The following is a 125,523-nucleotide window of genomic DNA, read 5'->3' as shown; positions in this document are numbered from 1 at the left end:
AAAAAAATTTGAATCGTTGAATCTTTTAATCTAAAAGGAAAGAACGATTTTAAACAATTATCCTATCTTTAAATTCATTGCTACAAAAAAAATAATAATATAATACAAACAGAAACAGAGACTGTGCTAAGTTTTTTTTGTTCATCTGTAAAATGCCAACTTTTGGCATACGTGTCAAATTTTGAGCTAGAACTTCAGTCACAATATTAAACCTTTGTTTTTTTTTTTTATTTTTACAATATTATACCACCACTATCACGCCATAAGCTTAATAACGTATGTTTAAAAATAACTATTAATTTTTAACGATAACAATTAAACAAACCTGCCGACGCACGGTACTATCAGGTGAAAACAGTATCGGGTAGACGTGGAATGAGAGGACATGAATAGCACAAGATCAAACACAATGGAGGATCACTATGGATAACGTGAACTCTGCCTCGTCGAGGGGACACTGCAAATGAAGTTTCAAGCGCCTTCAAAAAGGAGATTCAATTCACTCGCAATTTTTTTATGTTTATTACCCCATAGGGTTCTAAATTAATTTGGAATACACTATTTATCTGAAAGGACATATTTACAGATGGGTCCTATACAAATGTTATCAAAATCGATTTAGTAGAATAGTTTTTAAATAAAAATAACTGGTTTTGTCACAATTGAAGTAGGTATTTTTTTTATGGGACATCATTAATTATAATAATAAAAATGAACTGGCAACCCCGCTGGCGTCATTGATTTATATTACCAGTTATTGATTATTTAATTAACATTACGCTAACATTACAAATATGGTAGGTGGTATAAAGTCGAGTCTTTTTTCATGAGATGAAAATGGAATAACAGCCCACACGTGCTAACGGTATGCGCTGATGCAGCATCAGTGAGGGATGATAGACGAGGATGTTATCAGGTCAGTTGACCTATAGTGACAAATTCTTCAGAGATTTTTTTTCAATGGATGATGAATGGAGTGATAGCCCCGCCTGCGCTAACGGTATACGCCGGCGGGGCACCAGTGAGGGATGATAGGTGAATAATGAAAAAGCAGGTCAGTCAGCCCATCGTGATGAATACGCCTGGAACTCAGCACGATGGTTTTCAAGGGGAACCGCGTGGAGTTCGACCTGACAGGGTATATTGCTAGCAATGGGACTGGTAGCCCGCATTACTAACGATCCCTTCCCCCCAATTCTTCAGAGATTAATCACGACGGGTTGCAAACGATACCGCGTGGAGGTCGAGCTGACAGTGCATACAACCATGAGACCACCAGTCCCAATTAATAATCTCACTCATTCCCTGAAATTGACATACATATCCCTGTCAAGATTTTTCCAAGAGACTACAACATGAGGTTCTTCAAAAAAGAAATAAAGAAGTTTCTTCAGCGTCAGCAACCCACGGTAACGGTACCGCTACGGTAACCGCTTACCATTAGGCGTATGCTTGTTTACCACCTCAACTGTATATAAAAACAAATTACTATTTGCCGTGGACGAAAATATAAATGAAATGTAAGTATGGTGAGTATTAAAGACTGTTTTAACAGTAACTTTAAAGTTTAAACATAGAAACGTTCATTAAATAAAATTAATAACAATTCGAAACATAAAGTTAATTAATCAGTTATTATTTGTCTTATGGTCGGCTCAATTATTATTTTGTTTACATTCTCATCAAGTTTCATTGAAACAGATTATATGTAGAGTGTGGTAAATCGTCCAATATATAAAGTGATTATTTAAGAATGAAAATTATAGTAAAAGTGGTAATGTATAACAGTAATTTTAAAATTATGTCAAAGTCTATATATATCAAAATATTTCCAGCCATTGTCAACATAGAGTGCTTAAATTGATGGAGTTTTTTTTTTGATGGGTGAAAATGGTATGGTAACCCCGCCCGCGCTAACGGGATACGCTGGCGGAGCACCAGTGAAGGGTGATAGATGAGAATGAAAACAGGTCAGTTAGCCCATCATGATGAATTCATCAGGAATTAACCATGATAGTTTCCAGGGAGAACCGCGAAGAGGTCGACCTGGTTGGGTATATTGCTAGCAATGGGATTCTCAGTCTCCATTACTAACAATCCCTTTCCCCTTCTATATAGATGGAGTATCTCCATACAAATTATAGTCTTATACATTTTTTTAATGCGTAAACACACATTTTATTTATTAAATAATACGTCAAGATACATTGTATGCGTAAATATATAGAATACTGATAAAAAAAAAAACGAATCAACCAATTTGACAATTAACTGACAAAAAGATGACTTCTTTTTTCTATGCTCTATCTATACAATCTAAAGGCTTGACCAATCGCTTAAAAAACATTGATATATACGTGTTCTGTAGATGGAGAAGAACAGAAGCTACTTATTATCTCGGTCAGTGAACACAACCCGGTCACGCGGACGAAGTCGCGGGTTCAAGCTAGTAAGAAACATGAATGAATACGCAATTACATAATCAAGGTAAGACAAGCATGACCATTTGACCAAAACAATAATAACCTTTGAGACAGTTTTTAGTCATCGCAAGGTCAATTGTCTCACCTCACAACACACGTGGGTGCTAAGGTCACAACATGACCATGGCAAAAAATACAATACAGTAGTACAACTTTTTTAATGAATAAAAATTAAATGATACGCCCAACGATAATACTAATGATGTACGATAGAAAATGACACCAGCGGTTTTATGTGCGTAAATCAATATATAAAATATCTTACATGTCAGGGTTGGCCAACCGGTCGATCCCGACTATTAGGCCAGTCGATCGTGGCAAGACAAAAAATATAATATTTTGCTAATCTAGCGGAAGAGACCCAGACGCAATGCTCACACTAATATAAATAAGTAGTTACTAAAAATAATACTATATTAAGAGAATAATAGGATTTTATATGTTGAGCTAGAATATAACCTATTCTTGTACTAAATTTTCGTGTAAACTTTATTAGAATAAACAAAAACATCTTTGTAAAATGTCAATTTATTAATTCATACCAACTAATCACTGTCCACTGATGAACATAGGTCTTCCCCATAAGGGCAATTTTACCAGTAGTGGCAACACTTAGCAGGCGGATGGACAACCGCAGTTAGGCTTTAGCGATGTTTTAAGTGCAACGCTCCCTCAACCATTGAGTTGCTTTAGTCGCCTTTTAACTTTTACCCACGGAAAAGAAAGGGTTATTGTGAGATTAAAAAGATATTGTTGAACTACTTTTTCCTATTTGCACTTCTTCACTACAATAGACCCTGAATATTGCAAGCATAATCTTGTCATTTCCCTTTACGTTTAATGGATAATTTTAATTGGACATAAAGCTGGAAACTCCGAATGTCACCGATTAACATTGATAACCTAAGTAATCCATATTTTTAACCGACTTAAAAAAAGGAGATTCTTAATTCGTTTATATATTTTTTAAGTTTGTTACCTCATCACTAATTTGGAAAACTCTTTTTTTATGTAAAAAAAATATGTATTTACAGATTGGTCTTATAGAAATTGTATTAAAATCGGATCAGTAGTTTAGTTTTTAAATAAAAAAAAAATGGATTTGTTAGGATTAAAGTCAGTTTTTTTTTTATTTCGACCATAAATTGTTTTTAAGAGACTACCAAAAGAAGAAGGTTTCAATTGATTTATTTTTTTACGACTATGTTTAAGTGAAAGTATTGCCAGTTCTTATTTTCACGATTTTTTCAACAATCTACAATATCTTTGTGGAGCAAAAACTACTTGTTTTAAAGTACAATGTATTTTTAAACACACCGTGTCCCAATTTTGAATTCAATTATTTTTAAAATAATCCTATATGTTTCTTCACATCAAATCCCTCGCAGGGTAGGCAAAGAGAACTAAGTATCAAAGACCTCAAAAGATCCAAAGGACTTTACAGAGACTTTACAAAGATATCTTCCTTCTGCTTTCTGAACTTTCATAATTCATCACATGACTCCTTGCTCAGATGCAATGTGTTGTAACTGATTATAATAGGTTTTTTTTATTGGATGAAAATGGAATGGGTAACCTCTGCCTGCGCTAACGGAATACGCTGACGGGGCATCAGTGAAGGGTGATCGATGAGGATGAAAACAGGTCAGTTAGCCCATCATGATGAATTCATCAGGAATTAATCATGATAGTTTCCCTAGTATAGTAACCCTACCCGCGCGTAGAGTTACTATTTCATTATCACCTATAAAAAAAAAGGTCGTCAGGTCAGGTCTGCGTGATGCACTTTTCCTGACTTTCAAAGTAAATCTCCCCCGGTACCAACATCCATAAACTTTCCAATATTAAATTGGTTTACATGTAATAACCTATTATTAAATTCCAGCAAAACAAAGTGTATAAAATTTACACTTCCTAATATAAGACTAATAAATACACAGTTATTGCTTAATGACGAAATAGTAAATTTTGTTAATGATACAGTTTTTTTAGGTATAACAGTGGACTCGAAATTACAATGGGGGCCCCATATTTCAAAATTGGCCAGTAGACTCAGTTCTGCTGCATATGCAATTAGAAGAATTAGGCAATTAACAGACGTGGCGACGCCTAAACTTGTATATTTTAGTTATTTCCATAGCATAATGTCTTATGGCATACTGCTGTGGGGTAAAGCAGGATATAAATACTATATTTGTTTTACAAAAGAGAGCCATACGTTCTATTTATGGTATGGGTTCAAGAGAGTCATTACGTCAGTGCTTTAAAGACTCAAATATCCTCACAGTTACTTCACAATACATTTATGAAAATATTATGTATACACGGAAGAACTTAGCGAGTTTTAAAAATCAAAGACTGTACAAGTTTTTACGCAATATAAATAATTATTTTAAAATTATCTGCACAAAATCAGTAATTCATTCTATGGTAATTGCATAAGATTTTATAATAAACTGCCGGAATCTGCATTAAATCTGACAGAGAGGCAATTCAAATCTTATATTAAACAATTTTTATGTAAGAAAGCCTATTACAGGATAGACGAATTCATAGATGACAACATATCAAGTAAATAATTAGTTTATTAGCATACAACGTTATAATTTTATTTTCTCATTGCTTTCTTGATTTAATTGATTAATTTTAGAAATATGAAAGCGTAGCGGTTTTTTGTATTAATTGCCGCATGCATTCTTATGTAAAATGTGAATACTATAACTATCAGATGGCAATTGTGAGTAGCTTTGACGTGGTCTAGTGTTTTGAGTAGTCATGCTCACTAAAATGTCCAGACTTGTGGCGGCGTGGTGGGCCGGGTCATTGGGCTCCCAATATGGTCGAGCGCAGTGATGGCTGGCTCATCCGTCATACTCGTGAACGGGTGCTGCTTGTAGGGACTGGTCTGCTCTAATCACTATGACTGATTTCCTCTTATTAATTGTTTAACCAGTTGGTTATGTATTCAATTTTTTTTTCTTTTTGAGTATTTAATTGAATTAGTGCTAATTGGTGGTTTGTATTCACACAATTAAACTTAAAAATGTAAAATAATAATAAAATTATTTAAAAGAGCATCACGCAAGTTTCTTGCTCGTTCTTCTTGTGATGAGACAGCTTTCCGAACGAGCGGTAAATTAAAAAAAAATGTAATGACTTTTCAAAAGTGCTTCAATGTAAGTTTATTTGAATAAATGATTTCTATTCTATTCTATTCTATTCTATTCTATTCGCTTTACATATCCGTTCGTTTTCCGCGTTCCATTATCTTCCATCGTGTACAGACTATGTTCAAGTCACTTTTTTATGAAGAGAAATTTAATTTTTTGTTCCGTATATAATAATAACTAAAACGTCATGTCCGTCCGTTTATTTACCAAATGTATCATAATTATTAAGGTCACTAGTTTATTAGTGACAAGTCGATGTGACGTTAACGCGAGATTGTTGGTAAATATGTCCTTAAGATAACACAAAAAGGATTTTAAAGGTCTTAACATAAAATTGCTCATGATTATTATGACACAAGAATACGTAATCCGACTGGTCAAGGCGACGCTATGAAATCACAATGCCCCACTGCGTCATCGCACCACTTCATCCCGTGACATTTCAAAAGAATTGCCACTCGGCTCTTTTTCTTTGTATAAACAATAACTTAGGTGTTTTTAACCGACTTCCAGAAGGAGGCGGTTTGTATCATGATGATGTTTTTCTTTTTCTATGGAATATATCACGAAATCTGAACCGATTTTGATATTTTTTTAATAGAGTATATAAATTGTAAATATCTATTAATACCTGTGTTTTTAATAATTAGTGAGAATCATAGAACATCCGAGATTTTATCAAAAACGAATATTCAGCAATCAAGCTTGAATTTATACCTAAACAAAACTACCTGTACCGATTTCGCGTGGGTATTTTTTTAATAAATTACAGCTTAAATAACAATTATTTTTTCGATAATTTATTCACTGATAATGTAGCTTTTTATAAGTGATTTTTTTTGTCTATTTACTATTTTTTTTTTATTTAAACATTACAAACTAAATTTTCTTTCATCATCATAATACTGATTCAGATTACAGTTTCTCAACCCTATTTTGCTCATTTTTGTTTTCATGTCTAGAGTCCTCCCATCTTAGTTTTACTTACCATTTGTCTTTTTTAAACTACATTTGTTAATGCCCGCGCCCCTTCGGCGCCATTTTAATGATTAATTATCTCATCTCTCGGCTCCTACTTTTTCCTGGGTCTTCTACTTCTTCCCTGAAACTCACTGTCGCTCACTTTGAGAACATATAGTTTAGATCAGGGGTTCCCAAACTTATGTTGTCTACTGCCCACTTTGATAATAAATTATTTATTAACGCCCCCATTTTTTCACTTACTTAAAAACCACTATTACTTCAAGATCAACAAATCACCCCCCAATCCTCAACACAACGCCCCCATTTTTTTTCTGGGTCTCTAACCGCCCCCCTTTAGGCCTACAGCGCCCACAAAGGGGCGTTATCGCCCACTTTGGGAAAGGCTGGTTTAGATCGATGTATGTATATTAGTAGAAAAGACTCAATGCACAAAACTATTAAAAATGATATAAAAAAAAAATTTAATATTTTTTATACCATGATCTTATTTTTAACAAATCCGTGAATTTGAGCTGAACTACGTCCAAATATATTGAAGGCGACAGATAAAAAATTTCCTTTACCTCACCTTATTCACAAAGAAATAAGAAAAAGAAAACAGATTGGTTCCATTATATTTCCATTTCAAAAATTGGAACGTAAAATTATTCCGCTGCATCTGATTCGAGGAAAAAAAACTCCCGAAGGAAACATTATGAGACGGGCCCATTAACAGCGAAACAATAAATTCACATTAAAAGAAAAATCTTAGAATAATATCACGTTTCTTATAATATTCAGCCGTCACTTAATTAATGCTTAGAACATCAAATATCAGGAAAATTGCTGGACCGCCTTCCTGGAAGTTGTGTCACAAAGAGAAATTAGAAGTATGCCTACTAGAGACCGAACAGTAATCAACAAAAATTTTGGTACTACTGAAATAAATAATAATTAAGGTTATATGTGTGTATGTATCATTTGTTAACCATCCATTGCTAAACATGGTCTCCCCATAAGGAGGGTTTTGCCATCAGCACGCTTGGCGAATGGCTTGGAAACTACAGTGTAGCTTTTGATGATATTTTAAGAGAGACGTTGCTGCCCATCCCTTGACCATAAGCTCCTTTAGTCACCTCTTATGACACCCACGAGAAAGGAAAGGGCCTATTCTGTGGCGGGAATTATTCTATCCTATATAGGGAAAATAAATTTTATTTCCCCTATATAGGATAGAATAGATATTACACAACAAAAAAATAAAAAACTTACATGTGAGAAAATCAGTTATTTTGATTTAAAATCTAAACTACTTTTTTAAACCATTTTGATAAACTTTCTATGGAACCACTCAGGGTTTGCTGGTAGAGAACTCTTACAGAATTGAACATGTTTGCTTTATTGAATCTTTATTGAATATATATATATATATATATATATATATATATATATATATATATATATATATTGTATAATAAAATATAAATAAATATATACTTTCAGTCAAAAAGAGTTTTTTCAAATCCATTTAAAACTGACGGAACTATTAGGTAACAAATATAAAAAAAATGCAACCGAATTGACAACTCATTTGTTTTTGAAGTCGGTTAAATTATTTCCAATTTCAAATTCGAATCTTTTTTCAATTTTTCACTGACTATACAATATAATTTTAAATACTTGTAACTTGTCCCATCGTTATTATTAAACTATTTTTATTTATTTATACCAGTTCGAAACTTAACCTTCAGGCTTGTCTATAAAAATTAAAACAATTAATAGTGGGCACTTCTTAAATCTTAAATTCACAGAGCAATATGCTAAACAGAAACATCACAAGATAATGGAAGAACAGTAGAGTACTTGTCGAATGTAAAATTTATAAGAATTAAAACACTACATAATATTAAAATTACATTCATATTATATAAATTTAAAATAGGAATTCGAATAATTTTTAATATTAAGTTATAAACAATGTTATTTATTTCATAAAATTAAAAATAATAAAGCATGTACAACAGTATTAATTACAATTTAATTCACATGAAAAGGTTTGCTGGAAGAAATCTCTTACAAAAGTTAAGCTCGCCTTTGTACATTACATTTAAAATAAATTGTTTTTATCATTATGTTTGTGTCCAATAATTAATAAGATTAATTATATTTACTTTTGGAAATCGAGACGGAAGTGTCTAATTTGTTATTGTGTCATACCATGGACAAAACTATAATCCTTTTCTCTATGATCATGGTCATACACACACGCGATTACCTCGTTGGTTCTAAATAAGTTTAAATATATATTTTTTTAATCGAATATATCATGATGTCCTTATATTATTGAAGTCGCTGTTTACAGGAACAAATCTACTTATTTATCTAACGAACTCAAATTAAATGTGTATTACACACATATTTTATTTTTTTTTTTTTTTTTTAATAAGAAATAAATGCCACACAGTTGCCTGTTTCTCAATTTTTGTTTTTTTTTTAATGAGTTAAAATATGGTAGCGCCCCGTCTTTGCTATCGCTATACACTAACGGGGCACTAGTGAAAGGTGATAAGTGAGGATGCAAACAGATCAGTTAGCCCATCGTGAAGAATTCATTTAGAATGAACCACGTTGTTTTCCAAAGGGAAACACGTGGAGGTCGACCTGATAGGATATATAACTGGATACCCTGTGTTAGGAGCATCCAAGCAACAGATATCTAGAGGCACAAGCCCCAGATCCGAGATAATTTTGAATAGTTCGTTCCAAAATTGGTCCGACAGAGAATCAAACCCAAGTCTTCCAATGCAAAGTAATTTGTCTACCGCCGCGCAATAAAGGTCATTGCTTAATATATCCTAAAACAATTCAAACTTTGAGAAACAAAGAAAGAAAGATCGCCAACGATTGTTTGCTCTTATAGCAACGAGGCGTATTTTGGCATTAATTAATCATAAATAAGATATTACTTTTTGTCAAGAAAAAAAAAAGTAGAGTCCACACCACCGTCGATCGCAAAGCGAAATATAATTGGGACCGTAACGAAATTAAAACTCCCGGGAAAGTCTCCCCATGAACACCGGGATAATTGGTCGTGGAGGCAAAAAAAAAAAAAAACAAAATAAAATTAATGTGCCCGCCATCAAAATACTTCAACGGCTCATAATTAAGCACCCACTTAGGTGCTCTGTTTGTTTTGTACCGTCGACCGATTCTCCGTGCAGTTAGCAAACCACTAAATATTGCAAATTGGGTAAGTTTAAACAATTTTTTAAAAGCCATATTTAATTTTAAACTAAAAATCAAGAATAAAGACGAATATAATGAAGATTTACCTCATGAGAAGCTTTATAATACCGTGACCAATACTGTAATGCCCGTAGTATCTCTGAGGGCTAAAGTGTTGTCATTTCACAGTAACATACCAAATGTTCGAAAAAGAGTAATCAAAATCGATTCAGAATTAATCTTCATTTAATTTTCATCTTCACCTATCAACTCTCACTGGTACACCGACAGTGGACACCGATAGCGCAGGCGGAGTTGCCATGCCATTTTCACCCATTAAAAAAAAAGACATTTTAATTTTAAACATGACCACATGTTTAAAAGTAATTATAATTATCTATTGTAAACGAACATTAGATACGATAGTGTAATCTTCAAGAATTTCTTTTTAAAAGGCCGCCAGCACACTTGTAATGCAGAAACGTGTTGCGGGTGCTTATTGTTGGTGGTAATCACTTATCATCAGGTGATCCGCATGCTCGTTTGCACCCTGTATTAAAAAAGATAGTTATAATATATATATATATATAAATATATATATATATAATTTCACAATTTGAGCGCTGTTGTCTGAGATACAGGTTTTATAACCTAGTTCAGACACAGATGTTTAAACTGATCCAAATGTACAAATGAATTCGTATCTACTTTTACTGTAATTTCCAGTGCTGAGTTTGTTACAATCATGGTTATGCAATAATGCAATAAAGTTATTATTAAAGTTAAAAGTTATTATATATATATATATTTAAAACTCTTATTATAAGAATGTGAGATATTAATTTAATTTAATAGAATTTTATTATTATTAAATATAAGATTGCTCAGCATTATCCCTTTATTTTCTGTATAAAAACTTTATAAAGATACTTACCTAGAATTGGTAATATATGAAACCTATTTTATATCTTCTCTGTCCATTTTTCTATTCAGCAATATTACCTTACCTCTATCTATTCGAATAGCCATAATAAACTATAGCAAGAGCCTAAATAAACTAAATAGTACAATATAATTTTTTCGCGCGCAACACAAGCAATTTTTTATCTGTGCAAAAAAAATCTGTACAGGCTCTCGGAGAACTCAATTTACCCGTTCTAATACGAGCAAAATTGTTTTCGTTCGCGACGTTATTAGTAAAGAAGATGAGGCCGATGCCCAAAACAGTACGGGTATATCACATCTTTATATATACGTACTGTATCAAAGTACTAATTTGTAAAAAGTGCGTGAACGAAATGTCAGTCGGAGATTGAGAGCTTATTTATTTAATGCGCCAATATTACAGGAATTTTTGAAAGATTTTCAATAATAGTGTAGTACAAAAGACGGTCTTCATCATTGTCATCATCATCACTGATATGATGATGATGACAATGATGCCTTAACCATCCACTGCTGATCATAAGTCTCCCACTTAGGAGGTTATGTTAGTAGTTGCTACGTTTGGCAGGCGGATTGGTAACCGCGGTTAGCGGTAGTGCACTGTTAAATTTATATTTCCCTCCCTCTTGAGGGGAATTGCCAGTTGCCATTGCCACGCTTGAAAGGCGGACTGGTAACCTAAAGGCTTTAGAGATATTTTAAGAGGGACGCTGCTGCCCATTCCTCGCCCTCCTTTAGCCGCCTCTTACGACACCCACGGGAAAGTAAGGGGCATTCTATGCCGGGACCACACGGCCAAAAACGGTCTTATTTCTAATCAATCTCTTCCAGACAACCTATGATTAGAAATAATTAAAACTTGTAAAAATTCTTTAAAAACAATCTTCAAGTGTTGGCAGTCACATACATACTAATAGTAGGGGAATAAAATAAAATAATTCTAATCAATTAACCATAATAATACATAATATCATAAGATAATTCTTATTATTATATTTCCTATATACCTACATACATACTATATTTTATTTTATTCCCCTTCTATTAGTATGTGTGTAAAACATTTTTTATTCTTATGGTTAATACCATAAGAATAAAAAATGTTTTACCAAAACAAATAGACGATTATAAACATTTTAACTATTAACGATGATTGTTCGTTAAGTATGCGCTTATCGTTGTTATCAAATACATCAAAAGATTCGCCCCTCTATCATCTAATATGTTGTTTTGTTAGAGTGATTTTCGACCTGAACAAAAATACTTGTATAATCGATTTGTGATCTATGTTAATTTATAAAAACAAAGTATTAAGTATTAAAATCTTTACTAATAAGTGGGGGAAAGGGATTGTTAGTAATGCAGTCTGCATTACTAACATATAACCAGTACCATTGCTAGCAATACCTTGTCAGGTCGACCTCCACATCGTCTCCCTTGGAAAGCATTGTGCGGAATTTCAGGTATATTCATCACGATGGACTAACTGACCCACCTTTTCATCCTCATCTATCATCTCTCACTGGAGCCTCGGCAGCGTATACCGTTATCGCAAGCAGGGTTACCATTCTATTATCATCCATTTAAAAAATATTATTGTGAAAGTGAGTTGGTAGTTTGTTACCCTAAAGACCTTTGTTATCTTTAAGGTGCTAAGACTTAACGGCTTACCTAAATGCTCTAAAGTTTTAAATACAAATACATAGACAATCAAAGCCGACCAATGTAACTAGTTTCAAACTGTGTACACATAATAAACCACTATACTCGTATTTTAATATAATGAATTATTATCAACAATAATAATATACAATATACACGTACACAAAAAAAAAAAAACCGTTCAAACTGGCACGTATCTAGATACTTACACAAAAAAATAAATCACTTCGATCAAATACTAGAGCAATATTACGTGATACAGAGTACTATTATGCCATATTTTTTTTTTCTAACAACTAGAGACTGGCTGAATATAAATGTATCTCTTTGTCCGTGAGGATAGAGAATTCTTTAGGACAAAAATCACGGGAGTAATAGAACAATGGCGCTGGAAATGAACGCATTTCATCTGGGGAACTAATTAAGTGAATTCTATTCAGGTAACGGTGGATTTTTTTTTTTTGGATTTGATCGAATTCACCGTTAATGCGCTCGATGTAATTAGTCATTGGGTAAACAATGAGAAGGGAAGCAATTATCTTCCATAATCCACGAAGTGTTAACTGGAAAAAACTGATAAGAAGTCGGAATTACGTATCTGTAATTACCTAATTGTGTTTTATAATCATTGTGGTAAAAGTCAATAAAGGCAACTAAGTACAATATACTAGTGCGAGACAGAGAAAATACGAAATAAAAATCTATACCAAACCACATGGCCAGATGGTAATGGAAGCTAAATATCCTTCTCACATTTTTTTTTATTTTTTTTATACAACTTAGAATGGCAAACAAGCTGACGGCCCACCTGATGTAAAGTGGTAACCGTCGCCTATAGACATGAGCAGTACCATGGACATAACAGTACACACAAATACTGTTTCGCCCATATTACCCCCCATGCGTTGCCATTCCCGAGGACTCAGGTGTTATTTCCTCTGTACCCTGTAAATTCACGCCATATCCCACCCTTCAAACCGAAACACAGCCATGCAAACACAACTGCTTCACGGTTGAAACACGAATATTAGGAGGGACTTATAGCCTGTAGCAGGCCAGTAATGGGTGGTTATGGTATGATTATGCATAGCTGTGTTTTGCTTTAAAAGATTGAGATACATCCATAGTTCTGAGAAATGACTACGCATGAGTACAATGTGCGTTACAGAGCATTCCGTGATGATCATAGATTATTAAAGTAATTGTATTTTTCGCGCTTTGGAGGGCACAAAAATTCGTCCTTCGGTAAACTACGTGAGAGAGTTTTGTGTCCTAGAAATTTTTGACATCAGAAACCTTTTTTCTTTATTGATGCATTAAATGAAGACGGAATGGTGCACCTGCCTACGCTAACGATATACAAGAACGAGACATCGGTGGAGGACGATAACAGGTGAAGTGGTAAGTTGGTCCATCGTAGCGAATTCACACAAATTACCTATGATGGTTTCCAAAGAGGGCCCAATGGAAGTCGACCTGTATGTGTGTGTCGATATTGCTAGCAATGGGGACTAACATCCTCTTTAAGCCCTCCCCCCTTCCAGATTCCGCTGACATCGGTGACGTCAGATTAATTTGTTTACTAATAACTACCTGGCCCAACTAATGTCTCTTTGTCTAAAACTTTTGAACTGTGACAATCTAGAAACACTTTGTACGGAAAAAATGGGGATTTTACATTTTTTCGGGGAAGTATTCAAAATTTTCTCTTTATAAGAACTTTCCTAGAACTAATAAATAAAATAATTAAATATTTTGCGATTAGAAAAACATTTAACTGTTTTATTTATTTATTTATTCTTTATTGACCATATAACAATAACATGCTTTGTACAAAAGGCACACTTAATGTAAATATGTATTTATTTCTCTCACAAAAGAACAAGATAATAAAACTTACAACTACAAAGGTTACAATTTATTACTTACAATGAAATGTAACCTAAAAAATAAAATATATTAGGTTACAATGCTATACAGCAAAAAACGAGTTATTTTTACTGTTTTTTTTTTTTTTTTTACTGAATTGAACAAAATAACTATAATCAAATAACCAGTGATATGGACTTCCGCAAGATAACACCCAGTTTAGTAAAATATTCATTTTTAATTAATAAATATTTCCACCTGCATAAATGAAACCATATGTCATACTTTTCATATAGATATGATTACATTATTTTTATGGCGTCACTACCTTAATAAAATTAATTCTTATGATATAATTATGACTACAAATTCAGATAAGTAATAAGTCACTAATCTCTTATTATATATATATATATATATATATATATATATATATATATATATATATATATATATATATATATATAAATAAATAAGTTTAAAATTTAATAACATATATTAGGATGGGGGGAGGGGGGGTGGAGAAGAATTATTAGTATTACATATCAGGTCGACCAAATATTCAAATTCGTCGCGATGTTCCAATTGACCTGACTTCATCCTCACCTGTCATCCCTCACTGCCATCCCGCCAGTGTTTACCGATAGCGCGGGCAGGGTTACCATTTCATTATTATCCGTTAGTTATGTATATATATATATTGTTAGGTAACAAGGGTAAAATCTAAACAGATATTAATGATATTTGTGACGTAGATACATATATCATATTATTTTTAAATTAAGATATAAACTGCAAAAGATGATAAATTATTACTATATGGGTAAAAAATTAATGTAACTATCCGCAAATTTATCTTTAATTACAAAATAATCAATAAAAACTATAAATCTCGATTCTAACGCCATCTAGTATGTCATGTCTATTTTTGTTTAAGGATCTTTTGTTTTTTGCTCAATTCACCTTTGTCTTTTGCTTATAAATTTTTTATATGTATATTACGCTATATTTTTGACAATTCTAAACCAATTTCGATTATTCTTTCTCCAAACGACCGAATTTACTCTTGTGTTACTTCCGTGTTAATATTAGTAAAATGGATGTAGTTTTTTTTTTTCATACATTTTAAATTATACGAGTATTAACCAAAAGTATATAAAATAGTGATGCGTACATGTCTATGACCCGTCTTTAATGTTAAATTTTAACACCCATAAAAAGATAAAGTGACGCTATAGCCCAAAATTCCCCGGGGATGGCTTACCTACGGTTTACAAGCGCGTTTTACATTAAGGTGGGATAGACCTCCATGGTGGGTACGTCATTTTATAACTCACTCTTTGCAGTAAAACCTCTTTATTACTATAGCTTAGACCTCTCATACAGAAATTGAGGGTAAGAATAATAATTGAGTTAATATTTTTGAGTGAAAATGAAATAAAATTTGAAATAAAAAATTCCGTTTGGTCCTGGCATAGAATGGGCCATCTCTTCCAATCCCGTCGGTATCGTAAGAGACGGCTAAAGGAACTTAATGGTCAAGAGAGAGAGGTAACAGCATCGCTTTTAAAACAGCACCAAAGCCTAACTGCGATAGCCAATTCGCCTGCCAAGAGTGACAAGTACTGGAAAAGCTCCCCTTTATGTGGGAAGCCTGTGTTCAACAGTGGACAGTTAATGGCTGATATGTTAATGATGATGATGAAATAAAAATATATGCTGACTACGGCACTAATGGAGTAGAAATAACTATTTGTTGATAGTTGCCGTTTTGGTGAACGTATAAATTATAGATTTATTTAGATTTCCGCGTAAAAATCACTTTTTAAGTAATTTTCAAAAACAAGATATATGTAAATTTTTTTGTATGTTTTTTTTTATCCTATCTATCATCGGAACCTGGCATTGTTAGTAATGGAGTCTAACAACCCCATTGCTAGTATTATACCCAAAATGATCGACCTACATGCGGTTTTTTCGAGCAATCATCATGATTAATTCTTGTGAAATTTGTCACGATGGCCTAACTGACCTGCTTTCATCCTTGCCTATCGTTTTTCACTAGTGCCCGGCCAGCATATACTAATAGCATAGCCAGATTCACCATTCCATTCTCACTCATTAAAAAAAACTACCAAATAGGTAAAAAAAAAATAACAAAAATATTGCACGCATAAAAATAATAATTAAAGTTTTTTAATTTGCCTAAAAATGTACATACATACATACATACATATCAGTTACGCCTACCTTCCATTAGGGTAGACAGAAACAATGGAACGCCAAAACACAAAAAAAATGTAAAAAAAAAAAAAAAAAATAAAAATGTAATACTAGTCATGTGCTGCACCCTAGTATCAAGACTTTGTATAATGTCTGCATTACACACGAATGCCTCTAAATATAATTAGATCTTACATATCAAAAGCAATACGACGCAGTGATTCAAACCAATTGAGTATTCAGCTCTCGTGTTCGTTATTATCCTTGTAATAAATGGACCACTCTGGGAGTTAGTTATTATATTAATAATATTCTATTGTTGTTATTATTAATTATACCTAGGTGTTCTTCCGTGTTTTCCAATTGCAAAATATGTCGTAATATGAATGTAAACTCGATGGTTGAAGAATGGACAGCAGCGTCCCCCTTAATACATCACCAAAAGTCTATTTGCGGCTGCCAACCTCCTATCAAGCGTAGCAGTTAGAATATATAATAAAATACCAAAATCAATAAGAGAACTACCAGTAAGTCACTTTAAATTACGGTTAAAAAAAATGGTTACTGGAATGCAATTTTTATTCAATAAATGACTTTTAAAAAAATTAAATGTATGTATGTAAATGTGTAATTCAGTTGTATTGCATGCCATTTGTTATGTTTTTGACTTGTTATGTATTTGTTTTTGTTTAGTTTGTATTTGTATTTGTTTAGTTCTGCTACCTTTGGTATGTGTGTGGCTGCCAATATTTATGGATTGTCTCCTACTAGGCTGTTAATATACGTAAGCCACTAAACTATAATACTAAATTAGTTTAAAAATACCTTATCTAAAGGCATGCAGCCTTTAGATAAGGCGAAATGTGTAGATCAATAATATTTAAAACCATTATTATTACCACATTTCGAGCAAATAAATAAATAAATAAATTACTGGCAAAATATCCCTCATTGTAAACTTTAATAAGGAGCGATTCCATTCCTTATGGCAGTCTATAGATAGAAAAGGCCTATGATCAGCAGTGAACAGATGAATGCTGATGTAATAATGATGATGATAATAATGAAACTAAAATTAAATATGCTCACCACCGTAATCTCTGACAGGGTGATCATAGGGATTTGTCAAATTCACAATATTACATGTTTATTTATATATGACAGTAAAGATATTTATTATATTTATATAATATTAAATATACAATCCCTATGAATACTTTCTTCTTTCGGGTTCTCGAGGTTGACTGGAAGAAATCCCCTTAATAAGTCTACCTGTTCACATTTTTGTTATAACCTAACATCTTTATTTAAAGTGTATGTACAAAGTATACTCAACAAGGTGATGATCGGTCTATAACCTTTTTAAACAACATGAAGCTTTAGTTCAAGCCTAGCAAGTAAGGAAGGTTGTGAGTTTGTAAGGTTTACTCTCGTTTTATAGTTTTTCTTGCAATAACTTCTATCGTAACTGGTTGAACAGCATACCTAGAGCTTCTTATCTTAACAGGGCCAATGCAGTTTAATGCTAAATGGGATATTTATAAAAGACTGGCTGGTTCAGAAAACGTTTTGCTCCCTACCGCCATCTACCAAGTCAATCAGTTAATAGTTTATATTTAATTTTTAAAATATTTAAGATTTTTTCAAATATACTATTGTTATAATATATATTTAAATATTGTTTATAAGGCGAACCTTCAGGTATTGTGTTTATTTTACAAATATTTATTCAAATTATAAAGTCTAAAAAAATACAAGTATAAATATCTAGATAGGTATACATATATATCGACAAAGATTAGTTTTTATGTCAAGTATATAGGTACTTAGTTTTTTTTTATACAACTTAGAATGGCAAAAAGCTGATGGCCCACCTTATGGAAAGTGGTAACCGTCGCCTATAGATATGAGCAATACCATGGACATAACAGAGTATACTGTTTCGCCCATGATACCCCCCCCCCCCATGCGTTGCCATTCCTGAGGGCTCAGGTGTTATTCCTCTGTACCCAGTAAATTTACGCCATATCCCACCCTTCAAACCGAAACCCAACCATGCAAACACAACTGCTTCACGGTTGAAACACGAATGGGACAGAGGTACCCAAGCAATCGACTTTTGTACAAAGTCTCCCTCTGGTAAAATTAGTAATTGTAATATTAATCTTTGTCAAAGTTTCCTATCTGAAATCGTACTTAATTCCGCTAAAAGCATTTCCTCAATCTTGCCTTTCCACAAATGAACTGAAGAACTAAAACAACCTTCTATCAATTGAACGTACGAAACAATACAATGTGTGCATGTAATTTAATTACTATAATGAGTTCGGATGCGTAAAAACCCTAGCTACCTATCTCACTTCATATAAAAGCTGTAACTCGAGATCGTATTCAATGCTAACTTGATAGTGTGTCGAGACGATCGTGTAGTGGAATAAAGTTTAAAAAAAGAACAATGAATTTATTGGTGAGTGAAGTTGTTTTTTAAAATATGAAATTAGTGTTGTGATTTTATTATTATCATTAGGTAGTATTAACATTAGCAATAGTGGAGTTCCAAATACGATTCTCGGTCTAGTTATTCCAAAATAAAAATGCCAATGTGATGGTGGCCATGGTGATTAGAATCTCTAGACAATAAGGAAGAAGATATATGTGCAAGAATAACATAATTACCTACAGCAGTACTTCCCAATTAATAACACATGGGAGTCTTTATGAAATTAATTTATAACATTTTAAAAGATAGACGACGTATTGGCTAACCCCGTGACGTCGTTAATGACTATGGGCTGCGATGATCACTCACCATCAGACGATATTTCAAATAAAAAAGTGAAAATGGCTGTGGCTGTGTTTCGGTTTGAAGGGTGGGATATGGCGTGAATTTACTAAGTACAGAGGAATAACACCTGAGTCCTCAAGAATGGCAACGCATGTGGGGTATCATGGGCGAAACGGTATACTCTATTATGTCCATGGCACTGCTCATGTCTATAGGCGACGGTTACCACTTTCCATCAGGTGGGCCGTCAGCTTGTTTGCCATTCTAAGTTGTATAAAAAAAAAAGAAAAATATCTCAAAATGTACCAAGCTGTTTGTCCAACCTATTTATAATGGCAGTACCTCTATCGCACATGATTGTGTTTCAATGTAAAGACTGGACTGGCAGTGAAGTTACAGAGTACGAATGCGAAACATTTTAGTTTGAAATTAATTTTTTTTGCAACTTAGAATGGCAAACAAGCTGACGGCCCACCTGTTGGAAAGTGATAACCGTCGCCTATAGACATGAGCAGTACCATGGACATAACAGTGTATACCATTTCGCCCATGATACCTCCCATGCGTTGCCATTCTTTAGGGCATAGGAGTTATTCCTCTGTACCTTGTAAATTCACTGCCATATCTCACCCTTCAAACCGAAACACAGCCATGCAAACACAACTGCTTCATGATAGAAACACGAATGGGACAGAGGTGCCCAAGCAAACGATTTTTCCCACACTTAAAACTTAGTTATTTTATTTCTTGAAACGAACGTCAATTCATAATGATACTGTGGGCGTTACAGTGTAATTTGTAATCTCCGTGGTACTGTTTATGTTTATTGACGACTATTCTCTCTGTTCATAAAGTGGATTGTAAGCATTTTTGTCATTCTTAGTTGCATATAAAAGAAGTATATGTTATACTTCTTTTTGGAAGAGACTTCTACGCAGCAGTGGAGTTAGATCTTATTCCACATGATTGAGTATTTAGTGCTAGATCCTTCTGTTATTTCTTTATCAATGCTCTCAATCAGTCGACTCGGTTTCAAAGGAATTTCCTTCTGCGAACGCTCAGGCTGTAGAATAATATTATACAACAATAGAGTTAAATTGAGAATCTCCTCCTTTGAAATCCTATATTTCTAAGGGGCTCCTTTATTAAAATTACTTTTTTTTTTAATATTTCTTACTTTATATATATACTTTTTTATACTTTCTTCGGATCTATATTCGATTTGATTACTTCATAGTGATTTATTTAAAAATATTTTAAATGCCCTAAATTTAGGGATCCCAAATATTTAAAAGGCTAAAAATTGAAACTGATTGAAAAAAGGAATAAATTTCCGACTAAGATAAAATATTTGATACTTGTTATAGTTCACGTCTTATTCAGTTACTGTGTAAATATCGTAAAAAAATCAATATGTAAATATCGAAAAAAAGTTAATATATATAAATAATAGTTGATACAATTGCATTCTTGGATAAGGGAAACAGAAATGTTTAATTTATCAAAAGTAAGAACATAGATATTTTAAGCTTTAATTATTTTATAATAATATGTGATGTAGTAACCTATTGATTTTAATCTGATAAATGAAAAATCTTCGCTTCGCTTTTGCATTACTTAATTTGAATTATGTACAATAAAGATTTTTGCAATACAATACAATACTTTTTCCGTTTATACTATAGATTATATATATATATATATATTTATATATATATTCTTACAAAGTCATTTGGATGGCGATGATTCCATTTTTGAATGGGACTAAAATATAATATCGTTGTAAGGGTACCATCTATATTCACCTCGGCGCAAATTAATCACGATTAAAAATTTTATCAAAATCCGTCCAGTAAATTTTGCATGATGACGGTCTAATTAAAATATTAAATATTTTAATTAGACCGTAACTATAAATAGCGAAAAATAAAGGAAAATACCAAAATACGAAATAGAATAAAAAATACGAAAAACCAAAAACAGTTCAAATCATTTTTAAATATAACTTTAATTACAATTTATTTATTTTTTTACTTAAAAAAATGTAATAAACTAACTCAATATGTTAATCATTTATCTTTGTAACTTTCTTATGATCTAACCAATGTAAATTATACTTATCACTATAGGAACTATGCGTATCAATATCAGCGACTCGCTGTAGATAAACCATATGATTTTTTTTGGGTACGGCACTATCTATCAAGTAAGTATATTAAATATATTAATAATTCTTTTTTCCACGCACAACCACTCTTTGGAATAAACTTCCAGCGGCAGATTTCCGAACCGATACGACAACATAACCTTCAAGAAAAGAGCATATTCCTTTTTAATTCTACTAGAATTTAATCGGCCTTTTATACCATATTTTCTTTTTGTTAATAAAGTTATTTAAATAAAATAAATAAATAAACTTGGCATTTTATCACAATTAACTATTTAAAAACACAAATATTAATGATATTTAGTTTCCGTAGATAATATGGAGTTTAGAGATCGTATTAAAGTTTTACCAGGGTCGACTAAGGCGCCTTTGTCATCTACTTTTAGTCTGGCATTATAGATAAATAATGCGTAATTATTGTTATTTTATTAATCCATCTACCACTTCCATTGGCTCCATAGAAAAACAGCATTTAGACATTATGTATGAATGCCTACACCATGGGCTCCTAAACTTTTAAAATAATGTAACACCCACCAAATTCCTTTTATTTTATGGAACCCCATATCAAATTATTACAAATAAAAAACGCAGTAGTTTAAATAAGAAAAAAAGCTTTTATTAGAAACATTTTAAAAGTATAATATTTTGTAGCTTCCTTTTATTTTTAATGTGAAGAATGAAATTATTTCACTGTATAAATAATTTCACGGAACCTTGGTGACTTTTTTACGGAACCCCTAGATTCCATTGAACCCACTTCAGAAATCGCTGGCCTAGACACTTAACTGACCTTCAGTGACCATTTTGATCGCATAATTCCTAATTAGTTATGAGTTTATTTTTGTATTTTCTTTAAGTTTATAATTGTTTATGTTTTAAGTGTCATTAGTATACCAAATATTTTTTTTCCTACTTTCTTTCTAAATAGAGTTAGATAATTTACTTAAATACCTGCTAGCTTGCTACTCCATGCTTACTTACAATACGATACTTATATAATTAAGATGAAGTTCCACAAAGAAAAATCGACTTCGATTATGGTAAAAACCAGTTATTTTGGTTTAAAAATTACTCTACTGAACCCGATTTTGATAAATTTTTTTAAAGGCAAAAGAAATTTTCAAATCTGTTTACGACTGACTGAATTTTTTTCAAACCGGTAACAGATATAAAAAAAATATTAAAATATATAAATATTATATTGTTATTAATGAAACTGTTAGATTCCATTACTAACAATCCATCCCCTTCCTTCTATTAGATCGTAATTTCAAACTAAACCTTTTTTTTTCTATAAAATTGTTCATAAGTACGTAAATGATTTACATTAGCGTATGATTAAGTAAATTCAGTTCAATTTTAGATAAATTTTATCTTTTAATTAGATTAAAATAGTTTATATTGATTACGACAAACGTACAACTTTGATAATTTATCAGTGTACTTGAATACAATCTTGTAAGGGAACTATAGATTGTACCAAATTACTTGAAAAAACATAATAATATTGTAGGCATTTTGTTCTACATACGAATTTAGGATTTGCTTAAAAAAAAAAAACAAATTTAATGTATTCGTGGCAAGGCCAGTTCTTTAGATGTAAACCTAAACTACTTGAATTGATTTTGATGGAATTTCTGTGGGACTAATCTAAAAGTATGTCCTTTCAGTTAAAACGAGAATTGAGCATGGCTTTTTTTTTTTGATGGGTGAAAATGGCATGGTAACCCCGCCTGCGCTAACGGATACGCCGGCGGAGCACCAGTGAAGGGTGATAGATGAGAATGGAAACAGGCCAGTTAGCCCATTATGATGAATTCATCAGAAATTAACCATGATAGTTTCCAGGGAGAACAGCGAGGAAGTCGATCTGGTTGGGTATCTTGCTAGCAATGGGATTCTCAGTCTCCATTACTAACAATCCCTTTCCCCCCAAATGAGCATGGTTAGACACGCTACCGCGTGTTTAAATTTCAAATTGGTTTATAATTGACGAGTTATGAGGTAACAAACATTAAACCAAATTGGGAACCTCGACTGAACATTTTTAATGTTGAAAAAATTAGGGCGACGACAAAATTATACTTTATGACCTTGACCAGTTTCACTTTACCTTACCATACGTCGTGTACAGCTTTTAAGTTAGTACGTGAGACTAAAATTGGTTGTTTTTAAATACTTCAAACTATACTAATTAAATAATAATTAATAACCTACTGCACGTCGTGTGGACCCGGCATAGAATGGGCGACCACTTGCTTTCCTGTGGGTGTCGTAAGAGGCGACTAAAGGAACTTTATGGCCGAGGGATGGGCATCAGCGTTCCTTTTAAAACATCATCAAATCCTAACTGCGGTTGCCAACCCGCCAGCCAAGAGTAATAACTACTTGCAAAATTCCCCTTATAGGGAGACATGTTCAGCAGTAAACGGTACACCAAAGGAAGACTTTGTATAAAAGTCGATTGCTTGAGTACCTCTGTCCCATTCGTATTTCTACCGTGAAGCAGTTGTATTTGCATGGCTGTGTTTCAGTTTGAAGAGTGGGATATGGCTTTAATTTACAGGGTACAGAGGAATAACACCTGAGTCCTCGGGCAACGTATGGGGGGTATCATGGGCGAAATAGTATACTTTGTTATGTCCATGGTACTGCTCGTGTCTATAGGCGATGGTTACCACTTTCCATCAGGTGGGCCGTCAGCTTGTTTGCGATTCTAAGTTGTATAAAAAAAAAGTATACAGCTGAGATGATATGATCCTACTGATATTACAAATGACTCCGTAAGAATGTATGCAAGGAATAACATTATGTTACCTTGACAAAACAACATATTAATAACAACATATCTGACACTCAGAGGTAAATAATGAAGCTTAAAGACTATAAGAATGAAATAAATATTATAAGAATCTATTTTTACTTATTTTTTTTTTACATTTACAGAATATATTTTTACTGGCGTGTTCAATGGCCGTGAGTGGCGCTCAGCGTATCGGAGTAGCGAGTGACATCGCTGACGGCCAGCGACGCGGCGGCGGTTACGGGCTGCTTAGGCCGGGCTACAATGGCTACCAACCCGGTTATAGCGGTTACCAGGGCAACATAGGTTATCCAGGGTCAAATAGTGGATTTGGAGGTAAAAATATGACTAAAAATCCCTACTAATGCTATGAATACAAAAGTAAATTTGTCTGTTACCTTATGACCCATCAAACGTTGTATCGCCCCTCACACATTGTACACACATTGCTGTAACGCTATCTCTAAAGTTAGAAAAATAACGCTCACACATTTTCATCATTAAAATTGGCTAAACGGAATCGAAGATCAGCGTGAATGAACATTATAAATTGCTGTGTGATCCAAGCGTAGAATGAACCACCACTTCCGTTCCCGTGGGCGTCGTTGAGTGTCGTAAAAGGCGACTAAGAGAATTTAAATGTTCGAGAGATAGGCAATAGCGTCCCTCTTAAAACATCACCAAAGCCTATCTGCAGGTACCAAGTGTGGCATGTATTGGCAAAACCTCCCTTATGGGGAAAACCTATGTTCAATAGTGGACAGGTAACGATTGGCATGGTGATATGATGAACATTATACTCTGGGATCTTTGTAATATAGATTATCATTATGACATATTTTCTACAGGTTATGGCAATGCTGGTTATGGTAGCGGCGGTTTCGGCGGCGGTTATGGCAGTAGTTATGGCAGTGGTTACGGTGGTTACCCGTATGGCAACTCTGGTTATGGGGGCCAGAATTATCCAGGACTTGGAGGTACACATTTTTCATTTGAGAGTTTCCTCTTGTCGGTGCAACTAGTTCATGCATCTTCCTCCAGCCAGCTCTATCCCAGGCCATATCCTATATCTCCCTATACGACATGACGCCTAGTGTTTCCTTTATCTGTCCCATGTAGTTAATCCTCGGTCTTCCTCTTCCTCTTTTGCCCTCTATCTTTCTTTCTATTATGCTCTTAAAAAAATCGTCATGTCGTGTAAGGTGGCCCAGCATTTTGCCTCTTCTATTCTTTATTATTTTAATCAATGTTTTCTTCTCGTTTACTTTTTTTAGTACTTCCTCGTTCGTTAGTTTTTCTGTCCAGGTACACATGTCATCTTAATTATATCATAAAAATCGACTGCACATCCAGATGTATAATTAATATGGGAGTTTCATTATGGATTAGTCTTAAGCACATTTTTTTAACATTTTAACATTATCATATCAGCCTTTAACTGTCCACTGCTGAACATAAGTCTCCCACTTTGGGGGTTTTGCCAGTAGTTGCCACGCTTGGCAGGCGGATTGGCAACCGCAGTCAGGCTTTAGAGATGTTTTAAGAAGGACGATGCTGCCCATCCCTCGGACTCCCTTAGTTAGCTCTTACGACATCCACTGGAAAGGAAGGGGTGCACTATGCCGGGACCACGCGGCCATTTTAACATTACTAATACTACTTTTTTGCAATTCTTCACAGGTGGTTATCGGCCAAACTACAGGCCTGGCTTTGACCGCCCCGGTTACTACCCTGGTGGCAACTTCGGAATCGGCAATATTGGGGTTGGAAACCCTGGTTACAACCGACCCGGATATCCATACAGACCCGGATACGACCGGCCGTACCCGGGTAACCCTGGCAATTTCTTCGGAGGTTACAGTGACGGTTATAATGATTCATTTAGACGTTTGGAAAGGAAGACCAGTGAAATAAAAACTGGGGAGACGAAGAAGGAAAAGTAATAACATCCGTTTGATCAAAGATCTGAATTATGTACCTGCAATTTAATTATTTAATATTAATGGTAATAAATTATTAATAAGATGTCTATGGAATTTTAATTTTTTACCAGAGGGAGACTGTACAAAAGTCGATTTGTTGGGTACCTCTGTCCCATTCGTGTTTCAACCGTGAAGCAGTTGTGTTTGCATGACTGTGTTTCGGTTTGAAGGGTGGGATATGGTGTGAATTTACTAGGTACAGAGGAATAACACCTGAGTCCACAGGAATGGCAACGCGGGGTATCATGGGCGAAACAGTAACAGAGTAGAGTAGTAGAGTAGTAGTAGAGTATACTGTAGTATAGTATGTCCATGATACTGCTCATGTCTATAGGCGACGGTTACCACTTTCCATCAGGTGGGCCGTCAGCTTGTTTGCCATTATAAGTTGTATAAAATAAAACAAACATTTTCATTTACATTTACAGGATGATTTTCATATTTATATGGTAGGCAGAGAACAGAGTTCCAAAAACATCTATCCTTATACAAACAAGCATGCACCTTGTCTGATGCTAAACGGTCACTGTAGCCTGTGGAGCCTGCAACACCAGGGGTGTCACATGCGCGTTGCCAACCCTGAAGAAACCTTAATATACCCTTTTTGAAGGACTACATACTGTAGTCTCTAGGGAAAACCTTGGCAGGGAGCTCGCTCATACCAACATTATAGTATGTATCCGGGCTAATGTTGAGACCCATTTTGTAATATATATTTATTTATTTATATACTTATTTATATATATTTATATTGGCTTATTACTATTGCTATTCTCACATAAGGCTCGTGTGTAGTGAAAAAATAAAATTAAGCACTAAAATTGCCAACAATATATTACATTTATACCACAGTCCTAATTTACAAGATAAATAATTATTAATAACTGATTCATTTAATATAATTATAATGATATATAATTAAAACTTAATATTACAATTAAATTAAACAATTTATATAAATGTAAATATTTTCATGTGTTCACAGTCTCATGACACTGAAGAGACGTTTCTTACTTTTGATGTTTTCTTCAAAAACGGTAGAGCAATATCGCTTTAATTGCAAAATGTATACTTACTCTTTATTCATAAACATGTCCTCTCTTTCTCTCTATCTATCTCTCTCAATCTCTCTCTCTCTCTCTCTCTTATAAATCTATTAGCTATTGAATTGTTTTGTCTCTTTCTTTTACACCAAATTCCCAATTTGAAAGAAAGTGACCAAACATTGTAATAGTTAAAGTAGATTTGTAGATTTTAGTGTTTTACGAATAAGGGGATTTATTTATATCAGTTTTCTTTACACACATACAAACAAAATTGAGTTATATAGCATTTGTAATAAGGATTTAAATTACATCAAAATACAATCATTCCTCTTTTCGAAAGTGCTATTTTATATTCTTGTCGAAAGATATATAAAAAAGAACTTAAATATATACAAAGGTACTGTTTACATTCATGATGCATTATCCAATACTAACTTTTAACCGTGACTCTGTCCGCGTGACCGGGATATGTTTTCTGACCGGAATAAAAAGTTTATACCGCGGTGAGTGAACATTTCCACGTCGTGCGGTCGCTGTCGCTGGCATAAACTAGTATACCTATTATATATATTATAATTACTAAGAGCTACTAAACCAATCAGACGTCATCGAGTTGAAGAATGACGCTGCACCGGAGCGCGCGTTAGCAAAGTTGAGCGGCAGCGACTTAGTCATGATCTCTGAAATGTCTGCCTTCTGTTTGCTGGGACTCGATGTGGCTGCTGGTTTCTTTTTGGCCTAAAACATAATGTTAATTTTAAAAACAACACTAGAGGGCCTACCATGAAATATTTTCCGTTTTTTTTTTAACAACTTAGAATGGCAAACAAGCTGACTGCCCACCTGATGGAAAGTGGTAATCGTCGCCTATAGACATGAGCAGTACCATGGACATAACAGAGTATACTGTTTCGCCCGTGATACCCCCATGCGTTGCCATTCCTGAGGATTCAGGTATTATTCCTCTGTACCCTGTAAATTCACGCCATATCCCACCCTTCAAACCTAAACACAGCCATGCAAACACAACTGCTTCACGGTTGAAACACGAATGGGACAGAGGTAGCTAAGCGGTCGACTTTTGTACAAAGTCTCCCTCTGGTAATGTCGGGGCCGAACGAAACACAAATTTGATGTTAAAATTGGATAATACAGTTTAAAAATATTAAAAATGTTAAAATATCATTCCTTTGGACTGTTACAGTAAGATTTATGACGAACTAAATATTAAGCTCCGTTTATATTTATTTCGGAACGAACAAATAAACGAAATCGAGTCCGAAAATTCGGAATTTCTTTTTAATTCGGAATTATAATTTTAATAGGTAATTAGCATCACTGATATGAGGACAATTAAAAAAATACCATCATGCTATCAAGTACATGCAGTCGAGTTATATATAAACCATACTACTATGTCAAATAAGTACAATATATTAATATTAATACCTAAATTATCAAATCGAAAACAATGCAAAACATATTAGTGACAAAAAAAGAGGGCGTCCATTATATTATATATACCATATTACTCTTTAGGGAAGGAAAGGATAGCAGGAATGATTTCTTTTTTATACAACTTAGAATGGCAAACAAGCTGACGGTCCACCTGATGGGAAGTGGTAACCGTCGCCTATAGACATGAGCAGTACCATGGACACAACAGAGTATACTGTTTCGCCCTGGGGAGTATCATCCCCATGCGTTGCCATTCCTGAGGACTCAGATGTAATTCCTCTGTACCCTGTAAATTCACGCCATATCCCACCCTTCAAACCGAAACACAGCTATGCAAACACAACTGCTTTACGGTTGAAACACGAATGGGACAGAGGTACCCAAGCAATCGACTTTTGTACAAAGTCTCCCTCTGGTATGGATGGATATGGATTTCACTGAAATATGCAAGTGTAGCAAATATTTAACTATTTCTTACGGGTAAAACCCACAAGGGGTGAAAGGGAGTCCAAATTAAAAAAAAAGGTCATATATATAATGGGCGTCCACTTGTACTAATAAAAAAAAAAAAACTATATTAATATTTATTATACATTAATGGCAATATTGTTTAATTCATTCGATCCAACTATTTAATCATACCCATTCCAATTACAGTATGGTGAAATCTGGATTCTGGATATAAATAAAATATAAAAAGTAGTGTAGATAAATAAATAAAATAAAACCTTTGAGTAAAAAAATAAGACACATATTCATATAAATATATTATAAATGCATAATTAATAATTGTGTACCATAAAAAAATCTACTTCAATTGTGATAAAACCAGTTATTCTGATTTAAAACAACTGAACCGATTTTGGTAAAATGTCTATGGGATAAATCAAATAAAAAAATCATTTTCCAAAATGGTTTGGAACTTTTACAGTTATGAGGTAACAAACATAATAAAATAAATACAACTCTATTTGTCAGTTTATATCTCTTTTTACACGCATTTAGATAGATAGATATTATTATATCTGCTGTTAACCTTCCACTGCTGAATAAAGGCTTCCGCCATAAGGAGGGTTTTGCCAGTATTTGCCACACGGATTTAAAACTTTATTTAAAATTCGAATCAAAAATTCATAAATATCATCCAATATAAATGTCATTCATCATCCAAATTAATTGTATTTATTATATATTTTATTACTACATACTAATTTAACGTGTTTATTGTTTTTGTAACTGGTGCAATAAAGTGTAAAATAAATAAATATATAAACAATTGTAAAAATCGTAGTATTTAACATAGCAATATGAGATATTACATAGTAAATTTGTAATATAAGAATATAATATAAAAATAGAAGAAAAAAAAATAGAAATGGTAAACTTCTAAATTTTTTATATAAAATAAGTATATACATACCGGTTTTTCCTGTTTCTTGAGATGGCTTGGTGGGGCTGCTACAGGAAGGAGCGAGAACCAGTGAGACTCGCCCGAGGCTAGAAGCCCGGCCGCTTTATCGCCACTCCCGCCGGATAAAACCGGTTTTGTTCCGATAATACCGGTTAACTGACCGTGATGGAGTATCAGACTGCCCAAGAGCGTCTGAAAAGTTACATAATATTATATCTATGAAAAACCGCAATAAATTTGAAAGTTGTTAGTTTAATATCAAACTGTACGAGAATACAGGGGGCTTAAGAACTACACGAAACATAATAGGATTTGTTTTATATATAGTAATATAGTAATAATAATATTTATTCAATCCAAAAATACATGTTTCAATCTTACATTTGCTCCCAAAACTTCACACTAGGATTTCCTGTGTCGTGAAGTCTTGGGCCCTCTTCTACTTACAAAACTTATTAATATAAGGAGCTGATGTAAATGTATGGTAATCATTATTATCACAATTAACTGTCCTCTCGTACAGTCAACTGTGATAGTCAACTAGTGATGTCAACATCATCAAAGCTTAACTGCGTTTGCCAATCCGCCTGCCATGCGTGGCAACTACTAGCAAAACCCCACTTATGGGAGAGGCCTATATTTAGCAGTGATGCACTTAAAAAAATTTTTAAAATTTACCTGAACTCTTTGGACGGATCTTTTCAAGTTCGTTTGTATGTATGGATAGAACACATCATAATCGAACGGATCTATCTTCTGTCTCAAGAACTCGCAAATATTATGTGAAAACTCCATTGTTTTCTTATTCTCCCGTGGCACCAGCAGCAATGTTAAGTGCCTTACGTCCATTAAAAGTTGAAGCGCACATCTCTGATTTATATCTGTCTCGTTCTCTCTAACCACTCGGTCGTAATGTTCGAAAGTGATGTCAGTAATTTTTTCAATAAACATTGTGTGGATTTCTACAGGTAATGTGTGGGGTACTACTTCGTCTAGTATTCGGCTTATGGAATACAGGTATTCTTGGAGTTTCAACGAAGGACCGGCGGGTACTTTTATAGTAGATTCAATTGCGTTACCTTCGTCATCTTTTTCTTCGATCTTTATTATGTCCCATTGCTAAAAACAAAGATAAAATAAAAATTATTTACTAAATACTTGTAGCGGAGAATATTCTTAAATATATTATTCCGCTTCGCTTATAATAAAATTGCGGCAACACTAAGTAAAGTTGCATGAAGATAGCGGCCAACTGCGGCCGCAGCGCTTTCGCAGCGCGGCTAACTTCGTGGGGACTCTCTGATGCGCTTATCACGTACGCACCGTGCTTACTCATTTTAAAAATCTTATTTGTATATTTTCACTTTATATTATCTTATAACAAATCATTATGTATGTGCTTGCAAACCACTTAAATAAATCATCTTTTAATAACTAAAAACAGCATTCATTCCGTGTACGCGTAAATTCATTTTTTACTGTATATCTACCCTCAGTAAATATTAGTGTGCCTTGGATAAATACAGTGTCGGTGAGGGCCTAGGAGTCATCAAAGAGCCCTACACCACATACTTTTTACATAATAAATTTATAAACATCAATATGAGACATCTTGGTAATTTTTTTTATACAACTTCTAATGGCAAACAAGCTGACGGCCCACCTGATGGAAAGTGGTAACCGTCGCCTATGAAATGAGCAGTACCATGGACATAACAGAGTATACTGTTTCGCCCATGATACCCCCCATGCGTTGCCATTCCGGAGGACTCAGGTGTTATTCCTCCATACTCAGTAAATATCCCACCCTTCAAACCGAAACACAGCCATGCAAACACAACTGCTTTACGGTTGAAACACGAATGGGACAGAGGTACCCAAATAACTTATATCTTTAATATAATAAAAAAATATATATCCTTTTTACAATGTTTTTTTTTTTCAATCAACAGGGAGTAGCTACGTATTCTGAAATCAACTTACAAACAATTTATCATTAACTAACGAACAAAATCACAGGGTGAAACTGGTAGTGAAATAAATTTACAACTGACTTACCATCATCAAATAATCTATATTGGCCTCCAGGGTGAACTCCTGAGGCAAACCTTTGGTCAAATCTTTCACTTTGACCATTACAATTTCAACCCACTTCCCCCAACAATAAAGGCAATTCTCCTTTAATATGCCACATAGTTCACTCCATTGTTTCACAGCGTTCGGGTCGACATTCAATACGCCTAATATATTCTGTTCCTCGGGAATATAGCACTTACGAAGGTGCGGAATAAGGGTGGGTATTGCTTGCGTGAACCGTGCAGTGTATATCGCTGTCGTTTTACGATGCAGCTCAGTAGAATGCAATGTTGGCTCCTCGAAGCATACTTTCATATAATGCAACATGCTGTAAAGAACAATTAAATAGTATATTTAGAAGTGAATAATCAAGTATTACATTATATTTTAATAGTATTAAAAAGGTTACTGACCGCTTCTGTCTATTCCACGTTTATTTCTATACCAGGCAACGGATTTTAATATGAGACTTAAATGATTTAAATATTATATGAGATGATTTAAATATTTTTATTTTAAAAAGGTATTATGGTATACTATGGCAAGCATGGTTACCACAGAATATCAACACATTTTGAGTGGCGGCCATGTTGGCGACAACAACAATTATTAAGTTTGTTTTTATTGTTAATATTTTTTTTTTTTGCTGTAGGCAATAAATGTTACATGAATGCAGTATTAAATTGTCATTAGCAATAGATTTGGATTGAGATCGATGTTGGATTCAAGAGTTATCCTACTGTTTGTTTGTTTGTTTGTTTATTGATTATTATTATAATTTATTTGCTTTCTATTTGTATACAATTATTATTATTTTTTTGTTTGTTTTGTTTTGGTTTCATTTGTTCTTGTTGTGTGCGCTACTGTGGGCCGCATGCTTCTACGATTAAATTATTTCTTTCTTTCTTTCTTTAACTTTCGCGTTTTATTTATTTTGTATTGTATTAGTTTTGTATATAATAATATATCCTAATTAATTTAAATGAGGTTTCATTTCTAGTATTTACAGTATTGTTGACTGGTAAAGAATGCCTATAGTATTAGGTCCGCCTTTTGTAGCACATTTTATTAGTCAATAAAGTTTAATATATATTTTTAAGACCTTTCATACAAACCATGCTGTCACGTGATTCATCCATTGTGATTTCAAAACCTATTTTCATACTAGTGTTAACCAGTAGTTATGCACGTAAGATATATCAGTCGTTTCTTAAAAACCCCAAAAAATAATAAAAATTTCTTAAAGACTATGGCATGGGGTTCTTCAAAAGGGGTAAAGTAAGCTTTGGATCTTACATGTAACAGTTATGGAGCAGAAACAGAAAAAGAGGAAAGATTTTTAGAAAATGATTTCAGTATTTTACAAGTATATTATAAAATTATTATTATTCGATACAGAAGCATAAGAACTTAGTCCTTCGGAATGGCAAAGCATGAGGAGTATCATGGGCAACAAAGAATACTCTGTTATCTCCACGATACTGTTCATGTCTATGGGCAACGGTACCATTTACCATTTTCAATCAAATGGCGTGTCAGCTTGATTGCCATTCTAAGTCGCATAGAAAAAATTGATAAATAAATACCTCTGTACATTCTCGTCCGTGGTGTCCCTCAAGAAAGCCTCAATATCACTCTTATCTATATAAATCTGGTTGATATCCTCTTCATCATCATAGGTGAACAGGAGTTTGTCTCTCGAATTGGAAGCATTCTTATTACGGTACAAATAAATTTTCAAATCATCAAGCAAGCGCTGCAATTCGCTATCTAGAGTTAAGCAAAGGTTTTCCAAAGTTGGTGTGAAGCCGTGATCTTGTCTTGACATACCTAAAATATATATGTTAAAATCATGTTAAAAAAAATCAACACCAGAGACATTGCAGGTATGCTGCCAGCCTTTTCAAAAGGAATATGTTCTTTTTTTTAAGGTTATGATGTCGTATCGGTTCGGAAAAATGAAAAGCTGTTGTGAATGGAAGAAAGTGCCATAAAAACCCACAGAGGAGGACCGCCACTCATCCAGATGATTGGGATGAAACTTTAATTTACGACAGATTGTATGGTGGTGAAAATCAGCAGCAGCTATCAATCCAAACAATTCCTCAGATACTCCTCATGATACATTCGGTAGAAGATGGACAGAGATGCAACATATCTATGTAGTTTCAGTGGGTCGAGGCGGACAGTAATGCACTGTTAAATGTATTTCTAACTTTTACACACCGAAATGTGGCAACATCACAATTGTCCGTCAATTTTCAAAAACAAATGAATATTTTTCAATGTTTCCGATTAATGTGAAAAGTGCTCTACATGCGAATTAAAAAGTTAATGCTTTGTTTTTACCTAATGGTTAGCTGGTAGAGAATGCCATTTATACAACTTTTATTGCGCAATAAACAATAAATAAAATGAGACCAACAAAAAAGAACCAGAGGGAGACTTTGTACAAAAGACGTTTGCTTAGGCACCTCTATCCCTTTTGAGTTTCCACCGTAAGGCAGTTGTGTTTGTATAGCTGTATTTCGGTTTGGGTGGGATATGGCAGTGAATTTACAGGGTACAGAGAAATAACGCCCGAATCCTCAGGAATGGCAACGCGTGGGAGGTATCATGGGCGAAAGAGTATACTCTGTTATGTCCATGGTACTGCTCATGTCTATAGGCGCCAGGTACCATTTTCCATCAGGTGAGCCGTCAGCTTGTTTGCCATTCTGAGTTGCATAAAAAAAAGAACCATATCAATTGCAATTATTTTTGCAATATTTTTTTGGATAAAAGAAACATACCTTTCATCAAAGAGTTCATCACTTTTATAACATCATCTCTTGACTCAATGATAGTTTCACCGATAAGATCTTTCCAGACAAACCAGTTGATATCAACTTCCTTCTCCACTTCATTATCTGACGCTACTTTAGTCAAATCAACCAGTATCTGTGTTTTAAACGAGTCATACACTTTAAGCCATCTACCCTCAATGATGGCCTTGACTCGAGATGTCAACAGTGGTTGGAAGTAGTGACACCATACATGCACTTCAGGAATATCGAGAGATGAGCATATTGTTGACCAATTGGATGGTGTTTCTGAAAAATTAAAAAAATAATTTGGGGATTTTTTTATATCAAACTTTAAGTTACTTTAAACTTTTTAAATACATGTGAGCATTGACTGTAAATATTATATATTATTAATCACAAAGTATTACTATATGACTTCCGATTAGTGGAAAAAACAGAGTAGAGACAACTGCATGATCTATCTATGAATAAATTACTATTATCTACTGTGTAGATGGAGTATAGGAGGGGATTGTTAGTAATTTAATAACAATAAAACCTAAAACTGACTTTACTTATTTGTTGATGAAGTGAAGTCACCGCCAGCGAATAAAAATAGCGTAAAGGAATCATCATTCCATTTACATTTAAAAAATGTACCTCGTTAAGAAAATTATGCACATACTCACCAACTTTAAAGGCTTCTTCTCTTATTTCGTGCAGCACTTTAATTCTAGTGATATTTTCAAGTAATTTGTATATACTTTCATCTATAAATGACTTGACCCAAAGATTCCATTTCTGTATGGAGTCAGTAATATCCCCTTTCGCCAGAGCTTGGACTTCTTTATTTGATGACAACCTGTATAGAAAGATTTTTATATATTATATAAAATTTTATGTTTAACGAACCCACAATATTATTAATGTGACCAAAACATATTATTAAGCGACTGGAATAAAAACTTGCTTGTTATTTTCGGTATCAAATTAATCAAGCAAAATTTTATGATAATTAGTTGAACCGTTCCAGCGCCAAGAGCTATATAATTAAACGAAGTTATATAAAAAATACTAGTACATACATATAATTTAGTTCCTATTAAACTTAATGAAAATTTAAACAAATAATTGATTTGACTATAGGAGTCTGATGTCAAATAGTAGTATAAATCTGAAATCAATTGACTGAATACTTCAATTTGTTATTACTCATAATTTCATTCACATACAATGATTCCTTGTTTCTGTTACAACTTTTCATTAATTTTTACCATACAGACCATATATTTATCCACCGTATCGTCTCGGCATAGAATAGGCCACTCCTTCCTTTCCAGCAGGTGTCGTAAGAGGCGACTAAGAGAACTTAATGGCCAATAATAGGCTGCAGCGTTAAAACATCTCCAAGGTCAAACTACGGTTGCCAACCCACCTGCCAAGCATGGCAACTGGCAAAACCCCCAATAGAGAAAGACCTGTGTTTAATTAACTGCTATGATATGGTATAAATTTTTCCTGCACTTCTCACCTGTAGTTGGAGACAACTGAAGGTAGTAGCTTTAAGCCAGAGGGATCACTAAAGTGTACCAACTCAATCAGCGGCTGTGAATCTTTGCTAAATAACTCAGTCAACTTCTTTAGAACTGCTCCACCGTCATTATCTGTTAATTTAATATGGAAAGTATTGTTTTGAACTTAGAAATTAATAAGATAACACTAGATGGTGATGTGTAACTTGTCTAGTAGGGGGGAAGGGGATTCTTAGTAATGTGGCTTAATGGCCCCATTGCTAGCAAGCCTTACCAGGTCGCCCTCCACATGGTTCCCCCTGGAAGCCATTGTGACTAATACTTATTGCATTCGTCACGAGGGGCTAACTGATCTGTATTCATGCTCATCTATCATCCCTCACTGGTGCCCCGCCAGTGTATACCGATAGCGCAGGCAGGGTCGCCATTTTATTATCATCCATTAAAAAAAAACTTGTCTAGTAGTATGACCATATAACTCGGCAACATTTAGTCATAAAGTAATTAGTAAAAACCAATCTTTGGGTGTTACTGGCCTTTTAAAAAGAAATATGCTCTTTTCGTAAATGTTCCAGGCCTTACTTACCTACAAAGCAAGCATACACCAATACAACAGTTTTCAACACAATTTTCACACCATTCACTATTTTCTCTTTAATCCGTGCCTTCACATCCCCTTCCAATATACGAGATAGGTCAAACTCCAGCGTGGACTTAAGGCTACTGTTGCTCTGCAAGCTTATCAGAGTATTGAGTAATTCCACCATATTTTGGGAGTCGAGTAGATATAAACTGACGAGACAGGAACATGCTACCTGAAAATATATATAAAATAAAATAAGTAAATAAATTACACACCCTTTGGCATAGTAAAAGGCATGTTGTTTTCTGTAAACAAAATTTAGATTCGATTCTCTATGTCCTCTATATTAAGATCGTTATCAAGTTAAGTTTCCGTAGTGAACAGCAGTGTCCCTCTTAAAACATCACCAGAGACAATGTGTGGTTACCAATTTGGAGAAGATATGTATATATATATATATATATATATATATATATATATATATATATATATATATATATATGTCTATGATGTGCATCTGTATATTTACACCATAGAACACACATATACACATATGTAACACATCATCCCTAATGCATTTCTACTAAACAGTCACATAGACCTCTTGGTAATCGAAGGCACCAGTGAAGATTAATTTAGTGAAGATAATGGTTTTTCAGAAGAAACCACATGGACCTTCGTAGTAATGCACTGATCTCATTACTAACAATTGTATTCCCGCCATTACCATGGGTGTTAAAGTTCTCTGTGATATCCATAGTGGTGTTATGTCTGTATTAATAGTTTTTCAAGAAATGGGTTAGCAAATTTTCCAATATACAAGTATTGTTGCTTTAAAGCAGACGATAGATAGCCAGAGGGAGACTTTGTACAAAAGTCGTTTGCACCTTTGTCCCGTTCGTGTTTCAAGCATAAAGCAGTTGTGGTTGGTATGACTGTGTTTCGGATAGAAGGGTGGGATATGGCGTGAATTTACAGGGTACAGAGGAATAACACCTGAGTCTTCAGGAATGGTAACACATGGGGGGTATCATGGGCGAAACAGTATACTCTGTTATGTCCATGGTACTGCTCATGTTTATAGGCGATGGTTACCACTTTCCATCAGGTGGGCTGTCAGCTTGATTGCCATTCTGAGTTGTATAAAAAAAAGTTAACTGAGTGGTATAATATACATGTTTTTCAATATACTAATAATCTTTTTATCACAATTATTACCTCAACAGTAATATTAACATCTTGTAATTTTTGCTTGCATACATTGACAATAGTTTGACTAAAGTTTGATATTGAATTCCATTGCTGTTGAACAAGCCTTTGCAGAGATTCAAAGCCGGGTTTTGTGTTCTTACCCCCAATTTGAAGCTGTAAACCTGGTAAAGTCAAAATGTATTATAATCTCCACTGCATATTATATATAGCAGAAATAGAAAATAAATAAAAAAAAATACAGTCTGCTAGAAAATGAGTATTTCATACGAGACATTGTATGAAAAAATTAAAATTTGTGTCTTCATTTCCTAAACCATCATTCAGCCTTTAACTGTACACTGCTGAACATAAGCCTCTCTCTTGGAGGGTTTTGACAGTAGTTGCCACACTTGGCAGACAGATTGGCAACTGCAGGCTTGGATAGATTGTTTTAAGAAGGACACTACTGCCAATCATTCATGCTCCTTTAGTCACCTCTTATAAAATCCATGGGAAAGGAAGGAGTGGCCTATACTATGCTGGGACCACACAGCAACTTCATACATATTGCTCTTATATTATATGTAATGGTATATTAAAACTAACAAACCTGTATTAATGTGTCTTGCCATTATAAATAATTGTGTAGCCTTTACAAAATCTTCACAGTCTATACATGTCCATATCTTTTCAGGTATTTCCATCAATAGTTTCACTTGAATTGATAGGCTGTGAACTGGGCTTGTATTTAACTGAAAACTAAAAAATTAAAGCTATTAATTATATTACTTTATAAACTATATAATTAAGGAATTGGAGTCTCTAAATTACTATGTGAAATGTAAGAATTTTAGAAAAAAAAAAAAAAGTTTAAATAAAATTCATTAATTTCAGCTTGCTTTATAATCATAAATTATAAAAACAAGTTGAAATTAATAAGCTTTGTAAGAAAATATTGATCAACATGATTTGACTATCACAATATATCATGTAAAGTAATTATTATTGCACATTTACTATGTCAATGAAGGAAAATAAATTGTTCATTAATGTACCTATGCACTGGCTCTGACTTTTTATCAATTTTGAAACCAACTAAATGGGTGTTGTGAAGATTCCTGCAAGTAGATATCATTTCATTTATATGATTCAGAGTACTTGCAGTGGTCACTTTCATTTCTTCTATAGTATCTGCGGCTTGAATCAGGTCCCTGTATCTTTCTCTAAAAACATACACAAAGTTTTATCATGAATTTACTTTTCTAAAACATAAATATGTCTTCAACATAGAAAAATAACAGAGGATGTAATCTGTAAAAATTCATCAATCGAATATGACAATTCTTAACATAACCAGCTTAAGAATTGAAATTGTGTCATTAATCACACAAAGCAAGAAGCCTGGGTCAATGATAGAAATTCACATTAGGGGTCTAAGGGTGCACTGACTATCATCTTTAACATATATCATCACACCAGGTCCCCTATAAATTATAGAAACAAAAGAGCGAGTGCCAAGAATTTGTATTAAAATATAAAATTAGTTTGCATCAGTAGCACTTCCATAACAGAGAAAACCTTAGCTCAACATCAGAAGGTTTTCTGCGCCTTCATTGACCTTGAAAAGGCTTATGATAGAGTGGAGAGGAATGAACTGTGGTCAACACTGGCAATGTATGGGGTGAGCAGCCATTTGATACGGGCATTCAAATCTTTATATAAGGATTCAAATGCCTGTGTCAGAATAAATGGAGTCTATACAGACTGGTTTGGCATTGAACGCGGTGTTAGACAGGGCTGTGTAGCATCTCCTTGGCTGTTCAACCTATTTATGGACAGTTGCTTGACCGATTTGAAAGGATCTAATTGTGGATTCAGGATGAATGAGTCTCTGTTTAAGACTCTTTTATACGCCGACGACCAAGTACTTTTTGCATCGTCGGAGTATGAATTACAACAAATGGTGACTATAATGAATGAAGCGTATGCAAGAAAAGGTATGAAAATAAATGCGAAGAAGACGAAGGTAATGGTTTTGAGAGGAATGAAAGTTTAACGGCATGCCAGATTATGATAGGAGATGAAAAAGTAGAGCAAGTGAGTGAGTTTCTATATTTAGGTTCTTTGTTTACGAGGGATGGGAAGTGTGACAGAGATATTGAGAGGAGAGTAAAAGCGGGAAACAGTGTTAACGGTGCACTGCTCTCGATTATGTCAAGTAAAAATGTATCGAGCAAAGCTCGCCTTGCTATAATTCAAGGAGTACTGACACCAACACTCATGTATGGAAGCGAATCGTGGGTATGGCAGAAGAAGCATGAAAGTAAGATAAATGCTGTACAGATGAGAGCTTTGAGAAGTACGAGGTCTGTCCGGAAAGTTCGTATAAAAGTGTTCTGGAATGCGAGAAAAGGAGTGAGGCCAGGTAAGCGCAGGACCCCTTCCTTATGTCCCTAACAATGCTTCAGTTCTGGTCTGACCGCCGTGCGGTGCGAATATTGTCACGCCATCTGTTTTTCGAAACCCCGTCGGCATGGAGCCCGCTTCCGTTGAAGAGCAGCGCGTCGTAATCTTTTCTCTCGAAACTCGGCAAGAATGGCCGTGAAATTTTTGCCGATCTAATTCGATAAGACATCCGGGGAACCACGAACAAAAAAATCAAGAAAATCCCGCTCAAATGTCAAGACAATGTCGATTGTTTTTTTCGATGTTCGGGGGATTGTCCATCAAGAATTCGTCCCTCCAGGCCAGACAGTTGATGGAAAATTCTACGTCGATGTGCTCAGACGCTTCAAAGCTCGTGTGGCACGAGTTCGTCCAGAATTGGCGCGAGAGGGGCGTTGGATTCTTCACCACGACAATGCCCCTGCCCACACCTCTCTTGTTGTCCGTGAGTTTTTGAGTAAAAATTCCATTACGGTGACCGAACACCCCCCTATTCGCCGGATTTGGCCCCGTGTGACTTCTTCTTGTTCCCAAAAACCAAATTGGTACTTCGGGGGCGGCATTTGGGGGACATAAATGAGATAAAAAAAGCTACGACGGGGCAGCTGAGAAACCTACAACCAGAGGACTTTCAAGGAGCCTTCTCACAGTGGAAACGGCGTTGGCACAAGTGCATTATGTCACAGGGGGAGTACTTTGAAGGGGATAAAATTGATTTACCTGAATAATTGTAAAATAAAATTTTTAAAAAACTTTTATACGTACTTTCCGGACAAACCTCGTATGTGTGGTGTTATGTATAAAAATAATGGGTAATTTGATTCAGTCAATTGATGTGGGTACCTGTATAATAGTTATGACAATTAAAATAGTTTTGCTTCCAATCTCAACCAAGTTGTATCTTTTAATGGCGACTGATGAAAATAAATGTAATTATGCGAAAATGACGTCAAATCTTACGAATATAGTGCTTCCGGGACATTTTAATCCAAAAACAGATAAATGGAGGGATTATAAAGAGCAGTTATTATGTGCGCTCGATGCCGCGGGTTATGGTGAACAGAACATCGATAAAGCGCGTTCATTGTTTTTATCTCAGTGTGGAAAAGACACTTATGGCTTAATTGTATCTCTATTAGTACCAAATCGACCAACTGAAGTGGAATTTTCCCATATACTACATGTTTTAGACAAATTTTATGAACCGGAAATTAATGAAATTTTACAAACGGAAAAATTTCATAAACGTCATCAATTACAAAATGAAAGCGTGCAGGACTTTGTAGCAGCTATAAGTTTATTGGCTGTTAAGTGCAACTTTTCGGACTTGCAACGTCAGTTGAGAGACAGACTGGTGTTAGGGGTTTGTGATATACGCTTGAAAAGAGAATTATTGAAAACAGAAAAGCTAACTTATGAAAGTGCTTTACAAATGTGTCTCAATTATCAAGCTACATGTTTGGATTTATACCCTGATAACATCCTGCAGAAGCAAACTCCGTTCCATGTTACGGAACCTATGGAAATTGGTAGGATAAAGTCAAATGACTGTCGACATTGTGCAAGACTACATAAAACTGGTGAGCGCTGCCCGTTTGTGAAAGCAAGATGTTACTTTTGTAAACGTGGGCATATTGCATCTGCTTGTGAGAGGAGATTGGCGAAAGTGCATCAGACTACAGAATGTGGGGAGGGAAGCTGTAAGTCCTTGCCCGAAGAGATGTTGGGGGTGTATAATTGTACAGAAAAGTACCTTTCAGCAATTAGAGCTGATGTGATAATAGATGGTGTGAGCCTTTCCATGGAAATTGATTCTGGAGCTTCGAGAACAATTATTTCAGAGGAAACTTATTACAAATTATCACCACCCCCACTGAATCCTACCAACATAAAATTAGTGACTACACGTGAACCACTGAAAGTGCTGGGACTGGCTATGTATGGGCTTTTCAAGGAGGCACAATGTGAGCTGTTGGTGATAACAGGCAAGGGACCAAGTTTATTAGTTTTCAACCCTCTGGATATACATGTTTCTGGATTGTGCTGGTCTAATGATAGCATCCTTCATAGACAAATTTCTGATTTATTTAAGAATGATTTAGGAGAATATATTGGTCCAGAAGTTTCATTACATGTACGACCTGAGATGGCACCGAAGTATTTTAAAGCTCGACCAGTACCATTTCCACTTAAACAACAAGTGGAAGCTTAAACAGATGATTAATGATGGCGTTTTGACACCAGTTAAGTATTCAAAATATATAAGTTGTTAAGAAAGATGATGGCACACTCCGTATCTGCGGAGATTATCGTGCCACTGTTAATGCTGCTATAAATACAGATACATACCCACTGCCCACATCAGCTGAAGCTTTTGCAAAGTTAAGTGGAGGACGTTTGTTTAGTAAAAAAAAATACACAGGTGAAGGTGGATAAGGAGACAGCTGAACTGTTAACGCTTAACACTCCTATGGGACTCATGAGGATGAATTTTGGCCTTTGGTGTGAGTGCTTTTCCAGCGATTAATGTCATTGTAGACATGGAAGGAGTAGCATGCTTGCTCGATGACATTATGTGGGAGAAACATTGAAGAACATAATGAAAGGTTGCAAAGTTTTAAGCAAATTGAATTCAATGGGATTTCGTCTTAATGTAAAGAAATGTATTTGCATCAGACATTACCTTTCTGGGACATATGATTGATGGTGAAGGACTACATCCATATCCAGTAAAGGTCAAGGAGATTAAAGAGAAACCAGCACCTCAGAGTAAGGTGGCGTATTATATATATATATATATTAGATGCAAAACGACCCTGGATATGGGGTGAAGCAACAAGTGGCCTTCAACAAAGCTAAGAATCTTTTATCATCAGATTTGACATTAGTTGGATATGAATTAAACAGAACACTGCTATTAATTTGTGACCCCATTATGGTCTAGTATCCATGTGATGGATGATGGATCAAACGACCGATTATGATGGCTTCACGAACTCTTCAGCCACATTTATGGACAAATTGACAAGGAAGCCCTAATTATATTTGGTATCAAAAATTTCATGAATATTTGGCAACGTAAATTTGATATTATTACGGACCATAAGCCGCTTGTTGGTCTGTTTAACCCTTTAAAACCTATACCTGACCAAATATCACCAAGAATGTTACGGTGGTCGCTGAAAACATCTTGTTATAATTATAATATTAAATATAGGCTTATTGAAATGCGATGGACAGCCTAATACGTCTGCAGGGGAAGAGGAACGTCTAAGAGAAGTACTTTTACTTGATGAGCAGCCAGTGGGGTGGGACCTTGATGTAACACGGATTGCAGTAGAAACTAAGAAAGATCCAATTCTACAGAAAGTTGTTTCATATACTACATGAATTTTCCATATTAACCATTTTGTCTAGACATAGTAAAGGATGTTTACTATGGAGCAACAGAGTATATAAACTGCATAAAGTTTTTGAATTATTACATGCTCCCCATGCTGGCGTTGTTCAGAAAAAAAATGTTTGGTGGGTATATGGATCTACACATTGAGAGAATTGTGCAGACTGTGTGCTTGTCAACAAGTGAGAAATATCCATATCCACAGGCTTGGATACCGGTAGGGATTTTGCAGGAATATAAACATTTTTTGTACTGGTGGATAGTTATACAAATTATTCCATCAATGAGCAGTGAGACAATTATTAATGTATTAAGGAAGATACAAGGATTTTGATATATTGGTATCTGATAATGGCAGGGCTTTTAGTTCTGAAGAGTTTAACTCTTTTCTGAAAAAGAATTATATAAAGCACAAGTATTCACCCCCGTATCATCCTGTCATATGAAGGATACAAACATTTAAAAATAAACTTAAGAAATTTTCATATGCCAATTGTAACATATCTTGGCCTGAAAAGCTATCGAAAGTATTGTATCATTTACGCACAGTACCGAATAGCACTAATAAAACACCAGCGGAAATTCTAAATGGCCGTGATATAGAACTGCTGTTTCCAATTTACACCCTAATTGTGTACCAGATGATGCCCAGAAGCAACTAAGCTGTTCTCATTTATATAAATCAAGAGTACTTTATGAGCAGGACGGAAATGGCTCAGGGCTACCATTGTGGAGGTTTCTTCTATAGTAGAACAGAGGATGGGGAGATACATAGGCTGTAGATCAGATTTTATCAGGTAGCAAAGAGCATACTATGTAGACCATCCTTCAACCAGATGATATTGTACCTGAGGCTAAAAACATACCCTGACAATATAATTGTTTTATCATGATTAATATAAAGAGTATCTTAGTCTATGTGCTGATTTCTGTAAACATATAATATTAATTGTACTTCAAGATTATAGAGATATGTATAAAAATAATGGGTAATTTGATTAAGTCAATTGATGTGGGTACCTGTATAATAGTTATGACAATTAAAATAGTTTTGCTTCCAATCTCAACCAAGTTGTATCTTTTATGTGATATTACTTTAAAAGATAGAGTAAGAAACAGTGTGATTAGAGAGAAGTGTGGACTGAAAGACAATGTAGTGACAAAAATTGAAAAAGGAATGTTGCGTTGGTTTGGTCATTTGGAGAGGATGGATGAAAGAAGAATTACGAAAGAGATTTATCGAGCAAGAATGAATGGAGATGTCGGTAGGGGCTATCATCTTTACGGACATATATCATCGACCAAATAGGCGACGTGCTGAAGAAGGGTCAAATTAAAAATACCCGTAATCGGCGAGCGTGTATGAAAAGATTGATGAATGTGGAAGAAGCGAAAGAGGTTTGTTTGAATCGAAGCATTTGGCGTTTCATTGTTTTGCCTACCCTAATGGGAGATATAAGATATGTATGTATGCATCAGTAGCACTTCAAGATACTCACCCGACCATAGCACGTAAATCCTCTTTCTTTCTTTCAATCTCATATTGTAACTTCTTCTGCACCTGATCTATATCGGCGATAAAATAATTCCGAAATAACTCTTCAGGCACTATTTCTAATAAATTAGATTGGGACATTTTTAACGATGTTTAAAGCTTTTTAGTATTTAAATACAAAAGAAGACAACTTGCATTGCTAAATTCTTACGAGACTACTCCTTACTAACTTAAATTCTTATAAAATTCAATAAAAACAGAAAGATAATTAAAGATGGAATGACACAAGTGCCACAACAACAATAATGAAAAAAGAATTTTGGTCGACAGATGTCTCAAAACGATGTCAAACTGACATCTGACAATCAGTAAAATTTTTTTTTTCGTAATGGTTTTACTACTTTGAATATATCCTTTTAGCGCATCTTTAATTTTTATTACTTTCATTAAAGCGAATTTTTCTTTTTTTTTGAAAAATGTATATAATTGAATCCATCTTGATGTAATTATAGTGTTTTAATAGTGTGGAGAATAAATTCATGGATAGTTGTACATTAAGGGCAGTACATGCTGTCCTGCATTAATATATAAAACGGAGTGTATATAATTCATTGCGCTAATAGAAACAATTTTTGAAAAGTTTTTCTAAAGAAATTACCATATTATTGGTGAAAAAACATGTCCAGGGTACCTATATAGAAACAACTAATCTTTTAGTATTGTACTTTCAAATAAAGAAATATACTCCATATCTGTTATTTTGAACATGTTCAACTAGTCACAAACCGTATAATAAATATATTTCATGTCTCATGTTAATTCAGATATAATATGAAAATCTATGTTAAAGTTAAAAAATGTACGCTATTCACCCCTTCTGATAAGGAACAGTCAGTTTAATAGTAGACTACCTATTTTATCAAAGCTATACATAGTTACTATACGTATACTTTTTTTAACAAAAGTCAAATGTCAAGTTTGACAATCAAAGTGCTTTTTTCCGGATAGTAAATTTTGTCGTGTTTTTTGATCGGTTTTTCGTCATGATTAGCTTTGCAAACTTGTTCATTTATTTCGTTGATGCATAAGTCGTATTTGTAATTAATTATATGTTTCAGTATTGATGAATACTGGTTGAATTTTGGCGTGTCGTAGGATACATAATCCTACGCAATTGTGTTAGGTTATGTTATGTTCACGGTGTATTTAGGGTGAGAAGTAAGTATAAATTATATTATTACGGTTTTGTTACAGATATCATTAGTAGTTCAATAAAATTTAAAATTATCTACTTTGTAAAATATAAATTTATGTATTTAATAATACCGGCATTTTTTCAATTTTTATAACGCTGTCTAGGTTTCAATCCGCTATGTAAAAGTGGATTTTTATGTATATAAGCAATTAACCATTTTAGGAAGTATGTGTAATAATAATATTTTGATTTATGTTAATAAGCATACAATTTTTGATTAAAAAAATCTCCATATATTTGCACATATGTCAATATGCATATGTAAATTTATAAAAAAAATACACTATTAATACAGGTTATTTAATTAATATTTATCAGGAGTTTCTTATATAATTTCAAATTAAATGCATTAGAATATGTAACATACATGTTTATAGATAATTAAATGAAAATTTATATTCTTATAGTAGTAGATGTAAGTAAAAGTTGATAATGGGTATATGTATTACCATTTTTAAAAACACATTTGAAAAGAAAAAAGAAACAAATGAACAGTTTCTTGTTTAGATATGTAATGATGAGTTATAAAAAACTTCTTTCTCTTATGTTCCTTAGTATTAGTATATACATATATACTTTTTTTTTATTATTTCAGTTTATTGTCATTCAATGAATTGGAACTATTAGTATTCTGTGTAAATAGTAAACATTTATTAAGTGCATAATTTTGCATCTTTAGTAAGCATGCTGCACATTAACTTGAGGTACCTTTTAGTTATATTGATGTGATATTTCAAGTTACTCATAATTAAAAAAGGAACAAAATTTTTATTGTTAGGAAACATTGTTTCTTAGATAGCTTTTTCCATATGTCAAAAGTTCATTTTAATTTTTGGAAAGGAAAAGGAATCAAGTATAAATGAAAGAAAAAAAAAAGAGTCAAATATATTTCTTTTTCTTTGACAATTGTTTTTCAAGACAGAAACAGTAAATTATTAATAAAATATTATGATTAGGTTATAGTTAAAAATATATGTATACCACATTTTTTATTTAGTTCTTAAATAAATTAAATTTTTATTGGGTAGTATAACAAACTGCTTAAAGTAATTGGTAACATTCATTGATATATTCATATTTATGTATGTTGCTTTAATTATGGGACTTCCCCAATCATCTTCACATGGTGTAATATTTTGATTAAGAGAATTATTACAATATGACAATTCTCAAACTTAGGTTATGTTTAGTGTTACAACAAAATATGTACAAATTTACTTTTATGTTTTCTAGAAATTTGTGATTATTTTTCATTACATTATTTTATAAATGTATTAACTTGCTGAATTCTTATTCTATTTATGAGAAAATTTGAAATGATTTTGGTTTTATTTAATAGAAAGTTGGGTTAAATTAAGATCAATTTACTTAAATATATGATTGAAAATAAAAAAAAATTACATGTTTTAATAATGATACCATTTTCTTTTTTTTATGCAACTTAGAATGGCAAACAAGCTGACAGCCCACCTGATGGAAAGTAGTAACCGTCGCCTATAGACATGAACAGTACCATGGACATAACAGACTACACTGTTTCGCCCATGATATTCTGGCGTTGCCATTCCTAAGGACTCAGATGTTATTTTTCTGTACCCTGTAAATTCACTAACTGTAAATAAACTAATATTAACTTGATATTAGTTTATTAATAAACAAGAACCCCAAACATCTCAGCATTTTTTATTAAACAATTTTGGAAATTATATAGAAATAAGTACATAATAATGAAAAAAGTAAAAATTTAAAAACATTGTCTTTAATTTCTTGTCTTAAAATTCTGGAATAAAAATGTATACCAAACCCTTAATTGTTTAGAACCAGAACCTCAAAACTCTTTTTTAATTGTAATATACAGATATATGTTAAATTTTCTTAAAATCAGTGTGGAGATAAAAAAAAAATATTTGAGATTTCTTATTAGAAAGAATTAAAAAAATAAAAGATTGTTTCAAATATTTAGTTTTACATATAATAATTTTGTGGAAAGAATTTTTTTGTAATTAAAATATTTAGCAAGGACCATCTGAAAGTAACCAATCATCATCATCATCATATCAGCCTTTAACTGTCCACTGCTGAACAAGTCTCCCCCTTGGGGGCGTCTTGCCAGTAATTGCCACACTTGGCAAGCGGATTGGCAACTGCAGTCAGTCTTTGGTGATTTTTTAAGAGGCACGCTTCTGCCCATCCCTAACCCTCCCTTACTCAACTCTTATTACATCCACGAAAAGAAGGGGTGTCCTATTCTATTCTGGGACCACATGGCTCGGTATTAGAAAGTAACCAATAGCATTAAGATATTTACCTCATAACTAGTTGCCATTGTAGTTCATAATACAAAAGAATTGGGATAGATCTCTGTATTGTTCCTGATTAGGAAACTGGGTACTACTTGCATCTTTTCTATCATTTGACATTACCCTCTCTTACCATCCCCTCAAATTTAACCCTTTGCATAATGGTGGAAATTTCCATCATAACATTGAATGCCAAAAAATTAAAATATAAAAGAACAAGTTCACTTTGAGTCTGGATACATTTTTAATGTTCATTGCAGAAAAAAAATATAGCTGTTAAATTTATTTTTTTTAACCATTTTTCCTTTATTTTTGAACATGAATTATACCACCTTGATTTATTTCACCAATAAAAAAAAAATCATGCAAAGAAGGGTTAACCTAATATATCAAAAATTCATTAATGTGAATTTTATTATCTTGTCTATGATAGCTATTTAGTGGTGGTATTAGTATAGTATTGTCTATGGTAATGGCAATCAATCTTTTATTTATAAGAATAACTGCTCATTCTGTTTGTATAGTGTCTAGTGTGCATTTGTTTAGTAATAATTGAAGTAAGTTAATAAATGGCGAGTAATTTCTTTAAAGGTAATTGACATCATGGATCCAAACATCTATGCATTAGTGCTGGACACACTAAACCGTGCAACTAGCCAGGACACTGAAGTCTTGAAACCAGCTGAGAAGAAACTTCAAGAATGGGAGATAGAACCTGGTTTCTATTCTGTGTTATTGGTAAGTTGTATCTGCTTAATAGAACTAATACTGTCTTGAAGAATTAAACTAGTGAATATAGTATTGTGGAATTGAAAGTTGTATGGGAGTTCTTTACATAAACATGAAATGATATTGTAATCAATTGCATCTGTGCTTGAGGGAAAATAAAATTTAAAGTTGTAGTAAATCATATATACAGAAGAATCTTTACCAGAGGGAGACTGTACAAAAGTCGATTGCTTGGGTATCTCTGTCCCATTCGTGTTTCAACCGTGAAGCAGTTGTGTTTGCATGGCTATGTTTCGGTTTGAAGGGTGGGATATGGCGTGAATTTACTGGGTACAGAGGAATAACACCTGAGTCCTCAGGAATGGCAACACATGGGGGTGTCATGGGCTAAACAGTATACTTTGTTATGTTCATGGTACTGCTCATGTCTATAGGCGACGGTTACCACTTTCCATCAGGTGGGCCGTCAGCTTGTTTGCCATTCTAAGTTGTATAAAAAAAAAATTATACATGAAAGTAATTAGGCTCCCATAGGTATGTGAGGCTAATATCATATTAACACCCTATCATTGTTGTATCAGCCATTTACTGTCCACTGCTGAAAATAGGCTTCCACATTGGGGGGTTTTGTCAATACTTAGCGTGTCAATACTTCGTGATGTTTTAAAAGGCAAGCTGATGCCCATCCTTTGATAATTAAATTCCCTTAGTCAAATCTCACTACAGCCACTGGAAATGAAGGAGTAGTCCAATCTGTGCTGGGAGCTCTTTTAATATGGTACCAATACAATATTAATATGACATATAGTTATGTCCAATTTTCATGTTAGAATAAAAAAAAAGTTTCAAAATGTTTGTGATTTTTACACCCATATTTTATTTAAATGTTTAACAATAAACTCTTTTAATAAGGATACTAAATATTTCGACTTCACCGTGTATAGTGTAGGTGATATATAATTTGTATGAATTGTTCAAATATTATATTCACATTTCAACCTTGATGAAAATTAGGGGGCGTCCACGTATTACGTAACGCAATTTTTTACTCTATTTTAAATCTTTTAGATTGTTTACTCTCCATTTCTATGTATTGCGCCGTAACATTTTTCTGTTTTCCTTCTACCCTCCTTAAAAGTTATAACACCTAAGCGATCATTTTTACCTAAAACATAAATGAAAAAAGATTGAAAGATTGCCAACTTGGTAGATTTTAATTTCTTAGTGTCTTACTTAGAGAAGTCCATTAAATTAACACCAATGACATATTAGTTAATGATAATTGATGTATTCGTCGTTAATAGCCCCTAATGAATCGTTAATTAAATGACTGTAAGTGCAGCAATTATTTTGTATTTAAATAAATAAAACAATGTTCCGTAACGCGTTGCTCGAACCCTTTTTCTAGCTCCTGTAACATATCGTAATATTTTACAAGACATATTCCCTCCCTTTCTTTATTTTCGCACCCTCAACTAGTTTCTCAAATACTGTTACTAGATATTAAGATTGATACTCTTTGTAATTAAAAACTTATTGATATTTTTAAGGATGTACTTTCCAACCATTCCATTGATATCAATGTCCGATGGCTGGCTGTGATGTGCTTCAAGAATGGAGTTGACAGATATTGGAGACGGAATGCACCCAATGCCATCGCCGACGATGAAAAACATAAATTGAGGCAAGGTTTGCTAACAACGAGTATATTGAATGAACCAGTCGCTCAAATTGCGATGCAACAGGCTGTTCTAATTTCAAAAATTGCTAGGTATGTATATTTATTAAATTAAATTTAACATAAAATTAAAGTGCTAGTATTTTAATCCAATAAAAAATTATTAATGTGAGTAATAATGGATCTTTAAAAGATTAAAATAAAGCTATAATTAAACCATAAAGAAAAGTTTCGTTTTCTTTCTTTTGTTTTTTTTATTTTATTTATTTATTTCCTTAGAAAAATATCAACTTAAACTAAAACAACGTGTTTTAAGTGCAGCTCATTTTCAGGTTCGACTGTCCAACAAATTGGCCTAGTTTGGTTCCAGAATTAGTAGGTGCATTGAAGGCACCCCAGCCTTTAGTTCAGCATAGATCACTATTAATATTTCATCACGTCGTCAAAGCGTTGGCCTCTAAAAGACTTATTGGTGATCGGCGGACATTTCAGGTGTGTTCATTTATAACAAAATCATATGGGTCAAGTAAATACTACTGGATATATCACACAGCGCCATCTAGTTGCAAACTAAGCAAAGTTTGTATTATGGGTTCTAGATAATTGGTAGACTAGTCTTTAAATACATACATATTGTACGTAGTAAACATCCAAACCAGTACAAATATAAATACTCATGAATGCAAATGTTTTTATTGTACAGTAGTCGAACCAGCAACCATCGGAAGGTAAATCGTTGTGTTAAGCCGCTAGACCACCAAGGTTAGAAAAATCTGTATATTATTTTTATTTTGCGAAAATTAGTTCACAATGCTGAATAAAGAATCTCTTTCCCTTATGTACTGAGTTGTGTGGCCGGACTATTGCTACTTATCATGTTGACTTTTTGGACTATAATAAATATATATGTATATATAATATATTGTGGTCAGAAGGGAAAAAATGTTAGGACACTTGATACGACACGATGAACTTATGAATATTATAATATAAGGTAAGATAGAAGGAAAGAGGGGAAAATGGAAACCAAGACATAGTTACATCAGGCAGATCAAGGAAAAAGTTGGTGTTGTGTCGTATCAAGAGCTGAAGAGATTCGTTGAAAATCGTAGTGAGTGGCAAGAATCTATTGATAAAAGCGTAGCCTTTAAAGGAAGTAGGTAAACCAATGAAATAAACTGCTTCTAGATGGCGCATCAAAATGAAACATACACCTAATTTTACACTAGTTCTTCAGGGACACAACTGTGAAAACTGAATCTAACAGTAATTCTAATTGGTGCAGTAGTTTTTGGGTGATGTCAGACAGACATATAAAAATTTAAAATATAGTGAACGCTCTATATAAGCAACCTCTCTATAAGCAACATTCTTGACATTTTATTTATTTTACTCGGCTTTGTAAAAGAAATAAGTAAAAATATTTTCCAGACGGTAAATTATTTTTATATTCCTTTTTTCCCTATAAATAACTTTTCCCAATAATTTTTTTTTTATTGATATTGGTTCAAATGAGTTGCTTATATAGAGTGTTGCACTGTATATTATTTTGACATTTATTGGTGTAATTATGACCTCTTCTTTTTTTTTTAACATTTCTCATGTACAGATATCTATAGATATGTCTAGTCACAATTTTATATTAGTAATTGAAATAAAAGGATTTCTTTTTGTTTTAGGAGTTAACCAATTCAGTATACGCTTTCATTCTCAACCTTTGGCACGAGAATACCGAGTTATTCCTTCGGCACATTCAAGAAGGCGCAGCTACAGAATTGATCACTGAACATTTGGAAAAGGCTCTTCTTTGTTTGAGGATACTGAGGAAACTTACCGTCTTTGGTTTCAAGAAAGCACATGAGAGTCAAGACGCTATTGCGTTTCTGAATGTTGTGTTTGATAGAGCTAAAACTAGCTTAGAGTGCAGTAAGTTATTTTAATATATTTTTTTATTATATCAGAATATAAACTAGTTTGACAAGTTGATGGAAAGTGGAATGAGGGATCGGGGAACATAAATATACCATGACGATGTGGTGCCGTGACCAGGGTTATTGGACAATGTTATTTCCTATTAAATGTTTCAAAATAAATTTATTGTTGTCTTAAGATTTTTTTTTAACTTGATGGTTGCTATTGTATATTATTATCTCTAAATATCAATAGGGTAGGACATATGCAAGCTATCAATTGACCTTAAAGTGATTTCAAACCTAGAAAGCTTAAAGCTTTCTAGTTTTGAGAAAAGAGCGAAAATAATAACTTTATAATCGTTGGTGAGTGTAAGACTATTTTATAGGAGAGCCAAGTTTCTTAAAAAAGGTGCATATGTACTCTCAGGAATGTCTATGAGAAGCTTCGTTCGAATTCTGGGGTGGGCACGTACCACTCGGCCTTTCTAAATATATTTCGTTCTTCAAATGTAATGTATATATTTTTTTCTTTTTTTATGCAACTTAGAATGGCAAACAAGCTGACGACCTACCTGATGTTGCGCCCATGTTACCCATATGTATATATATTGCAATTGCATTATGCGGTGCAGGAAGAAAACCATAGGCGTGGGTGTGAATAATATACATAACAACCACTTTCTGTCTAAATATATAAATAATACCTTCATATATCAGTCATGCCGCTAGTTTAGTACCAGGTTAAGGTTCTTTGACGTAATTGAACTGTCTTTTTTTTAGGAAAGCTTCTTAAGGGTCGAGGTATTCATCCACTGGAGCTGTGTGAGAAGTTCATAATACATCTGACGAAAGTGGCCCTCGGTGTGCTATGTTTTCATCCATTCTCGTACGTGCCTCTCATTCGACCGTCTTTAGAGTTCGCATTGTATTACTGCTTCACGGAACAAGGCATGTCTCTTATTTACGGGAGGTTTACTATACAATGTTTGAATATTGTGAAGGGAATATTGCAGTGTGTCGAATATAAGTTGCCAAAGGGAATGGATCAGATCAAGGAGCCATGTAAGTATTTTATTTTTATAAGACAGTGAGATTTTAAATCTTGAGTAATGTGTATGTGTTTTCGTATATTTGTTAATGGAGATTTTTGAAGAAATTACTTTATTAAAAAAAATTTAGACTTTTTTTGGGTCGTGGCTTAACGACTTTGAATAGTTCATTTTTAAATTTATATTGTTTTAAATTGCTTACTTCATTTAAATTGAAAGGCAGTGAATTGTATATTAATATAATATGTATAACTATTGCCATAACTGTGAAATGTGAAGTATTTTTTCATGACATACTTATAAATGATTTCAGTGACATTACAAGCTCACCAAGTGAAATCGGAGGTATTAGATCCTAATACAGTGTGCCACATGTGTCGACACCTGGTCACGCATTACTTCCTACTCAGCTCTGATGATCTGGCGTTGTGGGATGCAGAACCGGAGAGCTTCGCCACCGATGAAGCCGGAGAGTCCTGGAAGTATAGTTTGAGGGTAAGATGGCAATTTATAATTGGGTATTTTGGTGTTTCAGAGTAAGTTTTTAATATAATAATTTGTTTACCAGGGAATCCTTAAATTAAGCCATTAAGTATCATCATCATCATCATTTCAGCCATTTTTTGTCTTCTGCTGGACATAAGCTTCCCCATAGACTGTCATAAATTACGGTCCTGAGCTACCTGCAACTGAACTGATCCACTGACTGTCTTTCTACATTGCGTTTGCCTGTATGAGGTCGCCACTCAAGAACCGTGCTTCCCCTATCGGTTCTCGGTTCTTCGAGCTATGTGACCAGCCCATTGCCACTTCAGCTTGCTTACCCTCCTCCTTCTTTTTAGGATAGTTTTTTTTTTTAATACACGAAGTAAGGCAAACATAGCCCTTCGGATAATAATCGGTTAGTGCAGCCGTGAAACTGCAATACTGCAGGGATTACTCGCATGTTACCTTATGATATACTCATATATTCGTACAGTACTCAACATATAATGGCGTCGATTCCAAGACGTCATTTCTCTAGACCTATCTCTTAACTTAATATTTTAATTTGATCATCATCATTGTGAATTGCATGAATGATAATAGGAGTAGATCCTATTATGATCATAAAATGTAGGACCCAACAATTTTTCTTTTTAAATGTAACTTAGAATGGCAAACAAACTGATGGAAAGTGGTAATTGTCGTCTATAGACATGAACTATGGACATAACAGAGTATACTGTGTCGCCCATAATACCCTTCATGTATAGCCATTCCTGAGGATTAAGGTGTTGTAATTCTATACACTGTAATTTCATTACCATACTCCACTCTTCAAACCGAAACAGCTATACGAATACATATCATTTATAGCAGAAACACTAAAGTATAAAATTAAAAAAAAAATATATAATTTTAGCCATGTACAGAGGCCTTGTTTATGGAGTTATTCCAATTTCGCAACGTCCTGGCACCCGAGCTGGTGCGGCTACTTGCATCGTTGCAGCAGCGACAAATATCGCCCGACGATCTCCCCGCCATACTTAAGAAGGACGCGATATACAATGCAGTGAGGTTGGCGGCTTTCGACTTGTATGACGACGTGAGTTAACTTTGAGATCTACATATATAATAATATGTCACACTCTAAAAAAATGAAAGTGTTTCATACCAGTTGTTCAACAAATTTCTTTAGACAGTGCAATGTATACTGAGGTCTTATTGTTTGGAATATTCATTGGATTACTGGTTTTTTTTTTTATACTGTGATTAGTAAGTGGATATATATGGATACAGATGGTTAAGAAAAAGTGTTTTAACACTTAGTATCATAATCTACTAAATAGTGAAATAGTAGCAACTTTCACATATATAATATTAAGGATAATACTAATAGAATAATCATGTTTCTATTTCTAAATTATCGAAGCGATTTAGATGTTAATTGACAGAAAAAAAAATCAAAGAAATTTATTTATTTATTTATAGGATTACCAACATAAGATACAGCTAAACATTTTAATACAATACACTGGTAGATTAGATCTTACTGTTCTTACATTTATAGGCAACCACAGCATGCCTTGTGTTTGATAAACATTAAAATATAATTAAATTATTAAATGTCATTATATGAGTAAAGATATTAACAAAATGAATAATAATATAACATGAATAATAATATAAATTAATATAGTGTACATATAACATTAATATAAAAAATATGATATATTGTACAATACTTTGGTAGTAAGAAAATAATAAAAACAATTTCGTTTGCAGGTTGATTTTGACGAATGGTTTACAAATGTATTAAGTCAAGAGTTGAAAATCAAAGATAATAATTATAGGATTATTAGAAGAAGAGTATGTCAATTGATTGGTGAGTATTAAAGGAGAACGTCGGTATAATTACAAATAATGTTTTCTTTTTTTACTATTCCTTGTATGCAGTTCTAATTTTTAGACTTACGCATAGCATGGATTATGGTTTGTAAGAGATAGGAATTCATACCTATATGACTATAGGTAAAAATTGATAATTTACTTTTTTTTTTATAAAACTTAGAATGGCAAACTAGCTGACGGCCTACCTGATGGAAAGTGGTAACCGTCGCCTATAGACATGAGCAGTAGCATGGACATAACAGAGTATACTGTTTCGTCCATGATACCACCCATGCGTTGCCATTCCTGAGGACTCAAATGTTATTCCTCTGTACCCAGTAATTTCACGCCATATCCCAGCCTTTAAACCGAAACACAGCTATGCAAACACAACTGCTTCACGGTTTAAAAAACACGAATGGGACAGAGGTATCTGGCGTTCATACGCTACAGTAACCGCTTACCATTAGGTGGGTACGTACGTGGTACATATGTTTGCCACCTGAGAAAAGTATTTTTTTATTTAAACATTTCAATATAGTTTACGTTCATCACAGGCCAATGGTGTGGCGTTCGTGCATCCCAATCGCTACGGCCGGCAATGTACGAAGCTCTACTCGAACCGCTTTCCCGAGCGGACGAAGATGCAGCGGTGAAGCTTGCAGCCGCTGAAGCGCTGAGAAGTACTATAGACGATTTCAACTTCGACGTTGATCAATTTGCGCCGTACGCACCGCATGCGATTGCAGCACTTTATGAATTATTGGTAAGTGATTCACTATGTCGTAGATTCGTGATGCTAATTAAATATCTGTAATAATTGGATTCTATTATGAACACAGTACAAAGTAATATAAAAATGTAAATATAGTATGGTTGCATTTTTTTTTATAGTTTATTGGTATATTAGCTTTTACCCGTAACTTCGTCCATGTAACCGGGATAAAAAGTAGCCTATGTCCTTATTAATACTCATAGTCTATCGTAGCCGGTTGCTTTATTGTATAAATACATAAGTCGACTTTCTTTCTAGGTGGAATCCGAGGAGTGCGATACGAAGATGCATGTGTTGCACGTAGTGTCGTACGTGATGGAGCGCTGTGGCGCTAGTGTAGCCCGCGGCGGAGGCACCGGCGCGCTGTTCTCGTATCTGCCGCAACTGTGGAACCACGCCGCCTCGCACAATATGCTGAGGGCTGCTGCATTGTCTGCTGTGGTACATCTACTTAAGGTGAGTCGGGGTAAGGGAGTGAGGTGATCAGTTGCAAGTGAGGAAGTGACAAGTGTGTGAGTGGTGAGTGGCGAGTAATGTAGTGAAATGGTAAATAGTGAGTTAGTGATTTTTATTTTGAGGTAATACAAGTTGCTAGTGCGATATAAACGTGTCCCAGCGCTGTGGTATGAACTCGGCATTTGTTCAAATTAAGTGAGGTGATTAGTGGCGAATGAATTAGTTGGTGAAATTAATGAGCAACGTCTCTCTTAGAACATCATCATAGCCTAATTGCATTTGCCAACTTTTTTTTAACATCTGGAAAATGCTTTATGCAGACCCATACACCTTGTGGGAGGTGAATGGGTACTGTGGGAATCCCCCTGTAAGGGTGTTACCACCAAAAACCAGACGATCCTCGAGGTGCCATATGTCGGAGACATGGGTTCGCTTTCGCACTTATCACATCTCCAAAAGAATTTGCAGTTGCCAACCTGCCTGCCAATGCCTGCGGCATCTACTGGCAAAGCTCCCCTATTGCGAGATGGCTATGTTCAGCAGTGGATAGTAGACGGATGATATGATGAAGTTAGGTTTGGTAAATGGTGGATGTAGTTGATTAATACCATTGTGATCGTATAATGCCACAAGTGCAGCTGGATAAGTTTGCTCACCAGCAAAAAGTCCTAATATCTGCATATGGGCCGATAATATTTATGAATTAAGATTAATAGTGACTTGTGACTTTGTAGGCTCTTGGTGAATGCACACCAAACATTCGACCGTGGATACTGAGCGTAGTGAACGAGTCAACTAGATTAACAGAGCCGGCGCATGTTTACCTTCTAGAAGATGCTTTAGAGCTTTGGCTGGCTATATTGGAAACCTCGCACGCTGCTGATCCAGCGACGCTGCAACTTGCCGAAAACTTGTACCCTATATTAGGTAAGACAAAAGTAATGCTATGTTTACCATACGAAGACAATATGTACCTCTCTCATCTAAATTTCTCCTACATAGCTGTATACTGGCGTCCCCTTTTTAACCGATTTCAAAAATGAAGATTTTAAATTCGATTGTATTTTCTTATTTTTGTTACCACATAACTTCTTCATCTATAATATTTCACATGTCCTCTCTTAAGCAGGGAAGATGGCAATCAAACCTCTGGCAGAGGCATAGTTGGCCGGGGTTCAGGGCTCCAGAGAGTGAAACCATTACTATGCGAGTAATATCCAAGAGTACTGCTTTCTGGTTCTTTCTCGGAAGAGATTTGTCCCAGAATCTCAATCGTCTGAGGTATTATTCCAGACTGGTTGGGATAAGACTGTTCACTGACAGAATGATTGGGTTGCTTTCCATTGAAAGTACCTCTACATTTTGATCACCCCATGAGCCAAGTCAAGATATTTCTTATTATTTTCGGGATAGGTTTTCACAAGGTTCTCGTCATGCGGAGTAGTGACATCTGCAAAAAATACCCTCGGGAATGCCCGATTATTATTATTATTATCTCTTGTCTTACAGAACAATCAACCGAACACCTCCGGATAGTGGTTTATATAATGCAAGCATACACTCTGCTATGCCCAGAAGAGTTTCTCTCGGGCGTTGGCGGGAAGTGTATGGCTCTTTTGGAAGACATGCTGAGTGATATGCGGACTGAGGGAGTGATTACCGTATTAAAGATGGCGGAGATCTGTATTAGTGTATCGTTTCCAGAGAGGAACACGTTTTTGGGCGTTAAAGTTATATGGCCTATTCTAATTAGGGTTATTCAGTAAGTATTGTTTGATTTCTGTTCAAGTATATACATTTATCATGAATGGATATCAAATCATGATGGTTTCCAAAGGAAATCGCCCGGAGGCCAATCTAATCCCCATTGTAACAGAATACATTACTAGCTATACCTCATTAGTAACATCAGTGTCATGACCAAGGAGGTAACTGGCTTGCAAATAGAAAAATTGAAAAAAAACTGTTTATTGAAAAAAAAGGAAATCATCAGTAAAGGATTATTGGTGTCTCTTAATCTTAGAAATTTTATTGTTTCGGTACCGCTCCGATATCTATATATTGTGTTCTCAAATATGCTTGGAAATGTGAGCATTATTTTAACAATCTTCTTCGAGATAGATCAAAATTGCCGTACTGGCCAGATACATGCGGGCAGCGGCCGGCAAAAGTTGTATGAAAATCCATATCTGTCGTGTTTTGCGGCCAGATAAATTACTATGTAAACTCATATCTGTCCTGTAATTTAAAAATGGATTGACCTTTTACTTCGAAACATGGCTACCAAGGAGGTAACTAATAAAAGGTTTTATTGAAATTTCGAACTGGCTTGCAAATAGAAAACTGTTTATTGAAAAAAAAAAACAGGAACATTATGGCTCGTGAAAAATTATTATTGTTCGTTATTCGTCATTGAACGTAAAAAGTAAAATTGTGTTTATGATTTCCGCGCATTGTTTGAGAAAAGTATTATACTATACAAGCCTTGGTCACAACTAGGCATTGATGGATTCACGAATGTGTGCCTCGGCTACCCCTCGTCCCACATTTGCACGTTCGTTCATCAATGCCTCAGTTTCTGGCCGCTGTAGTAATGTACTATTTCATCTGGACATAGGCGGCGGAAAAATTGGTCACTATTTATTTCTATATCGCGCATATCATTCGGATATTTATATTCATTTCGATCGAGTTATTCATTCCGATATTAAATAAATGATATTTTATTTATACGTTATCGAATCAATATATATTGAAACTATAGACATATAGATATTGCTATATTATTCCATCCCTACCCGTTACGTGGGCTACAGTGTAGTACTTCAGGTACTACTTAGTAACCCACGTAACAATATCTACACTAATATTATGAAGAGGAAGGATTTGTATTTTTGTGTGTATGAATGTTTGTAATGAATAAACTCAAAAACTACTTCGCTGATTTCAAGAATTCTTTCACCATTAGAAAGCTACATTAATCCTGAGTAACATAGGCTACATTTATTACTAGAAAAGATTAGGGATTCTTACTTAGAAAAGTAACTCAAGGTGTAAAAAATGCTGTAAAATATCTTTTGTCGCGTACGCTGCAGAAACTATTGCTGATAGAACAAAAGTATGTTCTACAATATTGAAGAAAATATCAATAACTACAAAAAACTTTGGGATACTATATGTCCAACTATTATCGTTATGTCACAATAACCACTTTTTAAAATGTAAAAATATCCACCCGTGCGAAGCCGGGGTGGCCGCTAGTACATAATAATTTCTTAATGATAATACTCTGTAAATTTTTCTTCTAGCTGTCTTCTAGAAGGAGATGACCTTCCAATGGTACTCTCTGTACAACTCTGCCTCGTCTCTCGCGTGATTTTGCTATCATCGGATCTATTTTATAAAGCGATACAGGAAGCTTCCAATGGGCTGGTCGAGTATGATTCAGATCCAGTTAAAGTGTTAAACCGGTTTCTTCATGTTTGGACTGAGAAGATGAATCTAGTCACGCAGGTGGAGAGGTGGAAGGTAGTTGGTGAGTTACTATATCTATTTAAATTAATGCAATAACGTGACCCGTCATTGTTGTCATCATAACATCATCATATCAACACATCATCATTATAAAATCATCATCAGCCTTAACTGTCCACTGCTGAATATATACTTTCCTCTGTTTTTTGGTTGCCAGTAGTTGCCACGCTTGGTATGCGGATTGGCAATCGCAGTTAGGCTTTGGAGATATTTTAAGAGAGATGTTGCTGTCCATACTTCGCCCTTCCTTGACTTGACGCGTGATAATGTGGAAATATAATCATCACCCATATTACACACACAGTATGATATTAGAACTCTCCGTCGTATAGTCCCAGTTTCATTTTCACCTATCATCTTTTGCTGGTGTCTCGCTAGTGTATACCTATAATGCAGGCGGCGTTTCCATTTTACCGTATTAAAAAAACCTTTTCTTTTCCACTGGTGTCGTAAGAGGCATCTAAGGGAACTTAATAATCGAGACATGAGCAGCAGCGTCTCTCTTAAAACATTATCAAAAATCCTAGCTAAATAATGTCTGATATAATGATTTTTTATTTTTGTTTAAAAATTCAATCACTGTGTTTATACTTAACTGAAGTAGCTATTTAATTTGTTTATTTGATTCTAAAATTCAGTTGGAAGTATTTAATGATAATATTGTTAAACCACAAGTGGCAGAAGTATACGACCCAATTGATGGTAAGCAGTTACCGTAGCGTATGAACGTCTGCAATACTAGGGCCACTACGCGCGCCTTATTGACCCAATTTTATCAGTTTTCTTATGGATTCATGAGATGTTGCATATGTAAATATTTTATATGTTAACTTTTGCCCTCAATATATATATATATATAGTAAAACTGTATTTCATATGTTACTTATTACAGGGTTGGGATTGGCAGCGCTGCTCACAACACAGAATGCGACCGTGTTAGAGCGGTTCCCCGCTATATTGCTGAATCTCACTGAGGTGTTGAATGACGTCATGAAGACGGAGGACAATGGCACCTACGTAGAGTGAGTACGCTTATCACTTACTTGTCTAAGTATTGAAATGCTTATTGAAAAAAAGGTGAAATAGAAATAGATTCCTTCGTCTCAAAGTTTGTTCTTTTCTTGTGTTTTTTTTTAATGGATGATAATGGAATGGTTGCCTTGCATGCGCTATCGGTATACACTGGCGAGGCACCAGTAAAGTGTGACAGGCGAGGATGAAGGCAGGTCTGTTGGCCCACCCGTTGGAGATGTGGTGTGTGCCGTCGGAGATGTGGTGAGTGCGAAAGCGAACCCATGTTTCCGGCATATGGCACCTCGAGGGTATATCGTCTGGTTTTTGGTGGGTACACTACGGGGGGGTGTACCCTTACGGGGGGATTCCCACAGTACTCGTTCACCTCCCATAAGGTGTATGGGTCTGCATAAAGTATTTGCAAAGCACCAGACGTTAAAAAAAAACGTCTGTTGGCTCATAGTGATCAATTGAACAAGAATTAACCACTATGGTTTTCAAGGGGAACCGCATGCACGTCGACCTGATAGCGTATATTGCTAGCAATGGGGTTGTTAAATCTCATTATTAACAATCCCTTTTCACCCCAATTGCAAACTCGCCTACTGAGCGTGGCAATTACTGGCAAAACTCCTTCTGGGGAAATTTTATGTTTAGCAGTGTACAGTGAAGTGCTGGTATGATGATGATCGATTGTTTGATTGTTGCAGCGGGCTGGTGGCGCCGCCGGGGTCGCGGCCCGCGTCGCCGCTGGAGGGCCGCGGCGGCGCGGCGCGCTGGGGCGAGGCGGCGGCGGGCGACTCGCCGCACGAGCTGCGCCGCCGCCGCCTCGCCGCCGCGCACCCCGCGCACGCCATCGACCTGCGCGCCGTCACGCTGCACCAGGTACGCGCCTGCACCGTACCGTCTGCCGTCTGCCCTACCCCCTGCCGCTATCCACTGCTCCTGCCCGCCGTCCTGAACCCTACCCCCTGCCCTCGCCACCTTTTTTTTTTTTTTATACCCAAACATGGCCGGTCCTATCACAGCCATGCAAACACAACTGCTTCACGGTTGAAACACGAATGGAACAGAGGTACCCAAGCAATTTACTCTTGTACAAAGTCTCCACCTGCTTGCTGCCTACTCCCTTATTCTTGTCCCCTGCTATCCTCGTTTATCACCTGCCTCCTGCTCTCTGCTTTTATTTTTTATATTTAATGATTTTTAAATTGGTTTAAAAAATAAAATTAAGAATATGGCAAAATTTGTATCTTTATATACATTTTTTGTCTCGTCACTGTATTCTGTGATGCTGCTGTTCTAATTTGTATAAAAATAGTTTTAATATAGTATGTGTTTTTTTTTTTTCAAATTCAAAATATTTATACTCTATCTCCTCCAAAGATTGCCTGGAAGAGATCGCTCTTAGCGATTTTTTTTTGTAATTGTTTGTATTTATAATAAGATTAATATTGTAATCTTATAGCCTTTTTTTATATAACAGAATGAGCAGTACGGCCCATGATGGAAAGTGGTCATAACGCCTATAGACATGAGCAGTACCATGGAAATAACAGAGTATACTGTTTCGCCCATGATACCCCCCATGCGTTGCCATTTCTGAGGACTCGGGTGTTATTCCTCTGTACTCGGTAAATTCACGCTAAATCTATCTATCTATAATCACACTGCGTTGAAGTTTAAATAAATAAATAATTTTGCATTTCAGTTGGAAACACTGAAGAACCAAGTGGGAGCCGAGACGTTCGAGCGTTTAATACAAGCCACCGATCACGAAACTCTACAACAAATCAGAGAGTACATACCGCTTTGAATTTAGTTGTCTCCTTAAACACTCATACATACATTTACTTACAATAAAGTCTAACCCACTTATTCATAAAAACGCCAAACGTCTAATAAACTTTAGATATTGCATTGTTTTGTCTCTCTCTTTCATGCTAATTTGTCAATTTGAAAGACAGTGACATAACAGTAATAGTAAGGAGGTTTTAATTTTTATGAATAAGAAGCAAGAAGTTATAATTTAATTCTGCGCCAGTTGTGCTACTAAAGCAAATTATTATAGTATTTTTACCATCAAATAAGGCCTAACACAAACCTAAGGTAATGTGTCAAATTATGTATGAATTAACGGTAGTTCTAGATTCTCAAATTGTATAATATTGAAATTTATTTAAAGGCTCGTATCATACAAGTTTTACAATAGTTGATATAAAGGCAGTGCGTTATTGTAAAATACATAATTATGCGTTTTAGTACATTTTGCATTAGGACATATTCTTATGCATTTCCTAACATTCTAAGTTGGTCTCTCATATAGAGGATAGTGGATGATAATTGTGACAGAAACCTCGTGGTAAATATTCGTACGTTAATATTAATAAGTTCCTAATGTGGACGACATTATCCCCCCCCCCCCCCCTTCCCCTTAATAGAAAATACCATTCATCCAATATCTTTGTCCCATATCATCTTTCATAGCGAACAATGGTGGATTACTTATTTTATAAATAAGCATTGACTTTTTTTCTGAAGGCGACGCGGTCCAAACATGGTTGGTATCTATGAGCTATGAAGAGCTGCCGCTTTTTCCATAATTTATTGTATAATATTATACCACGATGTCGTAAGATTTTACAAAGGAAATTATTAGGACACGGACAGAGGGAGAATCCAATAGGATTCACATGTATCTAGACCAAGTATGTTCCCACGCGAATACAATGTGGGGTGGACTTTATAATAGGAGAGGAAAATGTATGTAAAAAGTATGCAATTACATATTATATATGAAGTCGCATTTAAATCTTCAACTTCCACTATATCGCTATTCCATGCACTTTTATGTCGTGGAAAATGAATTTATCTATCTAAAAATATGTATACATTATATTCTTCTATTATATCGTGACGGTAAAATCGTACGATATCGTGCCGTGCTACGATAAATTATAAATTTTCCAATAGTATCTGTAACTTTAGACCAACAGTCTTTATCCTTGACGTCATAGTGAATCCCTCCTATACAATAGAAAACGAATCTATCGATAGAATCGTTATCGTTAGCCAGTCCATAAGATAGAATGAGATGGCGATGTTCGTTGTCTTGTTCTTTCTCATGTCAATGCTGAACAAAACGATTCTATAAATGTATTTGTATTTGTTAAAGCGAAGGATAAGCCATTTCTTTACATTTTTCCCTTACCCTTATAATTTAATTTAATAATTTCTTGAATTACTGTTTTATAGATTATAATAAACTAAATTTATAATAATTTAAGCTTAAATCTTTTAGAAGTTTAGTTAATGTTGGCTCTTCGAATAAAGAATTTTTCTGTGCCATTTTATTGAAACTTTAGTTTCAAACATCGGTTTAGAGAATTAACAGCGTTTACTTATTTATTTATGAATTTACAGGGTACAGAGGCGTAACACCTTATTCCTCAGGAATGGCAATGTATGGAGTCCATGAAATAGTAATTTCTCGAAATTATTAAATTGAAATATTAAGACATAAATTTAAATGACACTTCAGAATTGACCCCAATCTTCAATTTTTTATTTCCTATAAAAACATTTATAGGAAATAAAAAATTCACTTCTAATTTATTACTGGATATATATATATATATTTTTTTTTAATATTTCGACACAATAATTTGACCTCAACTCGCTATTGTTGTAGTTTTGACCTCTAATATTTTTGATTAATTAAACTACAAATTCGTAAATTATAGGCCAGTTTTAGTTCCAGTATTTTTGACTGCGCGTTGACAGGTCAGTTGGCTAGTAATGAAGCTTTTTTACGTTACAGGCAACCGTGTATAAGTTTATTAACAAACATAATTGTTTACGAACCAAATTGTTAATGTTTTTCATGGTTCTGAAAATTTTTTTTTTAATTATTGTAAAGTACTCAACAGCAATAATAAGACTATACGACTTATGAAGTAAGCACAATGTATGTATGTACGAATATTACATTATTGTAGTAACATGTTTATATTTGTACATTTTGTATCGCATGTTTATATTATTTCTTGCTATTTAAATGCCAATTTTTGTATGTTATTACAACTGATTAATATTATTAGTGAACGCTAAGTTTATTAATAAAAAAAAAAAAATCAAAAATCTTATTAACCTATTTTTAGCTTTAAGTGTTTTGTCACGTTCTTTCCAATTAGGATTGTAGCTTGGAAGAGAGAGAAGGAAGGCTTCAATAGGTAAAGTAGATTTATAAGATTTTTGGTATTTTTTTTTTTATTATATATTGTAGTTGAGAAAACGAAGTGTAGTCAAATATAGAATGTTCACTCTGAAGACGAAAAGTCTGAAGCGACAAAATCTAACAAAACCGCCTACACCTAAATATCATGTATATAAACTACTAGCGACTCGCCTCGGCTTCGTGTGGGTGCAATATTTGTGTAACTTTTAAACTGTTCAACACATTTAGTAAGGCTGGCTTATTTTGGTGTGTGAAAGTATTGCACTAATATTCTCTAAGATTTTAAAATGAACGGCCTATTTAGCTATCTGATATGCGCGCGTTTATAAAGCTTTTCCTGTGTCCCCCACCTCCGCGCCCTACTGTTCTCGCACGGCCAGCGGTAGCGACAACGCAATAATTTTACTGGCTTTCATTTTTATTTCGATATATCTTCTGACCAACTGTATCAATTAATATGCTGTAAAAAGTGAACTTTATCTCCATGAAACTTCCACTTTTTTTATCTTTATTTATTTAGGGACTTTTGTCTTTTTAGGCACGTCAGTCCCATCGTACCTTAATCAATTTTAGGACATCATTTTATATATTTTAACAATCAAAAGTTCACAATTTTACAATCAAATTTAACAATCAAAAACACTACCAAATCAAGTAAAATGAATGAAATAAACTTTCTCTTTGATTTAGCAATTTGTTTTTATAAGAATTTGTAAAGTATACGTCGAACTTGTATCTAAACTTAATCACGTAAAATTTATTTTACTTTTGACATAAACACAATATTTTTGTCGGAGATATTAAACTTAGATATATAGTGTGGCTTTAATAGTAAGGGTAATTTTGCTATATATTTTATTCCTTTCTTTCCCTTCAGGCAGCGCACGCCATATCGTCATAGTCGTAGAATACCGACGGATATTTATATGTAATCTTTGTCAGATCCGTCAGTATTCTACGACTATGACGATATTATACAATTTTTGCCGAAATCGATTACATTCTTTGTGATTAATTATTGAAAATATATATTTGCTAAAATAAGTAGTCTATAAAACAGGGATAATATACCTTTCTGAAAGTGAAAGGATCTCACAAATTTACCTCTTTATATTAATAGATAGAAGATAGAAGAATAGATAAGTTACACATGATATTTAGGTTATACAGTTTAACCAATCTGGATTAGTGGGCGTGGTTTAATTTGTTTAGTCTCAATGATTGGCTAAGAATTTTTTTTTGTTTTATTGTGTACAGCCGTATGTATTTTTTTGTTTTATTGCTACAGACGTGCTATTGTCAGCCATATTTATATTGATTCGATATACTAATATAGCATTGGTAGCAAAGAATGAAGTTTCTATAGTTGACTGCATTTTAAATATACGCCTACATTCTGAAGTTAATTAATTTCCTTTTTTTATTGGTTACGAATTTTAGTTTATAAAGTGATGAAAATAAAATATATTACGAACGATTATTATTTTTTGATTTCAGTTTTTTTTTATCCTTGATAATTAATATCATATCTCTTAGTATAATAAAGTTATATTTCTTTGAATATTTTCCTTTAGTTTGCACTTCTTTACGATTATTTAATGACGTATGTCTATATGTGATGTACTCACATATTCCTATATTTAGCTTTAATATATAAATTGAGATTTAACTGTTTGTAAAATATGGAAATAAATGCAGTACTGTAGGTAAAATTAATTCTTAATCTCGCTCGGTGTACCTTAGTCAAAAAGTCGAACAACCCCACGATAAATTATTATATTTCACCTGCACGATTCTCATTTCCACCTCTATAAACTGTAAATCATGCAATGCGAAAGTCTTATATAAGGAATATTTAAGGAAATTAGATTATTCTGTGAATGTCATTTTTAGTATGCTAGGTTAAATTGAAATTACATATTGACATTAGAGTTCTTTCAACGAACTTTTTCAAAGGAATATGAATCGAAAAATTACAACAATATACCTGCTATGCTCTACATATTTCGACATACATATCCGTCACGTCTATCTCCTATTGGAGTAATCAGAAACAATGGGATACCAAATGCTTCGATTCAAACAGTCCTCCTTCGCTTACTCCACATTCATAAATCTATTCATACACGCGCGCCGGTCACAGGTACTTTTAATTTGACGCTTAATCACTATATCGCTTATTTGATCGACATAGTATGTTTAGATCCTACTGACATTTCCAATCATTCGTACATTAATTCGTAATTCTTCATATATCCTCTCCAAATGGCCAAACCAACGATAGGCACATTCCCTTTTTGATTTTTGTCACTAGGTACCTTACATTTCAGTCCACACTTCTCACTAAATACACTATTTTTTATAATATTTTAATTTAATACTGACTGAAAAAGGAAGAGATTCACCATTAGGTTGTTTTTTTTTTGTTTGTTACCAAATATATATATATATATATATATATATATATATATATATATATATATATATATATATATGAAGGTATATATTGTCATATTTATTCCATTGAAATTTCATCAAAGTGGTGTGGTTTCCTTAGTTTGGTTTTAATAGATCTGTTTCCTCATTAAAGTACCCGACTTTGCCACAATTGGCTTCATGACTTTGGTTATTACAGTACACGTTTCGGACTAATTAGATTCGAAATCATTAGGCTATCAGTATAATTTGTTCTTAACGAATAAAACCAAGAAATGACATACACCGAGTAGCAATATACTTTTAGAAAATTGCACACTTACTAAATTATTCTAGATTTATAGAAAATCTCTCTTAAATATATTAAATAGGGTAGATTCAAGAAATATCACCTATTATACGAGTTTTTATATATAACAACATTTTTTTAAATGGATAATAATGGGATGGTAACCCTGCCGGCTATTGGGTACCAGTGAAGGATGATGGGTGAGAATAGATAGATAGGTAGATAGTAGTCTTTTTTTTATGGTTTGCGGTACTGTATGTAAGGCATCCCGTCCTCGCTATTGGATACGGGTGACGGAATGCCTATACAAGAGGGTACATGGTGGACGCAATTTAGACACAATATTTAAGGAGCATTAGGAAGGTACTACGGCCGTATACTGCAACAAAAAAAAGAGTATGTAGCGGCCCCCGAACTGGCGACCTCTGCTGTCTACTGGGCCCCAGTAGTTAGATTAATTACCCCATAGGGTATTTTAACTCATGGGCTGTTTATATTTAATACAGTATAAAAGATCTTTATTTGTCGCGTGGTTAATTTGTATCATTAATTAGATTTTTTTTAAATTACAATTCTAAATATACATTTAATTGTTTAATTTGTAAAATATAAATATTGTATACATTGTATTATGTATAATTAATAATGACTCTCGTAATAAATATTTCTAGAAGTCTTTTAAAGATATGTATATAAATAGGTACATTACTATATAATTCTTATGATATTACATTACATATTCTCAGGAATATAGTCGCTAAGTAGTTAATATTTTAAATGGCTTGGCAATACATAATGACTTTATTGTAAAATCTGCAGTTTTTAAGGTTACTAATTAAAGAAAATTTAAAAATATAAAATCTTCAATTATGGGCAATTACATTTTAATTTTCTCTCTTAACTATCCCCATAAAGGGGGGCTTTCCCAATAGTGGTCACGTTTGGCAGGCGGCTTGGGAACCCCAATTAGATTTTGGTGTTGTTTTAAGAGGAATACTGCTGCCCATCCCTCGATCATTAAGTTCTCTTAGTAGCATCTTGGAAAGTTTGTGGTGGCCCATTCTATGCCGATAAATGTCATACAATCATACTAATAAAAAGCTGACAGTTTTACAGATTAATTAAATTAATGCAATCTGACACTAAAAGCATAGACAAAACAGGCCGGTTGCAGTCACGTGACCTAAACCTGTCGGGTTTTTCAACTAACTTCAAAAAGAAAAAGGTTTTGTTACCTCATAACTCCGCCAGTTCTTAACCGATTTGAAAATTTCTTTTTTAGTTTAAAAGATATACTGACAGATTGGTCTCACAGAATTTATACCAAAATCGGTTCAGTAGTTTAATTTATATATATATATATATATATATATATATATATATATATATATATATATATATATATATATATATATATATATATATATATATATATATATATATTCATTATATATATATATATATATTTAACAACTTGTTAGCAAGGGAGGGTTTATCTCTGAACGAGATCTCTTCCAACCAACCCAGTGTAGTTAGAGAGAAAATAATTTACTGGTTTTGAAACAACTGAAGTCGGTTTTTCTTTGTGAGACACAATTTTTAATTATTATAGTTTATAAGTCGCCTGGTCCCAACTAATAATACAACGTAATCGCATTGCCAAAAGTCAGCCAATAAAAATTTGAAAGCCCACAACTCAGAACTCCTTAATTTAAGTTGCAATTAGCCTGAGAGTTCTATATTCAGATTTTTTTTAATTAGAATCATAACACCATTTAATAAAGTGACGACAGCGACAGTCCATAGAGGAGAAATAATACTATCACTGATTGTATACGAACAGGTGAAATTTATACTATGTTAATTAAGTAATTAAGATAAAAAATTAAGGCGATACGTATAATTATTATTAACCCTTCTTTGCAGAATGGTGGAAATTTCCATCATAACATTGAATGCCCAAAATTTATATAAAAGAACAAGTTCACTATAAGTTGATCGTGTCTGGATACCTTTTTAATGTTCGTTGTAGAAAAAAAAAAGTTGTTAAATTTAGTTTTCAACCATATTTCTTTTAATTTTGAACATGAATTATATCACTTTGATTTATTTGACCAATAAAAAAATCACGCAAAGGAGGGTTTTTATTTGACTGCAAATAGAAGTCTATTTATATCAAAATGCATTATTGGTTTGCAGTCTGACATTAAGGCATTGAAACTTCTTATCCCGCGGATAAATAAAATCGACTGAGCTATCGAAATACCATCGGAACAATCCATTGACGTGCCACAACTGGATAAGATGTCGTAAGAGGCGGCTAAAGGAGTAAAACACTATAACCAGTAGTAGAAAAGTCGTGTACCCAGTCAGGTTGACTTCCACATGGTTGTTGCAGGAAACCGTCGTGGTGGGCCTACTAACCTATCATCTTTCACTGGTGCCGATAGAGCAGGCGGTGTTACTATTTCATTTTAACCCATTAAAAAAATTGTGTTATTTCTTTTTCATTTTTCTGTCCATAATTCATAGATGGAGGATAAATACTAAATCTGTTATCTATGTCTATGTAATAAACTTAGTAATATTTAATTACTTATAATCTTAAAGCTTAAACCTAGAACATTCAACGTGGGAGATAGAAGAAGAACATTTCATGTGTTCATATGCAACGCAACTATAGTACAGAAAGGCAGTTTTAACAAACGATCCATATTATTTACAAAAACTCGAAACCCGAAAACCTATTACGTAATTACATAGCATATTATGGTATATTTTTTAAATTAAGAATTTAATTTGAAAGAAGAAAATAATAAATTAATTTAGAATTAAAAATTCTTTATTGGTCCTGTTAAAGAATAATACAGATTATATAAGTTAATAAAAAATTAAACAAAGAAGAGAAAATCTTAATAATTCTTGTTATTTGTTCAAGATAAAGAGCCAACAATGGATGGCCTTATCTCTAAATAGCTATCTCTTTGCTATCTGGCAAACTAAGAACGAAGAAGGTATTCCTCTCTATTAAAGTGAGATGAAACTCTCTCAATGGTTAAATTTTGGGTTTGGGCGTTTCTGTGAATAAAAGAAATTGTATTGACATCGTTTCCAACGTTGAATACTGTAAATTTAGTACTAAAATTCTATATGTAACTATTAAAGCTTACATTTTACATTGTGATATACATATGCGATAAACTATTTTAAACTCTACTATAATCACAGCCTTTAAATGTGATAGGTATGAATGCGATCTTTTATAATTTGCCCATGCCTTATTTATTTTACCGTCATGATTATTATAATATGTGCAAGTGTATGGAGGCCCTTAATTGGCCAATGACGATACTGTACACGTCGCGTCTTGCAAAATTTAAAAGTCATCTCTCTCTTTCTTCGTCCACTTCATTACTGAAGGTCGTGCCCTTGAAAGGTGTCTGTTACCTCTCTCATGATATTACTTTATTTCGCACGGTTTTCAGCTTGTCGCAGGGCAGCTGCAACTAATTGAAACAAAAAAGTCATCTAATTTTTTTATTTTTATTATTTATTATCACAAAAATACAGAGTTACAGAAATTATGTTACATTAGCGTTCAGAAACCACGTAGGCCTATATTTTATTTTGCACTCCTATTTTATCGTGACGGTAAAATCGTACGATATCGTACCGTGCTACGGTAAATTACAAAAGCGCCCTCTGGCGAGTAAGTTGTGTAGACATCGTTGTGAATGTATAATATCAAAGAATTCAATGCATATTTTTTTATTGCTCGAATATGAATATAAGCCTTACCATAGTATAAATATACTGTTGAGTTAAATTATAAATATTAGTGTTTAATTTGTAGATACTTGTAATAATAATAATAAATTAAAATTACGCACAATTATTTGTTTTAAACAATTATTTTAATTGTGATAGCACTTTTATGATAACATGAAATTGTCATAAAAGTTTTATAAATTTTGAGCAATAAATAAACGTTATATAAGGTTCAATTTTCAATTTAACTTCACATCATGTCCTTTATGGGAAGGCAGAGGTAACCGCGTAAGGCTTAAACCCGTAAATATATAAGTAATTTGCTTTATTAATATTATAATTTGTCTCATATGCAGGGCTGGCCTTAACGTATCTGACGGCTTGAGGCAATTTTTTTGCAGGTTTTCTCTGACTTTATTAAGCAGGTATATATTTAGATTGAAAATTGGATCTTAAACAGATAAAATTCAACTTAAATATTACCATTACATATATAAGTACCATTGATAAATAAATCTCTTTTAGAGTCTTATTTTACTTAAACCTTAAATATTAGATTAGCAGTTAAAATTTTAAATTTATCATAATTACATTGTTATGCATCTTTTCTGTAATGTATTTTTGCCAATGCTTCGTTTTCAATGCTCCTTTCATTAACTAGGTTCACTTACCTACTAGTTAACTAGTATATTTAACATTTACTATATCCATCAATCTTGATTATTAATATATAGATTATTACGTATGTATATGAAATAAATTATTAAATCAAAGGCAATAATGTATTTTTTGCTAAGATTATAATCAACTTGCATTTATTTTAATTAATACTTGTTTTTGGGTTGGGTTATCTCTGAAAGAGATCTCCCAGCCAATCCAGTGCAGAGAGAGAGTAAATCATTGATTGAGTTATATATTTAAACTTTAATGCACAATTAAAATATATGTATATTTTATTTAACTACGACATCATAATATCAAAGTTCCTTCTAAACCTTTACGGAATTTACTTATAAATTATCTTGAATTGTGTTTAAGATCGCAAATTTAATAGGGTTTTGAAAGAGAAAGAGCAAACTATCAGAGGAAGACTGTACAAAAGTCGTTTGCTATGCCTCTTGCGTTATTTAATTCTTAGAAATACTAAAGGACGCTAGATGGTAACATTACGTGCCATTAATTACATAGTAATAATTTTCATTTCTCTAGTTATTTGATTAAAATTCCGAAGTTGTTTAAAGTAATATATATTTAAGTAATGGACAGAAAATATCACCATAAAAATTCTTATGGTATAAAATAATGGGATTAAATTGATAGGGTTTTATATGAGTGAATATTATATGGAAAGATATTATGTATATTTAATATAAATAAATCATGTAATTATTTATCTATAACGTGTCTTAGTACTAACGATAGCAAAATGAATTAATTATTTGACAGAAATATATATTGGGAACATAGATACATACCTAAATCTATTCATTTGTTTAAATATATCTAAAATTTTGAACTTCATCTCTATTAGATAGACTTCTCAAATATGCCTAGATATATATACTTATATGATAGTTGTTTAATGTATAAACATATGCGAAAACTTACATTTTTTTTTGTTAAATAATCTATTGGCAATTGATAGAAACAAAATAAACTATTTGAAAATGCGATTGTGTGTTTTTTGTTAAATCTTTATACCTAACTTATACCTTACGAAAAGAAGGAATTGTTAATGATGCGGATTATCAGTCCCATCAGGACTATCAGATCGACCTCCCCGTGGTACCCTGGAAACTATAGTGCTGAATTCCAGGTGTATTCATCACGATGGGCTAACTGACCTGCCCTTTCATTCTCACCTATCATGCCCAGCCAACGTGTATACGTTGGCGCAGGAGAGGTTACCATTCCTTAAAAAAAACCTATATCCTACCTGTAGTTTTTTTTCAATGGATGAAAAAGAAATGATGTATCTGCTCATACTAATAGTATACACACACAACACACACACACACACACGCACGCACGCGCGCACTCACGCACGCACGCTCGCACGGACACACGCACGCACTCACGCACGCACGCACGCACACACACACACACACACACGCACACACACACACACACACACACACACACACACACGCACACACACACACACACACACACACACACACACACCTTTTCACATAGTTTTCCCTATTTTTTTTTTGTAAATAAAGTGTACTAAATAGGTAATCGCACTTATAGTCCCCAAGATACAGGTTTGGTCTAGTTTGGGGACTGATGGTAATGCAGATTGAATCTCGTTGAATATAAATTATAAAAATTGTAAATTGTACCTTATGCAACTGTGAAAGATCAGTGAAAGATGAAAATATGAAGCATCAGTGAAAGATGAAAATATGAGAATGAAGTCAGTCACTTCGACTATCGCGGCGAGTTTACTACAGATTAATTACGATGGTTTTCACGGGGACCGCGTGGAGGTTAACCTGATAGGGTTTTATTGCTCCCTGCTAAAAGCCCCTTTTTTTTGTAAAATAAATATTGTAGTCGTATCAGCTGTTTCACCCCACAGCATTATTCCATATGACATAAAGCTATGAAATTAACTAACATAAACTAGTTTAGCAGTTGCTACATCCGTTAATTGCCTAATTATTATAACTGCATATGCAGCTGAGCTAAGTGTACTAGCTAATTTAGAAATATGGACATATTGTAACTTACAGTAGGAGTTAGAACTATTGTAATAGCTAAAAATATGGTGAAGTTAACAAAATTTATCGGTTTATTGCTCAAAATTATATGAGAATTCACTTGCCTTATATTAGGGAATATAAATTTAATACACTTAGTTTTGGAATCATTTAATACTAAATTATTAGCAGTAAACCATTTCATCACAGTGAAAAGAGCTCCATTTGCATTGTTCAAATTTTTAGTATGACGTTTAACTTTGAATATTAATGAAGTGTCATTGGCAAAGAGAACTATAGCCACTATCTTCTCTACCGTAAAATACTAACTAAAACTAAATAAAAGTCATTTATCTAAATTTAAAACAAAAAAGGGCCTAATAAAGATCCCAGGGGAACACCCATTTTGACTTCAACTCGCTTTAGATTTAACACAATTTATTTTAACTAGGTAATGGTACTCTTTCATGTAAATAAGATTTCATTATCTTTAAAACTTTATATCTATTACCGTAATGTTCAGTTACATTTCCTTCTTCAATCTTCAATTTTGTCATCAATCGAATAAATATAAAACCTTTACCATAACATACAGAATTTTATGTTCACTTGAAAACCGACGGAACTAGCTTAGTTTATGTGTGGTTGTGTAGAGTTGAAGATTTCTCGAGAGGCCGCCCCAGCCTAATGGGAATCCATTTTAAAGTTACCTACGTACCAACGAAGTATTCTGCGAATTCACGTTATTGGAATTCTGCCAGCAGATAGGTCTTGTCATTTTAAAGAAATCTATGTTACGTGGTAGGTATTTGGATAAATCACTGGATAAATATTATAAGAAAGTTTTAGCTTTAATAAAGTATAAGTTGTATCACGAAATGTTATTTATCTTTACAACCGACTTTGAAAAAGAAGGAGGTTTTCAATTCGGTCGTGTGTTCCTTTTTAATATTTGTTACTTACTCCATAATTTCGTCAATTCAGGTCAGTTACCAGTTACAGTTCTTTTTATGCAAACATAAAACTATTTGCTAAGTATTATATATATATATATATAATAAATCGTATCGTAAAAAACATTACATTTTAATGTAATAATAATTACCGGTTCAATTTACGTGTAATTAGATCGACTTAAGTTAACTAGTTTCAGAATCATCCGAGACCCATAGTCTTGAGCGGCTGTGAGGCGAATGAGAGCCTGACTGTGCGCTTCTGCCTGCTGAGCGCGATTTGTAGGCGCTCGCGGCATCGTCACAGATCAAAAAGACTGAATGTGTTAGTAAGTAATCGTGTACATACAGTGCTCACAGTATCTCCTTTCAACTCGACATTTTCAGCATTGATCATGGATAAAACGCGGAGAAGGTACTTAGGCACTCGGAAGTGCTCATCCTTGGTTTTATTTATTTTATTTATTCTTTATTGTACACAGAAAAAATTATAACATATAATATATATATAAAATAAAGATGTACAACAGGCGAGCTTAACTCTGTAAGAGTTCTCTACCAGCAAACCCTGAGTGGAAAGGAGCATTAATTATTAGCGGGCAGTATGCGTACAATAATAGACGGAAACATTATAGATGTTTCTATTAAAAAATATAAAATATGTTGACATATATAAGTAACTCATACAATCAAAATCAAAATAAATACATATCTGTATACGGTAATACATATACATAGACATAAAATATCTCTTTACACACAAAATAGGTACATATACATACATAGACATAATAAGTTTATGAGGACAGAAGATGCTCTTTTAATCTGCTCTTGAATATATTCAGCGATTGACTTTCACGAATATGCAGTGGAAGAGAGTTCCATAGTCTAGGCTTCTATTTATTGTTCTATATATTTTTTGTAATTAATAGTATCTGTCCAGGAGCCCCCTTCTGTTATGTTGATGATCAAAATGGCGATGATGGAAATGATGATGATATAAGTCTGTACAGGTTTTTTTTATACAACTTAGAATGGCAAACAAGCTGATGGCCCACTTGATGGAAAGTGGTAACCGTCGCCTATAAACATGAGCAGCACCATGGACATAACTGAGTAGACGCCCATGATACCCCCCATGCGTTACCATTCCTGAGGACTCAGATGTTATTCCTTTGTACCCTGTGAATTCAGGTTATATATTATATATTTGTTTTACCTATCTCTAATCTACGTCCATCAACGAGTTGTACGTCTCTCTGACAGAATTAATCATTTCAGCAGTTTGTCTCTAAAAAGTGTAATGGTTTTATTTTCGCATTAGTATTTTATATTCGGGACAACATATTAGATTTTACTTGGCGTTTGTAATCAAAAACTCGTTTGAGTATCACACAGCTAGTGAATTTAGACGTACATACGACATCTTCAGTTGACTCAAGCCCGTCTTATCGCGTCTGGGTCTTAGCCAAATGGCTTCTTCTACCCTGTGATGAATGTGCGTCCTTAGACTCATACATTTTTTATGTAATATTTGAAACGTTTTGTCTTAATTTTAATATTTATACAGTTTATTTTTAACCGACTTTAAAAAAAGAGGTTTTCAATTTGATTGTATTTTTTTATGTTTGTTACCTCATAACTCTGTCGCATATAAACTGATTTAGATTTTATTTTTTTTATAGCAAAGCAAGAAATTAAAAATTAACACATTAGTAATTACATAACATCAAATATAAATATAACAGTATCAAATTTGCATTCCAATAACTACTCTGCAGAACATTCGAAATTATAAACATTATAGATTTAAAAAAAACAAATTGACAGCCTTAATGTAACATTACAAGTATTGTTGGAAAATATCATTAATTATATTATTATAAATTTTATTATTAAATTAGTTTATTAGTTAAATTTTCATTTCAAAATAACTGATTTTCCACAATTGAAATTGGTTCTTTATGTGAGATACAATCTTTATTTATGTCAGTTATTGATTATACTGTCAATATTTTACATAATTAAATATTATAGTAATTATTGATTGAAGAAGAAGATTATGTTAATATATTGATTGAAATGATTTAATTATTTATTAACTGAATTAAGAATGTATGTTATATATACGCAAGTTATGTACGAGCATCTTTACGAACACTTATAATTTTGATAGTGTACATTTTTTTTATTAATAAGCACCTAATCTAAAGTTTACAAATGTTTCTGTCTACATAAATACGGTAGTAAAAAATAATCTTTTTTTATTGTACAAAAGTCGATTGCTTGGGTACCTATGTCCCATTCGTGTTTCTACCGTGAAACAGTTGTGTTTGCATGGCTGTGTTTCGGTTTGAAGGGTGGGATATGGCGTGAATTTACAAGGTACAGAGGAATAACACCCGAGTCCTCAGGAATGGCAACGCATGGGGGGTATCATGGGCTAAACAGTATACTCTGTTACGTCCATGGTACTGCTCATGTCTTTAGGCGACGGTTACCACTTTCCATCAGGTGGGCCGTCAGCTTGATTGGCATTCTAAGTTGTATAAAAAAATTGTATTTTTAAATATTTATATACACAAAAATAGTGAATAATAATCACAATAATGAAATCGTGGTTTGCTAGCAACAGGTCGTCATTGTGCCATTTTTATTTTAAACATAAACACCTATATGTAAAATTATGGTCGTGACTATGTATCTTATAAGTACTGTGAAGTAATTTTAGTAACATATTGCCGTGGAAAATGCCGGAAATCCATTAACCAGCAAGGGCGGGATGGAAGAGAGGAAAGTGTTAACGTAACGCGCATTCGTGATTGATGTAATATGTCTAAAGTTATTTGCATAGGTGTATGTATAAATTAGATGTGATTTTTTTTTATGACTTCCTACATATTTATAAAGTGAAATCTGCATACAGCGTAGTTAAGTAATGAAACAAAACAAACGTAAAGAAATTTGGACTGAAAAATGATTTTTTTTTCTAATAGCACACGAATTTAGGAAGAAAATTGTTACTTGTTTTATATATTTTGTTTTTTTTTTTGTATAAGCATTCTTTTATATCTTTTTACTGTGTATGTGTGTAGTTATTTGTGTGCTGTAAGTAATTCAAATAAATTTTATATATATATATATATTTTGTGACTTACATACAAACCTGAGTTGAGAGCTAAATACGAGTATACTGCGTTAGTATACCAGAGGGAGACTTTGTACAAAAGTCGTTTGCTTGGGTACCTTTGTCCCATTCGTGTTTCAACCGTAAAGCACTTGTTTGCTTGGCTGTGTTTCGGTTTGAAGGGTGGGATATGGCGTGAATTTACAGGGTACAGAGAAATAACACCTGAGTCATCAGGAATGGCAACGCATGGGGGGTATCATGGGCGAAACAGTATACTCAGTTATGTTTATGGTACTGCTTATGTCTATAAGCTTTTTTTTATGACAGTTTTGTTGAACCACAAAGAATTGAGATCCATGTATTTTAGAAATACAAATGGAAAAGGCCGTCAGCTTAAAAGTCTGCCATTCTAAGTTGTACTTTAAAAATATTTTGTGTTAAGTTTGTAGCACAATCACAGCTTAAACATCTAAATTTTATGAAATAGGAATTCAAGTTGAATGTCACATAAATTCATAATTCATAAAATTAAAGTTTTTATTAAAGTAACAGTAAGCCATATCCTACCCTTCAAACCGAAACACAGCCATGCAAACACAGCTGTTTCATGGTTGAAACACGAACGGGACAGAGGTACCCAAGCAATCGACTTTTGTACAAAGTAGGAATTTATATATTTATATAATATATATATATGTAATTTTTTGAATTGTTTGTATTTATAATAAATTTACTATTGTAATCTTATGAAGGAAACAATAAAGAGTATCTATCTATCTATACATGAGTATGACTCACGATAGCTGTAGTTCAATGTAGGTACATTATTATTTTATTTTTCATAGATAACATTATAAAAACATATATTCTGTTTTTTTTTAACCCGCGAATACAACGTAACTGCTATGATATAAAGGTCTAGGTTAGATAGGTAGGCTATAAATTTTCTTAAAATGAGCGAATCAAAGTGGAATATTGGGGAAAAGGGATTTATTAGTAATGAGGTCTTACGAACTCATTGCTAGCAATACAAGGTGTATTAGATCGACCTCCATTCGGTTCCCACTGGAAACCGTCATGGTTAATTCTAGTTGAATTCTTTACGATGGGCTAACTGACCTGCTTTCAACGTCATCTATCATCTCTCATTGGTGCTCCGCCAGCGTAACATATACCGATACTGCTCAAACCTTCTCCAAAATTTTATATCGACTGCTTAACCTGTAAATCGTAAAATCCACAACGATAACTCACCGCCCATCAATACGCATCAGAAAGGTTATCTTAAAAGTCATGCTGTCAGTACCCACTTAATGTCCACACAGGGGGAACCCCTGGAAACCATCGTGGTTAATTATTGTGGACTTGTCACGATGGGCTAACTGACCTGCTTTCATCCTCACCTATCATCCATCACTGGTGCCTCGCCGGTGTATACCGATAGCGCAGGCGGGGTCACCGTTTCATTTTCACTCATTAAAAAAAAAAGTACCCACTTAATGATGAAGCCCAAATTCTTTACCCATACAATTACCTAATCGACTGCAAACCTTGGCATATGCATTGAGCGTACACCAAAAGCGCAACCGCAAGTGCTTGGAAATCCAAACCCAGTACATTACAAAAAAAAACATATACCGATTTACCATTCCATTGTCACCCATTAAAAAGGAAAGTGGAATATTCGTCCCTATAAATGATCTATACGAGTTTCATAAACAAGAACAGCTTATCAGATAACCGCCGCGGCCAGAGTAATATTCCTCCGGTTCATTAACTAATTTATTCTTGTGAAAGTCCCAGTTATCCGGGAGTAGTCTGCAAGAAACAAAACTAATGGCGTCTGCAACACGAGAGCCGGCCGATGCTGTTGTGGTGTAAAGTATGAACTGCAGCGTTCCCTAAAATATTGATAAACGCAATGATGGCTGGCTTATCCGTCATACTCGTGAACGGGTGCTGCTTGTGGGAACTGGTGTGATCATGTTTGCTTGTTCATTTTCCATTTAATATGACATATAATCTATACTTATAATAAATCTGTAGAGAGGTCAATTCTGTACATGAAATATATTTCCAAAATAATTATTAGCGGGTGATTAGTGATCGATACTGATGCCAAAAATGCAATCAGTAAAATTTTTGTCTGTCTGTCTGTATGTTCGTTATAGAAACAAAAACTACTAGACGGATTTTAACGAAACTTGGTACAATTATTCTTCATACTCCTGGGCAGGTTATAGTATACTTTTCATCACGCTGCGATCAATAGGAGTAGAGCAGTGAAGGGAAATGTTAAAAAGGTCCACCCGTGCGACGTCGCGACGGGCCGCTAGTATTACATATAAATAGAACTTAATTATATAGTTAATTATAGCCACATTTATTTTATATATATTAATTTGAACTGTTGAGTTTCTTGCGGGTTCTTCTTAGCAAACAATAATAACTCGATCTCAGCAGTACAATTATAAAAAAAAACTGATAATTTGAAAAAGCTTCAAGTCTATTTAAAATAAAATTATTTTGATTCTATTCTATCGTAGACGTATCAATCATATCAATCACCAGAGAGAGACTTTGTACAAAAGTCGATTGCTTGGGTACCTCTGTCCCATTCGTGTTTCAACCGTGAAGCAGTTGTGTTTGCATGGCTGTGTTTCGGTTTGAAGGGTGGGATATGGCGTGAATTTACTGGGTACAGAGGAATAACACCTGAGTCCTCAGGAATGGCAACGCATGGGAGGTATCATGGGCGACAACAGTATACTCTGTTATGTCCATGGTATTGCTCATGTCTACAGGCGACGGTTACCACTTTCCATCAGGTGGGCCGTCAGCTTGTTTGCCATTCTAAGTTGTATAAAAAATAATTTGGGTGTGTAACAATGTCTTCTACTTGTGACCATATAGTGTATTCACTATCGTATATATTTCACATATTTTAATAGAAATATACTGTTTAGAATAATTTACAAATATGAATAGGTATATGAAGTTATTGACACATTTTTAATATCAGTAAATGGTTAGTAAATGGTTATAAATATTCTATGAGGTGTTTGGAAAACATCTTTCTTTAGGTATTTTAGCTGGAAATTTAAAATGTGGAACGAATGTCTTTTTAGAATGACTATGGTTTCTAAAGAAGGAAACAAAAAATCGGAATGGAACTTTATGCTAAATCACTTGTCCTATATTTAGTATGTTATTAAGATATAGTGACATATATAATAAAAGTGATTTTCGCTTGCAATAACTCAATGTCGTATTTGTTACTATTTACCATTGAAAGTGAAATATGAATTATGATTTTTATGATAAGTGGGAAAGAATATAGACTTTAACGTAGTGTGTTAAAGTCACGATTATCTGCGATTTCATTAAGAGTGATTTGTATAGGAGTGAGGCGTATTTATCATAACATATATAAATCACAAGTTTTTTTTTTATACAACGTGGTAACCGTCGCCTATAGACATGAGCATGAATACCATGAACATAACAGAGTATACTGTTTCGCCCATGATACCTCCCATGCGTTGCCATTCCTGAGGACTCAGGTGTTATTCCTCTGTACTCAGTAAATTCACGCCATATCCCACTCTTCAAACCGAAACATAGCCATGCAAACACAACTACTTCACGGTTGAAACACGAATGGGACAGAGGTACCCAAGCAATCGACTTTTGTACAAAGTCTCCCTCTGGTAATATTCGAAGATGACAAATAACAGTTGTTCTTGCGATGTCATTATATCTGTTAAAAATATTATGAATTATAATTCACCATACTCAAGTTATTCAACCACTATCAACAGTCAACATTTTCAGTATTCTTGAAATAACATAACAGCCAATGAAAATTAAACAAATATTTTTATCTTTGTTTTTGTATAATATTATCATAAGCTAAAACGAGACACACTTAGTATTTAATTGTAATAAACCAAAGTGATTGTAAGTCGTTTCATAAGAAGAAATCCTCTTTAAAAAGTGAATTCTTAATTAGATCGTGTTATCTGTTATTTGGTTGATTAATCTACCTCGCTCACACCTATTTGATAGACTGTTGTTAAAACAAGAAGCCCCCAGTATTGTATTATATAGTATTATTCCTTATTAATGGGCCGTGGTTGATAAAAAATAACACTTGTTATTTTTTTTTTTTTTTACAACACAGGGGGCAAACGAGCATGCGGCTCACCTGATGGTAAGTGACTACCGCCGCCCATGGTCACCCACAACACCTACGGCATTGCATGTGTGCTGCCGGCCTTTTAAAAAGGAATATGCTCTTTTCTTGAAGGTTATGTTGTCGTATTTAATAACAGATATTATATTTGTCCTGTTATAACCCACGTCTAGATTTGTAACAGTCTTTATAAAGTCACGTAGCGGGACAAAGTGTGATTTCGCGAATCATATGATATTTCACTTGTTACATATGAAATAATCTTGTTACATTAGAGTTAAGTCCAATCTTGCTTACAACATTTATAAAAACATTATTTTATGTGTAAATTACAAGTGCAATAAAGAATATATATGTATATATAATCCATGTTTACAATGTAATTATTAAGTTACGACGTCAATGTGCATTTTGATCTTCGCCATTCTTCTGCACCGATGACGCTGCAATATCGTAGCTTGCGCCGTGTAATAATTTATGGAAGGAAGCTAGGACACCGACGCGGCAATTAGCTGCCGCGTAACGAACGCTTGAAATAAATATCATTTTGTGATTAATGCCGCACTCTGTGGACCTGATAAATATTCTAATATTATTCATTGGACACTCTGGCGTTGTGGTCCGAGCCTCCTACAAATCTACGTCATGATTAAAATCAAAACAAACCCTTTCCACTCGGTAAATATACCCAAACATTTGTTTACAGTTTGCTTTATTTATTTATAATTTGTGTATTAAATACCTATTCGTTTGGAATATTATTAATTCTGATACAGTATTATTACTTTTATGAAGAGAAACCTATATTCAGCAGTGGTTTATGTATTAGTATAATGTTTCTTTCTACAGGTGAAATTAATTCAAAATCGATAGTTTTTTTACATTTATTTTAGCTTTTACTTGCGACTTTGTCCGCGTGACCGTGATATGTTGTAAAAGTAGCCTATATCATTCTCCATCCTATATAGTACACACACACACACACACACACACACACACACACACACACACACACACACACACATATATATATATATATATATATATATATATATATATATATATATATATATATATATATATATAAGGCAACGAATGGGAGGTATCATGGGCGAAACAGTATACTCTGTTATGTCCGTGGTACTGCTCATGTCTATAGGCGACGGTTACCACTTTCCATCAGGTGGACCGTCAGCTTGTTTGCCATTCTAAGTTGTATAGAAAAAATGTTCAGCAGTAAACAGTTAACGACTGATATGATATTATGAGTGTAATATTTATATAATATAATAGTGCGCCACCTACCCTTTGTCTTTTTCTCAATGTCCTCTACCCAAAGGTTGTCTGGAAGAGATTGCTTAGCGATAAGGCCGCCTTTTGTATCACTTCTCATTAATATTTACTGTATTTGTTATTTCTCTTTTTACTTGGTGCAATAAAGTGTAAATAAATAAATAAATAATATAAAATATTCTAGAAAATCATTCCGCTAGTAAGGATATACTAGGATACTTTACTTACGTATAACAGGTGGAGTTTTGCAGCTTTACTAGCGTATATGACTACTTAACTAAAATGAGAGGAAAAATAGAAATGCAAATTTCAACAAGCTTTCTTTAGATACGCGCAGTTATCAACATAATTGCTTTGCCTTATATACGAGTGAAAAGAAAGAAAGAAAGAAAGAAAGAAAGAAAGAAAGAAAGAAAGAAAGAAAGAAAGAAAGAAAGAAAAAACTTTATTTTACAAGAAATATGCGACGGCACCCACACAGGGGTTAAAAAAAAATCCATATATTAAGAATTATAATAATGAAACAACACAAAAAAATTTATAAAAAATATATATATATATATATATATATATATATATATATATATATATATATATATATATATATATATATATATATAAAATTAAAAATGAAAAATAAAACGATTCGTATTATAACAATTTCATCAAAAATGAGTGTGTGTGTGCGTGCGTCGCAATACCTGCAAAATGAGGCAACTGCAAAAGCATTTATTTACTAGAGATTATAGAATCAACTACTTTATATTATCTATTTTAGGAGAACAGTTGTTATTGTAATTTATTTATGATAGCAAAATAATATATTTTGGTATTAAAAAGCGCTTCATTCGTGAGTACATATATGTACACATGCATACATCGTTATGGTCTGTTTACCCCATTGTTTCATTTAATTCGTAAGAATGTCTGTTAACATTATGTGTATTTATTTAAATGTACTATGTCTAAAATTACATGGTGGTTAAAAACATGTGCATAATCGACTAACATTATGCACATTTGACGTTGAAGTAATCGTTCGTGTGTGATACCGTGTAATATCGTGTGTTTTACCAGAGGAAGACTTTGTGCAAAAGTCGTTTGCTTGGGTACCTCTGTTCCATTCGTGTTTCAACCGTGAAGCAGTTGTGTTTGCTTGGCTGTGTTTCGGTTTGAAGGGTGGGATATGGCGTGAATTTACTGGATACAGAGGAATAACATCTGAGTCCTCAGGAATGGCAACGCATGGGGGGTATTACGGGTTAAAAAGTATACTCTGTTATGTCCATGGTACTGCTCATGTTTATAGGCGACGGTTACCACTTTCCATCAGGTGAGCCGTCAGCTTGTTTGCCATTCTAAGTCGTATAAAAAAAAAGTTGAAAAAAAAAATAGGCTATTTTCAATAAGTGTTTTTAATAACAATTTTAAACTTATTAAAAGGTAGATCCAAAATATCCTTCGGTATCTTATCGTTTAATGCTTACATAATGCCCATTCCCATAAAAAGACCTATTAACATTTTCTAAAGGATACTTCGGAGCAGCAAGTTGGAATTTGTATCTAGTGTTAAGATAATATGTACGAGTAAATAGATATAAAATTTTGTTTCTGAAAATGTATTTAAACAGATTTCTTATTTAGATATTGTGAATGTGCACTATTGGCAAAGATATATAGCTAGTTGAAAAAAAATTCTATAATTTTTTTTTAATAATAATAATAAATCTTTATTTCAAACAGTGAATTACAAAATTGATTAACAACGGTCCTTATATGGGTCAAGCCTGTATCTGGGGAACCTATTAACATATATGGATAGATATAATTTTAATATAAATATATATAATAATTTGTAATAGTTTGTGTGTGCGTGTGCGTGTGCGTGTGCGTGCGCGTGCGTGTATATTGTGTGCTTGCATTTCAATAAATATTCTATTTATTTAAACTTATTTGTTATTGTTCTCTGCTGAAGCTAGTAAAGTTTATTTCATTCATTCCACGGTGTATCTGGGATGGCTTCCTCAACTATAGTCACTTTAACGCTTGAGCAAAAGTTGACTTGATTCGATGAGCAAAAGTTTTTTACTACACAGAGTATCACAAAATGCGAAATGGAACAATCATTATCACAGTTTGTTAATAGCCATAAATTGCTTCATACACCATACCGTAGCAAACTTGTGTATGTGCTTGTGTTTACATGAATTACTCAAGCTGTGCGCATAATGTAATTTGATTGTAATCTGTTTTATGTGTCTTATAAATAAATAAAAAAAAAATATATTTTTTTCATTTATTTTATATATATATATAGAAACACAGCCATGCAAATACAACTGCTTTACGGTAGAAACACGAATGAGACAGAGGCGCCCAAGCAAATGACTTTTATACAGTCTTCCTCTGGTAAAACTCTGTATGTGTTCGTAAATGTATATGACGTAGTCGTTCCACTGTATTTGTATCCACATTTTGAGTCGGTCGGCCTGTTGATTACACAACTCCTGTTTGTTTTTACATAGTCTAGTTAACAAGTTTGTATTAAAATTTTGATTGGCTGACCGACGGAGGGCGTGGAATGCGTACATGGTTTTCTATTACTGTTATGCGTAGTGGCGTAGCTAGTTAACCAAAGGCCCTGGGGCAAAAAATAAACTAGGGCCCCAACTAAACTATTTAAAATCGTTTGTTTGATGAACGACGAACACGAAAAATTTTGACAATACAACTCAAAATATAAATATGTAGTTACATTATAATAAATCTGATTTATTTAAATTTCGAATGAGGGAGGGAAATTTTCACTAGTTCAATTTATAATTTGTAAGACAGAGTCCGAGAGGCCCCTGAGCTTGGGGGTCCCGGGGCACTGCCCCATCTAGTATATTATGATGTATATACTGTAGGATACTGTAAAACACTATGACTAATATTTTACAAGGATTATTATAAATTAATAATTTTATTTATTTATTTATTTTACACGTTATTGTACCAAGTAAAATATAATAATTACAGTAAATATTAATGAGAAGTGATACAAAAGGCGGCCTTATCGCTGACCAATCTCTACCAGACAGCCTTTATGTATTATAAACGCAAAATTTTGTATGGATGGACATTTATCCAATGAAGGTTGTTTGTTGCACCTTCATGCAAAAACTACTGAACGGATTTGAATGAAATTTAGTACACGGGTAGATTATATTTCAACTTAGCATATAGGTTACTTTATATACTGATTCACGCGAGGTAAGCCGCGGGATGCAGTTAGTTGTTAATAAAACCTGATCACCATAGAAATCTATAAACATTTCACTACTGGCCACGGGATCTTCCCATAAGAGGAAAATATTAGCTTATTTATTATTTTTGCTTAGTGCAGGGTTTTCTTTTGAGTTTTTCCTTCTTTTGTACGAATATTACTGTTTTGTTCATTTAGCCGAGTCTAATGACATTTTGGTTATGAAAAGAAGTTATGGCATACTGTATTCCTCTTTTGTTATTATAAGTATATAGTGCCCGATGGCTCTGGCATAGAATAGGCAAATCTTTCATTCCAGTGGGTCGTGTGAAAGGCGACTGAGAGAGCTTAATGGTCAATGGATGGGCAGCCCTGTTCCTCTTATTATCCAAAGCCAAACTGCGTCTGCCAACCTACCTGCCAAGTTTGGCAACTACTGGCAAAACCCCCTTTATATGGAAGGGCTATGTTCAGCAGTGGACAGTTAAGGGCTAATATAATAATAATAATAACAATAAATATCTTATTATTTTCAGTTTTATTTATTGAATTATTGATCTTTACACCTAGATGGTGTAAAAAGAAGACTTAACATCATATAGCGTTATTTATAAGTCAACCTTTAAAAGGAATAACAGAAAATATAATAGACGGTATAATACAATAAACAAATAAATAGAAAAATGTAAAAAAGTGTATATCATATAAAATATAAGCAATAAGACCGTCTTACTGTACTTATACAATTGTATCGTTGTGTTTGTAAATTGTCTTGTTTATTTCCTATATTGTATAATGCAAATAAAGTATACTCATTCATTCAAATATGTAATAAAGAATACTATAAATACTAGTAATATAATAATGCGTCATAATGATAATAATTATATTATCCATTTATTTTTTTTAGTTTCATTACTATTCTGGGATATATTATCTTTCACATAATCCATTCTGTCTTTTTTCAGGTCACTACTACACTTCCAATCATCCACATTCACACTTAATACTTTCCTTGCAACGCTCTCCTCATCCTAATCATATTAAATATAAGAAAAACGCACGATAAAGGTCAACGCGTCCAGTGTCTAGTTACTAGGCTTGGAATATGTCACATGTCAAATTTCACATATCACAGGTGAAATTTCACATGCAACGCTAAATCATATATCATAGATCACTCTTGCTACTTCGCTTTACTAAGAGCACACAAATGTCTCTAAATGAAATCGAAGATAGGCGCTGCTTTCAGATTCATTTGCGAGTCATCGGTTGCGTATAGAGCGAGCGAATAGAGACCTTATTTAACTGCTTTAAAGTATTGATTCGCTTGCTGTTATTATCATAATTTATATTTCACTTTCAATAGCAAATAGTAGCCGGTATTATTTTTAAGTAATTGCGAGCGAAAATCACATTTGTGATTGTGAAATTATTATTTTTATTCACGGGAATGAAAATAATAATTTCACTAAGTGATAATGCATCAAATGTGACAATAGTTCCTAAGCCTACTAGTTACAGATCCAGGTAATATAGCTAACGTAATCGAGATACATCGGGTCAAATTCTCAACACATTGCCCGTAATAATACAGTGGGATAAATCGAGCTCCGTGACTGGAATACACGGGTTAACATTCCTGGCCGTAGGCTGACCACTCACGAATGCTATTGTGCTTGTTGTGCGTTAATATAATCCTTAATAGCATTAGGTAAAGAAACTATATTAAAGTTACACTTTTTCTAGGGCTTTCGAATATAATCTAGAATTCCTTACAACAATATTTTAAGATGCCTGAGTGAATTAAGTTTTGAGGTAGGTAGATATCAACTACTATATTTAAGACGTTGTTATGTTAGATCATACGAGTATAAGCGCCAGCTGGGGAAGGGGGGGGAGGGATTGTTAGTAATAGGGTTTAACAGTCTTATTGTTAGCAATATACCTTAACAGTCGACTTTCACACGGTTCCCCCTGGATCATCGCGGTTTTTGTGGAATTCATCACGATAGGCCAACTGGCATGTCTTTATTGTCACCTATCGTCCTTTACTAGTGGCCAGACATTGCATTATTATCGAGATATTGTGAAGTCATTAAAAAAAAGTTGATAATAACATTAATTCACAATAATTTATTATCACGCATGAATAAGAATTCATAAGTAACTCAAATTCAGAATAACTCCAATATCTTGTCGATGATCATAAAAATGATACAATTCCGCAATTCACCCATCAAAATCTTTATGGGCGTCACGCTATGAATATTCCGTCCCTTGGAAACCTTTAAGATGCTAATACACGCAACTTTCCACAAATGTTTGTGAGAACAGGCCGCATTTTATATTTGGGACATATAATTTATTAACCTCCAAATGTCACGTGCTTAGTTACAGGCCCGTCTGAGGGTCAGGGGTGGCCTTACGGCCCACACGAGTTGTGGACGATCGGGGCATTTATTATTTAGCATAAAATTCGACCCTACACGATCTGAGAAGCTGTTGTTTGGGGACCTCTGTCTTTATACTGTTAATAATTTAAATCTCCTACAGCAATGGCGCCATATCAAATCAGAATACTTGTTTTTGTCAATATTAGAAAATGGGAGTTCAACGAATACGCATAATTGAGGACTTTGAGGAAATTTGAATCGATAAATTCAATAACTAATATATTTTGTAAGATCGTGGCTCAGTAGTTGATTACCAGCTCATGTTTGTTAGTTGTTTGGGTGACATCTAAAACTTTGTATTTATCTTCTCATAAAATCCCTTGCGAGGTGGTCAGAGAGAGACGAATCTCTGATAAACTCTCCCAAAATGGTAAATGTAGTGGACATATAAAATTTATCGAAGTGATGGTAGTAAGATCGCTCCTTGCCATAATGAATGTAATATATATTTGAATGAGTATGATACTTACGTCACGGCGTTATAATGTCTCGTCTTTTCCTTGAAGAAGACTTCCAGACGAAGTCGAAACAATTGTCGAAAACGACAAATCAAGTAAATTAATAAAATTACGTTATACACATCATTATCATCATCATATCAACTTTTAATTGTGCACTGCTGAACATAAGCCCCCCCCCCCCCCCCTTGGGGAGTTTTTCCAGTAGCTGTCATGGTTGGCAGGCGGATCAGCAACCGAATTTAGGCTTTAGAGATGTTTTAAGAGGGACGCTGCTGCCCATTCCTCGGCCTCCCTTAGTCGCCTCTTACGATACCCATGGGAGAGGAAGGAGTAGTCTATTCTATGCCGAGACCATATGGCCATATACATTACACTCATATGAGTGTATAAATATGGTTATAATAATAAAATCTGTAATGTCCAATGTATCTTCTGTCAGTTACTAGCTCGTCGCTGGTTTTATTATAGTGAAATTTAGCAGGAATTTAGACCAGAAGAATAAAATAAAAATAAAAATGCCGTACATTTATTTATTTATTTATTCATTAAAAATAATTGTAACATTATAACAGCAAAAGCCAAATCAATGTTATAAATCTTGTGTGCTAACATACTAAGTTATAATAAATGTATTTAACCCGACTCTAGATATTTCTGAGCCGCTTCTAATATCCAGGGCAGGCTACTACTAAATATATCAATGATGTTTATAATATTATTTAATAACCCTAATAGACGTGCATATATTGATTAAGTACAAAAAAAGAACAAAAAGAAACATACCATGAAATAAGAGAAAAACAAAAAAGTATTTTACAATTATGAAATAGTTTGAATTACAATATTTTTGTTTGTTTTGAATATTTGTAACATTTAAGTCTATTCTTATTTCACCGCCGGCAAGTCTACCACTGACGCAGGTGTTGCGCTAATGACACATATTTTTGAATCTTGGGAGAGGTCACAGGATACACTCGGAGTTTTTTGTGACCTATCAAAGGCATTTGATTGTGTGGATCATAAAACGCTTTTGTACAAGCTCGAACATTATGGTATAAGAGATAATGATCTAAAATTAATGAGAACTTATTTAGAGGATAGGGTTCAAACTGTAGATATTGACGGTGTAAAATCTAAGGGAGCTAATATTAAGATGGGCGTTCCACAAGGGTCAATCTTAGGCCCTTTTCTCTTTTTAATCTACATAAATGACCTTCCCTTTATGGTAGAGAAAATTGCAGATATAGTGCTGTTTGCGGATGATACTTCGTTAGTGTTTAAAATTGGACGTCAAAGTAATCAATTAGACGATGTAAATTGTGCTATGTCTGCAATATTAAATTGGTTTACATGTAATAACCTATTAAAATTCCATGTATAAAATTTACACTTCCTAATGTAAGACTAATAAATACACAGTTATTGCTTAATGACGAAATAGTAAATTTTGTTAATGATACAGTTTTTTTAGGTATAACAACTCGAAATTACAATGGGGGCCCCATATTTCAAAATTGGCCAGTAGACTCAGTTCTGCTGCATATGCAATTAGAAGAATTAGGCAATTAACAGAAACGGCTAAACTTGTATATTTTAGTTATTTCCATAGCATAATGTCTTATGGCATACTGCTGTGGGGTAAAGCAGCCGATATAAATACTATATTTGTTTTACAAAAGAGAGCCATACGTTCTATTTATGGTATGGGTTCAAGAGAGTCATTACGTCAGTGCTTTAAAGACTCAAATATATTACAAATACATTTATGAAAATATTATGTATATAATATTTTAAAAAACTCAAAGACTGTACATAGAAACTTACGCAATATAAATAAGCTTATTTTACCTAAATGCCGTCTGCATCAGTAATTCATTCTATGGTAATTGCATAAGATTTTATAATAAACTGCCGGAATCTGCATTAAATCTGACAGAGAGGCAATTCAAATCTTATATTAAACAATTTTTATGTAAGAAAGCCTATTACAGGATAGACGAATTCATAGATGACAACATATCAAGTAAATAATTAGTTTATTAGCATACAACGTTATAATTTTATTTTCTCATTGCTTTCTTGATTTAATTGATTAATTTTAGAAATATGAAAGCGTAGCGGTTTTTTGTATTAATTGCCGCATGCATTCTTATGTAAAATGTGAATACTATAACTATCAGATGGCAATTGTGAGTAGCTTTGACGTGGTCTAGTATTTTGAGTAGTCATGCTCACTAAAATGTCCAGACTTGTGGCGGCGTGGTGGGCCGGGTCATTGGGCTCCCTAAAATATGGTCGAGCGCAGTGATGGCTGGCTCATCCGTCATACTCGTGAAAAGGGACTGGTCTGTTCTAATCACTATGACTGATTTCCTCTTATTAATTGTTTAACCAGTTGGTTATGTATTCAATATTTTTTTCTTTTTGAGTAATTGAATTAGTGCTAATTGGTGGTTTGTATTCACACAATTAAACTTAAAAATGTAAAGTAATAATAAAAATATTTAAAAGAGCATCACGCAAGTTTCTTGCTCGTTCTTCTTGTGATGAGACAGCTTTCCGAACGAGCGGTAAATTAAAAAAAATGTAATGACTTTTCAAAAGTGCTTCAATGTAAGTTTATTTGAATAAATGATTTCTATTCTATTCTATTCTATTCTATTCTATTGAAAAGGCAAAATACAGAGAATCATTAATGATATTATTCAAAAAAAATATATATTCTAATTAATTAATCATTGTAACATGACCACAAAACAGTCCATTACAGAGGTTGCTCGATAGATAGCGGTGTAAATTTTAGAGTAATAGAATCAAAATTAATGAGATTGCCCACGTGAGATATACGGGGGCAAGAGCCACAGTGTAAATAAATTAGCGTGTTACAACGAGGTCATTCTATACTTGCACAAGATCTGCATACAGTGTAGGACATGGCTCCTCAATATGCTGGTAGGTATGTGAGGCTTGATAGTACATACTTACTCGTAATAGTGGGCAGTCCTTTTGGAAACATGCTTTGTTAATCACGATGGTTTCCAAGGGCAGCTGCGAAAAGAATAATCTGGTAGGATATATTATTAGCAATAGGGCTCTTAGATCCCATTATTAATAATCTCTTTCTTCTAACTTGACAAGTTTTTTTTTTATTCAACTTAGAATGGCAAACAAGCTGACGGCCCACCTGATGGAAAGTAGTAACCGTCGCCTATAGACATGAGCAGTACCATGGACATAACAGAGTATACTGTTTCAACCATGATACCTCCCATGCGTTGTCTTTCCTGAGGACTCAGGTGTTATTCCTCCGTACCCAGTAAATTCACGCCCACCCTTCAAACCGAAACACAGCCATGCAAACACAACTGCTTTATGGTACGTACACACGCAGGTACTTTTGTCTACAAACTAGCCTGTTTTGTCTATGATTTTGTATCAATTTGTATGGAAACTCTGTAATATAATAAGGCCTATGGATGAGTTTTAAAATGCCCATTCTCTTATATAGCTTTGTTGTTTTTTTTTTTCTATAAAAAATATATATTTGTTGAATATTAGTAACAGACTATTATATGTTTTATGCCATCAAATTCAAAGTTCATAGGCGACGGAACTAGCGTTTTTATATCCTTAACTATAGAAATAATTTTGTTTCTGACATTTACTATCTTTGAAGACAATTTATTCCATTTCCTTTTTCGATAATTCATTTCCTTAATATAATTGAGTTTTTGGCTCTTAAAGTAAATATAATATATTTTCTGCAGTAGTAGGTGCTTATTAAACATATTTCTAAGAGCGTCATATATTTGATGAGATTTTTTTTTTACATAGAATAATCGATGCTGTATTTTACAGATAGAACAGAGAAGGGAATAGAATTGTACAGATGAAAATATTATTATATCTTCTGTAAAAACTATGAATTGATATTGATTGGTCTGGCATATAACAGATATATATCATTATGTGTATTTTTTGTTATTAATTCATTGGTACATGTATTTGTATATGGCGGATTTGATGCTAAAAGCATTCTCTTCTAGTCAACCTCAGGGAAGTTTCAGAATATACGAATGCAGTAATAGTAGTAACTGATATACATATATACAAAAATGTTACATATATTTCTCGCCCCCCCTTTAGTCGACTCTTACGACACCCGTGGAAAAGGAAGGTATGACCTATTCTATGCCGGGACCACTAGCCATAAAAACAAATAAATATATATAAATAACAAATAGATTTACACATATATATGTCTTATATAAGACATACTTTTTTTTATGTGTGAAAATGGAATGGTAACCCTGCCTGTGAAGGGTGATCGATGAGAATGAAAACAGGCCAGTTAGCCCATCATGATGAATTTATCAGGAATTAACCATGATAGTTTCAATATATATATATATATATATATATATATATATATATACTATATATATATATATATATATATATATATACAATATTGTACACGAAGATGAGTATAATAGATAGTGTATGCATGTATAGAATTTATGGATCATTCAAATTGTCCTCAAATTGCATAATATTTATTCCATTAGCGAGCATACATTCTGGCGGATCATACTCGTATTGAATCATATCAATTCGAATGCAATCTCGGTAATGCATATCGTATTTGGATGATATGGAATATTTTGTTCAACAAGTTGACTCGTTAAAGTGGATTCCGACTGGGCTCCGAGCCGGGATCTATGAATATTGATATTAAATCGGATCATTTATTAAATATATTTACTATTTTGTGAAGTTTATTGATTGGAATATATTGATTTTTTATCGGATATATACAGAATATGCATCCTACCTGTGCTATTAGTAAACGTTTGTGGGGTACTAGTGGAAGATGATAGGTTAGGTTCAAGTCAGGTCAGTCGTTTGGGACTAATTCACCAATAATTAGCCATAACAGTTTCCAGAGGAGAACGCATAGAGGTCAACAAAAGGTGGTAGGGCATAAGTTATACTTTGCTAACAAACACGGGCCACTACTGTCCATCCCCTCTCCCTAAGGATGTATTGATTGACCGGGATGAAAAGACTTATTTTTAATTTTACTTTAACCAATCATCATTAAATTAGATTTATAGTAATTGATTGATGTAAAATTATTTTCTGTAAACAAGATAATTACCTTCAGATTTGTATTTATTTTTTATATGCAAGTAGAGTGATTAATATAGGACGAACAAAAAAGTATTGAATTAGTCCATAGACTAATTTCCATAGAAATGAATTAGCATATATTTACTAAATTTATGTATCCTAATATCTATACAAGATGTATTAAAAAATATCGACACAATTTTAATTACTGGATAATGTTAATTACCAGAGGGAGACTTTGTATAAAAGTCGTTTGCTTGGGCACGTCTGTTCTATTCGTGTTTCTATTGTGAAGCAGTTGTGTATGCATGGCTGCCTTTCGGTTTGAAGCGTGGAATATGGCAGTGAATTCACAGGGTACAGAAGAATAACATCTGAGTCCTCAGGAATGGCAACGTATGGGGTGTATCATGGGCGAAACAGTATATGTTATGTCCATGGTACTCATGTCTATAGGCGACGGTTACCACTTTCTATCAGGTGGGTTGTCAGCTTGTTTGCCATTCTAAGTTGTATAAAATAGAACAAATAAATTCAAAAATATTTTGCGTTTCTTTAGCCATATTGGAAAGATATGGTTAAAAGTAAAAATACTCTCTTAAAAAGATGTTAAATATTTTGTTTTGTTATATTTATAATTATTAAACTTAACGGTCGAGGATTGGGCAGCAGCGTCCCTCTTAAAACATCTCCAAAGCCTAACTGCGATTGTCAATCTGTCTGCCAAACGTGGTAATTATTGGCAAAATCCCCTTAATTGCTGACATGACCATGATACTTATAATCCGCCATTTCTGTCATACTTTCATTTGGTCAATAAAGTTAAATAAAAAAAAGTGTTGTCTAATTAATAAAAAGTAAATAAATAAATAAATTGTATCCTTTAAAAACAATGTAGCGAATTCCTTTAACATTACCTCAAAAGGTTACCCTGACGTTTAAGACACAGGGTGGCATCCAGGCATCCAGAGTAAATCTTGTGAACTCTGGAATGCGGGCCTGTGTCGCAGCCATGACAGTTTCGTAATTAGGCGTCCCAAAATGGCGCCGCTTAAGAATTCCTGCACAATACGTGGCGCTGTATTAGCTAGTGACTTGCTTTTACGAAGTTTCACGATAGAATCAACTTATTCGCTGAATAGTTTCGGGCTTTCGTCACCTTTGTTGAAATCTGGGTCAGTGCTGGACAATTTGGGAAGTTACATTGTCAACTTCTTATGAATTAGTTAACAGTGCAGATACGGAGTATCGTCAACTAATTAAATAAGATTTTCTCCCAAAAAGTAAAGTCCGTGCATAATTTCTTATTTTGGCCCATCACTGTGGTAAAAAATAGACCGCTTAATTAAGGTTGTTTTTTTCGGAGATTTTTTGACATCATAAACTGTGCTAGTTAGAAACACAGTTTTATTTTTCCTGTAATACCCTGTAATAAATTCAGATTTTTGCTTCACAAATTTCGGAGTTAAGGGAGAAGGGAGTTCCGTACCAAAATGGTAATAAGCTTAAAGCTTAAAGCTAAAACTCTTATTCTGAGACATCGTCCACACATCTGTTACAGTCCTTTATTTCAGGAACTATAAATATTATTAATTTGTAATTCGGAATAGTTTTTAATATTACTGGCCTGCACATATTGCAATACAAATCATTAAAAAGAAACTTTATCAGGATGTTTTAAATCGGTATTTAAAATTTCAAAATCATTTTACTAAATGTAGTGGAATATCATTTGAATGGGCGTCATTTATATATTTAAAAACGAATTTTTCATTACCTTTGCTCTAATATTGGTGTCGTACTAATTTTGTTACAATTTTCATTTGTAACTCTTAAAATATATTTAATTTGATTTCAGCAATTTTCCAATGAAATACAATCAACGATCCCTTAATTTAAAAGGCTTCGTTGCCAAGACATCTCACAAATCTTCGTACGATTGAAACAATCACTAAGCTATAAATAGTGGTGGCAAATTGAATTGATGTCCGCTGATGGAAAACCTGAGCTCCATAACCGGATTTGTGGGTTGCCCCGGGCTTCTTACTGAGTGATTGTCTACATTTTTTAACTGAAAGCTTTTGGATTACGTCCGGCATAAATCTCATCCGGACGTTTGATAGGAATTGCAAATATTCAGCAATAGTTATTCTGTTTTCTTTTAATTTTTCTTTGTATCAATCTTTATACTTCTTTATGCTACAAACAAACATTTGGTTATACAATGTAATGTACTAGGTTTTTGCCACGGCTTCACATGTATGAATTTTTAAAGTTTTATCCTGTAGGGATTGAATATTCAAAATTTTATTTCTTATTGTTCATCTAGGTTGTATAAAGATCATATCTGAAAAAATTCAAGATTCTAGTTTCCATAGTTTGCGTCTGTGTGTTGACATATGGGTCAATAAGTCAATCAGCATCCTCTTTTATTTACCACTTCTTTTCAAATTCTTGATACTCTAATAGTCTTACTAAATGAAACGATATTTTCTTAGTCAGCTAGTATTTTCATATAAACATTAAACCCTTGAGTGATATAGAGAAATAAAAATAGAATATTTTTATATAAAAAAAAAAATAAAAGTGAAAATGTGTGTATGTGAGTGTGCGAATGTGTATGTATAAATGATTAAAACTGTGCCCCACAAAAAAATCCAACTTCAGTTCTGGCAAAAAAATTTAATTAAAAAAACTAACTTATTCAACTGATTTTGATAAAATTCCTACTGAATCAATCTGTAAGTATACCTTTTCAAATAAAAAAGATAGTTTCTCAAATATGTGAGGACGTCATGAGGTAAAAAACATAAAACAAATACAACTGAATTCAGTACCTTATTCTTCATGAAATCGACGGAAAAAAAGAAATGAAAAGATGCGTGTACGCGTGTGCATATGTAATTTATAATATAAATTAAAACACTTCTCTTTACGCATGTTTGTATAAACTAACAATCTCAAACCAGTTTATGACGTCTGATAGTTTTGATGACGTCACTAGCCTGTGTGGCACATCTCTACAACTAATTTTAAGAACATTAATTTATAATAAATAAATTGTTTATTCACAACCAACATTCTTATTTAGCGTTTCGTCCTACATCCTCTAGATAACGGATGACCAGATACGGCGAGAACTACCCTTACATTGTAGATATACCATAGTGAAACTCTCTTCCTGCTTATGTTTTTCCATCTAATTACAATATAATCTGCACCAATTTAAGGCAAATGTGATATTCGTGGGGACCGCGAGCCCTATCTTTAACCCCATCATCGCTTTCAACTGCAATATATATATATGTATATATATTTCGCACGGGTGGACATTTTTACATTTTAAAAAGTGGCCATTAAGGCTGCACACGTGACGGAAGCTTAAAAATGGAGTTTTCCCAATATTTCCCTTCATTGCTCTGCTCCTATTGATCGTAGCGTAATGAAAATTATACTACAACCTGCCCAGGAGTATGAAGAATAATTGTACCAAGTTTGGTTAAAATCCGTCGAGTAGTTTTTGTTTTATAACGAACATACATACAGACAGACAGATTTTTACTGATTGCATTTTTGGCATCAGTATCGATCACTAATCACCCGCTAATAGTTATTTTGGAAATATATTTCATGTACAGAATTGACCTCTCTACAGATTTATTATAAGTATAGATAGAAGATAAGATGCCATCTCCAGTTAACCTACATAACGTGCAATATACGACTGTTTTTTACTTTCACTGAGACGTTTTTGAGATTTTTTTTCGACGCCTTTAATGGTTTTAAAGTATGTAGGCAAATATATTGGCGCGGGCTTTTATCGTATTTGAATAAAAACTCTTCGAGACGTTCCCGGAGTGTCGTCTACTTTAGTGGGTTACACATACCGAGTGCGGATCTTAAATATTGTTTAAATACTCAGTTATATCCCTTTTCTATTTATCTACATATATGAAGATAATGTCGTATGTTATTAATATTAAAGGGTGGATTTTTTTAAATTTTTTTTATTAGTTTTTTTTTTATACAACTTACAGTGGCAAACAAGCTGATGGCCCACCTGATGGAAAGTGGTAACCGTCGCCTATAGACATGAGCAGTACCATGGACATAACAGAGTATACTGTTTCGCCCATGATACCCCCCATGCGTTGCCATTCTTGAGGACTCAGGTGTTATTCCTCTGTACCAAGTAAATTCACGCCATATCCCACCCTTCAAACCGAAACACAGCTATGCAAACACAACTGCTTCACGGTTAAAACACGAATGGGACCGAGGTACCTAAGCAATCGACTTTTGTACAAAGTCTTCCTCTGGTAGTAGATTTAAAAAAAAGGGAAGATTCTTAATTCAATTGTCTTTTTTTAAACTGTTTTGTTTTATCAACCGACTTCAAAAAAGGGTGATTCATTTTAATTCAATTTTGTCTTTTTTAAACTTTTTTTTTTAATTTTATTTACCGACTTCAAAAGAAAAAGATGATTCATTTACAGTTGTATTTTCTTTTTTATATTTGTTACCTTATTACTCTGGCAGTTGTGAACTGAATTGAAAAATTCTATTTTTATCTGAAAAAGTATATTAATAGATTGGTCCCATAGAAATTTTATCAAAATCGGTTTTGTAGTTTAGTTTTCAAATCAAATTAAAAAAAAGGTTTTGTCGCAATTATAGTTGGGGTTTTTGTAGGACACAATCTTTAATTATTGTTACGGAATCCTAAAAGTGTTGCTAAAAGTCTGGATTGACACTTCAAGTTTTTTTGAGAAACAAGAATCGGTCTTTTAGATAATCAGATATTACTCTGGCAGTTGTGAACTGATTTGAAAAATTCTATTTTTATCTGAAAAAGTATATTAATAATCTATTAATAGTCTCATAGAAATTTTATCAAAATCGGTTTTGTAATAATATAAAAAAAAGGCGTTGGGGTTCCAGTGAGGGATGATAAGTGAGATTGAAAAGGTAGGACAGTTAGCCCATTGAGATAAACACTCTTGAATTCAGCACGACAGTTTCCAAAGAGGACCACGTGGAGGTCGACCTGTCGACTGTGTACATTTCTAGCAATGCGGACTAGTGGTTTGCATTACTAACAATCCCTAGTGTGATGGACTAGTGTGACTAAACTTTAAACGTGTGGTTTACCTAATCGGACGGTCTCTTGCATTCACACACAACTCTGTGGCTTTATATAACTAAAACGCCAATTTGGAATTTGTATTTACCTTCCTGTTAAGTAAACAAACTTTATGTTATTTGGATGCATAGAATATGCTGTATTTGCAGTGTTAATGTACTGCAAAATACAGGTGGATAATATACAGGAATATTTATACCTATAAAAAAATTAGCTACATAGATAGATAGATAGAAAGATACTCTTTATTGTTTCCTCCAAAAGATTACAATAGTAAACTTATTATTAATATAAATAATTACAAGATATAATCACAATGATTATCTATATATCTATCTATCTAACAATATATCTACAACATAACTGTTTTTAGAATAGTGTCGTGTCTCCATAGCTTGTAATATAACAGCATTGGCTAAGCAAGCTTACATTAAAAGCAAACCTATGTTCCAAATTTCAGCTTTCTACATTTAGCAGTTTAGACTGGACATTAATTGGTTAAGATTTTATACCTAAGTATAGAATATTTTAGACAGGACACAACAAGAAATTTGCTGCTTTGAAATTGGCAACACAAGAATTCTACTACATGCAGGTGTGTGTATTTTAAACATATTACACGTTGCAATGTATACTCAAAGGAATTAAAAGCATCGCGGGCCTCTAAAAGCTTGTTACTACATAAATAGATCGACAAAATGCATTGAACAGCGCCACCTACTAACTAGTTTAGTACACCGAGTAAACCTCTAGAACACAATGTGTTATATACCTTTTAGATATGCAAAAGATGTTAGGAGGTGCAAACGATAAGTAAAAACTATATATGTATTACTAGGTTTTACTTACGACTTTGCCCGCGAGTTCAGGATATATTCATTAAATATGTTTAAAAATAGCCTATGTCCTACTCTATCCCTAGTACTTGTATACCCATTTTCATAGTAATTGGTTAAGATAACAAGATTAAGACACCAAGAGGTAACAAACAAGCAAATAAACATACAAACTTTATTTTACATTTATTATTTGATTATTAGTCATTAGATAAAATCTACTATTTTAAGCCGTATCTCTTTATTAAACTTAAATTAAAAAGAAATTTATTTGTTTGCATAAAAAGATACATTTTAACTAGCTGTTTCTTGTGGCTTTGTCCTCGTAAATTATAATAAAAAAGTACCATATATGTTAATCCATAATCTAATTTCTATATTTATTTAATTCAAATCCGTTCAGCCGTTGAAGCATGATTGAGAGATAACATTTAAAAGTTTAAGTGATCACTATTAAACAGCAAAAAGATTTAAGTAAATTAAAATTTTCAGACTGGTTAAAATCCTAGATATTTTATTTTATTATATATATTTATTTATTTATTGCATTCCATAATAATTAATTAATACATAATACATAATTATTACATAAGGTTTCAATTATGGACCCTGTTGGGCACAGCAAGTAGGAGAGAGGAGGACAACACTTTTTTCAACACTTTTTATGTCCTAATAAAGGTAAAGTCACGAGTTACAACTAGTAAACACGACCAAGTAAGAACGATGCAATGGCAAATATTTCGAATTTTGTTTGTCGCCGTAACGAATTAACTTTTTAATTGGAGCTCGATGAGTTGACCCTTTTCTTCCGCGGCCGCCAAAAACGACCAAGTAATTAACTGCTTCAATATAGATTGTAATTAAACGGAACAAAACTTTTTATAGGAGTATTAATTGTTTTTTTTTTTCTTTTTTATTTATAATACTAGGATCAAACAAGCATACAGCTTATACGATGCTATGATGATAGGACCTGTGACCTCGAAGGAAATTGTTGCAAGCCTTTTGAAAAAGAAAATACTCTATTTTGAAGATAAAACGTCTGATAATTATAGTCATTAAAATATTTTCATCTTTGATTTTGGGTAAATTTTTTAAATTATTTTTGCAAGGTGACAAAAATGTTTTAATGTAATAAATAAATAAACTATTGGTTTAAATTACGTGTAATTTTGTCGAATACATGTTTAAAAGAGAACTTCCATTTTACAAAAATAAGAGGATTATTTTCCAAATTGAGCAAAATCCTTGCGATAAACTGATGATAAAAACGAACGATAAACACAACGACAATTTTAAATGTAACACCGCATACAAAAGTTGCAAATGACCATAAACCGGGCGGATAATTTTTCATCCGGTTAAAAATATATATCTCGACTCTCGTTCTCCTTCCAGTTATAAAATTTGGTAAGCCTCCGGCTGAATACTTAAAGAGCAAGTTATAAATAGGTCGTTACACATGCAATGGTCCAAACAGAGTCAGGGTGTGCTTACGAGATCATGTTACTTGGATGCCTGCACCACACACGAGAAATACTCGGATATGAGAAGAAATATATGCTCCTTTATTATTTAGACTTTGTCCAAAAGTCGTTTGTTTGGTTACCTCTGTTCCACTCGTATTTCTGAAGCAGTTCTGTTTGAATCACTGTGTTTGAAAGGTGGACAGTATGACAATATGAAAGTGAAATTACAGGGTAGTAGAGTTATAAGAATCACCACAGGAATGTTAACGCATATCATAGGTAATAAATACATTGCTCTATCTATGGTAAAGTTCATATCTATAGGCAACGGTTACCATTGTAAGTTGCAAAAAAAATTGGTATTTGTTTTAAATAGGCTGGAAAAAAACAAGCTTGCCTGATAGCTGTTGTGACCTACGCTCCCTCCTGGAAACTTTCTAGTGAATTCGTGTCGATCGCTCAAATGTACTTATTTCATCCTTAACGTTTCACCCTCCATTAGTGTCCCGCCATTGTACGCAGTTAACACAGATAGGTGTACCACGACATTTCCATCTATTAAAACAAAGCTGACTTGATGTTAAGAGAAGTATTATGGAGATAGAATATTATAGAGAAAAATAATATTTATATATACCAGAGGGAGACTTTGTACAAAAGTCGATTGCTTGGGTACCTCTGTCTTATTCGTGTTTCAACCGTGAAGCAGTTGTGTTTGCGTGGCTGTATTTCTGTTTGAAGGGTGGAATATGGCGTGAATTTACTGGGTATAGAGGAATAACACTTGAATCCTCAGGAATGGCAACGCATGGGGGGTATCATGGACGAAACAGTATACTCTGTTATGTCCATAGTACTCATGGTGAAATTACAGGATACTAAGGTATAACACCTCAGGAATATTAATGCATATCATGGGCAATTAATACTCTGCTCTATCTATGGTAAAGTTCATGTCTATAGGCGACGGTTACCACTTTCCATCAAGTGGGCCGTCAGCTTGTTTGCTGTTCTAAATTGTAAAAAAAAAGGAGTTTTAAAATGTATTTTATTTTGATGACATTATAAGTAAAATTAAACAATATTCCTCAAAAATAACATTAAAATATGGTTACTGAGAAATATTGTTCGATGTTTCTATAAACAAAATTTTAGAATACTTTTTCTAACTACATTTTTTTTATCAAAATTTAACTCTTTTTAACCAACTTTTATTCTGTTCCATGTTATAACTGTATTTACTTAACAAATGCCTAACTTATTTATTCATTTTACAAAATACACTACATATTGTAGGTGTATGTAGTTATTGTACTTTAGAGTTCTGTAGCAGAAAAGTACAAAAGAAAACTTTGGGCTTTTTTAACTCAACCACCACTAATGCTATCCATTTGAAATTTGGAATACTTTTACATATAAATTTAATTAAATAATTTTTTAGCACAAAATTAGAAATTACGTGGACGTTAATAAATTAGGAGAGGTAAATACACAAGCAGGTTATATGGCTACCTTAATTTGATGTTGCAACTGCCGTATCTTTAAAGGCGGAGTATAAAAATCCTTTGTCACGTCTCTCTTAAAGGCCTCTAGGGGAACCAAAATGGCCACTACATTAACTCGTAATGGAACACTAAAACGATTTACATTTGCAATTCGTCTAATTTATAAGTTTTCTATAAAATGGCCAAATAAAAAAAAAGTTTAAGTAGGTCAATTGAAAAAAAAAATCTTAAAAGAAATACAATTGTTTAATTGTTATCTAAAACTAGTCTATTTTGCGAATTCCTATAGAAAACTGTCACAAGAATTTTAATTAAGTATTAATAGTTTTAATTGAATTTAAATTACTAAAGTGATCAATTTCAGTTATATTAATTAACAGGATAGTACGAAATTTGGAAATTAAGAGAGAATTCCGTAACTTGATGTAATTTGTTATTGTTATTGTTAAAATTGTTATTTTTTATTTAGTAATGTGTATATTTATAGTCTTATTTCTTTGTTTTGATTAGTTTTAATTTTTTTGTTTATATCTATATTTTATATTAAAAAAAAAACAAAGAAAAATATAACACAAGTGCAGGGATTTCCTTTAGTCAATTTAGAACCGGGGAGAAAAGATAAAATATAGTTTTATGCAAATATCTATAGCATTATAATTGTATATATAATATATGTACCTATATATAATGTACATATTTATAATGTAGGTAATATAAGTATTATATGTATGCCATTTTTAATTACTGTATTTTTTTTTATTTAATAATTTTCATTACGTTGCACCGTCAATTGTATTTTCTTTTATTCATGTCTACATTCGACTGGTAGATAACGCCAAGTCTGCTATTTACACGTTCTGGGTGTAGTAAATTTTAATAGATAATTGAAATACTAAATCAAAATACATGAAATAACATTACAGTAAAATTAGTTATATATATATATATATATATATATATATATATATATATATATATATATATATATATATATATATATATGAAAAAACTATTTTTAATATAAAATTAAATACATAACAATGTTTTATTGTTAAAAACCTGTTATAAATTCGAATGTTTCTGAACATGGATAGATATTTGTTACTCTTTTACGCAAGAAATTCGGTACACGGAAAGGTTATGGTTCTAACTTAGCACATAGAATGCTTTATCCTGATTCAGGCAGACAAAGTCGCGAGAGAGAGATGATATTATAAAACATATTGAAAGAATGTCTCTCTTCATATTTACAAGTTGTCTATAAATTATTCCTGCTTATCCAATAGTCGCTTGCTTCTTAGTTTGACAACAGTAAGCGGGACACGTACAAACCGTTTGTTCTCATACGCGTACATGCGGGACGCCAGTTTCGTGTGCGGGCCGCCGAAATTGTCGAGAGAATTTTATATATATATATACATATATATGTAGGTATGTATATCTACAACTTTTTGGACAAAACAAAGCATTGATGCGTGCTATATTTTTGCTAAGAAAAATATAGCCGTCAAGATGGGGGTTTCTTTATTTGGACTTAGCTGTTGTAATAGCGCGTCGTTTTTCTGTCTGATTTTGTATTAGTTCATTGTAAGATTTTTTAGTTTGTTTTTGATTAATGTGTTATAAATGTGATTATATAATTTGCAGCAATAAATCCTTACTAATATTATAAATAGGAAAGTGAGTTTGTTTATTACATTATCACTTTATATCTTAATCAACCATTATGAAATTTTGGGGAAGGGGGGGGGTTAGTATTGTGGACTAGCAGTCCCATTGCTAGCAATACACTCCGTCAGGTCAACCTGCACGTGGTCTCCCTGGAAATCATATTGCTCAATTCTATGTGTATTTATCACGATGGGCTAACTGACCTGCTCTTTCATTTTCACTTATCATACCTCACTGGTGCCCCGCCGGTGATACCGATAGCGCAGGCGGGGTTACAATTCCATTCGGCACGAAGGACCACTAATTATATGTTTGTAAAATATGCTGGTTCTTGTTATGTATATATTATTATTTATTAATTATATTAGTTGTAACATAAAATTACCGTCTGTTGACTTGAAGTATTGTATATTTTTTTTTGACTTGATGTATTGTATATATATATTTTGTTTTTTTTTTTCAATTGTTTATAAATTTTCTTTTTATAAAAAACTACAATTGTCAATATATAAAAAGGTTAATTTTGAACAATCATCAATTAAAAAAAAAAACCCTTATGAGATTTGGTATACAAGAACTATATGAAAGGGAGAAGGTTATAGGTTAGTTTATACTCTCAGTCAGTCGGTCAGTAAATATCCCGGTTATTGTATGTATAATTGAAAGTAATATTAATTTATTTCTTCAGTAGCGACCCCGTTCGGACAAACACAGTGTAGGACGACCCGCCTCTACTAGATGGAGTGACGTCCTAAAATGCATTGCAATTTATTTTGTTACTTCTTGTCTCAAACTGTATCCACCAACAGCAAATATCCTTATTAATATTATAAATGTAAAAGTGAGTTTGTTACTTAGCATATAACATGCTATGTGCAAACAAACATATTTTATACGTTATGTGCAAATTCATACTTTTGTAAATCACTTAAAGGTGTGCACTGTGCCAGTCCACAATGCGAAATAGCTAAAGCTCTGAAGCTCTTCGGACAAAGCATCTAGAAAACCTAATTATTACATACGTTGTATATGTGCATACAGGCACGCACGCATGTACACAAGCACGCACGCACGCACGCACGCACTTCTCCATATAAAACATTATGTGTTTACTAAATTTCATGATAATTGCTTAAGAAGTCAAAAGTATATTAGTAAGAATAATTTCCTATTAGAGATTCCTGATTCCGTATTTACAAAACCGCATGGAGGGCTCTAGACAAAACTGTATTTAGAACTGCAGCAGACGTTAAGATTCAAACTGTAAAGTTTGAACTTGGAGTAGTTTGTAAACTTACTACAGTGTCATCCTAGCTCTTAGAGGTGTTGTGCCATATTTCATTTAATTATGAAATCTAATTATTATATAAATTAAAATTTAACTTCAGTTATATATTCTATCACGATAATGTTAATAAAAGTAAACAATTAAATTAACGAAAAATTAATAAATAAATATACGAGGTTTTCTGTCGAATAATTCAGACTAGTGCAGTTAAGATTTATGAATTGTTAATAATAACTTATTGGAAATTAATTTAAGATTGTGTTTCATAAAAAAAAAAAAAAAACTCCGACATCAAATATAAATTATTGTATAAATATTATTGAATAAAAAATTCAAAGTTATTTTGTTACTAAACTAATATATTAATTTTATTAAATTTCTATGTAATCAAGCTGAAAGTTTGAAAACTTTTCAGAAAATAAATCCGAGTCGATCCATGCATCTTCCAGTAATCGGGAAACGTATATGAAAAAAATTAAAGATTCCGACGTATTGAGAAACATCATCTTTATTTGAAGTCAGTTAAACAGGTTAACTCTTTGTTTCGAGTGAAATACATGTCTCAAAATGTGTTTAGGACACGAACTGACAATTCCATGGAATTATCATATACATTAGTAAATATATGTATATATACTCTAATTTATGTTGCAATTAATTTTAGTATTTATATTGTAAATACAGTGTAAAATATTTTCAATACAACACCTAATGAATTTAGTTATCTAACTTACAGCATGAAAGCTTGTATTAAAGTTAGATTAAGTCGAATCACAGGGCGTCCTCGGCGTGAATGGAACGCTTCTAAGTGGCGGCCCACTCCAAACTTATAGTAGACGAATAATAGGAGGCGTATAATTGAATTTTAAGCAATTCTCGTGGACGTCTGAGTACCGATACTCAACCACTACAACTTGACCTCTCACCCCCTTCTCGAGTTGGACAAAGTTAGATGATCACGGAACAATTTATAACCGGACAACGTGTCTGGTTAAACTGGGCCGTCGTCACACAGGCCTCACGAAGGGTCTAAGTGAATAAAATGCACTTAGAGTGTTCTTTAAAGAAACAAGACGATTTCATTTGATAGATGTGAAAAGAGGTCACTGTAGTCTATTGATATATCTCATGGGACGGAGTACCTGAATATAGTCTCTTCTCTTGGTTCTTTTATGTCTTGATTTAGTATTTACTTATATATTTACCTTTTCAGGCGAAATAATCTGTCTGTCTAAACTTTATATATTAATAAGGTATTAATAAGACAAACCCGTGGCCGTGTGGTTTCGGCTTAGAATAGCCCACCCCTTCCTTTCTCGTGGGTGTCGTAAGAGCCGACTAGGGGAGGGTGAGGGATGGGCAGCAGCGTCACCCTTAAAACATCTCTAAAGCCCCAATGCGATTGCCAATCTACCTGTCAAACTGTGGTAATTACTGGCACCCCCAAGGAGGAGGCTTGGGTACAGCAGTGGACAATTAAAGGTTGTTAAGAAAAATTGGTATGAGAAAGATAATAATCATTGAATTGATGAATAAACAAGAGGAGTACAGTATTGGTACAATGTACACGCGTGTGTGCGTGCGTGTTTTTTTTTTTTATACAACTTAGAATGGCAAACAAGCTGACGGCCCACCTGATGGAAAGTGGTAACCGTCGCCTATAGACATGAGCAGTACCATGGACATAACAGAGTATACTGTTTCGCCCATGATACCCCCCATGCGTTGCCACACCTGAGGATTCAGGTGTTATTCCTCTGTACCCAGTAAATTCACGCCAATCGTTACGCCACGCGTGTGTTGCGTGCGTACATGTGTTGCGTGTATGCGTGTGCGTGTGCATGCGCGCACGTGTGTGCGTGGGTGCGTGTGTGCTTGTGCAAGTGCGCGTGCGCGTATGCGTGCGTGTGCGTGCGTGTGCGTGGCGCGCGCGCGCGTGTGTGTGTGTGTATGTGTATGATAGTAGTAGTAGTTTGTTTATATCTGATAATGTAAAATAAATTTGATAGTTATACAGATAGTTCTACTTCATTCTATAAAAATATAGAAAAATAAATTTATATTGTGTTCGGAGTTTAACGCGAAGTCATTATAAATATCAAGATAAAGTATCTACATACCTGAAATCAAAATTATAAAAAGAAAATAACAGAAACAATTTAAGATTAAAAAAACCAACTTCTGAGAAATTGACATACGATACGAAAGCAATTAAATCCTTTCGTAAAAATAAATAATTATCAAAATCGATTCAGATTTTAAGAATCTGACGATATTGAGTAACAAATTCAAGTAAGTCGAATTCGAAAAAAATTATAGTTTTTTAACTGTATAATGCTGTTGACCGCTGACGGGCAATCAAGAAAATATTTATATAGATACTTACTTATAAGACACAAGATAAGAAAAAAAATTTCAAAGGCAGAATTTTATGTTTCACGCGAATTAACGACTTGACTCAGAATTATGACGTCACCTGACATCCCTGTCCAATCAGAGGATCTCAGTGAAAAATGGGCGCCAGCATTAATATGGAAAACTTTTCTTAGCCTGTGATAAATGATGCCATGATAAAATACAAATTAGATGAAAGCGTGAAACGGAATGTTACAAAATGTATTTACGTTCCAAATATTGGCACCAAAGAAGATATTTTCGAACGACTTCTCAACTTTCATATTTTATTTGGTTCAATTAGTGGGGTTTTTTTTTATAGCTTTAATTTTGAAATGACATTGCAAGTTGACAATAAAGTATAGAATATTTCAATAAGGGATAATCTTAACCACGTTATTGATTGATTAGTCACCCATACCTAACTGAAATGGACAAAATTTCGCAGAAATTACAAAAAACATCCTGATTCTAAATGTATTCCAAATAAGATAATTAAAAGTAAATTAATTTTGTTTTTATATCAGATCGCAATATATTTATATATATAAAATATTTCTGAATACAGAAAAGGAGACAGGTAATTTTTATAAATGTCATTCATTTACGAGGTGTTAGTGATTAACCGTCGATATAGGCGAAATATAAATTATAAGCATTCTTTTACAGAAGTTTTTTTTATTTTTCAGAGGCGGTTTACTCTGAACTTCATCTATTGATAGCTTATTTTTTATGGTGTTCTTTGTTATGTGAGTTATAAATTAGATTAGAATAGAATAGAAGAGAATAGAATAAAAATATTTAACTAATTAGCAAATTTGTATAAAGATTTTTATTTATTGATTTATACTTTATTGTACACATTAGTTACAAAAATATGACAGAGGTAAACAAAAGTACGAGTACAAAGGCGAGCTTAACTCTGATAGAGTTTTCTTCCAGCAAACCCAAAGTGGCAAGGAGCATCAATGTCAGAGGATACCTACAGCAGTGTACAATTTTTAAACAAAATTAAATTAATTACATTATATTTTAACGTACAACATACATATATATATATATATATATATATATATATATATATATATATATATATATATATATATATATATATATATATATATATATATATATATACATAAATACATACCTACATCTATGCATATACTTACACACACATACACATATACATACAATATACCTACATATATAGATAAATAATTATATGTTCATAGAGATAGAAGATATAATACTAGAATCAGGATTTGTGTCTCAAAAATTCCTCAATAGAAATAGATGAAGAGAGATATATGTAGGTATATAAAGAAAAAGTTTTCAAAAGAATTCAATGACGCAATCTTTAAATATCCTCGTACAATTTTCCGATGTTTTTATTTACAATATTAACCGATGAGTAATGGTACTGTAAGTTGCAAGTCAGTCACTTGTGTAGAATTACATTATTATGTGTTTCTTAGAGGCTCAAATAGCATCGTTTCTTGGGAGAGGGAATTAACGAGCGAGTCGAGAAAAAAGTGAATTATGACGTCACTCGACGCTCGCGATAATCATCTCTGGTGTACTTTGAAGAATTACTTATAATATTGTTTTTGTTACGGCTTTTAGCGAGTAAATAAAGTGATGACCTCTGGGACAGTGTTATGTGACTTGGCAATAAAGGTTTCAAGTTCGAATTTTCATTTAATGAAGTTTTCAATTTGAGCGTCTTTCTTATATTATAGAGGAAAATATTGCCTAATATATATATATATATATATATATATATATATATATATTAGGCAATATTTTCCTAAATTTTTAAGTATTATACGGTTTAATCGATACAGTGGGTACAACTTTCCCACTGTATCGATTAAATTAGTGCCATGGACTACAACAATCGACTAGTGCCATGGACATACCAGAGTATACTGTTTCGCCCATGATACCCCACATGCGTTGCCATTCCTGAGGACTCAGGTGTTATTCCTCTGTACCCTGTAAATTCATGCCATTTTCTATCCTTCAAACTGAAACAGCCATGCAAACACAACTGCTTCACAGTAGAAACACGAATGGGACAGAGGTACCCAAGCGATCGACTTTTGTATAAAGTCTCTCGCTGGTATGTGTCAAAATATGCGTATCACTCCGACGTTTTGAACATTTCAGGGTTATTTTATTACAGTTTTATATTTGGTGTTAAAAATTTGTATTAAGTATGACTTTTTTGAAGTACTTTAACAAAACTTGATTCGTAAGTATGATACTACTGGTTGACTGGGAGAAAGTGCTTTTAGCATTAAGTCCGCCTTGTACCTGTAATGAAGAATAAATAAAATATAAATTAAGTAGTCATATTATAAGATTCCTATTAATATAACAAATGCGAAAGTTTAATAACGATGAATGGATGTATGTTTGTTACTGTTTCAAGTAAAAACTACTGAACGGATTTCAATGATATTTAGTACACGAGTAGGTCATATCCTAATTTAGCGCATAGAATACTTTATGCAGTGATTAATGCGGGTGTAGCCACGGGATACAGCTACTAAAAAATTCTTATATTATGTTTCTTTTAGCTTTCTTTTTTACTTTCGTAATGGTTCTTTTTAAACTTCCTTCTAAACAAGCGGCAGTCAAATATTTATTTATTTATTATAATGCGTTCCTGTTTTTATAACGTTCTTATGAAGAGTAAGTACATGAACCCTATTAGGGTATAGTAAAATTTAATCGATAGATGGCTAAAAAACATGCATTAATGTCAATTTAGTTTTTAGATTATATTTAATTATTTTACATAAAAGTGCTCCTTTTTAAATAGATTTGTCACGCAATAATTTCGATTTAAATTTGAATTAATTATTTCTGTACCCTGTAAATTTACTGCCATATTCCAACTTTTAAACCGAAACACAGTCATGCCAACACAGCAACTGTTTCACGGTAGAAACACGAATGGAACAGAGATGCCCAAGTAAACGACTTTTGTACAAAGTCTCCCTCTGATAAGTTTTTGATGTAAATATATTTTTTTTGTTCTCATAGGCCATGCCTAGGTAGTATGTATATAAAATCGGTAGTATAGTTTATAAATTGTAGGTCGTAAAATGGCTTTATCCTTACTTATCGGCTAATATAGAGGCAGTCACGCGCGCAACATTAAAACGGAGGGCAGTACCTTTTATAATGTTCAGTTGGGAACATTACCAATATCAGTAACTTTTTCTTTTTATTACCCCAAACTTTCAGGAGCAGGTGTTTGCACAACCGCCGCACCTGGCGCTGCTTGTGTTACCGGAGCGCCAAGGATTCAAAGTGTATGGAACAGGCGTTTCTATTAATTTTAAATTTATGTGCTCATTAGCGATGTATTAGCAATACTCGTAGACACCTTTCAGGGACATGACTTTCAATAATGAAGTGGACGAAGAGAGAGAGAAAGAGATAGAGAGAGAAAGAGATAGAGAGAGAGAGAGCAATTTAATATATTTTTTATATAATTTGTCATCATACCATACTAGCCGTTAGCTGTCCATTGTTGAACATAGGCGAGTTTTACCAGTAGTTGCCACGTTTGGCAGGCGAATTGGCAACTGCAATTGCGTTTTGGTAATCTTTTAAGAGGGACGCTGTTGCCCATCCCTCGGCTATTAAGTTCCCTTAGTCGCCTCTTACCACACCAACGGGAAAGGAAGTAGTGGTCCATTCTATGCCGGGACCACACAGCATTACAATTCGTCATAAAAATAGATAAATAACTACTTTTTAATCTACACGAGTCTTGTAACAGTATCATATTTTCAGGACTAAGATTTTATGTTTCCGATCCGAAAAATCACCAAGCACAGCTGTTTGGTATCTGTCTATTTATATTTCTAGAGATAGGACGGCAATGAATAAAACGATAAACGTGTATGCAACGCGAAATAAAATATACAATAAAATTAAGAACTTGCTAGTCTTGAAGTTATTAATAATATTCCGCACTAATAATAAGGGGGGGGGGATTACCCTTCCTTTTCCGTGAGTGTCGTAAGAGGCGACTAAGGGAACTTAAGGGTCGAGGGATAAAGAGCAGTGTTCCTCTTCAAACATCACTAAAGCCTAACTTGCCAATCCAACCACCAATCGTGGTAACTACTGGCAAAACCTTCCAATAAGAGAGACCTATGCGGGGATAACACGTCAATAGTGGGGGGAAAGGAATTGTTAGTAATGGGGTCTAATGAAACCATTGCTAGCAATACACTCTATCAGGTCGACCTCCACGTAGTTCCCCCTGGAAACCATCGTGGTTAATTCTAGTTGAATATGTCACGATGGGCTAACTGACCTGTTTTTATCCTCATCAGTCATCTATCACTGGGGCCCCGCCAGTGTATACCGATAGCGCAGACGGGGTTACCATACCATTATCACATATTAAAAAAAAAATAAAAAAAAAACACGTCAATAGTGCTTGATAGAGGTGAAGTGATAAAAAATTCAACTGTGAACCCTGTGACTCTTCTATAAAATTTATCGCTACAAGCCCAACACAGGTGTCGGAATATTTTATTAGTTCCATTTGCTCTAATGGGCCATGGTATCCATTATTGTTACAACTGTAAATCACTACTGGTGGATTTTCTTGTGGTTTATCGTGAACAATGAAAGTTAGTTTTAGAAATACTTTTAATTATTTAAAAGCTATTTAAAGGTTTTAGACTATATATGTATATATATATATATATATATATATATATATATATATATATATATATATATATATATATATATATATATATATATATATATATATATATATATATATATATATATATATATATATATATATATCGCTGTATGGTCCCGGCATAGGATGGGTCACCCGTTCCTTTCCTGTAGGTGTTGTAAGAGGCGATTAAGGGAGGACGAGGGATGGGCAGCAGCGTCCCTTTTAAAACATCTCTAAAGCCTAACTGCGATTGCCAATCCGCCTGCCAAGCGTGGCAACTATTGGCAAAACTCCCCTTATTAGGAAGGCTTATGTTCAGCAGTAGACAGTTAAAGGCTGTTATGATGGTGATGATATTTATTTATTTTGAAAGAAAGAAAGAAAAGAAAGAAAGAAAAATATTTTATTCAGTGCAATGTAAAAAATACAATATAAACAACAAACGAGAAAAAAAATGAGCAAATAAAATGTACATATAATTAAACTTAATTTACTATATTATACTTAATTTATTTTAGAGCATTCACATACATAATATAGAGTTGTTATAATGTTATTATATAGAGTAAGTACATAAACCATGTTTGGGTATAGCTAAATTGAATGGACTTTGGGTATAGCTAAAGTTAATATACGTATATATTTATGGTTTCTTAGGAGTGTGTTTCCATTATCATCATTATATCGGCAAAATGGGGGTTTTGCCAATCGATGCTTTGTTTAGCAGGCGGATTGGCAACTGTAGTTACGCTTTTAGTGATGTTTTGAGATGAACGCTACTGTCCATATCTCGACCGTTATATTTACCATAGTCGATTCTTACGACACCCATGGAACAGAAAGGAGTGGTTCATTCTTTGCCGGCACACCACACGGCATATATAAGTTTATATAAGTATAAATGCCACTAATCATTATAGAAATAAAAATACACAAATTTTTCAAAATCTATATTTTATTATTCACAAATTACACATTATTTATGTTATAGTAACTATATATTATAGTAATTAAATGAATTAATTAATAAATAAATTTTGAATAGTTTATGGCACTAATATGGGAATAAATCGATTTACACCCATCATCTTCCTACCCTTATCCCAATTATTATTTGGGGTCGGCGTAATATGTTTTCGTCTTCCATTCTTTTCTATTCCCAGTCATTTCCGCATTCACTCCCATTCTGGCCATATCGTCTTTCACACAATCCATCCATGTCTTTTTAGGTCTTCCTCTGCTCTTATAGCCATTCATTCTTAATACTTTTTTATACTTTTTTTTTAAATATGCTCCTCATTCCTTCGCATCACGTTTACATCGCATTTACACCAATTAGCTCAGAATAGGTAGGTTATGTTGTTACCCAATTCGAACATTAATTAGGTAACAACATAAAACCGCCATCGTCATCAGGAATGGCTTTCTTATCATTAAAGAAATCAACCGAATTGAGAGTCTCTATTGAAAGTCGCTTCAAGTGCTCATTAGGCAACCTTTTATCTTTCCAAAACCTAATTATTTGGATCCTCACAGTATCTTTTACAACGAGCCTCAATATTCTGACAAACCAAAACCACTTATAAAACTTACTTAAGACTTCTAAAACACCAAACAATCCAGTGAAACGAGACTTCATCACCTGGTAAAGTTTAATTCATTTAAAATTATACTTAAACCATCTTATATATGAAAACAATTACCATGACCGCGATATTACTTATAAAGTACCGAATTTAGGAGGAACTTTTGAAAATTATCGTTCAACTTTCCGCCCTAAGTTTATAAAATGAATTAAGTAGACGGTGAGTTTTGAAAAATATACGCTTGAATTTAGTGCTGGTGTCAGTCCAAGACTCTTCTATCTATTCGTGCTGGAAAGTATTATTTATTTACCAGAGGGAGACTTTGTACAAAAATCGATTGCTTGGGTACCTTTGTCCCATTCGTGTTTCAACTGTGAAGCAGCTGTGTTTGCATGGCTGTGTTTCGGTTTGAAGGGTGGGATATGGCGTGAATTTACTGGGTACAGAGGAATAACATCTGAGTCCTTAGGAATGGCAACGCATGGGGGGTATCATGCGAACCAGTATACTCTGTTATATCCATGGTACTGTTCATGTCTATAAGACGGTTACCACTTTACATCAGGTGGGCCGTCAGCTTGTTTGCCAATCTAAGTAGAATAAAAAAAAATATATACTGCATATTGCTAGCAATAGTAATCCGCATTACTTACAGTCCCTGCCCACCTATAAGAGGGTAGTCAGACTCTTAATAACAATATCTTTCCCTCCCTGTTCGGAGATCTAGACTCTCTCTATCTCTGCCACCACGTCGTGTGTTCACACAAATGAGTTCATGAGTCACTTTTAATAAATGCCATACAAAACAAAGTGTGTGTTACTGTGCGCCGACTCGTTTCACTTCACAGTGCCGACCGAACATCCCTTGTACGGGGAGAGACATTTGAAATTAACAGCAACAGAACAAGGGTGTCGACCCTTGTCACAGGTCACGCAATCCAAACAATATTGCTCTCATTCTCTCATTTATTTATTTAAATGCACACTTGGCGTATTTACAGGAATTATTATTCTATGTACCTTGGGTGGAAAGCGGTTACCACTTTGAAGTAGTGGGTATTAAATTATATTAAAAAAGAAAAATTAAATAAAGAATAATTTCTTCATTTAATTTTTCTTGCCAAATTCAGCAATTTCTTGCAAAATCTCAGCCAAATTGTGTAATTACAATTTGGCTTAGGTTCATAGTTGTTATATTGCATTGTGTCTTTTAAAATTTGTTTCAAGAATTTGAACTTCGCAATTTACTTCTTCGATTGCGTATTGTGTGCACAATTGCCAACATGACTGTAATATTTCATAATCTCTGTTTTTATTTACCACCTAATTTCATGGAAGTGACTTGTATCTGAGATAAAGGCTTGGCCTAGTTTAGATACCAGTAGTCTTTTTATTTTGATATTAACTCATAGAAAACAAATTAATGCAACATATTGTATAATTGTGTTTGGTTTGTTGTCAATAAACATTATATATATATATATATATATATATATATATATATATATATATATATATATATATATATATTTGCTTTTAATCCTACTAATTTATTTATATAAATACTTTTGTACATTCATTTTTAATATAAATATCTATTAGGTTACAACAAAAATGACAAGGTACTCAGGCGGAGTTATCCCTTACAGGGATTTCTTCTGGTCAACCTTGAGAACTCGAAAGGAGAAAGTATCTATATGGTGTAAAAAAAATAATAAATAATAAACTATATTATTAGTAGCTTTATAATCTTTAACAGAATATAAATAAATTAAGTAATTAATTAAATAATTCATTGATAAGTTTATTATAAAATTCTTATTGACTGGAAGAAATTCATTTAAGGGATAAGTTCGCATGTATATATTTTATATTCTGCACTTATTATATATTATATAATTAGCGCAGAATACAAATTATAGCCTGATATCTAAATTAAAAGTGAATAATAAAAATAAATCATATAAATAAATAAAGAATTCTGCTATTGATATTAAATACCGGCAAATAGTAAAGGGCAACAATAATATTTTAACGCATAATCGAACATGTGATTACTAAAGTTCAGAAGCGAGATAGTAAACCACATTACCAGGAGGCAATCAATTTATAATTATTACCGGTATAGAGACAAGTTCTCTTTAAACATTACGATGTAAAGAAAGATAAAGTCATGAATCATGTAGATACAATTATGTGTGAAGCCTACAATGTTACGTGAGCCAGTATAATTAGAACTGCCGTTATAGTCTCAACTCTGAAACATAGAAGTGAGAGAGCATAATGAAGTCATTAGCGGAGGTCAAGTGAAACTGGTCGATCTGCAACCGCAGTTTTCTCGATTAGTTCCTAATGGCCCGGAATGGAAGATTAAAACTGCTCTAGGCGGCTCTGGAAGCTGTATTTCTCAGGACATGTGGATATGTCACATAATTTGATGTATCTTTTAATGAAATTTGTACTTGATAATTATATACGTATTTGTATAAGTAATTAGCCGTTTAACATACAAATACTTTCGCTTTATTATATCAACATAGATTAGTATTTTTAATTACATAACATTGTTATTCTTTATGCAGTTCATTATTCAGTCGCAGGTGGTTCAAGAGTTCCTTATGGCAGTCTATGGGGGAGGCTTATGTTCAGCAGTGGAGAATTAATGGCTGAGATGATGATTTATCTATCTATTTATGTATTCCAGAAAAAACTAACAATTGAAATTGCGATAATATTAAATAGATTACTATTATTATTTTAAAATAAATTGAACGCACCAATAAATGGAGAGAAGCCTTATAGCTACATTACAATATTTGAATTTAGAACGCGGAACCGTATGCCTACAAATAGATTTAGCACTCCAACGAGCAGTCTTTGCACTACAAAGAAAAATAGCTTCAATTATGACGTAAATCACACGAGATCAAGATAAAGTTAACCCTTTTTTTTTGTTCTAGAAAGAAAAATGGCAGCTTTAAATCTGATAAAATTAATCAACATGTGAGTAAACTAATATGTGAGTCTTTTTCTTTCTCTAGAACCTAGCAATTGCCACAGCACAGTTGACTGTATTATTCAGGACCTTCCGGAAGGACAGGACAGAAGGTGAGACATGGTCTGTGGTTGCGCTGCACAGTCGCAGATCTGATATATAACATGTAAGTAATTCTTATCCTTTAAAAATCAAAATAAATTCAGGATTGGCTAAACTATATTTACATATAAATACTTAATACTACACACTTGCTTATTATATGTAATTTTATATGTATATACATTGTATATATATATATGTTTATTAATAATTTGTGTATCTTTCTTTTATTTGTACTCTACTTACTTTGTATTTGCGGTATTTTTTTTCTTGTACATTTCCTGCACTACATTACCCGCTAATAATTTTGTGTCTTACTGCATTGGGTTGGATGGTAGAGATCTCTTACAGAAAATAGAGATAAGTCCACTCTTACTAACAAGTTGTTAATTTATTTGCTATATCTTTTTTTTTTCAAGTGTAATAAAAAATATAAAAACTATTTTATAGCGTAGCTATATATAAAGAAATATGCAGACAAATTAAGTATCTTCTTCATTTGTATGTCACATTAAATTAAAATAACATTATTAAAACACCTCGCAGATATAGTCCAAGGCTAGCTTCACGTTAATACAAGAGACTTAATACACAAAGTGGCTAGACAAAGTAACTCATTACAAACGCTTTTGTAGCCAAGTTAAACGCGACAAGTTCTGTATGCAAAGGCTTTTAGGCGATGCGGTTATGTTAGCGAAATATGACGGGCTACTTTCCGAGGTGAGAGATACATACTGTTGCTTAGAATGGCCAGTTTGCATAGAACAATTTGTCACATAAATTGTTTAACATAAGAGCTAGTATGTAAATATTCTAGTATCATATCAGCCATTGACTATTCTCGACATAGGTCTCCTCCTATTCGGGGTTTTGTCAGTAGTTACCATGCTTGGCATGGGGGTTAGCAACCGGAGTTAGGTTCTGGTGATGTTTTAAGAGAAATGCTGCTGCCCATCCCTCGACTATTAAGTTTCCTTAGTCGACTCTAACGACACTTGGGAAATGGGAAAGGAAGATGTGATTAATTCTATACCGGGACCACATGGTAATATATACAAGTATGTAGTTTATAAAAGACAGGAATTACCGCGTATTTACACAATAATATACGCGATTAATATACGGCCGGTGAAACCAGGTCGAAACGTAGAGATAACTTAAGTAAAGTATCATAGTTTATCTAAATAATCATGTCCCTTTAAAATCCCATCTCTTATTACCATAAACCATGCAATTCAAAAGTTTAACATCAAAGCAAGTGTATTTTATTCTACAAAAAAAAAACGGTATCAAACACACGTATACTTAGATAAAGAATGTAACGTTTCTTAGATAATTTATATTATAAATATTTAAATTAAATCAGGTGTCTAAAAATAAATTTAGCTTCACTGAAATATTTTTATTTATCGTTTTTCATTATATCACAAACCTCATAAAAATTACAATCAACAAAAGTATTCTTAAAAAGACTTTTTTTTTATATAACTTAGAATGGCAAACAAGCTGACGGCCCACCTGATGGAAAGTGGTAACCGTCGCCTATAGACATGAGCATAACCATAGACATAACAGAGTATACTGTTTCGCTCATGATACCCCCCATGCGTTGCCATTCCTGAGGACTCAGGTGTTATTCCTCTGTACCCAGTAAATTCACGCCATATCCCACCCTTCAAACCGAAACACAGTATGACGGACGAGCCAGCCAAGTTTGTATTTAACTATAGTACAGGAAGCTAACGACTCGGCCTACCACGCCATCTCTAATCTGGATATTATATATACAAATATTCTTGATGCACTTGCTATTAGTTTAACAACTTGTTAGCAATGGTGGGTTTATCTCTAAAAGAGATCTCTTCCAGCTAACTCTAACTATAACTCTATCTAACTAACTATATATATATATATTTATATATATATATATAGGTAATTTATTATATACATTAACTTTACGCGAAGCACATTCCATTAAACGACATACTTCTGCTGTATCAAATCGCAGCTCAAGTTTGTAACAGCAAATAAACACAAGTGTGCGTCAGAAATATAAATAAGAAAAACAGCGAAACAAATAAAAAAAAAATGACTACGTCAATAATATCAATAATAAATTAAATGTGACAATCAATATACTTACTGTTCAAAAGTCGTCTAAAAAGAGATGTTTGCTGATCTTAAAGACCCAATGTAACACACAAAAGTGCAAAGTTTCAGGTGTACCGCTGCACATCTTTTATGAGAGTTCGTCCCACTTCCCGTGACCCGTTGTCGTGCCTTTTAACCAGTATTTGTCAAGAGTACTTACAAAGTTACATAGAATAACATAAGATTGCAGGTATCCAACTGAAAATCTATCATTCGATGGGGTACAACATCGAAAGTTGTCAAGTTTTATGTTTTTGAATTAATACTTTCATTCACATTATATTTATTTTTTTATTCAAGTAACAATATATTATACTCGTGATTATTCGCAAAATTTTGGAAATAAATAACATAAAATTAAAAATATACATTATTACACAGATTAAACAATATTTAATTACTTCCATAGAGTTTGGTTAAATATTCTTCAGGTAAACTGTTTTGGCTATTTTTTTTTTTAAATAAAACCATTTGTTTTCAATATTATCGAAAAGCAGTAATTTCAATGCCTTCCTAATAATAAAAAAAAGTAAATCTTATATATTATATATAAATAATAAAAAATACAAATCTTAGTTTTGACAATCTTAAAAATGTATATGTTTACATATACATTTTTAAGATTGTCAAAACTAAGATTTGTATTTTTTAAAATATTCCACTTAATAGGATCCAAGCCTGCTTTATCTATATAAATAAAAAAAAAAAATACCAAATCATATATAAGCACATCACTTCAGAAGGGATTTAAACCATTGTCGGTTTAGCTAATTCCTTTTTTGGGATGTTTGTGATTGTCAGAACAAGATTTGTATGAAAGAAAATAATTGAAAAATCATACGGAAAAGGGGAAAAATTGAGTTAAAATGTTTTCTTATAAAAAGGGCGTGAGTGAAATAGAAGGCAGCATACAGAAATATTGACAGCTCTTTAAAAATTTGATATATATATATATTATATATATATATATATGCAAAATCGGGGCGGGAAGCTAGTTTCATATAAATTAAATGTATAAATCAAAAGTTCAAGGCATCGAAATATCTGTAATGGAAAATTTCTTAATTATCCGAGTAGGTAATAATGAAATTTCAAGGAAATGTTACTCTTCATATACAAATGCACAAATCTTTGAAATATAACATCAAAGAGCCATAAAAATTCTCTAGTAAGGTTAATTAGATCATTAGTATTTTCATCAGTTGTATCAAAGGTATAAAGGGGATGAATGAATAGCTTTTCTCTTGGTTTATTTTTGACTGAGAGTCTTTGATTTATTACATTACAGATAGTATTTAATTAAGGTTCGAATGACTAACCGGGACTTTAGTTAATATTGTTTTCTCATGTTTTATGTTTGTATGGACTAAAGCAACGATTAGGTTGCTAGGGCAACGATTAAGTGGCTAGAACAACGATTAGATGACAAGTCAACGATTTGGTTTCTAGGGCGATAGTTGGAATGCTAGCTAATGTATAGGTGTCTAGGGTAACGACTAAGTGATTAGGGTAATGCTTAGGTAGCTAGAATAACAATTAGTTAGCTAGGGAGACGATTAGGTGACAATTCAACGATTAGGTTGTTAAGGCTAATTAGAAGGCTAGGTAACGAATAGATAGCTAGGGTAACGATTAGGTGGCTAGGTTAACGATTAGGTGATTAAGCAATGATTAGTGCAACAATTTACTGTGATGTTGTTCATATGATTATTTGCTACATAAGATACATCCATTATATGAATACTGGCTTGGCTTTGCCAGCGGAAATCAGTATACTGAGTTGTAGACTATCCCTGTGTGTTAAATTAGAATATTACCCACCTAGGTACCGAATTTTATTCTATTCGGCTGTTTAAGTGTGATTATGTTATAAACATACAAACTTCTTTATAAACTTTCACATTTATACATTAGCACAATTAGTAGGAATATTATAAATTTTTGTGAATTTTAATTTTCGGGCGCGTACTTTTACTTTTTTTTTTTATACAACTTAGAATGGCAAACAAGCTGACGGCCCACCTGATGGAAAGTGGTAACCGTCGCCTATAGACATGAGCAGTACCATGGACATAACAGAGTATACTGTTTTACTTTTTACTTTCTTATGAAAAATGTAATAAGTTTAATTTAAAATTATTCTCAAAAAAGGTGTACTGTATACCATTTCATTACAATATCATAAATTTCGATTATTCTATCATTTGCGATTAAAAAGATCTTATGTAAAATTTTTTATGACTCCATCAGTAGACTCTCGTTAACACACATGTGTTATGCAAAGAGAAAAGCGTTTTAAAAAATGCACATGACATACAAAACAAATGAGACCAATTTGTTGAGAGATATTACCGTCATCAGAAAGATCTTGTGACAAATTAGCTTCCCATCATCAGGTATATGAAAAAACAAGTTGACATAAGTTTTAGATTATATAGATAAAGTATTGAGCCTCAAAAATGGATCATATTTGTCAGCTAATTATGAATTTAGCTGACTCGTTTTTTTATTATTATTCTATATACTTACGCATATTATGTACCTTAATGTACCTGTATTTGATTATTTAATTAAT

General features: G+C 33.3%; 3 protein-coding genes across 4 annotated transcripts; 2 read left to right on the top strand and 1 right to left on the bottom strand.

The window, feature by feature from the left end:
- Positions 1-18,879: 18,879 nt before the first annotated feature.
- Positions 18,880-26,323, top strand: LOC113510833 (keratin-associated protein 19-2-like). The gene is made up of 4 exons (XM_026894368.3): positions 18,880-19,007; positions 24,442-24,634; positions 25,147-25,275; positions 25,979-26,323. The coding sequence occupies exons 1-4, from the start codon at positions 18,996-18,998 to the stop codon at positions 26,239-26,241; spliced, it is 597 nt and encodes a 198-aa protein (XP_026750169.2). The 5' UTR covers positions 18,880-18,995; the 3' UTR covers positions 26,242-26,323.
- Positions 26,324-27,096: 773 nt separating this feature from the next.
- LOC113510832 (conserved oligomeric Golgi complex subunit 1) lies at positions 27,097-46,012 on the bottom strand. The gene is made up of 13 exons (XM_031907264.2): positions 45,708-46,012; positions 39,419-39,586; positions 38,974-39,122; positions 38,391-38,545; positions 37,176-37,404; positions 36,589-36,721; positions 35,747-35,919; positions 35,064-35,363; positions 33,858-34,101; positions 32,254-32,599; positions 30,874-31,314; positions 30,205-30,387; positions 27,097-28,064 (listed from the first exon to the last, which is right to left on the bottom strand). The coding sequence occupies exons 1-13, from the start codon at positions 45,842-45,844 to the stop codon at positions 27,906-27,908; spliced, it is 2,817 nt and encodes a 938-aa protein (XP_031763124.2). The 5' UTR covers positions 45,845-46,012; the 3' UTR covers positions 27,097-27,905.
- A 661-nt stretch (positions 46,013-46,673) lies between these two features.
- Positions 46,674-65,209, top strand: LOC113510831 (importin-11). Of its 2 annotated transcripts, XM_052896216.1 has the most exons (18): positions 46,674-46,921; positions 49,850-49,996; positions 51,538-51,758; positions 51,998-52,157; positions 53,345-53,591; positions 54,359-54,640; positions 54,941-55,122; positions 56,033-56,215; positions 56,896-56,995; positions 57,558-57,766; positions 58,034-58,231; positions 58,966-59,158; positions 59,741-59,993; positions 61,540-61,766; positions 62,658-62,787; positions 63,490-63,507; positions 63,609-63,664; positions 64,491-65,209. In XM_052896216.1, the coding sequence occupies exons 2-18, from the start codon at positions 49,862-49,864 to the stop codon at positions 64,640-64,642; spliced, it is 2,946 nt and encodes a 981-aa protein (XP_052752176.1). In that variant the 5' UTR covers positions 46,674-46,921; positions 49,850-49,861; the 3' UTR covers positions 64,643-65,209. The 2 variants fall into 2 exon arrangements, with proteins under 2 accessions (XP_052752176.1, XP_052752175.1); XM_052896215.1 differs by having other exon boundaries at positions 63,490-63,664.
- Positions 65,210-125,523: the final 60,314 nt, after the last annotated feature.

The sequence above is a fragment of the Galleria mellonella genome, unplaced genomic scaffold, assembly GCF_026898425.1.
Source record: "Galleria mellonella isolate WM207_F2 unplaced genomic scaffold, CSIRO_AGI_GalMel_v1 utg32, whole genome shotgun sequence".
Taxonomy (NCBI): Eukaryota; Metazoa; Arthropoda; class Insecta; order Lepidoptera; family Pyralidae; genus Galleria; species Galleria mellonella.
The sequence above is the reverse complement of the archived record's forward strand: the minus strand, read 5'-3'. Positions and strand labels throughout refer to the sequence as shown.

Excerpts from the sequence above, each read along its gene's own strand:
- LOC113510833 (XM_026894368.3), top strand. Across the intron at positions 24,635-25,146 it reads GTCAAATAGTGGATTTGGAG|GTTATGGCAATGCTGGTTAT; the intron begins GTAAAAATATGA and ends TATTTTCTACAG. Across the intron at positions 25,276-25,978 it reads GAATTATCCAGGACTTGGAG|GTGGTTATCGGCCAAACTAC; the intron begins GTACACATTTTT and ends AATTCTTCACAG.
- LOC113510831 (XM_052896215.1), top strand. The coding sequence starts at position 49,862 with ATGGATCCAAACATCTATGCATTAGTGCTGGACACACTAAACCGTGCA. Across the intron at positions 49,997-51,537 it reads GTTTCTATTCTGTGTTATTG|GATGTACTTTCCAACCATTC; the intron begins GTAAGTTGTATC and ends GATATTTTTAAG. Across the intron at positions 63,665-64,490 it reads GCGCCGTCACGCTGCACCAG|TTGGAAACACTGAAGAACCA; the intron begins GTACGCGCCTGC and ends TTTGCATTTCAG.
- LOC113510832 (XM_031907264.2), bottom strand. The coding sequence starts at position 45,844 with ATGTCCCAATCTAATTTATTAGAAATAGTGCCTGAAGAGTTATTTCGG. Across the intron at positions 35,364-35,746 it reads AGAAGAAGCCTTTAAAGTTG|AAACACCATCCAATTGGTCA; the intron begins GTGAGTATGTGC and ends TTAATTTTTCAG. Across the intron at positions 30,388-30,873 it reads GATCCGTCCAAAGAGTTCAG|ACGCTCTTGGGCAGTCTGAT; the intron begins GTAAATTTTAAA and ends GTAACTTTTCAG.